Here is a 144,179-nt window from a genome sequence, read left to right on the forward strand (position 1 = left end):
AAATACACTAGACAGTGCCATCTCAAAATCTGCCACTCCAGGATTCAACAGTCCATGCGCTGTGCCACGTTGCCCAAAACTGTAGGCTTACGGACAAAAATGGGGCAGAACATTAGCTGGTGTATAAGACGCACAGTAGACAGGAGTTCAGAAAGAACATTTGGGATGGACCTACTTAATTACTAGGAAGCCAGCCTCTCTTCCCCAGCAGTAAATCCCCCACACAGAGCATGTGCTGCATGACATGAAAGCTGAGACCACAGCGCCGTCATCAGCGTCACAGCTGCCTCCTGCCTTGGCCAGGCTCATGGAGCCACCGTGTTCCTGCAAGGCACGGGGGCCTCGCAGCCACCTCCGTCACAGCGGTTTGCCCGAGGGAATTGGGGAACGTGGGTGGCCGCTTACCCCCCGTGTGCAGGCACAAATCCAGGTGTGGCTCTGCCCCATAATCGTTTGCTTGCACAGACCAGAATGACAAAGTTGGTACTTGCTGACTGCACTACAAAGATTTCTGGAAGATGAAGCTCTGCTGGTTGGTGTCATAGGGGCAGAGTTATGAGCTATGTCTTTCCTGCTCAACTGCATTTTGGGAAGAAGATGAGGTATTAATTACACCCTGGGCCCTTTCCCAGTCACAAGCAGGGGCTAAGCTTAATTTTGCTGCCATTGGCAAAGTGGAGCAATCCTGTCCCCGCGTTAGTACAAGCTAATGAGCAAGTACACAACAAGCTGTCCCCGTGTTAGTACAAGCTAATGAGGTTCCACAACACAAGCATCTTGTATTACAAAACTGACCCATTTTATTTTTTAAGACACAATTTAGAGATACACAATATAGACTTAGCATAGTGTGACCTCAGAAGTGTGATGTATGTTGTTAAATATCCACTACTGGTAATGTCTCTACTTTAATAAAGCCCACAGAGTTTGTAGATTTGACTTTTGACTGTAACAGCTTGTTCTGACCTTGGCTTTCAAGAAAACCTGTTTAACAACTGTTCATGTCAGTTCAAAGAAGCAATGCTCAATTCTGTGACTTGCAATCTCAGGCTAAATGCTACATGCACCAGCTACAAACACTTGAAACACCTGTGGCTTTAGGACACTCTGCCAAAAGCCTTTCACAGAATCACAGGAGGGTTGACGTTGGAAGGGACCTCTGGAGGTCATCTGGTCCAACCCCCTGCTCAAGCAGGACCACATAGAGCCCTTTTCTCCAGCGATATCACCCGTCGTCTTCCTGCAGCAACAGAAGCAGGAGAGATATGCAATCCGATGGCTTAGGTCTGTTGTGTAGAAAGACCGTGGTTATGGAAAGCTGTCTAATGTCCACAGCATATTTCATGATTAAATTTTTGTGGTTTCAAGGTTAGAGGAAGACCATCTCTTTATGCTCTGAGAGCTTTTACAAGCCCCAGTTTTTAAGTGGCAATGGCTCAGTTTGATTCAATTCACTATGCAGGAGTCAACAGTAGAAAAGCAAATGACTAAACATTCATATAAACATTGATCTTCTTGAGGCAGTCAAGTAAGAGTAATACAAAGCTGACCTGCTGCTCTGTTGAAGCACTAGTAGGTGTAATTATGGCGAAAGGCAGAAGTGCCTCAGCTTTCAGATGCTCAGGAATTGAGAGACATTTGCTATTTGTGAAGGACGGAAGGGGGAGTCTTCAGGTCTGCATCCATTCTGTGACATTATCCTCAAAGCTCACATTGATGCCTCCTGAGATGAAACTCACTCTAGAGTAGACAAGGAGTATCAGGAGGAATATCATTTGACTGCTTCTACACAGAACAAAGGCAGTATATCTACAGATGTACAGCTATCCATATCTAAATAGCAACTAACAGCAAAACTCAAAACTCAGTGAAAGTACAAACTAAAAATCTGAACAACATACAAAAATGTTTTTATTCCATCAAGCCATCCTGATGCCATCCAGTTTCATCAGCCCTGCTGTTTAAGCCCATGCTCTGATGCTCAAGGCCGTGGTACATTGCAAGGACATGGAACCCTTGATCTCCGGACGATCCACTCAGATACATCTAAGGCCTGTAATGCTCAAATGCTTTTTCTGCGAGACACTAGGGGCCCCAAGTCTGGAAGTGGTGGATTACATCTTTTATGCAAAACCAGAATCACATTTAACGCTAGCAGAAAACCTACAATCAGAGATGAATGTTTAAATCCAATTGCAAATGCAATCGCATTTTCCTAAACAAAAAGATGGCGCATTAGAAGGATAGACTGAAGAACTTCATAATGCCATAGCCTGGTCTGGCAGCTTCAAAAAAATTAAACTCACTTAAAACAAAAACCAAAAAACCAAGCAGACAAACAAATAAAAAAGAAGAATAATTAACCTTTTTTCTGTATGACATAAACACTGACTGATGAAGGCTGGATAGGTTTGTCAAAAAGATGGATGTGCCCAAAAGTTATTCTCTTCTACAACTACTTTTTGTATTAAAAAAATAAAGGGACAAATCTGAGTTAAAAAGAGATCTATGGACATTTAAGAAGATGTCAGCTTTCAAAGAAAAATCTTTAACACTTAAAAATTGCAGCTTTATACATTGACAAAGACTTATTGAGCACAAATTCAATGGCTTTGGAGAGGCGTCAGTGGAAATAAAATCTCAGAAATCTCAGGAACGATTGATATCTCTGTCTTGGCTGGCAACATTCAGCTCTCACGTGAGTAGATGAAACAATAAAAATGTAAATAAATACAACCCATTATTTTTAGACATCAAAGGTCACTAAATTGAGTTAGATAAGACTACTGCAAACTAAGCACACAGCAAACCTATGAACTTCGGGAGTTATATATGAAAACATCTACACTACTCTGATGAACTTAAGGTTTTTAGAAGGCAAAAGGGCTGTTAGGAATCTCTAATTCTGATGCATGAATAAATAAGGGAATTAGATTTGTATTACTTTATTAACATAATAATTTATTTGTATTTTAAGATTATTGATGTTAAAATGCACTTTTGATATTAATCCACAGAATATACTTGTCTATTTTTGTATTTTTGAGATTTCTACTGTTTAGTTCCTGTTAAATATTTGGTATCCACAGATCATATACATGATACAGACTACCACTACCATTTAGCAACAGGAACCAAGTTTTTAAATTAAGGTGTTAAATTGTTGAAACGTAAGGAAAGGGTCTTCAATTCTGCTTTTGCTGCTTTCCAATCTGTTCAAAGATTCATTTTTTTTCCTTGTTATCTTCTTCAGGACTTTAATTGTACAGGTAGGGATGAAATTTAGGGTATGTTTTGTTTTCCCTTGGACAGTTCATGAATTTTACATTGAACAGCTACAGGAGAAATAGAAACTTACATGTCTCTCAGAAATATGACATTGTAGAAGTCAATAATTACTTTGACCCTTTGCACAGATTTTCTATTATGTTGCACTAAATGAAACATGATTTTCAGGATTTTTTTCAGTTAAAGTACTGATTTCACATGTGACTAAAGTTTGATTTAAGTAAAGATTATTCTTTATTTTGTGTTTTTAAAATTGTTATTAAGAACCCACAGATGTTATGTCTTAAATAGAAACCACCTTATGTAGAGAAGCCACTTTAGAAGGAGGAGGAAATGGTTTCCTCAGATCTAATAAATAGTTTGACTTTGTACTCCTCTAATTCCTGCCATGAAATGAAATTAACATTGCCTGAAAGATGCTACAGAACATTGCAGTTACTTCTGAAGACGTGGGATCTAAATCTTTATAAGGCCTTAAAGATTGCAAGTCTGCAAACTAGAACTGGGAATGTCAGCAGCTTTTATTTATTTATTTACTTATTATAGTTACTCTGAATATCGCCACAGAAGTGCAATAGCAGCATACTTCTCTCAACACAGTAATGCTCAAAAACTACCACATGCAGACAAGTCTTATCCAGTGCATAAAATGTATTCGTGTAATCCTTTTGCTGATCACAAATTTCATTTATTTACAGCACTGTGTTTCTGAATGGCTGGAAAGCAGTTTAGAAAATGAAATAGCAAACACAGAGAAGTTGCTACCATGATTATATCCATACATTTTATGTGGGGAAGCCTTAGAGGCTGTGTTTTCTTGCTGGCTGTTGTATATTCAAGGATCAAAGGGACAAAGATGACAGCAAAGTGGACTGAGACAGTGCTTGCCTGAATTATTTCCACTAGACACTGGCTTTTGCAAAGGATTAAGGCCAGACCCAAACCCAAATTTAGATGCTTATCACAATGCCTAAATTTCTGTGTGCCTGTCCCTTCAAAGACCCATCAGAATCCCAAGCTTAGTGACCCTTTTTATGTGTTCAGAGAGAGTTAACTTACAAGTTGGTGACTGTGAGCCAAGGACTTCTTAGATGTCTACAGAACAGTCTCCAGAGAATTTCAGGCTCTGGTGATTTTCTGTCTACTGACTGGATGTGCTGTTCACTCTCCACTATGTAAGGAAACTGAAGTAAATCTTGTAATTGGGAAGTCCTCGCTGAAGTACCTAAGCTGGCAGTTTATTTGGTTGGCTTGCTACACTCTCCAGTTTTCAACAAACCTTCAAGGATGATAATCAAGCCAAAAATAATCACATGCAGGCAGCCTTACCTTCCTCCAGCTCTAATTTAGCTGTCTCAGATACTGGATTTCTTGGCAGTCTCTCTGCTGAGGTCAAGTGCTTCTTGGTGGCATGGTAAATTTTAAATAAGGGTCATAATTGCCAATGACCCTTGCCCCGTTACAGATGCAGCAAAGTAAAGTTGAGCTTTTTCAAACAGAAGTACTAGCGGTCCACAGCAGGTTCCCATGGGCAGGATGAAGCTGGGGACAGATCTTGGAAGGAGTTCCCATGCCGGGACAACAGGCCGGCATCCCCTTTATATCCAAACATGTCTTCTTGCCTTCACTCCTGCTCTCTAAGGGTCCCTCTACTGTTATTCTGACTCCGGTAGGACTTTGGAATCTTCACAAATTCACAGGTCAGCCAAGACCACAGTTGCCATCTCATGTAACTTGACAACCTGAAGTCGTTCTCTGAGAAAACGAGGCAGGCAGCTTCAGAGTCATCCACTCAGCCCCAAGAGAGACAGCGAATGATTTCTTTGAAATATTTGCCTTTGTTTATTGACTGTGCACAACGCCTCGCTCAGGAGCTCAGGTGAGACACGGGTCTTTTGGAAGCCCACCAAACTGAGGCAAATTCACCACCGCCATTTTCTTTCAGCGCTCGGTTAATCCAGGGCACCAGCAAAAACAGCGGCATACGTTAACTCCCATGGGAAGGCCCTGCAGTGGTGGGCACTGGTTTTTGGGGGGCCAGTCCATGCGCCCCCACCACTGTTGCCTCTGGGGGTGACTGAGCAGCCGTGTGGGCGCCGCTCCTCAGCCAGATCCACCTCACGGGGCCCAAACCAGCCGGGGAACCGCTACGCGCAGGTCGGTGTCGGCACCCGCGGGCCCACAGCAGGGCCCCATCCCACCCCACACAGGGCTGACGTCGGGGTGACACGGGACTTTGCTGTCCACAGCCATGTTTCCAGAGAAATTTTTCACTCCGACCTTTTCTTAAAAAAAAAAAAAACAATTTTTTTTTTTTTTTCCCTGTCAGTTGCAAACATTGACATCAGTTCGCCCCACAGGGGCAGGAGCGCTCGCTGCGACTCCCTGCTCCTGCAGGGCGCGTTTCCTCATCGCAGCGCTCCCCGCACTACCCGGGAGGCCGGGGCACCGCGCTCCCCTCTACGGGAGGGCGGCGATCGGGCCGCTGCCGGCTGCTGCCACCCGGCCCGCACCGGCAGCCGCCGCAGCCCCGCAGCCCCGCACCCCAAGCCCACAGCCCCGCCCCGCCCCGCCCCGCCCCGCCCCCCCCTTCCCCTTCCCCTTCCCCTTCCCCTTCCCCTTCTCCTTCCCGCCCGGCCCGGCCCCGCCTCCCGGCAGCCCCCGCGCGCCGCCCGTCCTCGCGAGACTCCATATTCTCGCGACAGCGGGGCGCCGCCATCTTACCTGCTCGCTCGCCCGCTCTGTCTGGCGCTGCGGCGGAGGGGAGAGCGGGGTGGGGGGGGCGCGGCGGCGGCGCGTTTCGGAGCAGCGCTCGGAGCCCCTTCGTTCGTCGGGCCCGCCGGCCGCCCTGCCCTCCGCCAGCCGCTGTAGGCGGGGGGGAGAACCGCGGAGCGGCCGGACCGCGCTCCCCGGGCAAGGAGCGGCGAGAGCGGGGCCCGCAGGGAGCAGCCGCCGCTCGGCTGGTTCCGCCCCCTTCGTGGCGCTGGGCCTCCGGCCCCTGCCAGGCGGCCTCTGCCGAACCGGGAGGCGGCCGCGGCCTCGGCGGGTGGGGGGAGGCGCGGCGGGAGCCGGGGTCCCGGCCGGCGGGGGCGGCGCGGACCCCGCCGCCGTTGCTGCTGCTGCCGGGGAGGCGGGGGGCCCGGGCCGCTCTGGATGGTGGTTAAAATGATCATAGAAAACTTCGAGGCGCTGAAATCCTGGCTCAGCAAAACCTTGGAGCCCATGTGAGTAGTCGCGACCCTTCCTCTCTCCTCCGCCCCCTCCAAAATAAAACACCTCTTGGAAAAGACGGGCATCCTCAGGGGAGGGAAGCGCTGTGCCGGAGAGGCCCGGGAGGGCATCCCGGGAGATGCCCTCCCAGCGCCCTTCCCCCGGCCCCCTTCCGTGGGGGCCCTGCACGGGGCCGCGCCGTTCCCCCGCGCTCCCGGCTCCGTCCTCGGCCGGGAGGTAGGACCGGCTTTCTCCGGAGGATGCCGCTTCCCCCCCTAGCGACCGTATTCGCCTTTCCCTTTGTAGCCCAGGGTAAGCGGGAGGTGATGTGTCTGCCTCTGCAGCTCGCTGCTCCTGCTCTCGGTCCCCGTGGAAGCCAGGTTAATAACCACGGCCTGCCCTGTCCGCTGACCTTCTCTGAGAGAGCTCAGGTGCCATTGGGGCGTTTTCCAGGATAGTGGGCATTTCCCAGTAGCATTTTCTATAGACTTGCCGCACGTCGTTCTCGGTCGTTTTGAATATCTGACGCTCTCTTGTTTCCCTCCCTCCCCCCCCCCCCCAAATAAAAATTGCATCAGTAGAGCACTTGGGAATAGGAGCCCCAGAGAATAATTTGCCTATTTGTGAATACCCGCTTGGCCTGTAAGCATAACATTCATGTGAGTAATTGGAACTCTTCTGCAAACAGTCCGTGTCTTCCTTCTCTGAATGATATTTTAGTAGAACTGCGATGTGAACTTGGTTTTAAAGGTTTCACCTTCTGGAAGTATGGTGTCTACAGACATTTTAGATCAAGGCATGCACTGGAATTGTCATACTGAAACACTGTTTTAACATGTCTGAATTAAATTGCTGGAGCTTGATTTGAGTCAATAGAACTAGAACTTATAAATTAATTGTGGTATTAACTTTTCTTCTGAGATGTTTGGCCACTGTTGATTTTACTCTGATGCTGTCAAATAGGGAAAAAAAAAAAAAGAAGTCTGCTTTATGGCTTTCATAGCCATTACTTAAGTATATGTATGTACATGCACAGTTTGTATGGCTTATGCTGAAATAACTTGAATAACTTACAAAATGCTTGGACATTTTTAGGAGAGCTTCACTTGTGGTTTGAGGAGGGGGTGGTGGTGTTCTTTTTTTTCAATGGGACCTAATCTGAACCACACTGAAATAGACGAGTCTTGAACTTCATTTCAGTGGACTTTGAATTAGGCCTGCAGCAAATTACGCTGAGTGCTTTTATATAGAAGGTTCGACCCTTAAGACTGTAGTAGAGATTATTTTTTTTAATTTGCAAAAAAAATGCATTATCTCATAAAGGTGTAGTTCTGGGAAGGCAAATTAGTCTTTGTCTTGGGTCAATGTAAGGGAATATTAGAATAACAGAGCATGTTGTGTTCTCTGGTAATAGATCCAGCTAGTCCTCTGATGTAGAATGCTCCCCGTTGGTCTCTGGATACTTTTTTGCACTGATTCTGTTAATGGCAATCAGCAGTTCGATATCAGTACTTAGAGTGTGCTGGTCAAGAGGCTTGGAACAGGCGATACTTAACTTTGGAAAAATCTTGTCATTTCCAAAATACATGTCGGTAATTTGAAATGATAAATCATACACACTTATCTCTCAGTTGGTCAGCAGCTGGAGATAGATATGTTAGCTTCAAAGAGTTTGTAAGGATCATTTTTAAATTCTGTGAAATCTGAAACTGGAAGGCCACTAGTGGCGTTCACAGGAATGCTTCAGTTGACTTCAAAATCCCTTTATTGAGTAAATACATTAGGTTGCTTTGATTTTGCAGAACGGTATCCAAAATTCATTTATACTGTCCCTCTGCTCTTTCTTGAGTATTATGCATCAGGAGCTGAAGTTTGACTTTCACCAGTGAATAATGAAAGTTTCCTATTCACAATATAAAAAGTATCAAAAGTTTGCCAGATACTATTTAGCTGGAGGTCAGTATGGTTCCTCAGTCTTTCCCCTCAAGCTCCATTCATTAGTGATGTGTAGTAGTAACTTCTTATCCAGGTAACAAACTCAGGTTGTTCCATGTTTCTCTGTTTGTTTGATAGATAGTCTGTGATAATCTGCTAGTGATAGTCAGCAGTTAAAGGATGAAATTGGGATTTTTAGCTTTTGTGCTCAGTGCAGTTTTCTGCTTTTTAGCACTAAAAGGACCAGCGTGTTTCTGTTAGTTAAATGCAGTGTGTGAGCAGTTCAAATGTGGTTCTCGTGCTGGAAGATGTATGTCGTGGGGTAGGGAATTGCTGACCTGGAGGACGTTGAGTTCTCTGAATTTTTAGCCTTGGGAGGAAACAAACCAGCAGGGCCTGTTAAATTCAGCTGTCATTCAGTTTTGTGCAATGTCCTATGTAACTGCATTAGTCTAATAATTATTGGAATTAGTGGAGAAGTATTGTCATTTCCTAGCAGTCAAATACTCTTGGAGCTGCTTCTGATCTCAGCTATCTGAAATGTGTGCCTACAGCCATAGCTTCTGGCTGTGTGAAAATTTTACTGTGCAGTTACTTCTAAAGAAGTTACTTCTAAAGAAGTAACTGCTGTTGGTGCAGTACTAGTACAATGAGGCCCTAAGTGCTGGTTGTCTGGAGGTGTTACCATAGTCTGAAAATAGTTTTTGACTTGTCTTTTCCTTTCAATGAAACAAAAAAATGTGCCAACTTTTTTATCTCCTGGGTCTTTCAGAAACCTTTAGCTGCAAGATAGGCAGCTGAATTTCCTAAGTAGACTAAAGAAGACACCACTGTATTAGATCATTATGGAGGTGTTGTCTTGGTAGTTTTAAGGGGAGAAGTGCATTTAAGAAGACACCTAAATAAATGTCACACAAACGTATATAGGTCTATATTTATGTGCTAGTTATCTAGAGCTGAGTAGTTAGAACATGCTTTCTGTTCCAAGTTGCCCATTTCCAAGTAGCTAGCAGTTTTTAATCAGGATGTATATAGCTTGTTCCAAAGACCATAATGTGTGCTTCTGAAACATGTTTCAGAGCTAGAAGATAGCAATGTCCATCAAGATTGTTCCATTTCATCATGGAGTTTTATCTTTATAGTATTAGCGAGAATGCTAACTTTTAGTCTAATGAAACAAGTGTGCTATATAATTGTATGGACTGGACATAATTTGGTTGTTGGATTGCTTTTACGTGGTGACTCTGGGAAACACTGTTCATAGACAATGTTTGGAGGAGAGGGATGATGGAGGATTTATGTTTTGGAATTTTTTGTTTGTTTGTGGGGGGTTGTTGGGTTGGTTGGTTTGGTTTGGACTGCTCTAACGCCTTCGGCAAAGCCTTGGTGATCCTCCATGCAAACACTCTTTATCTGAGTTTGGTTGTGTTGCAGTGAGGCAGCAACTGCAAAAGCTACCATGCTGGAGCATTTACACGGTCCAGCTCTGCTTGAGGCTGGTAGAACTCCAGTAACTTTCTGCAGTTCTCCAAAGAGAGGCTGCTTTTGTGGTTTTGGAAGTAACTCTTCGAGCAGCTCAGTTTGGTGTACAGAGAATTACTAAATGTGCACACAGAACTGTTACAGATCCATCTATGTGAATGTAGTACCAGTGTAAACAAAGCGGCAAGAGTATTTTTTTGTGCGTGGCTGCTCCGTATTTGACTAGAACTATGTTGTATGTTCAACTCCAGTCAGCTCTGTAAAGAAGGCGTTTGTCAACAGTCGTCTTTGTTGCTTGCAGACAGTAGTATGCTTAGTTTCTACTGTTACACACTTTTTCTTGTCCATGGCATGGCTTCTGTAAAGTATTTGAAAATAATATTAAACTTGGACTATAACTTTATGTCTGTTGCTTCTAATTTCTGTACTAAGAAGGTCCTCACTGAGCTGTATCTATTCTGATGGTTTTCTTTTCTGCAAGTCCATTCCAGATGCTGTATAAACTATGTATATAATCCTTGCTGGAATATCAGGATCTGGATTGGCAAAGTTCCAAGATTTTTTCTCTTTTTTTTTTCCTTGAATTTGTTTGACTCTCTACCTGTGAAAAAATTAGCTCTTTTATACTAATGCTGCACTCACCATTTTGTCTTGTAAGACATTGTAATGTTCTCCCCCTTGTCCTAATTCTTTACAGTGGAAATTTTTCTTGTTTTTAATTACTTTGTGTAAAATAAATTTAATTAAAATCTTCTGCTGGCCCACTGGATTTTACTTACCAGTTGATTAAGGCTCCCATATCTAATTTTTTTCCATTTTGCTGTATTTACGTTTTTATGAAGGGTTGCTCATGTACTAAATCAGACTTGCAAGGAAGGTGAAAAAATACCTGAAATGATGTTTATGCACTATTTAGGCATACCTCATTAAAATGGAAAGGTTTTTTTGCGTTGGTTAATTATGTAGGTGGTTATGGTGTTGTAACTACTTATGTGAGACAGAATAAAATCCAAATTGTTTAAAGAATATTTTTAATATATTTATCATTGGAATATTTTATGGCAAACAGTATGCTCTGGTGTACAGTTATGCCTTCACTGTTCTATTTTTTGTTTGTCATGTTTTTTAACCTTTCCTTGTTAAATCTCATATTTTGGGTCTGTTTGGATCTTTGCTTAATTGTTAATAGGTTACTGGTTAGTTATTTTCACCCATTTACTTAAGAAAAGTAGTGAATAAAAAAGGTTTAACAGTGGTGTTAAGGAATGTGCTAATAAGCCAAGATACTGCAAGAATAGAAATAAGTTAAAATGAAAAACTTCGATGTTCCTTTCCACATATATGTGGCACACCATCCTACCAATAACACTCAGCGGCCCACCAGGGAGGTCTCACTCTCGTTTCCCATGAAACTTCCTAAGAAGTTCAAAAGCAATAGATGTTTCTCTTTTTTCCACTTACTCTGTTAACACTACATTAAGCTATTTATAACTAAGATAAATAAAGCACAAATACATGTCACTGGTATGTCCCTCCCTTAACACTAGTGAAGTTAGTCTTCTACATCTGTTATGAAACTTGGTAGTTTGTTCACCTGACTCATGGAGAGCTGCTGTATTTGAGAAGTGGAGGTTCCTAAGTTAGAGTGCTGATACTGCTAAGCTTCTGTGTAAAAATACTATGGTAGAATTAAAATAGTGATATTATAAGGCGTAGTCGAAAGCAGAAAATACAGAGAAAATTATTCCTGTTACAGGAAACTTTTCTTGTTCTTACGCTGAACATCAGCAGTGAAATGGAACCCCTTGGCTGCATCGCAAGTCATAGAGACACTATGATGATTTTTGCTTTCTGCATTGAATGTGTTGGACAACTAGCAAGCTGACAGCTGTTCTGCCTCATGAGAGCTGTCTTGAATCTAGAGGTGGCATTTGAAGCTGCCCGTTGCTGGTGGCAGCTGTATGAACATGTCAGACCTGGATATCATGATAATTTAGAACGACTGTAATGACATCAGTAACTTATGTAACAGCGTTGGAGGCTGTTGCATTCCTCCATGTATTTCTATTACTTTAAGTACTGTTAAAGAGTTAATGAAAGCGAGGGTTACAGGAGTGATCCTTCTCATCTACAGTAGTGTCTCAAGATAAAAGTCAGATCTTGCTGAATGAGTCTGTCATTCGTTTTACTTATTGAACGCTGTGGCTTTTTATAGATCTTTTTTAGTAGCAACACAACAGAATGGTACATTATACTTTTATGCCTAAATTATACCAGCTGCTCTGCTCAATATGCAGTGTACATTGTTCTGAACCCACTCAGCCTTGCAAATATGAAGCATGTCTCTCGGCCTTTAAACATAACCATGTCCACCCTGGTTAATGTCAAGAACTGAGCAGTATTCTAGAGAAGTATAAATATTAATCTTTAGGCAACAAAACTAGACTCTGCAATTTAGTTTGTAAATTCTCAGGATCAGAGTACAGCAAATAACATGCACCCACATGTTATTTCCTTTACAGAAAGACCAATTGCCTGGAGGACTTCAGACATGCTTTTCTGGTTTCAGTGTATTGCAGTAGTTTAAATTTGTCAAGGAACTAGTTTCAGGACTTGCAGCACCTTTTTGGTCTGTACATTCATTTTAAAAAATAAAGGGAAAAAAAAAAACCCTCGTAGTTCCTTTTATCATTTTAAAAAAGTAGTGTGTGTGTGTACTAGCTGTGTCCAAAATGAAGTCTAGATTGAGGGTCTTGGCATTAGCTTGAAATAAAGACAATGAAATGTATCTGAAATGAACAAGTAGTGTTTTCGTTACAAGGGAAATTTATTGAAGTTTCTTTTCTGTCCTCACTCCTCTCCCTCCCCCAAGCACATTTTTTCCCGTAAGTGAGTAACTGTGTTCATTTTGTGAAAACTGTCAGATTACAGTTGGACAGCTTCAGCATGAGATTTTTTTTTTCCCTTGCTCCCCCCCCCCAGTAAAAAAGTTATGTACCCTATAGTTAAACACTACTTATGTATATCTCCCTTTGGGAATTTGCATACATTTGCCAAACATTTTAACCAGAGGGCAGACTTTGGAACACTAGACCTTCCCCCCCCCCGTAGAAATGCGTGAGTTAAGTTATATTGCCAAAAAGCTTAAAAAAATAAAATTAATTTTCTGTGTAATGGTTGAATTGTTGTCTAATAACTGTAAAATTTAAGCAGCAGTTTGTTTTGCCATGCCAGTGAGATTTTTAGCAAAATAAAGGATTATCCTCTTGTTAAATTGATTTCTGTAGTGTTTACTACAGCACCATAGTACCACGTCTGCACCAAATACTGTAGATACTACTTTTAAAAAAAAAAAAGACCAGAAATAATTACTTTTTTTAAGCCTCCAGTTCAAAGTGGCTACTTAAGAACTGACAAATGATGAATTGCAGCATGAGGAACTTCATAGCACTAGAGATGTGGTTTTTTTCTGAGAGGATAATACCTGGGTTTAGATATTTCAGACCTTTCCTCAAGCTAGTTAGTTAATACTTTAAAAGACTTCAGCTTCGTATGTGTGTAGTATACCTAGAATATGCATCTTTACTCATTCTGTGCTTTGTCACATTGGAAAATGTTACTCGAGGAAGTCAGACTGGAGTAGGATAGGCAAAGTTAATAAGATGTTTAAATATGTGAACTTTTAAGGTATATTCTTACCAACTTCATGACCGTCATTCTTGAGTCTGCTTGTCATTTTTTCATTCCTTGCATTTCTTCTTCCTTGGTTTAAGAATTCATCAGGTACTTCTTTTTTTTTTTTTCTTTCTGTCAGCGTGAGTATTATAACAGGAGTCCTAGTGGCCTTATATTCAGTATTTACTTGGCACAGAGTTCAGGGCCCTGTTGGGGAGACATGCCCAAAGTTCTCAGTTGGTAGTGGAATTTTTAAGTCCAGCAGAGGCTTTCAAATCTGCCTTCCCTTTTGATACCTTTTACATTAAAAATACTCAGATAAAAAGCATGTTTTGTCTCTCATTTTGATATTTATTTTTGTACTGATGCTTAAACACATTCATAGGCACTAACCCGGCAAAATATGTCCTCGGCATACTGTATTCAAAGCTTGTATTTATTCTTTCTTAAGGCTTGAGAGATGTTTACTGTATGCTTCTATTCAATATCTTTTAAAATGGTTCTTATGTAATATTTATGTACAAAGGTATTTTGCTGGTTTGGCTTATCTGCCTTGTTGAATTACTTTTAGCTATTTTGGCAAGGTCTTTCTAAGTCAATGTAAGCTCTGTTGTTAATAAGGCATTTTGTATGTACAGCTAACACCAGTAACATTTTTTGCAAACAACTTTATTATGTATTCCACATCCACTGAATTTGTAAGCTAAGGCTGATGCCTGTAATTGCATGGTGATGATAAAAATCAAAGTGAGTTCTCAGAACATGTCTAGTATTTTATATTTTAAAATATGTAAATCTGAGTATTGGAAATGGGTAGATTGAGTGGTGTTAAATGAATTGCAAAGTATTCAATTAAAAAAAAAAAAAGACCATACAGAGAAGTGAGTCCTCTTCAGCTAAATTACTTTCCCCTTCTCAAACATTATTTAAAAATTATATATGTATATATGTTTTTAAGGCTTAAATTTACTCGTAACAACTTCAGCTTTCCTCTTCTGCTTTATTTTCTTTATTTGAAATGGTAATTTCAAATAATGACTGCAAAACCAGATGAGATCAGAAACAAAGGATTTTGAAAGAGGGATTTTGAACTTTTCTGTGAGGTTTGTTGCAGTTGTGAACTCCTGCTCCTACAATCGAACAAAATATTTGATTGGGTGTTACTTTCCTTTTTGAAGCTTTTCTCTGGTGGTTAGCAGTTGGAGGTATCCAGATCGTTCTCTGAAGAACATGTAGAGCTCTAGCAAGAGAATTCTTCCATCTATGCCTGTATATTAAATACTGTTTATCAAAGCAGGAGTACCAGAGCAATCTTCCTTGCTTAATATAGAGCAGTAGACACTGCATATTCTCTGACTGATAGAGTACAGACTCTGCAGAAAAGCATTACTAGAGGTAAAAACATTTAGCATTACTAGTTAGGATCATATATTCAGTAAGTGGGTGTAAGAAAACATGCTGTGGTGTTTAATTGTAGCAGGCATTGGGATGTACTTGCTGCAGTGAAAACGAGTTCGTATTACTTGCACCAACTGGTTTTTGTTTGTTAAAGAAAACACGAAAGAGAAAACAGGAGGAGAAATTTATGTGATTATTGATGCTTATTACTGCTTGTAGCACATGCCTACAAAAAGTTGAGGGGAGGTAGGTACAGGATTCAAAGTTGAGAAATGTTTTACATGTTTAAATGCATGTGAACGTTTTTCTAGTAGCCAAATTGTAGCAGAAGAGTGAAGTTACATCTAAATTTCTGTTACGCTTTTAATGCACAGATTCCATTTATGTTCAGGTCTGTGACGTACTGCACCATATTCAAGTTAAGCTAAGGATTCAAACCTCTATTTAAGAACTAAAAATGTGTATCATTCTGTCAACACTAGAAGTTAAATATAAATTTATTTTTAGTTTTGAATGCGACTTAGACTATTTGAAATGTGTGGGTGATACGATTTTTCTCATTTTTCTGAATTGTCAGTTAAGGACATTTCTCTATTAATCTTACAATCTGCAAGAATATAGCATGAGATCTACTGTATGGTAAGTCCTTGTGCCACACAGTATATTTTGCTGCCATCAGCATTGGTGCCTTTCCTGTTTTCTTTAAAGTGACATCACTTAATAAAACAATGTTGACTATAAGAGCATAAAATACAAGACAGGTTTAGAAAAACTGATAAAGCTAGCTCAAAATGAGTGAAGAATCCATGAATGCACAACAAAGATACAGCAAGCATATTGCATATTATTCACACACAAAGTCTACTGTTCTGTAAGAAAATACTGTTAAACTAGAGAACATAAGAATTTATTTATCGGAAAAACTCGAGGCCTCTATAATCCAAACCTGCAGATTTTGACTAAACCAAAGGATGGAGAATTTATAGACAACATTTCAGAATTCAGTTTGAATGAAAAAACTTTTAAAAAAAAGCAGCTCTCCCCCCAAACAAAACCATTAATGGTAATATCCAGATCTTTAATAGCTATAATGAACAGAAATATTCAGGCAGACCTCCTGTATTCACAGTTGTGCAAAGCTTAAATTTCTTTTTTACTTCATGAGACCAGTTACTCCTCTCTTCCACCACTTCGGGTTGCTAGCAATTTAATTTTAGCGTCATCTTACCAAAAAAAAAAAAAAAAAAGCCAAAGCATTTTATAAGAGTCTGAAAAGTAGTAAAAGATCAGACTATAACCTTGTTAAATCTATCTATACTAGCTATAGAAACAAGCATCGTCTTCACAATAGTGTGGAGAAAACAGATCAGTTTGTGGGTTTTTTTCAAGCTTTGAATAACAGATATAGAAGAGGAGACTTCTGTTTCAAGTTAGCACATAAAAAAGGAAGTCAGCCTTTGGCTGTGTAAAGATCATTAGCAGTTTAATTTTAAAAAGTGAAAAGAAATCACATAAAACCATACTGTTGATTTACAAAAACATTTTCTACCACAAAATTACTGCTTAATTAGCATCAATTTGAAGTACTTTGTTAGTATTTCTTAAAAAATAGTATTTGTTGAATAGCCAAAACAAATACAGAATTTTAACCTGAAAGCATGTAAGTTCTTCCTGTTGCGTGCAGGGGAATTTCTACACTGACATACTGAATAATAATAATAATAGAATTCAGTACGATTGTTTTGCATTGTTCATATGTGGTTGTATCGCATACGGAGTGATAAATGCTAAGACAGTGCCACAGGAGGAAGTGATTCTGTGTTTTGGAAATTAAAAGTACATTTATGTATGTTTTTATTGAGGATATTTTCTTGAGAGTATCTTGAGTTGGGTGGATGGATTGGAATTCTGAGGTGGTTCTGGGGCGGACAATATTGCTAAGATTTCCAAAATCATCATTGGGCGGGAAGGAGGAAAGCACTAATTGTTATTTTTAAATAAGTTTTGTTGTTTGTTTAGGTTTTGGGGTTTTCTGTTTGGTTTATTTTTTTGTTACACCTTTTGGAGTCTAGGTGGATTTCCAGACAAGATTTTCCATTTTCTACCCTGCTAATGAGAGAGGAATTACTTGAAACTGAATATGAGGTGGTTGTATAGTCACTACTGTAGGAGCTGGAGAATTAAAGTACATTGCAGTAGCTAACAGCAGTGGGTTTTTATCTTATAGACTGGCTTTCTCTTTTCTTTTTTCACAAAACAATTTTGAGTGCATGTGTCATCATTTAAATCAGTTGTAGCAGATTTTGAACAGTGGCAGCTGACTGTTTGTCTTGTCAGATGAGAACCAAATTTGTGGAAATTGAAGTAAAACTATTCAGCTTGTAATGTTTTATCTGATTTTTGTGGAGACTAGAAAGGAGAAGAAAAGAATTGAGGATTATCGAGTGAAAAGTGTCCCCTCCCCACAAAATTGTTTTGCTGTTATGACTATAGATAGATAATCTGAAAATAGCACACTAATTTTCTGAGGCATGATTCAGCTTGAAACTGGGTGAGGACTGAAAATCTTCTGTAGTGACATCAAAGTTGCATGAAGGAACAGTAAAAAAAAAAAAAAAAACTTGCAAATTCAAGCAATGAGAAGTTATGAAATGCTGGTGTTAGGGCCTCCTGGGGCCTATACTGGTTGAGAACCATCACTGCAGCCTATGAGGAACATTCTGTTCAACATCGGGCTTTCAGATAATCTGCTTGGATGATGTGCTCAGGTGCTAGCAGCGTAGAAGAGACCACGCAGCCCTACTGCTCTTGCTGTAGGAGGTTATTTATGTGCCTGCTTCCAAGATGACTTGGTGCTTGGACAGCATTTTCTTCTGGATAAAGAATTTTTAACTGTGCATGGGGGCAAACCAGATGCGATACTTGAAGGAAGACATCTCTGAAGAATTTTCAATCAGTGTGCAGTCTGTTTTTTGATTAACAGTATATATTTGCATTTTGTCAGTTTAGTGTATGCGGGTTCTTCTGGAACGTAGACTGTGAACTCCCATCTCCTGTATCTGTGACTAATGCAGACTAATACAGAATACTGTGATGTGTCCCCTGGCAGCTCAAGTTGCTTTTACAGCATGAAATTCTGCTATTGCCTGCTTTCTAGAGGATGCTGAGTTATGTTTGAAGCTTTGACCTTTAACTTCAGAGCACTCTGTGCTGGGCCCAGGCTATCCAGAGGATCTCCTGAGGATGGATGCTGACAGATCTGCTTCCTCTGCTTAGTGGATGTGTTTGCACAGAGGATATTGCTTGCTGTGCAGGAGATAGCTTCTTTGGAGAGAGGAATTAGGTAGCGTGATATGGTGAAGGATTTGGTTTCTTCTGCCCATTGTCTAAAATGCATGTCATTTAAATGATCAACATTCAGATTTATAATTAAACTTTAGCATTGAAATGTCACTTGTTTTAATGTGGAAGAGATTGGGAATGGCAGTTTTATTCCATCAATGTGACTGGTGGACTTACGTGCTGGAATGGTATTTGTGTGATATTCATATTCAGTGCAACTCCCTGACTGCAGTTGAATTTTACTTCTTGGTTATTTTGACAGAATGTACAGTTAGGATGCATCAGTGCAATTTTTTTCCTCTTGTCGTTCTTTAAAACACTAGTATTAACTTTGATTCCACCCAGACAAGCTAGCTATCGGTACTGCATGACCAGTGTGCATGTGTTAAATCCTGCCTGGTTTTGTGGGATCTGAGGTCTTCCTTTGCTTTTGTGCTAAGTAATGGGATTAAATGGTTTAAGAAAACGCTGCTGTTCCACCTGATAAACCAGTGTCTATTTCATTAGTTACTAGTTTTGAATTACGAAGCATGAAATGGTTTTTTGCAGTATGCTTGCTTGTTTTGGCAGGCTTTACTCTATAGCACCACTACAAAGTTCATTGTAGATTACTATTCATGAAACATTATAATAAAATTATATCAGTTATATTAAATAATGTTCTACTTAACGTGGGTATACAGCTTACTCTATTCTAAGTTCTTTGTTTGATGTGCACGAGACCATCAGCTTCTACACTGAAGTGCTCCATACTTAATTTCAGATTGAATTTAGATGTCTTCAACGGATAGTGATCCCCTAAATTTCACTTCATTGTCTGTGTACCTCTTACGGAGATTTCTGTGATAATATTGTATGAATGCTTTTTCCTTAATCTGCTTTTTAAGGTGTTCATATGTAGGTAGTAATTAGATTCTTTAAAAACATACTTAAGAGAAAGAGTCTCTCTGAGAGTCTGAATTTTTTTATAGCATAGATCACTTCTGCTGTATGCATTTGTAATTAGGTAGACTGACTTTTCCCCATTAACAGTCACTTAGTCTTACACTCACAATTACTGATTTCATCATTGGGAAATTATGGAAGTATTCATTGTATTTGTAATTGTTTTCAAGACTATTAGGCAGTTGGAGCTGTTTCATTGTAAATAGTTCTTTCTAGTTTGCTATGAGGTGCTCCGTGGAATATTGTTTGGAAATATTCTAGACAGTTCCTTCTCTGGAAAAGGAAAGTGATACTTAACAATCTTACATATCTGGACTCTGTCTTAAAAAAATACCCCGAGTGTTTTTCAGTTACTTTGGCAGGAAAGGTTTTGGTCCTCTATATGTATTGGTCATACCAGTTTCAGACATTAACTTCTGTAATTTAATGGCTTCTTTTTTCTTTTCCTTTTTTTTTTTTTTTTTTTTCAATTAATCTATTTGCAGATGTGATGCAGATCCATCTGCTCTAGCTAAATATGTTCTGGCTTTGGTAAAGAAGGATAAAAGTGAAAAGGAACTGAAGGCATTGTGTGTTGATCAGCTGGATGTATTTCTTCAGAAAGGTATAGTCTTTGTAATACCAATTAAGCTTGAGTGAAAAGTCTGTCTTGTTTAATTCATTCAAACAATCTGCATTAATCTCTTTATTAGCTTTATTACTTTGAAGTATGTAATTCAATTTGCATGAAGTAATTTGTTTTAAAAAACAGGTGTATAGCACAATATGCATATATTAGGTATACATTTTCTGTCTATTGCTATTCCTGGAAGAAAATTACATATATTAAGAATTATTGCCAGAATTAGAAGTATTGGAGCTCTGTATATATTCCAGAAATATTCTTCCAGATGTTTTATTGAGACATTAAATAATTGAAATTGAAACCTCTATGAAACATTGTCATTACTGACATGTTTCTTGACTCTGTAAATGTCCTTTCTAAGTATAAAATTAGCAGAGTATTTAAAAATAATACTCTTCATTGTTTTAACTTTTTGGTGAATTTTGATTTTTTATTTATTTATTTTTAAAGCAAATGTTAACTGAAGTTTTGAATAATGGATATTTGTACACGATTTACTTTTAGAAACTCAGATATTTGTGGAAAAACTGTTTGATGCTGTGAATACGAAAAGCTATCTACCTCCACCAGAACAGCCATCGTCAGGAAGCCTGAAAGTAGAATTTTTCCAGCACCAAGAAAAAGAGACAAAAAAAGAAGAGGTAGGCATTGATTTTATTCTAAATTTACATCTTTTTTCTTCATTCCTGTGGTTTGCTTATGTGGTTCAACTTCATCATGTTTATCTGTTTATTAATAATAGTTCCAAAACTTACACTACAGCATTAAAATATGTTGGAAGATTTGTGCCTAGTATGTTGAGTACTGCCGCACGATTTTCTAAACTAAGTGGGTGCTTCAAAGGTAAACCAAAGGAGTCCTGACTAGGCAAATGTAAATAAAGTTACTGAGTAGTGTAGGAGTTGCGGTACAACCTACGTTAGTTCTTTGCTTAGGATTGCTGTTGTAGTTATGCTGCCCTTTAATTCAGCATAAATCCAGGCTGCCATTCCAAATGGCAGTCCTCATTCCTCCAGCTGCTTGGTATAGGTAACATCCTTATACCAACACAAGTGTTTATGTTGTTCTTTGAGCCAGAAGAGTAGCTTTGTCCTTTTCAACAGCAGCCTAGGTTTGGCTGCATGAAAGTGTTTAACTGTGATCTGAACCAGCTAACCTGCTGATGAAGAAAAGACCGTACTGTTTCAGTCATTGAATATTCATGTCTTCCCAGATCTGTCACTGCACCTTAGTATGGATTTTTGTCCACCTGTAGCAAAAGCAGATGTATTTTCAGTGCAGTACAATAAGGATTGCTTACTCGGCTTTATTTTCTCCCAACCCGTGCTTTGAATATTCCTAGAAATAAAAATCTAATATGTTATGAAGATTCTTTAATTGCATTAGATGCAAATATCTTGTTTCAGTTCAATGTTACTGCTGACTTTGCTCAGCATTTTGAATTTTTTGTTTTTATTTGGTTGTACATAAGTCTCCATGATAGTGTACTCATGTTTTGATCTAATGTATATACTTGAAATTCAGATAGTTAAAGAGGAAGAGCGAGAGAAAAAGTTTTCTAGAAGATTAAATCACAGCCCTCCTCAGTCAAGTTCTCGCTATAGAGATACCAGGTAATAAATTTTGCTTAACCTCTTATATCAGTAATCAGATGGATTTGGATTTTTATAGTGTTACTAAATTAAATATTTTCTTTCTGTATTGTCACCTAGTAAGCCTAAAAATAAGACTTTTAGCACTTTTATGCATACGTAGATAAATGGTGAGTTTATAAGTGACAGTGTAAACTGTCTCTGAGTTGTGCATAACTATCATAATTGAGTTTTATGATTCATTTTTGTTAGATTTGTGGTTTATATTACAACACTTACTCTGCTCAGTATTGAGATCGAGTCGTGATAATTTTATTTTACAAGCCTTCCCTTGAGTAATTGTTACCTTTTGGTGTTTCCAACTTGGGCAAAGTGCAGTGTTGGGCAGAAACAGAATTTTACATAAGTTTTAAAATCTTTATGGATGGTAAAAGTAAAATGCATAAACTAAATAAGAAAGGAAGGGCCATAGTTAGATTCCGTTTGTAGCTTTTCTCTAATTTTTCATTGACATTTCTTGAGGTTTTTAATGGTAGTTGAGGTTTTAAATTACGGCTTCATAATTCTTGTAATTAACCTACAAAATTACATATTTAGAAGCCGTGATGAAAGGAAAAAAGATGAACGTTCTCGGAAGAGAGATTATGACCGAAATCCTCCCAGAAGAGATTCCTATAGGGATCGATATAACAGAAGAAGAGGGAGGAGTCGGAGCTACAGCAGGAGTCGAAGTAGAAGTTGGAGCAAAGAGAGATTGCGGGACCGGGATCGAGACCGGAGCAGAAGCCGGAGCAGAACACGAAGCAGAGGTACCAACAGTTGGTCTCTAAAATACGGTGAATGTTGCCTACAAAATTAAGACACTAAACTTAAACGCTATGTTCAAGATGTACCAGAATTTCCTCTATTGTTCTTGTTTCTTTGTTCAAATTTAGCTTCGTTTTCTCTGGAAATAAGGCTTATGTGATTATGTTTTCAGTATTTGCTTTCCCCTCTTCCCCTCCATTCTTCTCTAGTACCTTTGACTGTGTTGGCCACTTTTAAGCAATGTTTTAAGAGAGACAGAAAAATCCGAGTTAATTGCATTTCATTAAGTTTTAGGAAACTCACAATCTGGTTTGGGAAGATAAAGAAATTAATACCCATCTATGGTGGTAGAACTGGCAGAAATTACCTGTTTGACAGCAAATTACTTGTCAAGTGGAACAGTACAGCTCTGTTCTTTTTGTCTTGTCCCTTCCTTGGTGGGGCTGAAATTACAGTGCATTTGCACAGATATGTGTAGGACTTAAGGCTTCAGTACAGTAGTTTTTTTTAATTAAACTTCTTTAAAACAAAGCTGTTTATTCAGCTGAAAAGAACGCTTTTTCCCCCAGTACTGTTACTGATAAATTGGAAAAGAGCACTGAGAGTCATTTTATATCTTTATTTGTCTTAAACAGTGTAGAAGTAAAACTGGTCTGGTTTAAGTCTCCTGTGTATTATTTTTCTTTCTGTAAAATGGGCCTTGGTAACTCAGCCCTAAAAGTAGGAATGCAGGGTTCCTGAAAATATGCGAGTGGATGTTTTCCATACAACTTACGAGCGAGTAAGTTAAATAGTATGCAGCAGTTCAACTAAAAGATGACAATGTGATTAAATCTTAATCTAAGGATTATTTTACATTAACTGCGATGGTAATATCTTATAGACAATATCTTATAGACAAGACAATGCTTTGTTTCTTTTTCTAAGCACATTAAGAAAAGCCTGTTTTATCCACACTTACCTGCCATCTTTAAGACATTTTTATTAATGTTCCTTGAATGTGGGGTTATTTGAGTCTACCAACCTACCTCATGACAGAGCTCTTCTGTCTTAATCTGGATAGTTACTGTTTATTTGATGGTAATAGTAGAAAATGAAGATAATGGTTTGTATGTATTCAGAATAAAAGGTCATGTTACTGCTGTATCTGTCCAGGAGTGTTTCACACCTGCCAAGCACTATTATTTCTCCAGTTGTGACAAAGCTTTGCATGCCGTAAATATATGCATCTGAATGTGGATAAAATGAAGATAAACAACATGAAGATACAACAATAACAGTGCCTTGAAATGTTAAAGATGAACTTTTATAGTGTTTTGAAATGGCGGTTACCTTTCTCTTGCCCATTGCTTCCCTTTATGCAGAATAACTTTCCATCTGAAGTTCTTAGAATACATGCATCACTACAGAAGACGTACTCTGCTTGAAGTTGAATCAGGTTTTGTGCTTTACTGTGGGTATAGCTGTTATTAAAATACCCAGTGGCTGACTATGTACTTTTAAGATTATTATTTTTCTGATTAAACCTTTGGAATGTAGAATCATGGAATAGTTGAGGTTGGAAGAGACCTCTGAAGGTCATGTAGTCCAATGCTCCTTCTCAAAGCAGATAAACTGGAGCAGGTTGCTCAGGACCCTATCCAGTTGGGTTATAAATAACTGAGGGTGGAGACTCTACAGGCACTCTAGGCAACCTGTAGAACATTTCAACTATCATTTTTATATTTTGAGTGGAATTGATGTGGAATAAAGAAACTTAAACAGGTTAGTGGCTGCTTCTGGTGAAAGTGCAGAAAGAATCGCCCAACATAACTTTTTTTTTTTTTTTTTTTTTTCTAAATACAGAAAGGGATTTGGGAAAGCCAAAATATGATATGGATAGAACAGATCCATTGGAGAACAATTATACTCCAGTTTCTTCTGTGACAAATATTTCATCTGGCCACTACCCTGTCCCTACACTGAGCAGCACTATTACTGTTATTGCTCCTGCTCATCATGGAAATAACACTACTGAAAGCTGGTCGGAGTTCCATGAAGAGCAGCTGGACCACAACTCCTATGGAAGACCTCCACTGCCAAAGAAACGCTGTAGAGATTATGATGGTAAGTCTGTATTTTTTTTTAATTGCTTCCTGCAGCTATGATTGGCCCCTTTCTGAAAAGATTGAGGTAAATTTCCTTTCTTTTCCTGATCTCTTCTAATACTGTGTTTTTTCTATTATGCAATTCTTGAATGCAAATTTTATCCCACTTTTTATTAACTTAGCTTTTAGACAGTTTTCTTTATTAGTGTTTGTATATTTTTTTTTAGTTACTAGAATTATATAGATGAAAAATAGTATATTTATATAAAAAAAAGTTATTAAAAAATCCAGCTTTACCCCAGGTTTTCTATCTTATCTTATGTTTGAGCCAAATACTATATTTGATAGTTTTGACCATGATTAGCACCTTACTGACCTCATCATTCTTTTTTATTCCATCCTACCTAAGGGAGAATTTTAACATGAAAGGTCTAGAGCTGCAACTTCCCAGGCTCACGTTAACCCATTTTTCCTGTGTAGAAATAAAATTGCGTGGCTTTTTGTGCTTCTCTGTGTCTTAAGCTATCATTTTGCATGTCTTGTGCCAAAATGCACACAAGATGCTGCTGCAGTTGGCAGACACAGCTAAATTCAGCCAGTCAACCTTTTAGCTCAGAAGAGTTTAAATTTCCCCCTAAAGTTTTTCCTGAGCGTTTTTTTCTTGTTGTTGTATGCCACAATGATGAGTTTAAGATCTAGGCCAGTTTACATTCAGAACTCTGATCAGAATAGAATTTATTTTCAAATAAAGAAAATGGGAGGCTGAGCTCTCAAGTGTTGGCAGAGTTGTACTTGTGAGGGTTAGCTTTGCCAGTATACGTCACAGCAATACTGTGGAGCAAGCAGAGTTGTGAAAGTGTAGTTTTGTTTTGAAGTTTTCTTCTAATGCAAGCTGAGCTGCACAATGTTGTGTCATGGTCTCCCAGCTCTGCAGATGTTTTAGAAACATGTGGGCTAGTATACTTTTGAAGTAACGTTTCCAGGCATGACACTGGGACTTTGTACCTTCAACGGTCTGTCTTCTACAGCACCTTATTATTTCCAGTTTCTGAGTATGAAGCAAATGGTAATGTGTTGGAAAACCGTGATACAGTTGTCCGCAAATTTTTACTGTTTTTTTTGTTTTCCCTATGTTTCTGACTGTTACTAAAATCTCTCAGTAGATGTCTCTTCGATCTGCTTTTCTCATGGATGTTTGTGTCTTCTAAATTTATAAGCTCATCTCTCTCTTCAGTGGCTAGCTGGTTCCAACATACTGCTTTTCTATCTGCACTTTCACATTTTATACTTGACCCTCTGCAGAACTTCTATTTTTCCTTCAATTTATATGTTCTACAACTCTTCCTGAAGATGAAGTAATACAGACTGGTTTTCAGCATCAGGTTTTGAGGAAGTGGACACTCAGCTTTCTTCCTGTTTTATCAGTTGAACTTTCCACCCATACTGCGTTGTATTGTGTTGGGTTTTTTGTGGGGGCTGTTGCTAAACAGATAATCATAGAATGGTTTGGTTTGGAAGGGGCCTTTAAAGGTCACCTAGCCCAACCCCCCTGCAGTGAGCAGGGACAGCTTTAACCAGATCAGGTTGCTCAGAGCCCCGTCCAACCTCACCTTGAATGTTGCCAGGGATGGGGCCTCCACCACCTCTCTGGGCAACCTCTTCCAGTGCTTCACCACCCTCATTGTAAAAAATTTCTTCCTTATATCCAGTCTAAATCTATTCTTCTTTAGTTTAAAACAATTACTCCTTGTCCTGTCACAGCAGGCCCTGCTAAAAAGATTGTCCCCATCCTTCCTGTAGGCCCCCTTTAAGTACTGAAAGGCCGCAATAAGGTCTCCTCGCAGCCTTCTCTTCTCCAGGCTGAACGACCCCAACTCTCTCAACCTCTCTTCGTAGGAGAGGTGCTCCAGCCCTTGGATTATTTTTGTGGCCCTCCTCTGGACCTGCTCCAATGTTTTATGTGCATGTAAAAGAAAATAAATGAATGCCTATTAATTTTTATTTATATGTGTGTATTTCATATTTACATATGTATATATACACATAGATAATACATACATATGTAAATAAAAGTTTTTGTTCTTACATAATCACATTAAACTGTGGCAAAATATTCTAATTCTTCCTGAAGTAATTGCAAAAGAGAAAAAAGAATTGGAGCAAATTTTCTCATGTTGGAACTTTATAATATTAACTTCTAACTTTAACAGGGGTTTCTCAATCCCAGTATCTGCACTTTTTACTTTGAAACAGTGGTTTTGGTAATGTGATGACACCTAGATTACATTCTTCACTTTCACAGTTTTTTGCAATTCAGTGCAGAATTAATTCTCAAGAAAAATCTAACTCCTATATTCTGCTAGAATGTCACTGCAATCTGCCTGTGTGCTGACTGTTAAAATAAAGTTAAACAGCCAATTTAATTTTCTAATATAAATTTCTGCTGGTATGTGATGCTTTTAATTTACAAACTGTTGTATTACACATAGAACATCTCATACCTACTCTGAATCAAACTACAGCTATTGAATATTAACAACAATTCTTTTTGGGTTTGATGTTTCAGAAAAGGGTTTCTGTATGAGAGGAGACATGTGCCCTTTTGATCATGGAAGCGATCCAGTAGTGGTAGAAGATGTGAATCTTCCTGGCATTCTGCCTTTTCCAGCACAACCCCCTGTTGTCGAAGGACCACCTCCTCCTGGACTTCCTCCCCCTCCCCCAATTCTGAGTCCTCCTCCTGTTAACCTTAGACCTCCAGTGCCGCCACCAGGCCCCTTACCACCTAGCCTTCCACCTGTAACAGGTAATTAAAAAAGATTAAAACCCATTTTTTAGTAGAAAAGCCTGGATGTTCTGAGTTGGGTTGTGTGCAGTGCAAAAAGCTATTTTAAGAATGCCAACTGTATTTTAGAAAGTTGTACTATGTTCTACTATGGCATATCTTACCCCAGAATGATTGGGGTTTTTATAGTAATTGTTGCATAGCTGATTGTTGTAAAATTTGCATGTTAAATGTGAATCTTGAATATGGAATAGTATTTTTATTGTGTTTAAGCAAAAGCATGGCATGGCAAAACTCAGTTCTTTGAGTTTTATAGAAGTTGTCTGAAACTGACTACTGTTAGAGAAGGGAAAATCCTGGAAAAGAGAGATATGTGGCACTTCAGTTGTAATACTAAAATTAAAGAGAATTCATGACACGTCAAATTTACACCAGAAAGTATGTCATTTGCAATTAATTTTGAAACTAAACTTGTAAAAGTAACTAAGAAAGAAAATTCTCCAGCTTGTTTACTCTTTCATTGGAAAGTACTTTGGCTCAAATACTAAAAATTACATGAAGACTTGTGTGCCTGGCTGTCAGTTATAAAATAGCAGTTTAATATTCAGTTCTCTTGTGTGGTTTAAAAACTGTTACGTTAGTTTTATGTGATTATTCCTTTCTGTCTTTTTTTATTAACTTAGATGTCCCACTTAGTAAAATTATTCAAGAGCAATTGATATTTGATATTGCTTGAGAGTTTCTGAAACTGTTTTCATTTCTGTTTGATAGTCTATTTAAGTAAGAACTGCATTTATTTATTTCAGTTACTACGGAGAGTAACTGTATTGCTGGGGTGATTAGTTCTGCCTCATGCTATTTCCAGATCTCTGTGGAAAGTCCAAATATGTGACTTTGTATCTTTTTCCAAAACCTGGTTTTACCAATGATTAAATTGAAGGTCAGGCTTGACTGCTCCACTTTGCAAATGTTATGTTACCTGTTGTAAAAAAAGTCCAACCAACCAACCAACCAAAAAAACCCCTCAGTTTTAAGAAGGATCCCTTCTCATTTTCTGCCAGAGTGGTAGGTATCTTCTTGGGTGTTCGGAAAAATAATTTCAATCCAGTTAGTTACTGTCATCATAGAATATTTTTGCTATACACTATTAAAAAATAGGATTTGTTTCTTTGAGGGGTTTTCTAGAACTGTAAAGATCTTCTGGTGGTGAAGATAAATACTGGCTTAGCAATTAAATGTAGCTTGTAGAAAGAACGTGTTTAGAGAATTGTTAAACTATTCAAATGCTTTTGTCTGTAATCTAAGTAATGAGTCATTTGCTGGTGGGGATGGTTTCATATGAATGAATGGTACAGCATCGTGTCTGTATACATGCCCTCTCACACTGCTTTTTTTAAATTGCCTTAAAAACATTTCAGATCAATTTCCTTATGAGTCCAGTGTAATGTAGGTCTAGTGGATAATAAATGAATGCAGTGTTTTCCTTTGTTTTTGACAGGACCACCCCCTCCACTTCCCCCATTGCAGCCTGCTGGCATGGATGCTCCCCCAAACTCAGCAACTAGCTCAGTTCCTACTGTTGTTACAACGGGTATTCATCACCAGCCGCCTCCTGCTCCACCCTCTCTTTTTACAGCAGGTGTAGTACTGAGGCTTTGCCCACAAGGTTTGCTAAATAGAATAACATTGATTCATACTATACTGTACTTTCTAGAGATTATAATTTCATAGTTTGGGAGAATAAGTTTGTATCATTTAGACTGTGACAGTAACTTAACACTCTTTTTTTTTCTAACTTAGTTCAGGACAGAAGTAAAATTTGCATGTAAAATGTGAATCTTGACTATGGAATAATATTTTTACTGTGTTTAAGCAGAAAACTTGGCATGGTAGTTTTTTAGGATAGTTGTTACACAACTCTTCAGTTGTAACTATATCTTGTAATTCAATGAAATATTATATTTGAAACCTTAGGGGTTTTAACTGCAATTTATTTTAATTAGACAATTTCTTTGTTACCAGAAACGTACGACACAGATGGCTATAATCCAGAAGCTCCAAGTATAACAAATACTTCAAGACCTATGTATAGACACAGAGTACATGCCCAAAGACCAAATTTGATAGGACTCACATCAGGTGATATGGATCTACCACCCAGAGGTATGCTCTCAAAGCTATACTTATTTGGTTTAGCTGGTTTTCTTACAGTTTTCTTTGTTTTTCTTATTTTTTCTTAATGCAGACTGAGGCAGTTTTCAGAGAACGTAATATTGGAAAACATTGTCTTTTTTAAAATCTCCTTGAATTGAGATGTTTAATTGAATAGGGAATTATGCTCATAGTTGCTTTGTGTGTGCATTTTTACAGGTAAAATGAAATCTCTTGCTAGAGTATTGCACGGTTTACACTTGGCTGTAATAACTTGTCACTTGTACATCTTTTACACAGAAAAATGTTACTATTTCTATAACAGACTCTTGGGATGATTTTTGCTGTGGAGAGGAGAGAGTCATTTTTATCTGGTAGCAGACAGTTACACATGAGTGATCTTAATCTTATAGTTCCTATGGCCCTGGGAAGAAGCAGCAGCATACAAAATGAGAAGGGAAGAGGGATAAACCCAATTCTTTTAATGTGGGTTTGTTTACATTTGCATGTATCTGTATTAAATCTTACTATGTTTCTGTTGGTGTATTTTCTGTGAGGAGTTCCCCAATGTGATTCCTCTTCTTCAGCAAGAGTGACTCCTCTCCCACCCTGTCCCTAAATCTTGCTCCTAGGTGCTAGTGCTCTGGAGTACTGTTCACTTCCTGCTAGGAGCATTTTTGTGTGTGCCATCTAATAGTAGAATGGAGGTGTTAGAAATGGTGTGAGCCTCAGATTATTGTATGGGATATTGTGCATCAGTGAGTGCAGTCATCTTGAGGCAGATGCCTTCTGTCACACTTCTTTTGTTTTCTTTATGTATGATGTTACTGTGACAAAATGAAAGCTATTAGTGATTCTGATCTGTCACAGCATCTGTTGATAGTTAAGAAGAAAAGTCTGTGACCAAGATTTGATCCAGTTTGAACAAGGATCATAGTAATTTCAAAATAAACAATTGTGCTTTTTGGTGGAAATTCAGAATACCTTTTTACAATCAAATAAACGGAAAATACAAACAAATTGTAAAATCTTTTCATCTGTTTACAGAAAAACCTCCTAATAAAAGTAGTATGAGAATAGTGGTAGATGCTGAATCCAGGAAAAGAACCATTGGTGCAGGGGATGGTGGAGTTCCTACAAAGAAGACTTGGTTTGACAAGTGAGTGCTCATTAACACCAGGTTGACTTAATAGTTGGAATTCTGTGGAGCTCTTTTCTGTAATCTGAAACATATATAAATCTATATAAATTGCAAGCAAGTTAAACTGTGAATAAGCGGGCTGTACTAAAATAAATCACACTATAGAGTGATCTGTATTTGACTGTCTTCTCTCAAAAGCAGTATAGAGATAGCTGAAGTTGCTTTGGGTGATACCAGTATCTACTCCCTGAAAGCTGGAATGGTCTAAGAAACAGAGAAGCTGCAGTGTGATGGTTGTTAAGGATGACTGATTTTAATTTTGGGATGTGAACTGTATCATTGGCATTTTGGATTGAGTTGCCACGTATGTTACTGACAGAAAATATAGGGTGCAGTGCTTAGTGTCCAGATATACCTGGGGTGACAAAAGGTTGGAAGGGATTTTAAGAGAGCCTTGAAGTAATACTTATTTGAAACGTTAGTGGGGTATTTCATGGAATAGCTGAGAAATAGTTTTTGGAGAGAAGCAATGTGGAAGTCAGAATTTAGTGACACAGGCAAATTATCTCACAGGTTTACGTACTGGGATACGTTGAGAGTATCGGTGGGGAAAAATGCAGGTACATGGTCCTGTGTGCTGTACTTTTTTACGCTTTTGTAAATTTTTGGGTTTTTTTAAAGTCTGCAGATCTTTCTTAGTGTGTCTCATACACACACACTCCTATGCAATCATATACAATTTAACATTGTGTTTGCTATCTTGCTATGGACTTCTGGCTTGATTTTTATTTGTTGCAGGCAAAATTTTAATAGAACAAACAGTCCAGGTTTCCAGAAGAAGGTGCAGTTTGGAAATGAAAATACAAAACTTGAATTGAGGAAAGTTCCCCCAGAACTTAACAATATCAGCAAACTTAATGAGCACTTCAGTAAATTTGGAAACTTAGTCAACTTGCAGGTAAGAGTCAACAAAGAGAAGGCTGTATGTTTTGACTTAATGATAAGAAACAGTTGCTAAAAGGAGAATGCCAGGGTTTTTTTAACTGTTTTCCTGAAACTGTTCTCATTATTTTCCTAACTTATTTCTTAAACATGATCTCATTGTTTTTAATGGAATTGTTATTGAAGAAGCAGAAATGAAATGTTCTAGTCTTCTTTTAGATTTTGAACTAATGTTTTCCTCGCAGGTAAGACTTTTAATATGCATTGTTTAAAACATTGAAATTTGATTGGAAGTGTTTTACCTTCATCCCTTTTCTCAAGTTTGGATCTGATGTCATAAACTGTATGTATTTCTCATCCAGAAAGCAGTCCCTGTGATATAATTGCTTTCTAGCCTCATAGTAGTGGTGGTTTATCCCTTATATTTACTTCATAGTGTATCTGAGTGACCCACATTTATGAAGAGAAATAAGCAAACAATTGAAGATACAAAAGAGATGCAAAGAACTAAGGCTTCACTTAGGTTAATGTTACGTATTGGAAGCTGTATGTGTAATGTCAGTATTTCATGTCCAGTCTCTAAAATACTCAGTCTGATCTTTCATCATGTTTCACTATCAACAGTAAGTTTCAGATGCTAGCTAGTGTTATGTACGCTTTCTTGTTTGCACTGAGAGGTTGAACGAAGAGGTGTAATAGAATATTTTTGTGTGTACAGATATAGTACAGAATAAACCTCCCGTGCCTGTCTGAAAACTGAGGGGATTTAAATCTCTCTTAATCACTCTTAAATATTTCTTAAGCCTTTCCATAGTGTACCTAAGAATATGGGTGTATTAGCAGGCAGTATGATTCAGTAAGGCAAGTAAAACTGTGTGTGAATGTGTAGAGACAGACAGACAGGTATGCAGATAGATATTGCAAGCTATGCTCAGATATGGCAAGCTATGCTCTTCCAAAATGTAGAATTTTGTCCTTTGAAGGTGTCTAAAATAATACGTTAATGCTCAAAGGAAGAAAACCAAAATGAACTTTGTTGTCTAGCTCTGATACTAGATAGGACACTTATTAACTGACCCCTGTATTTTTTGTAGCAATTTTCTCTACTTCAGTGATGCTTCCTCTTAACTCTCAAACAGCTACTCATGATTGCAATTAGAAATACTGTTTGACTGTTGAGGTATTTTACTTCTGTTTGTTTGTTTTGGGTTTTTTAATTATTATTAAAGTTTATTAGCTTAATCTCAAGGTTGCTTCTTGACACCAGGCTTTTCAAACAGAATCATGAACAGGAAGTATTTATGTGCTGACCCATATTGGGTTTAAATTGTAAGCTTCTGAGCTTTGACACTAGTGATTTTGTGATAATTGAGAAACAACTGAAAATCATAGATGCAGTAAGTTTTGTTGTTCTGTTTTAAATCTTAGGTTGCATATCAAGGTGATCCAGAAGGTGCCCTTATTCAGTTTGCCACACACGAGGAAGCAAAGAAAGCTATATCAAGTACGGAAGCAGTGTTAAATAATCGTTTTATTAAAGTTTATTGGCATCGAGAAGGCAGTGCACCACAAATCCAAACCACCACACAGAAGGTAGAGGATCTAAGTTTATTCTATCTAGAATGTTATGTAAAATAAAATCTTATAAACCTTTTTAAAAAATGTTTATCGAAAGTAAAATAAGTACTTTTGAAATAGTGAATACTTCATGTAATTCCTTTCCAAAAGTTACTCTTTAATTCTAGATTCTTTGACCTCAGATACAAGGTTCAAGAGTTGATGAGCAAGATAAGACTGAAGGTATTTAAAGAAAGCCCTTCTGTGACTTACAGAGAATTCCACTCTGTTGTCATGTCATCTGAAGCAAGATTTGATGCTACTGTCTGCTGAATAACACCTTTTTTGCTTTAGCTAGTATAGGCTTTTTTTTTTCCCCCTTCTGGTGAGCATAAGAAAGACAGCAGGGTTATATTTCTTTTCTTGGACGATAATCTTAATTTTCTTCCGAAACATGCTGTTTCGCCCAGTCTTTTCCTTTTTGCTTTCCTGTGCATGCATAGTGCTATAGAAAGTAGCAGTAGAATTTGTTTTACACAAAGGTACCTATATGTATATACAGATATACACGCATACATAGAGAGAGAGAGAGAGGGAGGATGTGCAAACAACAGTGTGAGAGGAGAGCTGTGTTAGAGAGACTAATTTTGTGGAAATGGATCAGGCACATATTCCATTTTTAAGTGGAGAATGAGGTGCTGAGAACTGAACTCTCTCTTCTCTGAACTTCTCTCTCCTTCTTTTGTAACAAATGTCCCACTTTTTATCTACAAAAATGCAGTTTTAACAACACCTGTCTCACTGTGTCCCCAGTTATCATCCTTTAGATTTGAGTTTGGAATCAGATTTATAAATACCCTTGGTGCTTGATTTGAACTAGTGCTACTCAAAATGGTATTTATTTTCTAAGCTTGATTTACATCTGATCAACCAGAAGAGGGCAGTGGAGTATGTGATTTGCATTCATACAATCATTACCTCTCTTGAGAAGGATAGCTTGAATCGTTACTGACAGCAGCTTATTTGCTGATTATGCTACCCAGCTTGGACTATTAACTGTGTATTTCCAAACAGATATCTGATCTGTGTATTTGTTATTTTGCAAAACACCAATTTTAGATAGTCTTACAATTTTTGGTGATGTTACTAGCTTCCCAGCATGCCACCTTTGGTGAGTGAACTTTGATGGTTTGAGTATGAATTCCCCTTGGTACCAGGTGACAGTATTAAGGGTTCCCACTTCACAAAGGACAGCCTTCCATCGTGTGTCAGGAAACTACAATTTGAAGTCTGTTACGGGCAATAGAGGGCACACAGTGACAAGAAAAATTTAAACAGGAAATTAAAATTTTAAGTGCAATGCTTTCATCTTCCTCTACTCCAAAATATAACAATTATCAAATTGTCGAGTCAGTAAACAGGTATTTTTAATTCATAAGCCTTTCAGGAGCATGAATATTTACTTCCCTTTTCTTGAAATTAATATTTGGTATCATATCTACAAGTAGTATGGAAACTCTTTCCTTATAGTACTTCAAATACTATAAGTATTCGAATTTCTGTCAAGATTTCTGGTGTATTAATGACAGCTGAATTAATTTCATCTGTGTTTATAATGCTTTCCCGCCAGATTTTTTCTGTGTCAGCCACTAAAGACAGGCTTTTGAATTTTTTTCAACGTAAAATCAGTTGGACTTTAAGTTGTCCCTTCAGTATTATCTGGTCTTGCAGAAATTCTTGACCATTGCTGTTTCCTCAGCAGGATTACTTTGGAAAATTCTTGGTGTGGAAATTCTGAAAGGAGAGGAAGTACTTAGTAAAGATGGTGGGAGTCAATCATAATAAATCACGAAAATAAAGGCTGCTGTCTGGAAGCAGAAGTAATGTGCTCTCCATGCCTGTGGTAGATAAAACAAGAAGTACAGGGCTCAAAAGGCAGCACAGAAGATTTAGGTTAGATATTAAGAAACATTTTCTAATACTAAAGGGTACTGAAACACTTCTACCTAGAGGGGTGACAGGACCTCTCTCATTGGATATCTGTAAGAACTACATAGATAGATAGATACATACTGTCAGTAATGGCTTAGGTATAGCTGACTTTGCCCTGGAGTGGAGGAATGGATTAGGTGACCTCCTGAGGGTCATAAATATGACAGCAAGCTTGCTTGGAAGCATATTTTTTTGGTCTTATGCATTTAATGTTTTGGCAAAGAAAAAAAGGCAAGGTGTTAACTGTCAGGGCACATCCATGGTTGGTTCACAGATTAGCTGCTCTGTTTTCTTTTTCCTCAGTCCTGTGACTGCATGTCTCCGTATCCTTTGTTTTTCTATTTTGTCCAAGTTAAACACATAGGAGATGAAAAGTGACATATCGCTGTAAAAAGCGAGAGTATTTATGATACAAGTTTGTATTCTGCCTTTCTGTAACTAAATGGTTAATGATGAAAGATTTGTGAAAGGAATCAGAAGACTGCTTATTAATTTTTTTTCAATTCTAACAGGTGGAAGTTAAGATAGTCTAAGTAGACATGTTTAATAGAAATAGACCAGAGTTGTTTGGTCAATTCTGTGAGCTGCAAGTGCAAAATAGATGTTACTGTTGTATGCACTACACAAATAGTGTAACATCCTAAATCTCATGAAGTGTTTATTTTTGCCATCAGGTGAAAAACCTATTGAATAACAGAAAGTAAGAAGTGTAAATCTAAATATCACTGCAGCAATTTCATTGTGTATTTATTGAACTACATATGTAGAAGCCTCTGTTGTTAATATTATGATGTGCTTTTTTGGGGGTGGGGCGGTGTTACAGGTGATACAACCTTTAGTTCAGCAACCTAGTTTACCAGTAGTGAAACAATCAGTCAAGGAGCGATTAGGTCCGGTACCTGCAAGTAATATTGAACCTGCAGAAGCACAGAGTGCCAATACAGAAGTCACTCAGGTATGTATGATAGTGGAAAAAATCAGTTCCACATTTTCCTTTCTGTAATAGGTTCCATAGTGTAGGAATGTATCCGTTACAGTTACTCATGTAGCACAAGTACACGTTTACTACTTAAAAATGCATCTAATTTGATTGAGTGGTGTTTTGATATCAGTTTTCCTCAGTGCAAAGATATTTGGCTTTCTTACCCAAGCATGGTGCTCAATTTTTAGTATCATAGCTTTTTCCTAGTTTAAAAAAAACCGCAAAAGATGCTGAAAATATTTCAGTAATGTGTTAAATTGCAGTTTTCAGATTTCAAAATAAAGTTGGTTTCTATCCGAAGAACTAAAAGCTATCCTTTTTTAATACTATATCTGTTAAATGGCTAAAACCATTAGAGACTGATGGTCAGCACCTAAAAGTGTTTTCAGTATTTGTATGTCCCCCTTAATAAGGAAGAATGTAACCACAGTACCAGTATGAATAATGACAGAATCTGGCATGTTACTCCCATTAGAAATAGCCTTTAAATTTTTGTTATGTTAGAAGTATCTCATTATTAGCATTGTGCCACTACTTTAGTTTTACTTCTGAAAAGGAAGACCACCACACTTCAGAAAACATTTATAGTTTAAATTCAAACAACTTCTTTCTGCAGCTGATGCCTGCAAACACCACATTATAAAACACAAAAACTGAAGTGTGTTTAAAAGGGCCTGTGTAGATAATCCTCTGCCAGCTAACATGTCGTGGACTTCTTGCAAAACATATGTACTATAATTTTTGATTCCAAATTTGGCCATATCTTTGTCTTATCCAATCTATTTATAGATGTATGTTAACAGTAAAATCAAATATCTAAAATTAATTTTATCACCTACTTTAATATTATTTTTCCTGTATTGTTGGTCACAAGTCTATGGTTTTATTAGTTAAAAATGTTATTTCTAAATTCCAAACATTTGGAATTACACAGGAAAGAGTAAAATACTCATAAAATAAAGTATATTTGAACTATAATTTTGGTTTGTTTTCTTAGAATGTGACTAAATTATCTGTGAAGGATAGACTGGGGTTTGTGTCAAAGCCAGTTACTCCAACAACTGAAAAGGTAAGAGAATGTCTCATGTTCTCTTCTTCTCACATTTAATTTCAGTAGAATTAATTTTATTACAAAACACCTTGTGTCAATATTAAGTTTGTTTCATAACTATGAATAAAGTTATTTGTTCAAGGTTAGTTTTATGAAGTATAATATATCAAAACTCAGCTTAGCAGATGGCTAAATGATTATAAGAAGAAGAAAACATGCTAGGACAGAAGCTGCTATTCTGTGATTTTGTTTTAATGTAGTAGGTTCCATTTATTCAGTCATGAAAATAACTAGATCTGTTCCAGGATCCTGAGTTGTTAGAATACGGAAATAAATTTTAAAAATAAATAAATTTTGACACTACATATAAATCTGTAGAAAGCCTTTCTATAGAAACGTTTTTGGGCTTTTGTGTCCCTTAAAACGTGATGCTGTAAACATTTACCCTCTTATTTGGTCTTACAATTTGCAGTACTTGTGAAAAGATAAAAGGGAAAATTAATCAGTATAGAAAGGACAAAGAGAGGTAAGGTGGGAAAGGTGCATCTGAATGGTGGTTATGAGTTATGTATTTTGCCCAGTGGTTGCAGTTTTCAGAACACAGAGTTGTTGATGTGTTTACTTTAGTAGCAAAGTTTGTGATGCATGTTTCCAGATCTATTTAGCACCTTGGGGGACACGCTTCCCCAGTGTTTATAACATTCGAGAAGACTTTTGGTAGGAAGGCAGCAAGTTTTACCCGGTAAGAAGATTCCTCTGCCTATGTATTTATCTTTTCCATTGGGAATTGGCTTGACCTGAAATGAATCTACTGCATTTCCCCCCCACCCCCTTACGGTATGGCTGTTAATGCATTTAGTGGAATCTAACAAGTAAAATTCATTCCAAAGGTACTATGCTGTATTTAGCATACAAAGATAACAATACTTAATGTTGAGTTGTGATTGTAGAGGGTGTCTCTTTGACTCATTTCAAGCTGAGCAGTCCACCTGAATGCAGTGGTCTTGGCTTCTTGCCTAGATTTTGGTTTTGGTTTGATTAGTTGTATTCATGTTGCCCTGAATTAGTTGCAGATAAATATCTTAACTGTGTATTCATGAACTACATTTTACATATATACTATATACTTAGTTTAGAAATGGGAAGTCTGCTTCAGTTTGAGTGGAAATACTTTTTTTTTCCTCATTCTATAAGAGCTGAGTTACTCTGAAACACCTTTTTTACAAAGAGTAAGTTCATGCTAAAATGGTTTTTGGCTGTGCTGTCTTACGGTACAGACTGATTTTGATTAGCTGCTGGTCAGTCCAATGGACTGGTTGTGAAGCAGCAGTTTCCTTTGGCATTTTTAGCAGGGTTCTGAAACTTGGTTTAACCTGTTTTTACCTACTGCTGTCCCTTTACAAGGAAATACCTTGCTTAGTTTGCAGTGATAATACTGTATAACCATGAGAAATTAAATGATTGGCAGCTGTCAAAAAAAAAAACATAGATGTCATGTCCTAGATGGTTTTTTGCTTCTAACCAAGTGCAGGGTTTGACAAGAACTTCCCAGTAAGAAAGTAGGTAGCTATGCTTCCCAAAGAGCAGGAGGAAAAGGAGATGAAACAGTCATTGTGAGGCCTTTTAAGATCTGTAAAGGGACTTGGAATTTATGAACTAGTGAAGAGATCCACACTGTTCCTTCTCTCGAATGGTATTAAGAGATTTAGAAGACATTGATGTGTTGCTTCTTGCTCTTCTGTATTAGTTGATGCAGGTACATCTGCTGTGGCATCTCTCCTTATATTAAAAGAGATGAGGAAGCATGGTTCACTCTGCCATGAAGTCATATCAGGGCAAAAGGAATGTGTCAAAATTTTTGTCTTTACTTGGTCCTCTGTTTGTGATGTAGCCTGTTCTAAAGTTACTTTGTAATAGGAGCTGTGATGGGCGTGTGCATACATTAATGTGCTTTAATAAGTTAAAACAAAAAATTCCTTCATCTCCTTTTTAATGGCCTGCTTAGAGCATTTTATGTCACCTTTTATAATACCCCATAACATGCTTTGATTTTTTTTTTTTTTTTTTTTTGGTCTCTCTGCACTGCCCACTCTAGAAAATACTTTACTGTGGGAAGAAATAGTATAAATAGCACAACGAAGTGAAAAGCTTTTATGTGAAGCGTTCCTGTTGTAAATTCTTCTGATCTCTTATCTTTTCTGTCTTTCTAATGTTTCTTGTCTCTGTTTTGGTTTTTTTTTTTTTTCTCCTGTTGGTGGGCATTGTGTCTGTTTTATGGAGTGCATGGTGACCAATAGACTCTGCATGCATCTTTTAATTTTCCACATATATATAAAGTATTTTTAAACTCCTGGAAATGATACCAATTGCATAATTGCTGCGATATGCTAACAAGGCAGACAAGATAATGCCTGTATTATCTCCAGCACTTAGCCATGGATTTTTCAATACTAACGTGGCCAAAATGTCCTTTAAGGAACGTGATAAGAAAACAGAACAGTCCAAATCTTCAGGTATTGTGGAGATGTACACAGTGTACTTTAGAGGGATTGTAAAGCAGACAGCTGTGTTCTCAGTAAGTCATGGAGAAATCTTTGTACCTCACTACAAATGTAGGAAAAAGAATAGAGAGCCATAGGAGTCTCTTCCTTTGCTGTACAATGTTGAAGACTTCCCTGTACTTAAGTTACTTTTGTTGATTGTGCAAGCTTCACTTTGCACAAATGGCATATGAAAAGGAACTATTGCATCTACTTTGGACCTTAGTCTCTAAAATTATGTTGAATTTTTGCTTGGAAAATTCATGCAACCATGAAAAACTGCATTTTAAACTTCAAAACAAAAAAGAAAAACTTCAGATATTCTTGGGAAAATCTCAGTCTTCTTAATTATGCTCAAATACGTAAAATTTTATGTATTTGAAACTTAGAAGTACATATGAAATCTCAATGGAAAGGATTTATAATCTGATGTTTATAGTTCTTAGGTATCCAATGTGATGCTGCCTCTTTAAAAATTGTTTAACTTCAGCAACTCCAAATATACTTGTTACACCAAATTTTTATATTCCATGTCATCAAAACAGACAAAAGAAAAGACGCTTATATATTTTTTAAGCACTCATGTTTTTTTAAAAAAACTGAAATTCACTGGCAAAAAAAATAAAATGATTTCCTCCTATAGGTTTTATCTACTTCTACTGGCTTGACAAAAACTGTGTACAACCCTGCTGCTTTGAAGGCAGCACAGAAATCTTTGCCTGTTGTTTCCACTTCCGTGCTAGACTCTAATGAAGCACAGAAGAAAAAACAGGTAAATTAAATATGCTTCTTTATAAAATTGACCTAGATTGAGAACTTGTGACCACTAGAGATAGTGCACTATGTATATTCATCTCAAGAGCATAGATGAAACTAGTTATAACATTAAATTCAGGGTAACGGTTTCTTTTCAAAGAACAAGAAAATTCAGCATTGTTTTGTTACTTTTTCAGTGTATGTTCAGGCAGTGTAAGCAGGTTTAAAACTCTCTAGAAGTTCCAAATGTGAAACACTTTTTCCTGGAAGCAGAATCTCCATGTTGAGGCATGATTTGTCTATTGTGAGTGAGGAGGGGGTATAGTATAGTCACTGTTCTTCTCTTTTAAGCCTTTCTGGAACTGGCCTTTATTCTCATTGAACTGGCCTTTATTCTCAGTGTTTTGTACTTGTGACCAAAATTGTTTCTTCACTTGAGAGAACTGAGAACTGTATGACTACATTTTATTGTTTCCAAACTATAGTTCTGCATCTGCTTTTATATTTGCAGTGTTAGGTTTTCTTTTTTTTCTTTTTTTTTAATGTTAGGGAGAAAATGCAAGAAAAATTCATTTGGCCTTGAATAGATTGCTTAGTACTAGTTTAGCTTGCTTAGAATATTCCAAACAGCCCAGTAAAGCTCCTTTTTCAGGTTTATTCTTATCATTTAAAAAAACTAAATATAGGACAATGTTTATCTTACTGGTTTCAAACCAGAAATTAAGAGTTCAATACTAAGTTAGATTCAAACGTAAGTATTGAAAGCACTATAACCATTAATCAAAGATTTTAGCCTATTGGTAAACTTCTGTAACTAATGTCTAATATTATTTGACATAGCAGTTTGCAGCTGCATGTCAGTTGTGGCATTGGTCCAGACTTTAAAGAAATAGCTTCTAGTTTGGGGATTTCATTTCGTATTTCACCCCTAAAACATGTTTTTCAGAATTAGAGCCTTTATCTTTCAAGTTAAGATGCTAAGTGCCTGTGAAATGGCAAAAATCTCATAATAACATTATTGACTTATTGCAACAGCTGTAGGGTGGGTTGGGGTTTTTTTGAGACAAGACATTGAAGATGTGCTAAGTGATTGGCTCTTTTTTTCATGTGCTCTTTCCTCTCTTCAGAGATTTCTATTACAATGTACTAGTACCTGTGGAAAAACATGATTTTTTGGGACTTGCTCCCTTCTTTCCTTCTGTCTCCCTAGTTTTTCTTAGCATTCATCCCCTTGTCTTCCCTTTCCCTTCAGAAAAATGATTGCACACTGTATTGCAAAACTAACATTTCATGCCGTATTTGGGAAGACATACAGAAACCTTACTGCTATTTTATGGCTGTTGTGCATTTGTACTCTTTGTATAAGGTAGTCTGATCCCAGTTAGTTGGTGATCTGGAGGTGCAAAATCATCTTCTACCTCTCCTCTTTTATCCCATTAAATATGTTGGTAGCAAAGCTCTTAATTGTTTTCTGCAAGTATCCTGCTATCTAAGACTTCTACGTTCTCTATCTGAGAGACAGAAGCAATTGCTTTCTCTCAAGCAGCATTAGTAGGAGCTGAGCACAGCAGCTGTGGCACCTCCTCCTGCTTCTCCTTCTGAGTGTAATAAGTCACAAATTTATCAAATTCACCTTGATTTGCCCATTGCGATGTCAAGATTCTGTTTTTAGCAGATTGAGTGGTAGTAGTTTTCACTTCCAAGTTATAGTAGTCAGATGCAAGAGAGATCGTTTTCTTTGGGTAACATTTTAATTTTATGAAATGGAATGTGTTTTCTTTTTGCTTGTAACTGTACTGGAGAATGTGTTTTCATTGATGGACTTGATTTACAGTTGCTTTCAAGATACTGTCCTTGCACATTTAAACTCTTGTACTCTGTACCTCTTGCAATAGCATATTATATTGCCTTTCAGCTTTCAGTTGAGTTGTGTAAGGGGTTACTTTGTATGTAAGTAATAATGAAGTCTTGCCAGCACAGATCCAACTAGGAAAGGTCATTAGATCCTTCACTAATTTGGTGATGCATTGTTTTCCAAAACATAATTTGAAATATTGCCTGTTAGTACCTTGAGTTGCTGTTACTAATTTTTTCCCTCTTATTGTAAGTTACTACTGTATAGTTGTCAGGTATAGTATATTATTCTTCTGGCATTATTTTTCAAAATCTAGAAACTTTCTGTAATTTTTTTATGCTTCTAGGAAGCATTACGACTTCAACAAGATGTGAGAAAAAAGAAGCAAGAAATATTAGAGAAGCACATTGAAACACAAAAGGTAAAATGTTAGCCTTAAAGAAAGTCAGCAATTCAGTTGTAAAATCTCAGTTCATGTCTCTAAAATCTTTCAGAATTTACAAGCATAAGCTACAAAACTGACCTATAAAATCAGCATTCTCTTAGAATGGTATTATCACATTATTTTAAGTTTAAAGTTTTAATCTAACTTGTCATGTTAGTTCGCTTGAAAAACTGCAGGCTTATGCAATTTAGGGGCAACTTTAGTTAAAATTGTGTAATTTGGGTGCAACATACGTGTGTTTTTTTGGGAGAAGTGAAAGCCTGAGCATTCTACTTGACAAGAGCAGAAAAGATTAATGTAGAAAAGTATGCATGACTGCACTCAGGCTTAGGAGGAGAAAAAGGCCAAAATGTCATTTTAAGTTGAATAAAAATTTTGAAATAATTTAAGTGTGTTGAGCAAATCTGTCCAAATGATATCAGGTGTTCATTAGCAAATGAATTAGAGACAAAGATTTTAATTTAATATAAGCTGTTAAAAGCCCTGTATGTTGAATTTGAAGATCACATCAAAAGAAATGCAATATTCTGTTTTTCTGTTAGTTGTAATGAATACTTGAAAACTGATCTGTAATAGTAGTTGCTAAGTAAAAATTTTTTTTTAAATTGGACAGATGCTGATTTCAAAGCTGGAGAAGAATAAAGCCATGAAATCAGAAGACAAAGCTGAAATCATGAAAACACTGGAAATTTTGACTAACAGCATTACCAAGTTAAAAGATGAATTGAAAGGTGTATCACCAGGAGGAGGGGCTCCTTTAAAAAGCATGAAAACTAAGACTCAGGTACTCAAGTTTTGGTCATCTTTTTAATAAGATGAATTCACATGCTTATGTCAGCAGAATAAAAATATGCAGCCACATCAACAGTATTTAGAACTGTACTGGTTTAATTTTGAAGTCATCTTTGAAGTGAGATTGGTTTTGCCCTCTTTTTGAAGGAACATAGTTAATTTTAAAACCATGCTGTTGTCTAAAAGGTTTATCCACTGTTACACAGATATTATATCACCTGGAAAATCAAACAAAAACCCCCAAAATCTTATGATTATTTCTTTTGCCTTATCTGATCTTTTGTGTATAGTCTATTGCTTTCTTAAATTTTTAATAGAAAATTTGCTCTTAAACAGGTCACAAGGTGATTAAGAATTAAGTGAGACTTTGAGAAGTAACATTTTAAGAAATTAATGTGTTCTTGTAAATACATTATAACCTTTTCTTGCTTTATCAAGTGAGGAAGTGCATACTAATAAAAAAGCAGATTTTTGTACAGTGTATTTTACAGTAGAAGACAAAAAGTCTTGCTCTTTTCTTGCTGTTTTCATTCAGTTCTTAAATCTTCAGAATGCTTAGTCTTCTAATGTTTGGGATTCTGTTTTAAAAAACTGGTGTAACATTGCAACCCAGATTTAATTTAAGTGGCTCGTTGGTTTTAAGTTTCAAACAGTATTTCTACTGCTTTATTTTACATAGAAATATAGGCATTAAAGTAACTGCAGTGTAAATTAGTGTTGTACAGTTTTGAAAAGAAATATGAAAAAGAAATACTGAAATGACCTGTATATACTCAGTGTAGCTTCTTACATCATTTGTCAGTCAGGAAAAAGTTGAAGTAGCGTATTTTTATCCTGAAAATGGACATAGATTATAATTGCTGGAAGTCAGTTGTTATACCTCTTAAAACAAATTCAGTTGCAGTGGAATAGTCTACTGTGTTTTAGAGGGGGAACTGAGTATAATAGTCCCAGAATTCAGACACCGCTATAATAAGATTAAATTCCTCTTTTTTTGGAGATGAGGGACAAGGTTTATTTTTTTTTTTTTTTAGTATTTTTGAAAGAGAGTGGGTGTTGTTTGGTGAGAAAATGTTTGAGAGGTCTGAAGAAAGTTACCTGCCTGTAGAGTGATTTTGAACTATATTTATATATTTTCAAAGCTGCATTTGGTTGTTAAAGCCTCATGTTCTTGAGAAGTATTCTTTTGGTGGTGATGTACAGTGCTCCATAAATTTGAACAGGATAAATAGTTTATAACAGTTTTGATCCAAGAATAACAGTCGGTTGTGGGTTTCATCACATCCAAGGGAAAGAATCCAGATCCATAGAAGTGAAGAAGCAAGTTGCATCATGAAAACTCGGTAAATTCTTGACTAGAAAATCAGGAATGCAGCATTTTAACCCATGAGAGTTATTTTACTCTGAGAGTGGTCCAGTAAATTCTTAGAGCAGACAAGAAAATAGTCCCATAACACAAAATTACTCAAAATGGTTGAGACTGGAAGGGATTGCTGGGGATCATCTTGTTCCATCACCAGGCACCACTAAGAAGAGTCTAGATGTCGTCTTTACTCATCTGCACTGGGTATTTATACACATGGATAAGGTCCCATCCCCCCACCACCTTCTCCTGAAGTCAGACAATCCCAGCTCTGTCAGGCTCTGCTCATAGCAGTAGATGCTCCAGTCCCTTGATCATCTTTGTGGCCTTTCACTGGACTCCCTCCAGTATGTCTCCCTTGTGCTGGGGAGCCTGGAACTGGACGCAGCACTGCTCTGCAGTGGTGAGGCCACATATGTAGAGGAGAAGGATCACCTCGCTTGACCTCCTGGCGATGCTCTTCCTAATGCAGCCCAGCCTGTTGGCTGCCTTTGCCACAAGGACACATTGCTGGTTCATGTTCAACTTCTTCCCTTCTACCAGGACACCTCAGGTCCTCTTCATCTGGGCAGCCCCCAACCTGTACTGGTGTCTGGGGTTATTCTTCTCCAGGTGCAGGACTTGGCATTTCCCTTTGTTGAAATGCAGGAGGTTCCTCCTGCCCCATTTCTCCAGCATGTCAAGATCCTTCTGAATGGAAACATAACCAGCTGGTGTAACAGCCACTCCTCCAAATTCTGTTTTATTGTCCACAAACTTGCTGAGAGCACACTCTGTCTTACGATCCAGGCCACTAATGAAGATGTTAAACAGTATTGACTGCTGGGGTATGCCGCTTGTGACTCTTCTCCAGCTGTACTTTCTGCCACTGATCAGAACCCTTTGAACCCAACAGTTCAGCTTGTTTTCAGTCAATCTCACTGGCTACCTATCTATTTAGCACCTCATCCTTTTGGCTGTGAGGGTGCTGTGGGTGACAGGACTGAAAACCTTACTGAAGTTAAAATAAACAACTTCCACTACTCTGCTCTTGTCCACGAATCCAGTCATCTCATTGTAGACGGCTGTTAATGTCAAGCATGATTTCTCCTTCCTTTTTCCCCAATCACCTTCTTGTTCTTAATATGCTTGGAAATGGTTTCCAAGATTATTTGCTCCTTCATCCTTCCAGGGATTATGGTAAGGCTGACCAGCATGTAGTTCCTCAGATCTCCTTGCCCTTCTTGAAGATTGGAGTGATGTTTGCTTTTTCGCAGTCCCAAGGAGCCTCCCCTAAATGCCATGAACTTTCAAAGATAATGGAGATTAAATTTGCAGTGACATCAGTGAGCTCCCTCATTACTCATGGTTCCATCCTATTGGGTCACAGGTATTTGTGTATGTCCAGTTTGTTTAAATGTTTCCTAACTTGATTCTCGTCCAGCAAAGGTAAGTATTCCTTGCTCCAGGCTTTCCCACCAGTCTCAGGATCTGGGATTGCTGAAGGCAAGTCTTTCCAGTAAAGACTAAGGAGTAGGAGGTACTGAGTACCTCAACTGTTGCAAGGTCCGCTTTCACATTCAGCAGTCAGCCCATGTTTTTCACAGCATAGTGTTCCTTTTGCTGCTCATAGGCCTGCGGAAGCCTTTCTTCTTGTTCCTCAGCCCCCTTGCCAGATTCAGCTCCAGGCAGGCTTTGGCTTTCCAAACCAGTGCCTGCATGCTCAGACAGTTTCGTTATATTCCTTCTGTGATCTGACCATGCTTCCATCTCTTGTACACCTTGGTTTTGGATTTAAGTTTTGTTAGAAGCTCCTTGTTCATGCAGACAGGCTTCCTGCCACCTTTGCTTTATATTCTGCATGCTCTGGAACTTGGAGGATGTGATTCTTTAAAATCATCCTGCCTTTCCAGCAGATACCCAGGCCCAGGGTCTTCAAACAGGAGGCTTCTTCCAGTTGTCTGAAGAAGGCCTCATCTATTTCTTTTACCTGATCAGGTAGTGTGTAGTACACACCCACTGCAATGTCACCTGCATTGGTCTGCTGTCTTAATCCTGACTCATAAACTTTTGACTGGCTCATCATCTGTACCCAGGCAGAGCTCCATGCATTCATGCTGCACGGTCACATAAAAGGCAACTCCTGCTCCTCGCTGTCCTGGCTTGTCCTTCCGTAAGAGACTGTATCTGGCTACTGCAGCACTCCAGTCATGTGAGTTTTCCTACGAAAAAAATTTTGTAGTCTCAGTGAAACTGTAGCCCTGTAACTGCACACAGACATCTTACTCCTCCTCTTTGTTTCACGTTATGTGTATTAGTGTACAGGCTCTTCAGAGAGGCACTGATTTCCCAGAGAAAAAAAAAAAATGAGATCTTTCCCTGTGATACTGTTCTGTAGGCCCTCCCTCATTTATGTGGATTGGTATGTGTGTGCTTGAGGCACTCTCCCTCCTTCAACCCAGCTTTGTTGATCTTAAGATCTCTTCTGCCCACATCGCCCTTTGCTTGGCAACCGGGTCTACCACTTCCTTGTGTGATTGTTGTTTTTACTCAGTAAAGTGAGGCGATATGCTAATTTGAGTTACAGTTTTAATGAAGTTTTTGAGCTGGTTTTTCAGTTCCTTTGTAAAATGGAAAGTGAGAAACATTTTAAGCAAACCCGTCTCATAATGGAGAAAATATCCAAACTGTAGAAAAGTTGATTTTATTGATAGGTCTTCTCTCAGGGAGATCATGCATGATCTGTGAGCATTGTTTTGTTAACATTTGAAAGAGAGAAAACAGTCACTCCCATCTGACCTTTGTGAAAGTGAGGAATTAACAGAGCCTTCAGTTAAAATTTACAACTGACAATTTTCTGAAACACTTTGCTCTAGGTTCTCTTGCATTTTCTTAGCGTTTAAAATCTGGGCAGCTCAGAAGACCCCGCAGACTTGAAGCATTAGGTAGATGAGGCCCATGTGGCTGTACCATTATCTTTGCCTATTTTTGTCTTGTTCCAGTTCATGCAGATTACAAAATACTCTTCTCCCTGAGTGTAGAAACATTTGCTGCTTCTTGGTATGTCTTGAAGGAGGTATTTTTCTTCTTGAGACGTGGCACAGCTCTATAAAAGGGAAGTCTTCATTAAGAGCACTAGAAATAAACCTCAGAAGTCTAGAGACTTTCTTTACAACACCCATGTCACTGGCTGCTTTGTGAGTTCTAACTGCTGGTCATTATTCAACTTCAGAAGTGGTTGTTTTGGTGTGTCATTGATGTGTTGCAACACAGTGGGATTTTAGAAAAATGCTGTTTCCAATTTTGAAAACTTTGAAAACCATTGTACAGGAGATAATGGATTTTTTTTCTGTGGTTGCTGTAGATAATCAGAAAATGGGGCTGAAAGGGGTTCAGGTTGAAGTTGCCAGTTGAATAATCCAGCTTTTTTTCTTTTAAAGCTTCCAGGAAAAAACAAAGAAACAAAAAAAAACCCCTTCTTTATCATTCAGTGGTGATACTTGGTTTCCAACTGTCACAACTGCGAAACCTTCATCTCTTGACAACCAGCCTTTGAATACATTACATGCTGTGGTTTTGAATCAACGGGTGTAAATGTAAAACTGTTTCACAATCATCTATAATTTTATACTTCATTTGTGATGTCACTGGAACATTTGGCTGCTGCTTTTTCCATTAAAAAAACAAACAAACAAACAAAAAAACCCAACAAAACCTTCCAGTTTGGAACAGAACTTCAAATAAAATTTTCATTGTCTCATAAAGCCCTTGCCTGCACCTGTACCAGCACCTGCACCTTAGCAGTTGTAATGAACATGTCTAAATTTGGGTTCAGAGACACTGTTCAGTTTCATACGTGTTTTTGAACTTTCTAATAATTTTTTTAAGATACTGTGTTCTGGAAGGCAAGTCCGGGTGCATCAGAGACCAACCTTTTGTTAGCAGAGGTCTTGTTACTGTGGTTTTTTTACTGCTGTGGTCTGAAGAGAACTACCATTTGTGCTTTTTGCATTGTGATAAACTTACATGTTTTTTTCTCATTACTGATTATAGATTTTGTATTCATTCATAATTGTACTGCATTTTTTTTGTAGAATCCCTTTTTTTCCTCATCATCACTACCATATAATTTTGCATTTTCTATTTTGTGTACCTCTAGTTTAGAAAAAAATTCCTTTGGCTTTGTGTGGTAATCTAAAACCTTTGACATCACCAAGCTCAGAAGCATACTACTACACATTGAAGTTTTATCTTGCCAAGAAGGCTCCTAAGCTTGTGTTTGGTTTGTTTTTGAAGGTGGAAACCTAATGTAGTAAGCAGTATACTTGCAAAGTTACAGCTGTGATCTCAATAAGCCACGACTTGGTTAAGTTTAAAATTTCACTACAGCTTCTAGTTTTCAGATTCCCTTTCCTTGGAGTTTCTAGGAACTTGTTTTCCAGATAGAGGTGCTGTGGCAGACTTCTACCTTACCTGGAGGCCAACACTGGCCAATCCTTAAGTCACTGTGTATTTCTGAAATAGCCTGCTGATAGGAGTGTAGCAATAGATTCCTGGGTTTTTCGGAAAATTGTTTCCTCAGTAGAGAATGTGAACTGTGGAACTAATAATTTACCGTAACAATTTCTTAGATGCAGAAAGAGTTACTAGATACTGAACTGGATTTATACAAGAAGATGCAAGCTGGGGAGGAAGTTACTGAATTAAGACGAAAATATACAGAGCTACAGCTGGAAGTATGTTTGTCTCTTCTTTTGTAGCAATTAACTTTTAATCAAGTATTTTCATGTATGTTTATTAGCTTGTGTATTGTATCATAAACTATTTTTTTCTAGAGTGCAATATGAAGTTGCATGTAGATGGAGGCATTTAGCAATAATATTTTAAAAAATCAGTTTCTGAATTCCACTGAGGTAGAGGAGTAGTATTTAATTTTGATTACTAATCTATTTAAATTCTGTAACTATTTAGATGACATGATATTTTATAGATTTGTGGTACTAATACTTCCTTGAGAGTGTGGAGTTTTTTTAAATTGTTTCATGTAGGTGGTGGTGTGTTTGATACAGAAGAGTTAAAAAATACTGCTTGATCTTTATTCTTGTTAGCATCCTCTTAATGAGATTAACCAAAAAGGCTGAAGTGCCAAAAGTAATATTATCACAGCATTGGTTTCAAGAAGAGGACTTACCAAAAGCAAATACAGTGTTTCAAGAAGTGTTCAATGTATAGAAACATGCTTTTTCTTAAAGTACTTGCCTTTAAAAAAAAATATTCAGAAGGCTGTGCAAGATTCTTCATATCTGTGTCTTATTTTAGAAATTCTGAATGCTGTGGGTGTTATACTGTGTTTTATTGCACTGTCTTGCCTATATGATTGTATCTACTTAATTGCATGATAATCTTATCTCTTTTTACTGTTAAGCAGGCTGCTGTGTCGCTTAAATCCCTCTTGTCTTAATGAAGTTTGGTCATGTCTTATGTATAACTACATATGAACACAGTGCACATACATATGGCTAAGTTGCATTAAAATCTTACTTTAAAACTAGTTGTTATGCAGCTTTGGTAATTGTTAAAATAGGTTTCTTAATAAGCCAAGCCAAGTGAAGAGAGATATATGTTCTCATGGAGAATCATATTTCAAGTGTACTGAAAGCTTATTTATAAATCATACATTTTAGAAAAATATGTGAATTGAATGATCTGTAAAATAGCAGTAGAAAAGCGTGTGCTCATTCAAGATAAAGTTACACTGTAGGTGAGTGTGCTAATACTACTCGATCTCTCATTAAGTCTGTATTTCGAGTTGGAAAAACAATTGTGGCTGTTTCAGGACAGTAATTTTTTTTCTAGTAAAATGAATATTCTGAGGCCTTTAGCAAATACTGATCAAAGTAGATGGAGAAAAACAGGCTTGTTAGTAAAGCACACCAGTATGTTTCAAGGAACAGCATGAAATGTATCCCTTGTATAATTTACAAGAGGGATGTGGGTTTTTTTCCCTTGATGTTCATTTGATTCTTCAGTATTCTTACAAATTCTTTAGAAAAACTTCTAATTCACACATTGCCTTTGCGACTTTAACTCCCACAATATTCATGTGTTGCTTCTGTGGCTCATAACCTGCTGTTCTGTTCCAGGTGGCCCTGATTTTACTGTGAGAAAACTCAAACAGTATATAGCTTGATTGTTGAGTCAGCATAATCTTTAAGTTTCTGGATTATTCATTTAACCATTTAAAAATGTTTAAAAAAAAAAAAAACCCACAGGATTCTTTTTACAAAAAAATAAAAAGTGAGCTATGTACGATTGTAAACTTATCTGAATAATTTCATGAATAAAGCCGTAACAGATTGATCTCCTCATGGGTTATATCAGTGGCATGCATTAAAGTAGTGCTATCAGTGCTTGAGTTGTAAACATGCAGGATACGTTAAAAACATTGTTACAGTGCTTTCATTTAACATTTGATTATTACATCAGATCTATTTGGGTTTGAAATACTTTTTTCTTGTTATAAACATTGATTCAATCCTTGAAAGTGCTTTTTTGAAACTTAAAATAGCTTTTGTGAATTGTTTTTTAAATAGCTGTCAGAGATACTGTTGTTGGCCTTTTGACTTTTCGTGGAGAATGTATGCCAGTTCTTTAGAAGGGATACACAAGTATTGTGGGAATGGAAATTAGTGAGTGCGTACAGCCAAATCGTTAGTGAATACTTTGTCCTTGGAGGTGCTCATTAGAGCCTCTGTTTCATACCTCACAATTCTGTGGCCAAGCGCTATTATGTTGGATTAATTCTGGTCAGAATAAAAGTCCTGGCTGGAATTTCAGAGACAAATTAAGAGACAAAGATGAAAAGACAAATTAAGTAGTTAGTCACCACATCAAGAAAATTTGTTAATGAAATTTCAAATGTTGTACTGCAGTTCCTTTCTCCTATGAGGAATTATCCTTGCAGATAAGGGCTCTTTTGATATCTGTTTCTAATACCTGGTTCTTTTGTTCCTATTTCCATCCTATTTTTGATCTGTTAATAATTAACAGTATTAGCTTTTTAATGTTATTAACATGTTCGCCTTTTGTTATTTTAAGACCTGTAAGCTGCTCTTTCTGAGGCTTGTTTGGGGATGTGTTTTTAGGAAACATCAGAATATGTGTTTGTTAATTTTGTCTAAATATTTAGATTATGAATTTTAATACATCAATATGTTATGTATAAACATCTTAGGCTGCCAAACGAGGGATTCTTTCTTCAGTTCGTGGTAGAGGGGTTCATGCAAGAGGTCGGGGTGCATCACGTAGCAGAGGTAGAGGAATACGAGGCCGGGGTAGAGGCAGAGGAGTTCCTGTGCATGCAGTTGTGGATCATCGACCTAGGGCATTAGAAATCTCTGCATTTACAGAAAGTGATAGAGAAGATCTTCTTCCTCATTTTGCGGTATGTGGCAATTTCACTTTTTCTGTTCTTTGGATGACATTCTTCTATTGAATGACTTGTTTTCTCTTGATTCAATTCATCTGGAAATACTATTTAGGAATGAATCTTTAACATGATATACCTGTTCATGGAAAAAGAGGATGCATCAGAAAAAGGTGAAACAAAGAGAAATGACACCATTGATTCCATTAGTTATAACTGTAACCACATAGCATTTACAAGACTTGTTTTTTTTTCCTTAAAAAGAAAGGAAATTGGGAATATAAAGTAATGACTTAAAATATTTATTTGTTCAGGATATATATAAAATTGTTACAAATTTTTAGGTATACAAAGATAACATAACTGAAGGGATGGTGAGAACAACGACTGATTCAGTGCCACACTTTCAATACCTGAAGCCTGTTTATCTTTATTGAAGTATCTTAATAAGTGCTTAATGAAAATTTTCACTGAAAATTTTCAGTGCTTTTGCCTAACTTTCTGAATTTAAGAATCAAGATTAGGATTGTGCAACTATAGGCAGATCTTGGCAGGGCAGACAGAGGTTTCTGTCTATTCATCTCTGTAAACTTAAGTCATCAGAGCTTTTTCTACATTTTCTTTTTTTCTGTTTTTAGTCTGAAAAATGATAAATTGACGTACATAACTTTGTAGCAAATTTTTATGTGCAAATATAATGATGTTGAGGAATCAAGACAAATTTATAAAAAAACACCACTATTATACTGGGTTTTTTAAAGTGTTGTGTTTCCAGGAGCTATATATATACACACACATACATAGATTTACATATATAATTTGTTCCCCTTAAATACACCACATCATACCTATATAGGGGAACAAAAAGGGAACCATCATACCCATAAGGGGAACAAAATGTCTTTCTATACAGATGAATGACAGACCGAACATTTATACATACCTCTGTATATACGTGTGTGTGTATTTAAGGGGAACAACAGTATTTTCTATAGGGATGTATGACGGACAGAACATTTGAGCAATGGCTTTATAAATTTTTGGTGTAAAATGAACATAAAACTTTGAAATGAAGCAATACAATCTACTTGGTCAACCATGGGATGTTTTTGAGTCCAGTTTCAATGATGAGTATAAGAAAAAACTATTTTTAATCTACAGCATGATACTGTGATTTAGTCTGCCTTATGAACATTGTTAAAGTAAATTTTGCTGGTCACCTTTCATATTTTGCATTTCATTATATATTTACCTTACTGACTGCAAAAAATTATAAAGAAGACAACAGAGAATCTGCCACTGTTAAAAGCTTGCTGTGTGCTGTCAGTTTATGGTCATAATTTGCTCAGAACTCAGCGTTTTCTTATACTTTGGTTTTATTGCAGGGAGTATTAAACTCACTATCTTTAACAAACAAAAATATTAACAAAAACACTTAGTAGCATCAACAATTCTATTCACAGTGTTAGTAGTATAACACTGAGAAAAAACATTAATTATTTCATTTTGCAGGTTGTGCATTTGCGGTTTTTAAGCTTTCTCCAAATTCCGTGGAAATGCACTGAGTTGTATTTCCATTTCTGTGATACGATATCACAACTCTCTGCACATCAACAGTGCACTCCACCTGTACAGATGTATTGGGCATTGCAGCTTTCAGTGATGGCAGCATTAAAGGTAGCAATACCATAGAGACCATTACAGGAATAGATGGGTCAGATTCTTAAGATACTGAAATCAAGTTAAGTTTTGAAACTTTTTGTGCAGTCCCTGTGTCTAATAAATCTTTTTGTGGAAGAGTTTCATAATAGACTAATGGAATCATCTCAAGAGCCCTTCTTTCTGATCAAGAGAGAAATACTGAAGCAGAAGAACCTCTTTTTCTATCATAATTCTACTTCATGCCTGTATGTTTACAATCAGGAAATCCAGAGAATACAGCACTTCTGTGTTTTAGAAATGCAACTAAAAGTAACTATACCTTGCAAAGACAAGTACTCTGATTGGCATTAAGGCTGTGAAAGGTACACTATTCTAATTTTATATGATTTTTGAGGGCATTTGATTTAGGACAGCTTTTTTTAGAGGTGGAGGACTATTTCACTAAGCTTTTTATTTATTTATTTATTTATTAAAAGCAATATGGTGAAATTGAAGATTGCCAGATAGATGACTCTTCTCTCCATGCAGTGATTACCTTTAAGACAAGAGCAGAAGCTGAAGCTGTGAGTATAGTCTTTGTTGAAAATACTCTGCAACGTTCAACTACTTTCTAGTTACATTATACTTCTATATTTGATTAAATTTAATACTGCTAATTATTTAAAACCATTTTAAAAGAAGTCTGACACAAAGGTTTAATTGTAGATTAAACAAATCTGTCAGAACAGCATATTACTGAAATCCTTAGGAAACAAGGGTGTTCACTATAAACTCAAGTACAGGATATAAGAGAGGAATTCAGAGAAACACTTGGGAATTGATAGCTGGATGTCTTGGTTTATCTTTATTTAATTGTCAGTTGTTTTCACCTGAAGACTTGGTACCCTCACAGTCTGCCTGAAGATCAGTTGGATTTACCTTTGCCTGAAAACCTGTGATTAGTGTAAATGTGATTTGATGTGGTGGGATTTTCTTTTTCTTCTTTTTTCCCCCTCCCCTTTTTTCCCCCTCCCCTTTTTTCCCCCTCCCCTTTTTTCCCCCTCCCTTTTTTAGCATATTTCTTAGAAATTTAGGAAATTACAGAAGTACAGAATTATAGAAGTAACTTTTAGAGATTAAAATCCAGAGTTGAGGCATGTTGTAATTCAGCATCCTTACATATGGACCATTAGGACTTAATACGTGGCTCAGTAGGACTCCTGCCTTATCCAGTCCATTTTGCGCAGTCCACTTGTGCAAAATAACAACCATAGTTGTTCTGCAAATGATGTTGTTTTCTTTAAAATCCTCGCATCACTGTTGGAAAGGACTATTCTGAAAATAATAGGGACTCCAGAAAGAATGGATTCATGTTTATGGTATGGTTGTATGGAAAGATTTAATTTTATATTTATATTTTGCACAAAGTTCGTCTTGCAGAGTTTACTTGGACACAATTTTCATATCTGGCCAGACTCTCCTCCTTTTGTATGCTTTATCTTGGGACACCAGTGACCTGACTGACAGAAATACTGATAATTTACAATGCAAATTAAGCCACTGACAATAGTTTTGAACACTTACAGTATCGTTATGGTTACATATTTTGAGAAACAATTTGATGCACATGCTAAAGATGTTTTACAGAAACATAAAAGTCTTGTTTGTGAAACTCATGTATATCAATGATAAGCACTAACTGTACGGAGATTGTAATTGTTGCATAAAAAAGGAAGTGTAATTAATGGTATGTAGTATATACTGAATGATAGGGAAAAACAGTACCGTACAACTTTGTTGAAGGAACACAGTTCAACAGTGAACAAAAGTTCTGTGGAGAATAAGAAATACCTGCTCACAGATAAAAGCTGTCATAATTAGTATACTCCCAAGTGGACTGAATTAAGGTTGGAATTTCAGTTTTGGTGCTTCCTGACATTGGGTGCTTCATTTTGTAACTTCATATTCTTTGATGTTGTCATTTACGTAAGAAATATGCTAAGTATTGAGAGGAACTTTTGCTTCCCTGAAAATAGGTCACTGAGAACAATAATCTGTTTTTATGGACTGTCCAAATAAAGTCTTTACTTCTCCCAGGTGGAGCATGATTCACAACAAGGATCTTGACAGTATCTTACTACAGATACTTGTTTATCAGCAAAGTACAGTTTTTACTGTTGTAACTTACTTTGCTTAAAAATTAGCATGGAGAATCATTTCACCCTTAGCTAAATTTCTGTACCCAAAAAGCAGGGAGTGGTAGTAGTTTGGAACCAAACAAAGAAGCATAGATAGGAAGCACTTGAAAAAGAAGGTAGTGCGGAGAATGAAGACAGATGTGGGCAGGGGAGAAGGGAGATATGTTTGGTGGAGAGGTTGAAGTCAACATTATGTACTTCTCCCCCCCCCTTAATTTATGATGCATTTCACTGCATTTGAAAAGCATTATGTTTTTCCTCAATCACTCTCATATAGAATAGGTGGACTTTTCAAGCTGTATTCAAAGTGAAGTTCACAATATGCACCGGAAAGCGGGGATATTTTAGCTGGGTCAGAATTCATGATCGATTTGTGAGATGTCCACATTCTAGTTAGCATTAAAACTTTTAATTGTCGAATGACTTTGTGTCTAATTGCACCTTCATTTTTAAATTAAAATTTTATGAAAACTGTGTGTGATCAAATATAGTAAAATCTGTATTTACCTTAAGATATTCTTATATATTAAATATATTTCCACTGGAATATCTGTGTTTAGTACTAAACCAGACTCTAAGACTGGCAATTGGAGAAGTTGTAGAAAGCAATCATTAAAAACCTCTGTTGAGGCCAATTGTGATGTAAATGCAGTTCATATTTTACCTTCTTAAAGGAAAATAGGCCTAAGCTTTATGACCATATGTGTTCTAGCCTGGAAGGAAGAGGAGGATTCCCTATTGTAAAATGTTGCGGTTTTATGTAGTAGTAATTTCTTCCAAAGATTACAAGTTGTTTCTGGACCTAAATGTCACGTATAAGTACTTTAAAAATTCTAGTTGTGTGACATTGTGATGAGACCATGGACAAAAAGCTCCTGAGCTGCATTTTAATAAGCATAGAATCTTTTAAATTTATCATAAATTTATATGTACAGATTTAAAATTTATACCTGGGGACTTTAATATCACACAATTCATGTTCAGATGTCATTGAACATGTAATTGTTTCTACATTTCATATTATGCTGTGCTTTCAGATTGTACTATAAATCTTTTGTGACCATGACAGTTATTTCGGAATGTTGCTAACGCTGATTTATGCTCATTCATGTTACTTTAATTTGAACATACTATTTCCAAAGCAGCCACTTAATGCAGCTGGTACTTAGAAAGGCATGAATATCCCATAAGTTAAAAATTTTTACATTTCAATTACAATGGCTTTACAGGAAGCGGAACATTTTCCAGTAGATTAAGTTGTAATCACAAAGGGGCTTTTCTAGTTGTTTGAGGTTGGGGTGTTTTGGGTTTTTTTCTATACATGAAATCATTTGTATTTGTGGGATGTCTTCTTCCAGCAAGTTATGCATTAACAGTTTTGTGTCAGTCTTTGAAAGGTGAAGAACCCATCAAGGTAATATTAAAACCAGGAAGGTGTTGGTTCAGTATGTTACCCACATCACCAAATGGTTTTCTTCTGAATATGTTTTGATCCTTTTCCTGAAAGGATGTGTGAATTCCATGTGCAGTGAATGAAGTTGTTTTGTTTTAACCTTGTAACAGTAATTCAGTATGAACATATTACAACTTGGATTTTCTTTCGAAAAAGCAGGCTGTTGGCTTATTTCTGGCATTTAAGTATTACTGAAGTTAATTTTTTCCCTGACAAAGAAATATGTAACTAAAACATTTAAACTTGTTTTAGGCTGCAATTCATGGATCTCGTTTTAAAGGACAAGAGTTAAAGTTGGCCTGGAACAAACCTGTTGCTAGTATGTCAGCTGTTGAAACAGAAGAAGCTGAACCTGATGAAGAAGAAGTAAGCTTGCTTTTTCTTTTTTTTCCCTTTCATTTTTGTTTTTTTTGAGAGGAAATAATGTAGCTTTTTCAAAAGAAAATGATCTGTTGATTCATACTTCTGTTTTTGAATCTAACTCATGTTTTGATATCAGAAAGTGGATTCATCTATAAATACATTTCTTGTTTTCTAGGCTGTTGAAAGTCCAGATACTTTACTTTTCCTTGCAGAAATGTTTCACTTTTTGCACAACAAAAAACTCTAGAGGATATATCTAGAGAATGGAAGGGGTGGGTTTGAACTTGCATGAGAGAGATTGAGAATTTTGTCCAAAACATGAGGGTTTGTACCATCTACTTCAGGCACTAATTTCTTAGAGGATCAAATTTCAGAATCGAATTTTCCTTTATAGAGAGATACGGCTTGGAGGATACAGGTGAAGGAATAATTTAGTTCATTTACTAACTTCATTCAGACATCTAAAGTACCCCTACTGAGTGTTAGTCTTCATTGTGGTGCGTGAAAGATATTAAAGCTTTGTCCAGGTAACCTTTATTGGTTAATGTATTAACAGTGGAACAGCATTTCTTGATGCATTTAACTCATTACACTCAAAATTCCAATGTTTGTGAATTCTGAAAAAAAAGATGCCACTTGGGGAAGAAGTCAAGCAATCTTTTTTCTAATTCATTTACTGTCAGTTAACTGTATATACATAATTGCTATAGAATAGCTGAAGTAGAAGTACAGCTTGACTTACTTGGTGATGGTAATTTGTCTGTATCTTTTTTCCTGTGATATTTTGGCAAACCTACCATAGAAGCAGCTTCACAAGATTGTTTTGGTATAACCAAATTTGCTTAGGTTTTTTTACATTTTTTAGTATTTACTTTGTGGTTTTTTTTTTTTTTTTTCCTGAAGGAAGCCAGTTTGACTGTTTGCTTTCTGTCTCCAAAAATGCTAAATTCTTTTTAGAATGTCAGCCAAAGACAGGTAGACTACCTCCACCACTGTGTATTCATATAAGGCATTTGTGCATTCTGACTTACTAAATACTACTTTACTTGTATACACAAACCTCAAGCATTGTCAGATAGTAATGAGCTGTGAGTGAACAAGAGGCTACACTGGGGAATCTTCAGAGCATCTTAGATATTTTGTCACTTCTCCTTCAGGGATGTATTGCCTGTGAAGACCAACAGCAATGTTTGTTGCTGCAAGGAGTCTACCTTATTGAGAGGTCTTATTGAGTAACTACTTCACTGAGACTTCTCCATTTTGCATAAGGAAGGAAGGGCATGGTGGGATATGCAAACACTTCAGAAGAGTAAAGGAAGGAAAGTACAGATTCATTGGTAGGTGAACTACAGTGAGATTCATTTTCTAACCCCAGCTGAAGACACTGAGTATAGGAGGGAACCTCTGGCGTGTAGGTAGTGGGCGGAAAGGGAATGAAGATAGTAACAAGCTACATATGCTGACTGCCCTGGCAAAGGGAAAGGACAGATTGACAAAGACCTTGGGCCTAGATTCTTGACAACATCTTGTCAGCTGTGAAGTGTTTGTGAGGGTGGGATACATCTATTTTAGGTGATGGTTGTTCTCCTTAACAGGAGTCATCAGGTATGGAAAGAAAAGTCAGGGAAAAGCCTGCATGAGACAGTTTTCTGTAATTCATAAATTGATGGACTCATCTAAAACTTTACAGATCTTCAAGATTTAAGTAAAAAGAGGAAGTAATGGGGTTTTTGTTATTAAGAAATAATTTCATTATTTGAATGTTTACCTTTATTTTAGATTTTTTTTCCTTGACCATTTATTTTTCTAACACTTTTCTTGAGAACTGATTTTGTTCTTAAATTTAACTTTTTTTATTTGTCTCTGGACTGTTCCTGCAGTCATTCCTTGGCTAATTATTCTTGTGGAATACGTATAGGAATTGATCTTGGATCAAAACCCCTAGCTTTTCATTGCTCTTGTATACTTGCTGAAATCTTTGCAATAGCAAGTGTGTAATATAAAAAATATTAGTTTACCTGTATTTTTGTTAATAGGGTTGCTGGTTTTTTACTTGGCCCAGCATTTACAGATTTTTTTTTTATTTAACATGATTGAAGTACTTACCTCTGACCTTTTCCCATTTTCAAAACAAGCCAGAGATCTGTAGTTCTTCTGTCTTCTTTCTCTAATGAGATTGGCTTTTATGTGAATTTTCTACAACTGAATTAGTCCTCCTAACTTTCCCCAAATTTCTTTACACAAGGGATTTCTATTCAGTAACCCTTGGGAAATTTTTGCATTTAAATGTCATTCTTTCCTTCTGTGAGCTTTGTATTGCTTCTAGCATTTGGTTAAGTTAGTATTTGAAGTATAACGTTGTGATCCCCAGGTCCTGGATGGATGAGTTCAAGAACTTCCTGTGAAGTTCAACCAATTGCATAAAAGAAATTTTACACAGTTTTATTGTTTAAAATTTGGTACTTATGCAGGATTAGATTGGGGTGGGGTAGGTTCTTATAGTCAGTGGCCTGAATTTTAGTCATACATTCTCTATACAAGTAAAATGCCTTGAGTTTCTGCATGCCTACAATTCATCATGCTGCTTATTTAGCTTCATTGTATAGCAGCTATTGTAAACACATGAAAAAGGTTTCCTTCATTTTTCCATGTCTAAACTACCATTTTAGTTCAGCTAAGGAATACTATGCGAAAGAGGGATAGCAGGCTTAAGACTTGAGTGAAACGAAGTACCTTGATGTTTAAATAAATAAATAAGGGAGGTAGATCATTCAGCAGAGTGACATTCATAATAATGCAACAGGGCTCCTAGTCCATTTATGAAAATATGAGGTAGGTCTTTTGGACTTGGATGCTATAGAAAATCTTGGGCAAGTAGCCACTTAATTATGAAAGCACCTAATCTTCCTAGATGCCTTACATTCTACACCTGGGTGCCTAACAAAAGAGTTGACTCTACTGAGTCAACAACAGATACCTAGGAAGAGTGTAAGACATGTAGATAGAGCTAAGCTTTTAATCATCAGTGGTTTGCAGTGTGGGGACCTGTTGAGTCAGAGGTGGTGTCTTTGTAGTTGAAAGCCCTTGATAGGTGTTTATTTTATGAATTTGTCTGGTTTCTTTGGAATCTGAATAGCATCTGTAATGTCCTGCAACAGGGAATGCTACTGTTCAACTATGTCTACCAAGAATAAGTATCTTTATATGGGACCTGCCACCTGCATGTTTAATTTTGATGTTGTTCTGCTCCTGCATCAAAAAGAAAACCATCATTCTCTCGTCACTTTCTCCAAGACACTTAATATATATGGACTCCTGTCATATTTCCCCTCAGTTACTTTCCCTTCAGACTAGAGAGTCCCTATAGTTGTTCCCCTTTATGGGAGTTGTTCCAGGCTTTTTGAGCATCCCTGCTGCCACTCAGTCTTGTGCACCTTAGAGTTCTGCATTGTGCGCTGCCCAGGACTACTCCTGCTTGACAGCACTGTCATATTTTAGCCTGCTGGACATCAAGACACCACAGGAAGAGGCTAAGTCCTCAGAAGCTTCTGTGTTTTAGTCTAACTCAAGAGTACCCAAGCATACATTGACAGAAAGGTCAGGTGTCAACAGAGCTGCTTTTTAAAATGCACTTTCTGTAGGCAAAAGTAATGAAGATAGAAGTTTCTCTCTCTTGTAAAACAGCCTACTGGAAAGTGAGAAGGCTTAGTTCTGGGCTTTCTTCAGCCTACAGCCTCACATCTGTCCAGAAGGCTCCCTGACTTCACAAATCAACCTTTAGGCCTCCTGTTGAATTTGCAAATTCTGTAGGAAAAAAATAACTACAGTTACTGGGACCAGAAGAATAAGCAAGGAAGACCATAACTCTTATCTAACAGCTGGGAGACTTTGCTAGGGAAAGACATCCTTGTGTTTTAGTCCTTTCTTTAGCTAGTGCAGAAATTGCTGTGATAGGTGCAATCATCAAAACGATATCTAACGATAACTATCCTGAGACGGGATAGTTTATATATACACAGCTGTGTCTATATGAAGACAAAAATTAAAACAACTCACAGTTTATCTTTCTTTTTTTTAACTTTGCTTGTGTGAAGCCTGTAACTGTCAACCTGAAATGTTCAGGGTTTTGTAAAGTCTGTCAAATTACTATGTTGCTACTGAAAGCAATTGAAAATACATTAATATATTTTGTCTGTATTTCTGTAAATACCTGTCTCCCTGTGCCAATCTTTTAAATCTTTATATTGTTTTTTGGCTTGATTAGGGTGTCAAAATCAGAATGTCTCAGATTCAACCTTTTTAACATTGTGGCACAGGTAGATTAAGCTCTTGGATGAAAACAGGCATAGTTATTGTGAATGTGAAAAAAATAACATTACTTTTCAGTATAGTATATATCTTAAGTTTCATGGCAACATTGCAGCTTGGACATGAATGATATGCTGAAGAATCAGAAGAGCTATTTAAGTATGAGGTGCATATGTCCTGGTCATTTTGAAGTACACTGAAAAGGAAAAAAAAAAAGTTTCGATTGCCATTTATTAATGTATGTGTATGATACATATACATACAGTATACTTTTTTAGAGCATTACTGTTTTCAATTAAAAAATAAATTTGCTCTTTATTAAATTGCAAGTTTCAGGGATTTGTATTTTGCCTTTTACATCAGAAAATGTTAAAGGTCAACAGAGTATGACGTTTTTTCTCTTGAAGTTTCAGGAAGAATCTTTGGTGGATGACTCGCTGCTTCAAGATGATGATGAAGAGGAGGAGGATAATGAATCTCGTTCATGGAGAAGATGATTCAACTGATCAATGACAATGCTAGAACTGCACCTGTGTTGCATTAGTATTACCTAATGTACTTCTGCATCTTTGTATTAAAAGGGGTTTTGTGATGAAGTTGGATTCGGATGTAGACTAAAAAGCAGCTGGTCAGTTATACGTTTTGAGAGATTGATGTTTGAGTTACATTTCAGTAAATGATTGCTAAAGACATCATACTAGGAACATATGCAATGTTTTTATTACATAGTTCTACAGAAAGTTACAGAATTCTTTGGGTTCTTTGTAATTTACTGAATTGGTCAAACACAAATGACCAAAAGTTGTTATAACATAGATAATTTTTGTTCTATTCCAGATACGGAATGAAAATTTGCATTTAAAATCTTTGTGAATGTTTTCAGAAATGAACAGATAACAGTACTAAACCGAAGTCTCTAAAGTTATGTATTCATAATATTGCATAGTAGTATGCTTAGGCTTTACTATGTACTAGCCTTTTGTTGGATTTGTGTACGTATTTTACCTATGGGTTTTAATGATAAAGTGTATGACTGCTTTGCATATAAGTCCTTATGACTTTAAGATGTTAAAAAATAAAGAAATGGAATGGTCTTCAAAAAAAAAAAAAAAGAAAAAAAGAAAAAAAAAGCAATAACCAAAAAAGCTAAGGCAATGGTCCTTCATAATGAAAAAAAAAAAAAAAAGAAAAAAAGAAAAAAAAAAAAAGAAAAAAGACCATTCCAAATGGCAACCCCCACCCCCATATTCACAAAAGGAGCTCTAATCACTATCACTTACACTAAAATAGTATGAAATATAAAAGAAATCTCAACATAACAATGTTTCATTTACATTAGCACACAGGTGTACTCTGTTGCATAAAAGCTTTTGGATGTCTTCTGAATTTTAAATTGATTTAAGTCAAATGGTAAATAGAATAATATTCCAACCATAAGGAATTTGTTCTCTATCCCTGCACTGTGCAACTGTAGAAGAAAATTTGATCCCACGAAAATATATGGAGTACTGAAATGTAATGTAGGAAGGTGCATTAGGTGAAGTGGAATACCTAGTAGGTATTATTCTAAAAACTCTGACTACGCACACTAATACATTTTTTTTGTTCCTGGGAAGGGGAACTGCCTAGTCCTTTACAGTAAAGGACCTCATTCACCAGAAAGACTTGTTTTTATTTCCATTTAGTGGCATTCTGCTGGTCTGTTTTCAAAAGAAAATCCCTTTTAAGTATTAGAGTTTTGGGTTTTATTTTATTTATCAACTCATTAATAAGTGCAGCATAAAACCACTGTATCATCTGTCAAATAGATACAGGGGACAGTATTTCACTTAACAGTGTATTTTCTTTAGTCCATGTTTTTGTCTCTTTTCGGGGGGGGTGGGGTGGGGTGGGGGGGGTGGGTGAGGTGGGGAGGAACTGCTATAAGTCATGTCTCTGCCCTTTTTGTTTTTTTAATTCCAAAATAGGAATGGAGGAAAGTAGTAGTATTCCAGAAAGAAGAGCTCTGGCCATAGATTTTTTTTTTTTTTCTGTGCTTTTCACTTATTTGAGGGCTTTTTGAGGCCTGGATCCTGTTCTGGGGGTTTTTGTTGTGTGGGGTTTTTTGGGGATGTCCCCGTGTGTATGCATATCTTGTTACAAAAATATGCACTTAAAATTTTTGTATAGTCTTAGTTTCACATTGAAATTTCACAATTGACTGCCATGCTTGTTATAGTTAAGTTCTAAATCTTGCCATAAGGAATTGTATTTGGGAAATTGATTTCCTTTTACACTCAATTTCAGGCAAAATAAAATATTTTAAGAACCTTTTTATCCAGTGCTCTGAATGAGCTGTTCTAGTTCACTGAATTAAATACAAGCTTTCCTACTTTTCTTTTTTAATAATTTAGTACATCTGAAGGGTGCCAGATTGACATTCCAGGAGGTGGAAGTTTTTTGTGTGTTGTCTTACAGAACAGGTGTACAGCACAGGAAAAGACTGTGCGTGCTGCCTTAAGGTGGTTGTGGCATGCTTTGCTCAGACCTGCCTTTTCACTGCAGTCAATCAACACAAGCTAGTGACAACTATTAGTGCATACTTTATATGGATGCTTCTTATGAATCATCTGAAATTGCTGTATCACGTAATTTCAAAATTAGTATTGCAAGTTTGCCTGCCTGTTTTGAATTCAGCCTGGTAATGCATCCATGCAAGATTCATTTCTTACTAACTGTTTGCACCCTGGTCTACCTGTAAGAGGATGAAACCTTTTAAAATTCTTTTTACCACCTTCCGCCCTGAAACTTCCATCAGCGAAAGGTGTCAGGGGGAATTCTTACTGATGTGTATTTTGTCCCCTGCTGTTACGTTGTGACACTCTGAATGACTGAAAACCACCTGGACCAGAATGGCTTGGTTTACTCTTGCTTTAAGAAACAAACCCAAATGTTTGTTTCAGTCGAAACTAATCTGTGATTGTATGCCATTCAGAGAACGGTGTCCCGGATGCAATCTAAGTGGATTCTGTACATATTTCTGTCATTAGCAAATGACTTTCTTGATTTGATTTCTTCTTGGCTTGCTCTGTCCTTGTATTTCTTGTCTAGCTCCACTTTCCCCTCCCTTTTTTGCTACTACCTTAGCCAACTCTTGTCTTTTCAGTTCACTCAGATCCTTATTAGCATAGCCTTCAGTGAAATCTGTTGTCACCTGGAGCAGAATCCTTCCTTGTTTGAATCAACAAACCAAGCATCCTGCTGACTTTCATTCCCTTCTTTTAGTTGATCCTTCTGAATGCATTCCCAAGTATGCCTCCACTGTGATTAGCTAAATCATTGTATTTTTTTAACAGTTCTACAAATGGATTTTCCTAGTCTGAAACACCAAGAGCGGGGTTACGTTGGTTTTCCCCAGGCAGCTTTTCAAAATTTCTATGGAAGAAAAGGTAAACATGTAAGAAGGTATTTTCTTTTCCAGCTAGATGCTAAAGGGCTTGAATAAGATGTGATCTGACATGTAGTTCAATGACAGTATTGTAGTAAAGCACATTTGGTTGAACTACAAAAAATTGGAAGTAATGGGAGTCAGTAATTCAGACTGGTTTATAGTCTGTCTACAAAACAGTTAAGTAACAAGAATACCTCTTTGAAGCATTACTTATGACCAGTGCTATTTGTACTTTTTCTTCTCTTAAAACACCTATTTCAAATCAGAAAACCCACAGAAGAAACACAAGGTAGGTATTAGCGAAACACAAAGGTGCAGGACTTATTTTACAGCCAAGTCTAAGCAGGTCTATTTCGTAAATAGATAAAGTACCCATTGAAAAGTATTTGTATAACTTCAGGCACTTAAAATAGGTTTCTGTTCTAAACCACACTCTGAAAACAGTCTCTATGCCTCAACTAGAAAAGGAGTCAAAAAATAGTATCCTGGTAACTTAGGTATTTGAGACCAGTGTAGCAGGATTGTACCTAATTTAAACCATCCGATTTTGTTGTTGACCATCTACTCTGAAGAAAGAGGTCCCCAAACCAGCTAAGCTTACTGTTCTTGTCAGTCGTTGGATAACTTTTAAAAACTGCACATTTATTTGAGGTTTTTTTAGATGGAGTGGACAATTTGTAATTATCAGTTGTCTCATGAGCATAAAAGAGCACAAAGAGATGTACAAGAGTTCTGTTTTGACACAAGGAAGTGATTTTGGATGTTCCCTGTATTTTTTTTAACTAATCCCTGAACTAGTAGGTCTCACCAAAAATAGATAGGGAGGGGCAGGGGATTTTTTTCTTCTTTCACCAGTCATACACTACTGTTGTACTAATACACAAAGTAATGTAAAGGGGTATAGACCTTCAATGAATCACCTCATTTACTGTAATTCAACATTGTTTTAATGTTGCAACTAAAGATATAGTTGGATTTAATCCTACACCACTTACATTTTATTACAATTAGCAAATTAAGTTACAATTAACAAATTAAGATTAGAACAACTGGAACAAATAGCAGAAAGTTGAGGGGTTTGGTGGGGGGAAAAAAAAAGTAAGTGTGAAAATCTGAGCAATTTTGATTGTTCCTCATCATCCTGTTCTGAGTGGAGCTGTTTCTTACTGTCCAGGTGTTACAGCACTTGATTACTTTCAAATGAACCTGTTAAGTCAGAAAAACTAGAATTTCTTGAGCAAGATTTAAAAAAAAAAATTATCTTTTTCATTTGAGCCAATATAACTGTAAACTGATCCTTGGTGAAAAAGAACTCTTAGTTTCTGTGGACTCATGTAGACCTTTATAAACACAATAGTGTGCTTGTCACACAGTTGCCTAAGTACTGTAGTTTTATAAAATAATTCTTTTCATTTTTTACTTTAATATGTCTCTGCATGTTTTATTCTGAACCATGTTTTAAATCTGTAGACATCAAATATACTTGCAACAAAAATAGACTTTGGTGATTTCAGTCTTTTATTTAAATTCTCTTTAGATATAATTAGAACGCTAATGAGAGGGATTTCAAGAACATACTGCACAAGAAATTTCTCTTTTTTTCCTAATGGATCATTATTTGTAAAGTCTTTCTATATGTGTTAACGCTAAAGCTTATCTGAATGTTGGTACTGTGTTCTCTGTCCATGTGAGTGAAGATTTTTTTTTTTTTTTTTTCCTTCTTACAGTAAGCTTGTAATCCTGAGACCAGTTGATGTCTTTGAAAATCATCTCATCTGACCCTGTGGTATTTTATAGTAATTTTGATGTTACAGTTTGAATTCTTGAATCCCAAGATCCTTCTTGCTTTGTTAGCACAACAGAGTAATTCAGTTTCTCACCTTTCTCTGGCAAAGACTGGAATACCACAATCAGCAAGTCTGTCTGTGCTGGTTGATGAGCTGGATTTTAGTATTTCCCTGTCAGCACCTGGGAGAAAAAAGTTTTGAGGCATGTACTCTTCAAAATTCATTTTTCTGAGAAACATCTGTGTAGCCGCATTTTTTTTTTTATTCTGTCCTTTGGGATGCAGAGAGGGTAAAATTGTCTTTTTACCCTTTTACGCTATTTTACTCTTCTGTTACAATTTCACATAAGATTTTTGGATAGTAATTTGATGGGTAAGATCTTTTTGTATCATCTAGCATATACTTTTCTTTAAAAAGAAAAGGCGGCGGGGGGGGGGGGGGGGGGAACTGGTAAACTGGTATTTACAGTTCCTCCTGACAAGCTATGGAGACTGTTTGAAATCAGACATGTTATTTACAGGCCTCAAAACTCAAACAGTGCAGATGACCATTTCCCAGTTGCTAAAGAATGCTTTCTGCTTCTTAGACTTAATGTTCTTTTAAAGGCAAAGGGAAGGAGAAACACTAACTTCTCCAAAAGGTTTTCCTAATGATCTGCAGCTAGACAGAAAATCTCTCAGCTCTAAGGCATACTAACTCTTCTCTCTATACAATAATTTGCTCTCTAGGGAAATGAGAAAAGTTTCTTAGGTTTTAAAGGTCATAATTTAGTCTTCATCTCGCATGGAATTCTGTGCAATAAAGATGTTTGAGCCGTAACGTTTCCTCCTTGTAGAGAAAACAAAGACTTCGCAAAAATGCATGTTGATTTATGCCTGTAAAAATCTATATCCTTTTGCCAAAATTGTGTGCATGTTGCTAATGCATATACGGTGTAGGTGAGCTATACAGAAGCACAGAAATGCCTTTAGGGTACAAGAGCTCTCTTTACAGAGCTTCCCAGCTCTGCAGGACTCTGCTGCATAAAAGCTGAGAGAATTGTCCTTTCCATTAAAGTACCTTGTTTTTAACATGAAGAAATGTTCTTCCTCGCATTTGCAAACTGTCCTTTCTCTGCTTAAAAAAAAGGCAGTTCGGATGTTGGGGAAGGGGGGGGGGGTCTGTGAGATAAAGCCCTGTATTTTCTCTTTCGACTGCTAGAGGGCACTATGGCTACACAAGTGAAACACAGTAACTGGAAGTAATTTGCTCCCATTTCAACACTTCTGTGATATTTTTCCTGTTTCAGTTCTCATACTAATATTTGCATTTCTTGCAGAAACCTGTATACATCTCTACCATGTCAGCAGAAATTCCATTTGTGTGAACTGAAACAGAGTATCTCTCTTTGGATTTAGGTACCAATGATAAAACATGACTCCAGGTGTTTAAATCTGAATAAAACAGATCATTTCTGTGTTACAAGAAGCATATATCCGTCTCCTTTTCTGCTCTGGGAGTTGAATTAGTTTTTGATAGATTACAGTTGAAGTTATAGAAAACTTTGGGTAGCTACATCTGTTTGTCAAAGCTTTTCATAAAAAATAATCTTTTAAGCATATGTTCATGCTCTAGAATAGGGGATATGCAGCAAATGGAAAGCTAAAACTTATTGCTGGAAAGTGGGGGGGCAGAAATGGCAGATGATATTACATTTTTATATAAACTACAAATGAAATTGCCAGCCTAGCATGGCGTGAAGAAATTCCGCCACTGTAGCCAGTTATCTTTGCTTTATGGTAGACTCATGTTAAACACATCAAAGAATTACTACTGTAGCTCCACCAACTGGGGCAGTGTAACTACACAAAACAATTTTTCAACTATGATATGGAGTACTTGTTCATCCTGGTACTTCCGATATACTGTCTTTGTTACTGTCTTACCCAAGTGTATTGGGAAGATACTGGTAGCCCATGCATCTCTACACTTGGAACTCCGAGTGTGCAACCTCCATGCACACAAATCATGTTTAGCCCAAAAATGGACTAATATTCTGTTGGTTTATTTTCCCTTTCAGTCATTAGTATGATATCAGAAAGTGCTGAGGTATCACAAATATTGTTATGCTCCTCCTAACTCACAAACTCAGCTATGTGGAGATTATTTATATGCTCTCTTTTTTCTTGCAAGATGGCAGCTGTATTATCATCACCTGTGGATAGTCATCGTATAATGGTGGAAAACTTCCAAGAATTCAGTATCTTTGAGTTCACTTAAAGATGGAAACCTTGCTTGCCAGAAGTGATTGTGAGAAGAGAAATTCTTGTTGAAAAAATTGTTTGTTTTTTTATCACAATTATCTCTCTGCATTCAGATCTGATAGATGATTAACATTTACCTACTGCTGCTCTCTGAGAGGTATTAGATAATGTTTAAAATTATATATCCCCCATGTGCTATTTCTACCAGGTTGGTAGCAAATAAGAGACATACTATCTTCATATGTATTTTGATACAATTTTTAATAATATTTTTCCATCTACATTCTCCTTGGTAATATTTTACCTTAGAAAACAGAGAAGAGTGGTAGAATACTATTTATTTATTTGCAAAGTTCTACAATCTTAACCTTTCTCATTGCTGCTGTTTTCAAAACTCCCTCATAGGCCATACTACCCTTCATGTATAAGACAAAAAAAGTTGTGTAAGGTTAAGTAGAATTGCAAGTTTTATCAAGAAAAACAAAAATACCCAGTAAGCAGCAAATGAGCAGGTTTAGAAAGCTTTGCTGCAGTATAGAATTGTGCAGTACGGATGTTCACAAAGGTGAATTTTCTATACCTTAGTGAAATCTTGACTGTCTTTCCCTTCACTGTAAGAATTTGTTTGAAATGTTACCTGCTCATACCTGAAAACTTTACTTCCATGCATTATTCCAGTGATTGAATGGGCCTGGATATGGAACCATGACTGCTTATCTACTGGAACACCTTTTAAATGGGTTAATCTTTCTACAGAGAGAACAGAAAACTTCTTTTGCAGCTATATCCAGGAGTACTTATTCAGTATCTTTTGGGAAAAAAAAAAAAAAGGGTCTGTCCATTTTTAAAATACTAAGTCCATAATTGGTGAATATTTGTTTCCAGTATTCAGGGGTTTGAACAATGGGGGCCCTATAAGCTACTTCTGTTGGGGTATTTTTGCTGTGGTAAAATTTCATCAGTTAGTTTGCAAAACTACCTTTTGGAATCTGAAAAGGGCATTTTATGACTTTAGAGTTTGGAATTCTTTGTTCCCAGAAGCAACATCCTGTACATAGCATATTTAGATGTATTATTGTGATGTAGCCAAATTTATGTGTGGGACTATTCTGTTACTGAAAAATATGGATTAAAGAACAAAGAGCAATAGCAGTAGCCTTTATGGTGGAAGAAGCTAAGAGATGGTTAACGCACAAAATGAGGGTCAGCAGACTTACTGCCTGACCTCAATTACAAGATAATTTTTCTATTAGAAATTATGTAAGGATATTGGCAGTATAGCAGAATGAAACTGAGCAATTTTTTTCTGTCGATATGTAGTGAAAAATTAAGGAACGTAAGTCACCATTAGACTTTGTTAACTTTTAACAGGTTAATGCTGTCTGTGTTTGCAATTTTGTATCGGTGAACTTCCCGCAATATTATTTGTATGTCTTCACTAAATTTGTTTTGCTAACTTTAATATTAAAATAACTTAAAATATATTAGTTTCTTCTGTTTCTGTGTTGAAATATCTCTAAACATCCTTTCAGGTGAGTTTAAATTAAGTGCTATTTCTTTTCCATCCTCATTTACTGGAATGCTTCCTGTACTGAAAATACTGATGTGTTTGCTCTCGTACTGGCCCTTCTCTGCAAATTTACTATATATTGAATTTTTTGAAGATAGGTTGCCAGGAAAACACTGAAGAAATAGCTTTGTATTAGGGGAATAAGTTACAGAAACTGGAATCTGGAATAATAAAAATATTAACCAGTAACATTCACTACACTGCCATTTTTAAGATGGCAGTATATCATGCTACAATACTATCTGTAGATAAGCTTTTGTTAAACTTTTAAAGTAATTTGAGTAGGTAATTACTAGTGTTTTAGTAGTCTAAAGCAGGATTGATGGCAGCTTGATTGGCTGTAGCAGTTACTAAAGTTCACATTTTATGACCTCCTTAAAAATATTAATTTAGAAGCTTATGAATTACTCTCTGGTGTCACCCTGAATTAACAAATACTGAGCTATCTTTTAGCTTTTGAATCTTTTTGTTATTAATTTCTGCCCACTATTGAACTTTATAGTGTTTTTCAAGAACTCATTTTCTAGATAGAGCCAGAGTAACTCTTCCATGACCAGGACTAAGTTGCGCAAAATGTTCTCATAAATAGTCTTGTTCCATGCCAACAATTAAGACGACCCTGGCTGGTCACTCCCACCCAACCTTTGTGCTTGACAGAGCAGTTATTTGTGTGATAATGTAGTAATTGAGGAGCTGGGCTATGCTTTTAAAAATGGGGTAGTCCAACTGAATTACCTTCCTAATCTACTTCACCAGGTGGCTGAAAAGATATTAGTGCTGGGGGATGCTGGGGCAGGAGTGAGAAGCTGGGATTAGTAGAGCTCTTCATTCCATGGGTCTGGTTCAACCTGAGCTACTTCCTTTGGAAACACTGGTACCACTGTGCTATTCTCAAGTTACATGTGTTTGGCTTCAAATCTTGGTTCTTTCTCCCTTCTTTCTCTTCTTTCTCTTCTTTCTCTTCTTTCTTTCTCTTCCCTCTTCTCTCTTCTCTTTCCCCCAATTTACAGGAGCCAGGACAAAACATTTAACAAAGCATTTAGTGAGCAAAATGTGGAAGCTGAAGTGCTTCCACAGAAGATCAGAAGAGCAACAGAGAACAGAAGCATTGCACTTGCACAGGCTCCTCAGAAACACAAGACATGCTGTGGTTTAACAGTGACCTGCTAAATTGTTGAAAGCTGCATGGCTCTGCATTTGAGCTGACGGTCTGTACCCATTTGGCAGTCAGTAAAAAGGTCGTCTTAAAAGTCTTATAAACAGGGACTTCGCTGTGGGAACTCTGGCTCATTTTGGTGTACCCCTCAGTGGTTCCAAAGGGGTCGGGGGGAGAAGGCATTCTCAAATGAGTTAAGGATAGCCTCCAAAAGAGGTGTGAGAAGCCCTGGAAGAATTTTGTCAGACCTTTTGGATCTTCGCTTAGCTTATTGTGAGTATAGCAGTTTTGTGTCAAAGGCTGTGTAATTAGCGCAGTGCTAATGAGATGCTCCCTCCTCCACATCACCACAGTGCCTGCACTTCCGCTTCCTAGGAGAACTCAGGTTTGCCAGCTGGGTAAAACAGCTCTGAGACTAGGCTGCAGCAGGAATGGCCTCTAATGGATCTGTGTAGACAAGCTCAACCATTGGAAGGGAATACAGATGATTCTGCTGGCATTTCGGGACCTTAGCCAGTCAGAGAACTAAGCAGATGGGAAGAGAGTGGAGTAAGTATAGGGATGTACCATGTGCTAGAGGACTTGCAGTCAGGTTAGACAGTGTCAAGGCTGGTTTTGTTGACATTTGTTAGGTGTTGGTGAAATAAACTACCAATATTAAATTTTTAGAAGGAGGTGCTGAGGCAGATGGAAGCTGAGGTTTCAAGTTTTTGGCCAAACAATTGGTTATGTGCATGTTTCCTTTCCTTCAATCCACCCACTGTCTGCCACGCCTGTGGGCAGCCCAGTTTGTTGCAGAAGAGAAAAGACTTGCTATCAAAGATTTGGGAAATACTGCTAAATCCACAGAATTGGGCAGGGAAATACTGATTCTCTGCCTTGTCCTTTCACAGACACTTCCATCTGGAATTTTAAAATAGCATCCAAGATACCTAACAGTTTAGAGAAACCTTACTTCTGGATGGCTTAAGGAACACTGAATTCTGCAACCCCTATTATGAACCCCTATAGAGTATGTTGTGTTGTCAGCCAGATGCTGTTTTGAAAGATTGCTGTCCTTTTCCAGTCAAAACAGCGTTTGTGTGTTCAGGCCTGTTTGTCCAGGTTAGGTGAGCTTAAACAGGTCAAGTAATGGACCTTTGCTGTTATTTAAACTGTTTGACCCTGCTGCCTGAGTGAGCAAGTTAGGAAGCAGTTAAATGAACAACTTAGCATGCCGATCACAATTTTAGGTGGGAAAATGAATGCTGATAAGCTATTGTAACATAGGAATATAGGATCCTCTTTGGTTGTCATGGCTGCAGAGTAAGCTGGAAGGTACAGGTCTAAACTCTTACATTAACAGGAGCTTCTGTCAATTGAACCTTTAGAAGTAGACACTTTTGCAGTGCAAAGCATTTCAGTGCCTAAACTCCTTTCAGATATCTCTCCAGTTCTCCAAAGAGTCAATGGTCCTGTCTTGCCCTTCTTTATCTGAATGGATGGGGAACTCATCTGAATATTTGAAGTGTTAGGAGCCATAAAGGTATTGTCTTATCTGAGAGGGGTTGTGTATGCTCTGATGACTGCTTTCTTTCTAAAATCAGGTGATCAAAAGCATTCAAAAAAGAAAATATGAATATGAAAGGAAAGGAAGACTGTAATTTTACATGTTTGAGTCCAAATATCACAATGAAAAATAATTTTCTACTTTTATCTCCATGGATCCCCTGGTCAATTTAAAGAGTTCTCAAAGCTGACAGTAGCACATATGGAATGTACCCAGATACCATACATACAGTTACTTGCAAGACTACGCATTGCCCTTTGAAGAACTCAACAGTTTGTTTCCTTCCAAATGTCCAAACAAAAAAATGAGTAGTCTTCTCTAGCCACTATGTTTAATATTATTTAGTGGTTATGGGAATAATGTGTTAGGAATCCTCAGCATGACTTCTGCAATTTTGGTTACAAAGATACAGAATTAAATTTTAAATGATGTCAGTATTTCAGGTCCTCCTCAATTTTACACCAAGTGTTTATGGGACAAAGGACGAACAGTTGCATACAACTTGCACTTCTACCCCAACAACTGAATGGTGAGAAAAGCCCATCAATATTCTTGCAACACCAACTGCTCCTGCCTGTAGCACCTTGCCTGAAGATTTTGCAGGGTGGGTAGACTGTGGTGGCTTCCAAATGCCTTGATGTCATGCAGTCATGCTGTGGTTTAGTCTGCTGCCTATCCAGCACTATCACATTTCAGCATGTATTTGTAGCTTGTGCTTTTAGCAGAACTCACTGGAGACATGGGTTATTTCAGTGTCTTGTTCCCTGTCTGAATGTTGGTACTCAGCCTCTTAGTCTACATCAATACTAGTAAATTAAACATGGCTGGGACTGTTCTCTGATGCTGAGGGCAAGTGGCATGGAACAACTCTCATACACACTATTAGGCTTCAAAACAGGACAACCACATCCACGTTCTCTGCTGGGGATGGTCTCTGGCTTGGGATAGCTGATCCAGGTCTCTGTGGTGCTAAGGCCTAACAATTTAATAGTACCGACAATAAAGTTCCAGTGCCTATGATATATGCTGGGCCCGTTGTACTAACTAAGATGTGGTCCTAGTTGTGCAGTATCTTTAAATGCCAAGCTTTGTCCAACAGCAGCAGGTAATGGGGTCTAGTTCCACTGCTAAATGGAGGGGCCTGGAGGAAGATCTGTTCTTTTGAAAGGCAGTGACAATTGACAGCACTGTTCTGCAAGGAATCCATCCCCTCTAGCGATAAATGTCACTGGCTAAAAGACAGAAAGGGTACTTAAAAAAAAAATTCCAGTACTTTTGCTAACATACAAATAAATGGCAATTAGCAATCAAAAACTTATAGACTATAGTGACTAATATATATATATACACTATACATATATACTATATAAATAATGAGAAGTGTAAAATACATGATGGTCTTGTGAGATACAGTTAGAAGAAACCTTGTTGAAGAAAACGTATAAAAATCTTGAAGTTGAAATACACATAGGCGATTATATTCAAACTTTCCTATCATTAGTAAGGTTTGGAGCTCTCTTGAACTGTCCTGTAAGGATTATCAGCCATCTTAAAAAATAGCCTAGCAGTAACGCAAAGCTCTGATCAAAGGGGCAAGCTGTGATACTTTTCTGGCAAGCCTACCTACAGAATTGCAGTTTCCTATAAATTGACAAAGGGGGAGCTACGCACAGATAATTCATCCTTTAGCCCTCCGTACGGAAGTATGCTTTCTAGCACAATACATCACCTTAATTATTATACCTTCTACAGCAGGATAGAATTCTCTGACGAGATATTTTTTTGTTGCCAAATTACTTGCACATACATTGTGCAAATATTTTCTGTGTCTGTACATGTATTTCATCAGCTACGCTCCAATCTGTCAAAGTAGGGTGAATGCTTTAATTGCTTAATCAGCTTTCTGGGTCTCCCATGCAGGCGCAAGAACACCACAGTGAGTTGTATAGTTACGTGGTGGTGCATAAGCGATTCTCAGAGGTAGTTTTCCCAACTTTAGCGTTCTAGTAGGCGACAAACACGCTGGGTTTAGTGAGATTATAAGCACGTTTATTTACTAGCAGAAGCCGATGTTTTTCTCCCCTCTATTTTTACATTTGAGGATAAAGTAAAATTTATGTTCTGGGCATCATCTTGTGGAAGTTCTAAATCACTTCATGAGGCTTTCAGCCTGGCTTATGTCATTTATCCCTCAGCACTCAGTCCATTTAATCCAGGCCTCTCAGCTGCACAGGCCTAGCTCCTGTTGTGAGTGATCGGCCTGCTTGAGTGCTCCCAGCTTCTCCTGTCACATCACATTTGCATAAAAGAGGACGGATAACCAAATTTGAACACACAAATGAAAATGCTAAGCGCTGAACCTGTCACAGTTGTTGTTCAACTAATTGTGAAAAATTTGATTTGCTGGCTTTTCACTGTTTATCATGTGGACCCCCTTCTCAAATTTGCCTTGGCTTCTGCTTCTGTACATGTAGCTTTTAAACTCTCTACACAAGCAGCCCACCCTGGGGATTACTTACCTCTCCTACCAGCTTTTAATGTTGGCTCATCAACTTGACTAAATTAGGCCACCATGGCAAACAAACACATAATTAAAAACCTGGGAAAGACAACTGCAGTTGCACTTCTTAAATTGATTTTGCAGTCTATTACTGGTATATGCCTTTGCATTTTGCCATTTTATCTTGTCCTCCTATAAACCCTGAAAACGTCTTTACTTTTGATTATATATAGGAGGAACACATATTACTTCAAAATGAAGACTAAAATTTTCTTCTCAAAAGGGAATAGTAAATAAAAACACATTCTTATTTCTGGGTACTTTGTGGCAGCCTATTACGGAGGTGCTGTATTCATTTGAAATTAAGACCCATTTTTGAACTGGCATTGAAAGCTATTGTCCAAATTATTGTGATTTTTAAAAATTCTGGGTTTTGACTTAGCTTTCCAAAGGTATTTACAACTGCTGTCATGCTTCTATTTTACATCACCTTCTCTTATCTGTATGATTTACACATCACTTCTTATAATGTATACCAAAAGGTCACCAATTAAAACAGTTGAATGTCATGTTGCTTTTTTGTGAGGGGAGAGGAGGTTCAGCCAAACAATTTTTATCTATACAAATATGCAAAAAAATTCATCTACATATCCAAATCATCCATCCCTTTAGTATCAATGTTGGTTATACTCTGAATGCCCATAACTATCATCATTTAAGAAGGTGGATGATAACGTGACATAGTGGATACAAATCTATTAAGACCATTAAAGCTTCTAAAAACAAACTGATAAGAAAAGCTGGTATTTAGACATACATAAATAATTTATATTTTTCTGGCAGTACTAAAATATCAAAATAATTCTTTTCAAATGAAGAAAATAATGTGTCAGCAGATATGATTGAAATACTGTTTAAAAATAAAATTGAAAACATTTTGCTTAAAATGCTTTTTAATTTAATTTCATTCTGTTGGTGAAGGGGGAAAAAATCCCTGAAGTGACCTTCATGTCAAGTGCATTCACTGGTAACAGTGGTAGTAATGTGGCATAATCCTTTTCAGAAACTGATCAAGACCTATCTTAAAACTGTAGGATATTTTCATCTGTTTCTCTGGTAAGGTTGTAAAAAAAAAAAAAAAAAAAAGGTACATTTTTTCTAAGTGTTAAGAACTATATAATTTGTAGCCTAGACTGATTTACATCCAGGTTAACTATGGCTAGCTATCCTTTGTTTTAAATAGCCTTTCTCCCTTCATGATGTTTACTTCCTTGATTCGTTCATGAACAGCTGTCATGCCGTCGCCGCCTTCATTTTACTAGGCTAAACAGGCTGAACTGTTAAAGGGCTTTGACAGACAAAGTCTGATGTATTTAACTGCAGCAATTTAAGATACTAACATTCACAGTTCACTGTATTGGAAATCACTGTTCTTTTTTTTTTTTCCATTAAATTTTGCTCTTTTCCTCATTTTTACGACTGAATTCTACTGTCATTAAAAATGCATCTGGAGAAATAACTCATGCTGTACTCTGTACTCACTACATCTTAGTTGTTTGTGATCACTAGAATACTATCCGTTTCCTTTTTCGCATCCTTCCTTCACATCATACTACTTTATCTCCTTCCTCATTAATAGCTTTCCAAAGTTGTCCTCCTTTCCTGCCCTCCTTCTCGAGTATACCAATGAATTACATTAAATACACAAATATTTGCAAAATATTTGCAAAATAAAGTATTTGGAAAAGAGGGATACAGACATGTTTGGAAGAGACTATTGATTAGAATGTCAGGCCCACAGCATCAAATGGAGGAGAAATGGAAATTCTGTACTCGACAAACTGCAGGTGCATTGCCAACAGGTTTGATTCAGAAAATCTGAAGTAGCAGCTCTTGGTCCAGACCAAAAAGGTGGCTTGCGGATTTCCAGAATGTTGTTACATCTTTTAGATTACTCTGAATAATCTTCAACAAGTTGTTCCATAGTGAATCTAATATTCCCTCCCAGCTTCTCCCACTTGCAAAATACATCCTGATAGCTGAAATGTCCTGAGATATCTTGGTCATCAAAGAGGCAGAAGAAGATTTAAAGTACTCATGAAAATAGTTACTATTTTCAAAACACATTTTCTTCATATAAAGAGAGCAATAAAAATTTCCTTAGTCACCCTGTTCTTTGACAGTGGGGTTAATATCTATTGATAAACTGTTATCTCTTCTTACCATGCAATGATTTGATCCGGAAAACTTATAGATATGTTAAAGCTGGTAGAACAGAATTAAATATTTAGGCTCTTGCACCACATTGTTCTTAGGAAGATCTATGTTTATGGATAAGATTCTGTCCTCTGCCTTTTCTCAGATTTTAACAAGAAAACAAGACATGAATTTCTTGCTTTGCTTCTAATTTAAACATATTGGAATGTGGAAATTTTATTGTTCAATCCTGGAATTTTTTCATTCATTAAAAAAAAATCCTCATTCCTTGTTTTACTTCCTTTGCCTCTCTCTGAACTTAGTTATATATTTTGTTAGATTTATTCTGAAGTAGTGCAAGAAAAGGAGAATGGAAGAGAATTACTACAGCCACAAAACAAAATATCAGCTCTCAGAGTAAGTTTTGCAGTCAAAATGTTTGTGACAGTAGAACTTAAATGACAGTTTCTGAAAAGGGAAATTAGGTTTTAAAATTTCTTCAGTAAGTTTATCTGTCTCCTAAGTAAATGTGAACACCTGATTTATAATTTCAGAAACTACATTGCAAAATTTCTTCAAGTTCTGTATCCTTCAACGTTCTTATCCATAAAATGTTTTGCTAGGCAAGTCAGAGAAACACAACAGAGCGAGGGCAAGAAATGTGTTTAAAATTTTGAACAAGTATTAATGGAAAATGTTTTGCCATATTCCCTCAGCTCTAATAAAATGTACACTTTCCATTTATCCTTCAACTAGATATCTATTGATGTTTGATTAAAACCAATCTCCCCTGCTTCTGTAAGTGCCTTCGTGTAATTCATGGGGATTTTCTCATTTTCCCAGGTCCACTTGGGTAAATAAAGGTTTCTCCTTAGCTCAGTCTCTTAGGTTGGATGTTAGAATAAACAAACTTCCATTAACTTGCTTTTTGTTTTGCTTTAGATTGCAAGTAACTTAATCAGCATGTAAGAGAGACAACTGCTCCATCTCTCCCTATATATTCTATTATACAAAGCTGACCCCCTTCCCATGAGCTTAGCTCTTGACTACAGCTAAATGCAAAAGAATAAGCATACAGAGAAAGATTAGCAGGTTACAGATACACATCTCCATGGTCTGTGGGTATATGCAAAGAAAGAGATGTGTTAAATTGCCTGCTCTTTTTATATAAAAAAGAAAACTTATTTACCCTGTGGGTAAAATGTGTATTGACCTACTGTATTACACTACAAGCATGAACAAGGTTACTTTTTCCCCTCTTTCTGGTAAATAATAAGGCAACTCATGCTGAGGGTGCACTTAAACTATACCTATAACTCTTGGAAATTCATAGATCGTAAGGCCAAATGGGACCATTATGATCATCTTGCCTGACCTCCTCTATAGCACAAACCATAGGGTTTCGACAACATAACAGTATTTGTAATTTCATATGCATTGGAGTGCTATTTATAGGATATATATTGTATTGAAATAGCAGAATATTCATTGCTCTGAAATTCTGCTAGATAATTTTACTACTGTAGTGACACCTACAGCATTCTCAGTTGGTACATATTAGTAATAAAAAAAATCAAACAATTTCAAGTAATTTGCTAAAAATGTGACTACATCTAATAAATCTGCTTGGGACAACAGCTGCAAACCCACGTATTTAAGATAAAAATACAGTTGACGCAAACTAATCCAAGTAATTTATTAATTACTGAGTACTATAGGCTCTGAAGTCTAATTAAGGAAAGAAAAATTATGACTAACTGGTCCATTGCAGTAACTGGAGCATTTGAGCAAGAATAGAGAAAAATAAAACAAAATTTGTGTACCCTTCACAAGGCTTACTCTTGTCCTGTGCTAAAGCTCTTTTTCCTTTGGGCTGACATCAAGAACTATGGTACTTGATTTTCATTTTCATGGAACCATTGCTATAAACGACTGCTACAAATGGGAACTGATTTTAAACGGTGACTAGTGCAGAAGCAGACATCTGCGCTGTTACACATGTAAAGCAAACTGAACTGCATCTCCTGCCTTGCTTTGTAAAACTATCACCCTTTCTTTATATGAGGAAGTGTATTTAAAAGTAATATTGCCCTTTTTTAAAAAAATAAAATCAGTAGTCCTCAAGTTTCATTTCCTACCTATCTGAAAAACAGGAAACGTTCTCTGTGTTTTCTACAGGAGTCACTAATGAAATGTACTACATTGAACAGTCCTAAAGGTCCCCATCAAACCAAACCAGCTTCATTGCTCAAACCTTGGAAACAGATAATATGCCTGATTTTTAAAGATAAGAATCTAGATATCGCCTATGTTTGTATTTGCTGCTGGGAAGGGAGCAATAAAAGGGCAATTAGCATTTCTACTGATCATTGGTTAAAATGATTTAACCTGCCTTTTAGCAAAGTAATAAAGATCCTTGAAGTAATTACATCATTTTGTTAAACGCTAAGAATGATGAGATAAAACAGCGTGGATATCACTGGTCAAAGATGTTTATCCGTGCATATTAAAAGCTTTTAAACAGGATCTTGTAGAAAAGCCTGTGCCATTCAGATCAGTCCCTTCTTCTCCCAGTTTTCTCCAAAATGAAACAAATTTAAAGACATATACTTATATGAACAACTATGCCTTTAAAAAAGCAGATGGGAAACTAAATCTATCACTTAACAGAAACTTTCAGGAATTAGTTATCAGTAGAATGACGTGATTATGTAAAATCTGCAATGCTTTGTTCAGAGAGTCTCCCTGCTGTGCAGAAGCTTTGACAAACTCTTGTGACAAGTGCAGGAGGAGGGCTGTGTCTCGAGGTTTGCATTTTGATCCATTCACTAGTAAATTTTCTGAGAGCCTAGATAATTACAACATTTAGCTCAAAAAGGTTAGTTTGAAAGCAATTTTAAAGATATTTCAATGGAGGGAAAGAGAGCAGGAATGAAGAGACCAATTAACCAATTTTTCTTGGCCTTTCCCTCACGCGCAGACACATTCTGTACAAACCCCTGTTTTGATGTATTATTTTAATTAATCCCGGTCTTTTGATTTCTGCAAAAAGAAGGTTAGCAAATGTAACAATGCTCGAGAGTTTCTTTATCGTAAAAGACACATAATTTCAAGCATTTAATAAGGTAGATTTATTCTGGGTAGTTTAGTTTGCACATTCACTCAAGCAGCCCTCCCCAAAGACAACATTAAAAATGTGATTAGTTAGCTGCCATCAATAACACAAAACAGGAAAACACTCTCTGAAGGGACAGCTTTGTGGAGGGCACTGCACAGTGTGTAGTAAAAATATATGGCCTAATAAGTTTACATTTGCAGGCTCATTTGTTAAAACTCTTGAATTTCTAATTTGTGTCGGAAAGATAAATGGATGGGGCCTCAGTAAAGTGTGAGATTAATACTGATGGATGGGGATTCAGATTTTTGCTAGCCTCTTACTTCTGTACAACCCAGTAGGCAGTTTATGGGGAAAACCAAATGTAAATAAAAAAGAGGACATTATTTACCTTGGTCAAGGCCAATTACCAGTTATATTGTTCTTTTCAACTTTATTGTTTGGATGTAAATTATCCTTATCTAATTATTGTTTAATGCATTTTGGTAATCAAGCCCTTACAAAGTGTAATTAGATGCTAAAAAGGACAGGCACCCAATGGTTACTTTGAAACACTGCAAATAGTCAAACAGTAGAAATTGAGGCCACTGGGACCTTTAGGGGTGTAAGGTGGAAGAATAATAATAAAACATATTATATAATAAAACCTGCCTTATACCTGAATCAAAACACTCACATAAAATGAAAATGAGCTGAAGTTAATACAAATAATAAAATAAGCGGGATCTGCCTATGCCGTACACAGTTGATTTCAACAGCCTGTCTTCCACACGCAGTACCAGAACAACGCTACCGGTGTGCTGTAAAGAGACAGACAGACAACAAAAGTGGCAGCTGTATTTCTTACCTGTCTGGCAGAAGGTACCTCTGAACTTGGATGAACTTCACCAACTCAGAGTAAAAAGTTCTTATGTTCTAATAGTTGCCAGGTATCTTTTCAAACTGAAATATGAACATAGTCGTGACAGAAAGACAGGCATTAGTAAAAGAATAAAAAAGGGACACTGCAACATGAATGAACAAAACAAAGGTCGCTGCTGTTACACTCCTGTATGTACAGTACTTTTAGTTGGAAGCTGATCCAGAAGTCTTCAATATTTGTAAAACAGCGTAAGTCGAAACATCAGTACAGGTTTGTAGTGGCTGCAGAATCTGGAAGCCCTGTGGAGACAAGGTTGCCACAGCTCCAGGCACCCAGCTCCGACCAGCGGCAAGGCTGGGGATGTATTCCCAGTAGGCATGCGCACAAATGCATGTATACAATACATGTATATAAACACACATAACTGCCCGGCCACACAGATCAACACAGGCAGACACATGTGAACACAAACGGCACTCATGGCTTCATCTTGTTCTCCTCTCTGGCTGACTGGGATGAAGGCCCATTTGTGGGAAAAATACAGATATGTATGCAATGTGGATCTCTCCGGTAACTGGGCTCCAACACAGAGGCTGTCTGGTAACTGCCCCTGGATCCTCTTGTCTCCAGGTGCCTCACGCAAACCCACGTGCAGGTCTCTCAGCCAACCCCAAGCCCCAAGATCCCTCCAACAGTTGGATGGGACCCTCCTGGTGCTCCAGTAGCCAGGTTTTCCCATGGTCTTACACTCACATACCTCCCAATCCTGGACCACTTTGCCTACTCACCAGCTACTTCCTCCCCTGCACATCCTACAGTAAGTCCTGTGCAATCCCAAAAGACTCTTCCCTTGCATCCCGTAACATGTCCCATGCCCCTAGGCAGTGACACCCCTCAGTCCAAAAGGTGTTCTGGAGAGCTGTTCCCCTTGCCTTATGTTGATGGGTTTCACTCCTGGGGCTGACATCTCCCCTGTGATGGGCCTGGAATTCTCTGGGCAGTGTTTTAGTTGGGTTACCCCTCTTGCCGTTGCTCATCTGTACACCTTTGTGTGTGTGGAGATGAGGTTTTTACCACATAACCCAATACAGACTAATACCTTGATGAGCTACATACTTAATGAATTTGAACAGCCATCTTTAAAGAAGCAGGCAGAGATAGAGCCAGGATTTGCAGGCAAAACCATTGTCTTGGGAAAAAATGGACAGTATCAAAATCGTCTGTTTAAGCAGCTACAACTTAAAATGTGGTTGCGGTCAGAAAAGTGACTTACATCTATTTTTCCTTTACAGATGTGTAATGAAATGGATTTTTTCTTGACTTCATATATCGTCCAATACCAGTGGCATTTCATTATTTTTTAATCTGTGTTGCAAAATAAATATAATTACGAAACTTGAAGGCAGGTGCTTCTTTAGCTTCAGCACCATCCATTGCAATCTAAGTTGAATTACTACTGTAGGAACTTCAACCTGTAGCCTTACTCCATAGATACATGGTTCAGGGTGTCGGTGCTCTGTGAACCATAAGAACCAAACTCCAGGTCTAGCCTGCTTGCTTTCATTAAGGGAGAGAGTTCATTCTCTTCAGAGCAGCCCATGTGGTGCTGTGGTTTAGATTTTCATCCTTATGAGGAGCGGCTGAGGGAACTGGGGTTGTCTAGCCTAGAGAAGAGGAGGCTGAGGGGAGACCTTATCGCTCTCTACAGCTACCTGAAAGGAGGTTGTAGTGAGGTGGGTGTTGGGCTCTTCTCCCAAGTAGCTAGCGATAGGACAAGAGGAAATGGGCTTAAGCTGCGCCAGGGGAGGTTTAGGTTGGAAATTAGGAAAAATTTCGTTACGGAAAGGGTGGTCAAGCATTGGAACAGGCTGCCCAGAGCGGTGGTGGAGTCACCATCCCTGGAAGTGTTCAAAAAACGGGTAGATGTGGCACTTTGGGACATGGTTTAGTCTAGTCTACCCTTGATTGGCTTAGAGTAGACTTGGTAGTGTAGGTTAATGGTTGGACTGGATGATCTTAAAGGTCTTTTCCAACCTAAACGATTCTATGATTCTATGATTCTATGATTTGTGACGAAAGCCGTGTTGATAACTGACCAATGTTTTAGCTGTTGCTTGCACACCTTCAAGGCCTTCTCTGTTTCTCACTGTGCCCCCAACCCCAACCTCACCAGCGAGTAGGCTGGGGGTGGGCAAGAGGTTGGGAGGGGACACAGCTGGGACAGCTGACCGCAGCTGACCAAAGGGGTATTTGATACATTATATGATGCTGTGCTCAGCAACAGAACTGGGGGAGTAGTCTTGCTCACAGACTGGCTGGGCATCGGTTCGCTGCCGGGAGGTGATGAATGATTGCCTTGGCATCACTTGTTATGTTTTGGGAGAGTTTTTTTTGTCACTTATTAAACTATCTTTATCTCGACCAATGGGTTTTCTCTAGTTTTTGCTCTCCCAATTCTCTCCCCCATCCCACTGCAGGGTAAGTCAGCAAGGAGCTGGTGGGTGTTTAGTTGCATCATAATAGGTATGTCAATATATTGCCAAAATAAAAATAAAACTGAAAAATATGTCCTATATGGACAGATGTAAGCAGTTCTTAGTTTAATTAAAAAAAAAAAAAAAAGGTGGAGTAGTGACTTGACACATTCTACATAAAGAGAAAGCTCTTCAAATCCTGTGGGGAAATTTTAACAAGGGTAAACCTTAACAAGGGTAATTTAGATGATGATTCACTGTTGTATGACATTCTTAAATTAAGATTTGATGTCTTCTTAAAAACAATGCTCAGCCAGTACTCTGTTGGGTGAATGTCCATATCCATGCTGCATTCTTGCACACAAGCACTTTCAGCTCCTGAGCCTGGAGTTTTGGAATAACCTGTCTCTCTGTATGTTTTGCACTGAGGACCTAAAAGGGTCATCTTCCTGCAACTCTTCTCTAAATGTTGTGCTGTCATTTGACCCTAGATTACTGCACATGATGCAGAAACTACTGACTGAAGTTCTGCAGCCACTGATATGACAGGTCAGAATAGGTGTTCTCATTGGCTCTTACTACCTTTGCAAACTCTGAATCTGTTAAAACAGATCCTTATGTCTCTTACACTCAGATTGTAACTGAAGAAAACTGGCAGCTGTTGCTAATAAACAAGTTTAGCTCTAGTTCCTGTATAACTTAAGCACTGGTGTGAGTACATGTTTAAATGCATGTTTATTTGAAAAGGTCACAGAACAATCATGATGTTAATGTCAGAACATCCCTTTTGTTGTGAATAAAGCTATTGCCTTATTTTTAACTCACTGCAGCTCTACATTCTAGCTAGATAAAAGATCCATTTGTATTACAGAAGCTCACGGCTTGAAATTTGAATTTCATCACTGGAAGCAATTACAGTATCAGTGCAGTCTCTGCACGTAATCCCTCATTTAGTAATTTAATTAAAAACAAGTAGTACCATGAGCACCAGAACTACTGAAGCTTAGTTTCCAATAGAACTGTGTCACATGGTTGATTGACTTTATACTGAGCTATGAGGAAGCTTCAGTATGAGTTCCTTCTCTGCCTCCATAATTTCAGAAAATGTCTCACTTCTAGTTTAAAGTCATTAAACATTCTGTATCTCCACTGCTCTTGACACAGTTTGGAGTTGCAGGAAGGAAGCAAGTTTGGTCAGGGCAGTTGTGGCAAGAAAAAGCTTTTCAGAAAGAACTGGGCACCTGAAAACCCTACAACCACTGCTTGAGCATGACTGCTTGCTTATGATGGAGAAACAGTGTATTTGTGTGCTAACTGTGCAAAATCTGGGACGTGGTTGACAAAGAATAACGAAACACTAGCAGGGAAATTCACAGACCAAAACACCCCATTATACTTACATTTTTATAAAAGTAAATTACAAATCTAGTGTATTTCTTTCTTTTTTCTCCCCCTATTAAGTTTTGAGTTTTCATTCTTCCTATACCAGAAAGAACAGGTAGGAGAGGAAAAAGTTCAACAGGCTGAAAACAAGGGAAGTTTAAGAAGTGTTCAAACAGGCTTATTGCAAGTCTGAGTCGGCAGACATTCGACATCGACTACATGCTATGCCTGCCCAATTCCTAGCTTCTTAAAGTGAAAATGATGCACCCACTAGCATATTCTCTTATAAATAAAATTAAATGCCTTCATTTCCTCTGTTGAGCAGTCAATATCTGTAATTTCTTAGGGTTTGGGAGATTTATAAAAAAACCCCTATATTTCTGCACACTGGAAAACTGTTTTTAAAGTGTTTAAATGTGCAGCAGCCTGATTCTTTTGAAATTAATCCCTGCTTAATTTAAGAGAAGTGAAAGCAAAAAACATCTGTGTGTGTATATGTGAGCACACTGTTTTTGTCACATACCTAGTTAAGAGATTATTTTAAAACAGTAGCTAATACCATCTCTTGGATGGTATTGCACAGATTTAGATTTAATTCAGTAGTGTTGAATTGTCTCAACACTTGGAACAGGAAGATATCAGTTAATTTATTTGCAATTATTTTATTTACAAAGGGAGAATATATACAAAAATGTAGGCAGAAGCCTGGTTACTTAAAGTTATAACTGACAGTTATTTTTAAAACATTCATTCATGGCCTTTTTTTTAATGATTAATGCTTGGTGCTTTGCTTTGGCATGAAAGATTCTATATAAGAAAAAGTGCAGGAGAAAAAAATTGTGACAGTAACTAAACAAGTTGAGCTTGGATCACTGTAGGCCACTCAGCTTGAGGTTTCTCCTGCAGAATGGCTGAGGTGGAACATGAGTAATAAAGAATGGAAGCGTAATAGCAAAGTTAGTTTCAGACGTTCTTGTGATTTTATGAAAAATACATTTTATTTTATAATGCCGGTGTTGCTTTTCTGACTAGAGCAAAAGTTCAGCAAAGGTTGTTCTGAACTGTGGTGACAGCTGGGTTTCTGCACGGCACTCAAATGTACAGCAGGTGATGTTGTGATGAAAAAGCCTGCACTTTGCAGGATCAGTACCAAGCCAGTAGTGAATGGATTGGAAACTGGACAGTTGCTCTTAAAAAAACAAAAATGTCAAAATCGAGGGTGGCACAAATAAGACAAAAGAGACCTGGACATGGCATGGGTTGGCGTGGGTCAAGATTGCAAGAGAGAATGCATCCATTAAATACAACAAAGGGGGAAGTTTTTGAGAGTTAAGTTATACGATGCACTGAATGCAAGTTTTTGGTGCAATGTTTCAGCCACATGGAAACACACCTACCTGCCACATGCACATTGGACGTGTATTCAAACCAGAGACACCATACCATAGCTTATAAGATGTGATGTGGCACCTGGTACAGTGTGTTTGGTTCTGGTGACTCCATCCCTGAAGGACGTTAGAAAAAAAGAGGTAGCTCAGCATGTGTCTGCCTGTTTATATACCAGATCTTACTGAAAACCAGCCAGCCGATCCATGAAGGAGAAATTGCTAGTATCAAGGGTTGCCACAACAAAACAATGTGAGCATTTACTAGCGGGAAAATGTACAAACACTCTAGAGTAGAAACACAAGAAGTGACAACAGCTTGAAAGTAAGTGTAAAATAGTTATCAATTTAAGCCTAACATTTAGAGAGAAAACTGTTGGTGCTTTTTTGTTTGATTTAAATCTAGTGCTAATGAATCTTTTATTCTAGACACTTGAGATAATGGTTACTAATTACAGAGTTTTATTTGGAGATGCCTCCAAAAATGTTTCACTTTATAGTCTCTTGAGACAATTGCTTCTGGTAAACTTTTATTAATGATAGCACATTGGGACCAGAACTACACATCCACTAAGTCTGTTGTTTTGTAATGTAATTATGACTCTTGAAAAAATAATTGAAATGACGTTCACATTGATATCCCTGTTCAGAAAGGCATACATTTGAGTCCATATATATTCAGCAAAGGATATAGGCACATCTTTAACATTATACATAAATTTTAACACCTTTTGATTTCAGCAAGATATAAAGATTCTTGAGTGCTTTGCTCTAAGAGCCTTAATATAAGCTTTCTTTCTAGCACTAACAATGTCACAAATGTTGCATTTTCAATCTATTAACCACATTTAATAACAAGTTTTAGTGATGGTGAATGCATGTTTTCAGATCTGACAAGGCAGAATTCTATATTCCTCATTCTGTATACATCATTCTAGTCTTGCTTGCATGGTTTTTAGAAATTGTTTATTAAAATGAATTCTCTACCTGTTCTCTGTGTGACTGATCAAAAATGTAGTTCTTCAGATTAGCTTGAAAGAAAACAAATTGTATTTTTTATTACATAATTTTAAAATTCCCTAAACTGTCTATAACAGCAAGCTGTCTAAATGGGATACCAGAGATAAAGAGGATCTGTTTTTCTGTGCAATAAAACACTTGACATTGTTATGAATTATTTCTACACCACTTTATTCAATGAAACCACAGTGCACCAAGATATTCAACTGTGGGAAAAAAAATCCACCCTATCCTTACAATTTAGATGAACTCATATATAAAATTCACTACGCACCAGGCTGTGTCAAGTGTGAGTTCATAATTAATCATTTTTTCCCAAGTCAACAGAAAACAATTAAAAAAATAAAATTATTCCAAAATAAAACCACCCTTTTCCTTGTTTCCTTCTTTTGTTGTCACGCACTATTTGCAGTGACAGAGTGGAATGTTTTCACAACCTTCTCCAGATGTCATCCGTGCTGAGAGTTTCAGCTCTGGTAGGACTTCTAAGTGCTCCACTCTTCCACACTCATACTCCAGTATCATTTTAGTTCTTTTTTTCTCCCATGCACTCTTCAGCACTCACTTGGTGCCAAGGAGCTCAGCTGTTTAGTACTGTACAGCAATGAGCCTCTGCAATAAAACCAGTAACAACCACAGCCTTTCAAGAAATTGCAAAGTCGGTGGAAACTCTCATGTAATGCCATTGCAATTCCCAAGAAGTAACGGTTTCTACGGAGCCCATAAGCTGGGCTGCATATTCCCGAAGTTCATTAGTTTCCTAGGTACCTCTGTACACAGAATTGGTGAGTCTGTATGCCTTATTTATAGAGAGCTCTGGCTGCAGAAGCTCAACTCTTTTGTGAAGCCTGAATATGGCTTGAGGAGGCTTGCTTTAGGCTCTTGCTTTAAAGGTGTATCACCATACAGAGCTTCAGATTTGCATCAGAAATGTGTAATGAGGGGCTGTAGGTTCATGAGTTTCAGCAACAGAAGGGGCAGGAGGGGACAGACACAATGACCCTGGCTTTCCTGCATGCCTGAATGGCATGTTAGATAAAAGGTGGGTATCCTTCTCAAAAGTTAAACCGATTGAGTAGCAGAACAGAGGCTGGCTGGTTACATTGTTCTTCATGAATTTTATGCAGAACAGGTGTAAGTTCTGTAATGAATCCATGTGCAATTGCTTTCAACTCCTCTCCAAGCGGATGACATTCCTGTGTATGTTCATCCACATTTGCAGCTCAGATGGATCACTGCATTTGACATTTCAAAGACTAAAAATGATCTAAAAAATAAACACACTGCAATAATTTTGAAGGCTGATCAGCCCTTTAATGTGGTGTCAGTTGACTGTTATTTTGTAAATTAGGCAGCGATTTGATTCTTTATCAATTTTTAGTGGTGTTTAACATCACCTAACTCATGAAGAAGGCAGCATCGGTAGCCTGGAATGTAATGAAGCTTTTATCTACTTGAGAAACAATGACAAGTCTTTTAAAAAATTTGGGATGACTTAAGTAGTCATGAAAGAGATGCTGATGGCATTAGCTAACACAGATACTGTGCCAGCATGCCTTGTGAGCTTCCAGGCACAGCTCTGACAAGTCCCCACCATCTGCTGGCAGCAGTTTTAGTAAGGGGCATCTGCTCAAGTAATGAGGCTTGTGAAAAATGGGGAATTCAAACGAAAAAGGTGATACTGATACAGAGTTACTGTGGATTTGGGACTTATTTCCTTTTCTTCAGGTCTCCAGTAATGGAAAGTTCACCCCAAACACACTGAACAGGGAAGTATTTTTGGTGGTTTCGGTAGAGGGTAAATCCTTAAGTCCCAGTTTTGAGGACTGAGTGTAGTTTTATTAGTGTGACTCAGCCATTGTTACCAGTAGTCAGAATCGAAGCAGGTGGGTTTTTTCTTTTGAGGCTTTACACAATGTAATAGCATTTTTAAAGGATTTTTTTTTATTTTGGAGTGGTTCCCAATCCTATGACAAAAACATGTGATGCATCATGCAGTAGATTTATTTGCAGAAAAAAGTTTGCCTAGAGAGGGAGTCTGGATGCCATTACTAAAAGTGATCAGACATTGTAGAGACTTCTGCAGAAGACCTTCACTTACAGAGATGCGGAATGCTTCAGTCCAGGCTACCTTGGCACTTTTGTTGATTACTTCTAAGTGATTTTGTCAGTGGCAGAATCAACTTTGTGCAGAGCTTTCAGCACAAGACATTAATAGTGAAATTGCTGTCAACATATTTTTCTTTCCAATCTTGCTTTCTTGGAGGTAAAGAGTGTTTTGGATTAATTTAATTTACCATTAACTTTATAATTTAAATTATTTGACCATAGGAGAACTGTTTTGAGGGAGGCAGTTGGGTCTGTGGGAGTGTGGAAACAATCTGGGCTTCCTGAATTAATTATAATTTAAAACAGAAAAGGTGGTTTTGAGGTCTCTTCAAATAGAATATGGATTTGATTAGAAATACAGTGCACAGTCCACTCTGCATGTAAGTTATAGGCAATGATGTGGTTGATTATTCTGCAGTAAAATGGTTAATGCCAGCTATCACCAAGTGAGTTAGCTTTTCTAAAAAAACAAGTTGATAATCCTCCTTATTTTTACAATATTATCCCAGAAATGGGAAGTTTAAACCCTTTATGCTTGTGCTGTCAAAATGGTTTCATGGCCTCTCTTTCAGCCTTTGAGTTCTACTTTAAGATAGAAAAGTGTTATATGAGTTCTTACCATACTGGGTAGCAGTCATCTGAACAAGACAACTGAACCAAAACAGGTTTTCTGAACCAAAAACTTCTCATGTATTTGATGGAGACATTTAGGTGCAGTTAGGACATGATACAAAAAAGGAAGGTTCTGGCCTCTTTTACATCCGTGTGAACCTGGAGCAATTCTACTGAGATCCATCAGGGATGAGTAGGCAACTCTATGCAGGTCCCAGACTCTTGGTCTGGATTGACAGTGGCATATCTGATTCTAGTCCAGCATGTGTAATGATATGGCTACTTTGAGTATGTTCAAATGCTGGGGCAATGGTTTACTCATTGTGTGTGCAATTCTTAAAAGTGCTAGCAAATAATCTCAAATGTACTTTCTCTTTAAATTGGTGGAATAATTACCTACAAGTAGTGAATATTAGGAAGTATATGAGCAGCAAATAATTTACTACTGGCATTATCTAATAATTATCTCTAGATGAAATTGCAAGACTGCAGTGTTTTTAGAGCCCATTTGTGACCCATAAAATATGGGTCAAAACCTCACATTCCACCACTTGCTTTTGCAATTATTACTGCAAATGGTGGGAAAGTACAAAGCAATCACCAGGAGAAGAGATCTTTTAACTGCTATCATTTCTAAAACTAATCAGAGAGATAGAAGGAGTTGCCCAAAAACTTGATACCTATCTCATTTTATTCACCAGCAAGACAGCATAGATGTAACTTGTAGTAGTAGTAAACTCTCTTTCCAAATCAATCTCCTTCTGTCTAAATGATAAGGAAAAGATCCTTCATCTTTACTTTTCTATCATAATATAGAGACAAAAAGATGGGGTCTAAGCTTACATTTAGAATGGCAATTAGAAGACCAAAGCAAGGACTAAACCAGGATGACACTGCCTTCTAGAAGTGTATCAGGGTAACTTCTGGAGGAAAAAAAAAAAAAGAACTAAGCATCTACCTTGTCATAAAATAAGTTTAGCTAATAATAAATATACACAAGAGATGACAATAGTTTCTTTTGTATGTTACAGCAGCAAAAAGAAAGCTTCCCCACATGAAAATAGGGGCAAGCCCCCAAAGGAACAATTTTAATGTGAAACTTGTCAAATTCATGGCAGAGACAATGAGTGCTACCCCATCACCCTTGGTAATATTGAATTGGATTGAAAAATCAGGAAGACCCTATTAGTCCTACATTTTCATAATGAAAAAAAATCCTACTCAGGGAACATTACTTTTTTGTTTGTTTGGTTTTTTTTGTGTGACTAAACCAAGATGAATCATTTTATCTCATGCTCAGGACAATAACAACAAACAGGAAATCCTACATCAGTAGCAGTCCCTCCTACAAGGGATTTTTGTGCTTTTGGAAAATTCACACAGGGTAAAACCCAGAAAACATAGCTTAGGAGTCAAGATAGGATCAAGACAAAATACAGGAGCTCAATTCTTCTGCCCTGTTTCTGAGGCTAATTTTCACTGGATTCGGTAAGACTCAGACAACTTCTCTCTCTAGACATCAGGCCCACAATCAACTTTAAATGCAAGATGGGCCACAGGCAAAGTATGAGAGAGAGATATCTGAAATGATGAAGAGAATGTGTAAATATACAACTAAAAGGCTTTAATCTAAGAGGCATGTTGACTTCAACTAGTAATAGCCTCATTCAACTAGTAATAGCCTCATAACCTCTGATGACTGGAACCAGACTGGAAAAGACAGACTATCACCAAACTATTTATGTAAAAACCAAACCAAACCAAACCCAGGCAAAACCAAACCAACATCCTCCCTTCCCCCGCCTCCCCAACACGCCTAATAGAGCGAAAATAAGCTCTTCTATGGCAGATGTCTACTCCTTAATGGAAGCTGTGCAGCTTCTCTTGCGGTACTGCGTTCCTATCACTAAGTGGCAGTATGTTAAAGTATATGTACAGACAGCACCACTAATAAGAGCTTGCAAAGCCCATTCATCTTTCCCATAATCTAAAATGGCTACATGCCAACATCATGTTTTTCACTGACTCCACAGAAAACTACTGACCTATTGATTTAAGAAAAAGTTTCCCGTGTTTACACCTTTTGAGATCAAAAATAGAAGAAACTGTCTATGTACCACAGCAGCTTTTCAAATGGATTCATGCTTCTTTCTTTTTCCTCTAAGACCTTCCCTATAAGTCAATATAAGTTTTAATACAAAGACCTGTATTTTGGATTAGTATCCAGATCAACCCCTTGGTTTTAATGTTCCTGCAATAGCGTGATCTCTCACAAGAAATTCTGGAAGGGGAGTTAACAGAAAGCACCAAAACAGTAGAAGCATTGAAATAACTTCTTGCAAGTAACTATACCATGTGTTGACCTTAGTGGGAGTGTATTTCTTGGTAGGATCCCAAGTAACTCATGAGGATGAGCCAGGTAGACTCACTGGGGACCTACTTAATTTCTGTAGCAGGTGCTTCTGCAGATGGATCTTGTGCTAACCTGCATGAGAAACCATCTCCTCTAGACTCTCATGAAAACATATGCCTTCAGCACACAGCCACCATTTTGATGGTAAAGTGTATAGGGATAGATACAAGCAGAGTGGCATATTTTGGGTTTGGTTTTTTTTTTTTTTTTCCAGAAATGGACCTGATCAAATTACCTAGTGATGGGGTCCAGTTGTCACTGAAATATCCTTGAATTCTCCACAGTTTCTCATCTGATCCTATCTCTAACTCCTTGCTTTAAACCTCTTTGATTTGAGACATAGCTCAAAGGAAGAAAGCACTTCTGTTATATTGTTCAGTGTAACAAGCAAGTTTGGCAGATTAACACCCATCTGCAGCACTAGATACCAGAAACAGTGGGTACAGTGCCTTCAGTGAGGAATTCTGCCTGGCAGTGTGGAAGAAGGAAGCAGCAAAAGAGAAGAAAGGAAGTGGGATGCCACAGCTGTGTTTGAGCCACTGAAGAAGCATGAGCAAGCATCTCAGGCATGTCACCTGCAGCATCACAAATGCTTTACAAAGACCCATGCTGGGGTAGACCTACCCAAAACACTCACAATACACGCTATCTCTAGTGTCATTAAATAACCCCTTACTCTTCAAAACATAAAAGGAGTGATATTACCTGACTGAACTATGCAGAAAACCAAGGAAGATGAGATCAGGGATCCCTTGTCTCTGTTGTGGTACAAGTGCAATGAAAACACAACTTCACTGTCCATTCACCATGGTCCTTGACTACTGGTCCTCTAAAGAGAATTTGTGCTGCCTCATGCTTTAAAAATTACTTGCCAGTGGTTATTAGCTAGCATTTTTTAGCTTTTCCTATCCATAGCTTCAGCAGGATAGGAAAAACTCCCAATTAAGCTTTCTGAATAAAATATAAACATTTAAAAGCAACTCTACCCAAGCACTGTTGAAACCTGAAACAGTACACACAAGAGAAAACTGCTGCTCTCTGTTTGCAAGCTAAAGTGCCAGTTGGATGATCATGTTTTGCACTGAGGAGAGAGGGAGGGAGGGAGGGAGCCTGAGATGGATAACAGGGGCTTAATAGTCACCCTCTTCCACCCTCATCTCCTGCAATGCCTTTTCATCTTTCCCTGTCCAATCTGGCTCTCACAGGAAGAATAATTTCTAGGATCTCTCTAACAGTTTCAGTGAGTCTCACAGCTAGCAGGCACAAATTCCCACAGATGCTATGTTTTCCTCCACACTCATGTGTGGGAAAGTAAGGAGGGGAAATGGAGAAGATCCTTTTTCTAGAAATAATGCTGTCTTGTCCATCTGTGTAAGAGGACATAGGGATCCTGCAGCATGCCCTTGTATGAAATCTCTATGGCAGGAAGGCATCTTGATCGCCCAGAGACTCCAACTGTTCCAATGTGGCATGGGAGAGAGGAAAAACTGTCTAGAAACCTGCATCCATAGTTGAGGTTCTTTTGTTCTTTTTTGGGGAGGGTTTGGGGTTTGGGGATTTTTTTTGCAGATTTAGATGTAATTTTTCCACTGAAGTTTTGAAATGGGCTCAGAACCACAAAGCTGGCCATACCAAGGTAGTCTTGCAAATACTTTGGGAGAAAAAAAAGTTACAATATCTAGTTATTTTCCAAAATTCTTGATTTATTACAATCTTATTGGTACTCTTTAAACAACTTGAACTCTCAACCTTTCAGATCAACAAAAGACAAACATAATTATTTTCTTCAGCCTGAAATGGTATAATTTATCTGGTTTCCCAAGGATATGAAGCTCACATGATAGTGCTCTGTGATCATCTAGGTATGTATACGTTGTCACACATGTATGCAAATGTATCTGTCATTCTCACCATAATAATTTCAAATATGTTATCCCATTTTAACTCCATTTGATAAGGTGCTACTTTTTTACGAGTTTTGTCGTAGTGGTTATAGAAATAGGTAGGAGTTCCTATTCCTGCCCCAGAGGAGAGAAAGGTTGCAATGCAAGTACTGATACTACAAACAATTCACATGGGAGGTCAGCCTAAAGTTGTAAATTCATAACAAATGAGGTATCATCTATTATTCTGACGGAAAAATCTACCAGGTGTTGGAACTGCCAGAAAGCCAATAAGTTAGTTCTTTGAGAAACCAGTCTTGGCTATAAAGGTATCCTGAGACCTTTTAATCTTTCCTGGATGTGGCTCTTTCCCATGTAGAGTACCTTGAATGTTACTTGGGTTTGGCTTCCTTTTTGGACCAGAAAGATGTCCTTTAACACAGAAAAAACATCCCGCTAGGCATGTTCAAGGGCTCACTTCTTCCATATTCCCCTAAGACCCTGTCCTTTTTTCCAGTTCAACTCCCAGATGAACTTCTCCCTCGACAGGCTTACTGGTCTGCCAAATGGTAGCATCAAAGAATAGTAGTTCCTGCTGGAGGTCTTCCAGTTTGGAACTCTGCCTCCCACTTTAATTTTCCCTTTATCCATAGCACTGGTTTAAACATGCTTCCTGGATATAAATGTTTCCACACTCTGTGTCTGCATGAACACCACAACTAAAATGTTGACTGTATTTCCCCATGGCCACACCTGAGCAGAGAGCAGCTGATGCTTGACATTGGGGCCTTCTTGAATGCAGAAAGAAGCCTCGTGGTACTAAAATAAATAGTTTATTTGGGGGATGAGGGACAGCCTCTGACCACAGATCTCTGGCTAAAAGGTTTCAGTATGCTGTCTTGAGAGAGAAATTTTCTTCCCTTGTAATTCTGACATTTCTTCTAGTCCCTTTGCTTCACATGCTGTTCTTTCCTTCTAACAGTTGGCCTTTTCTCTTCCCATTCACCTCTCTACTTAACAAGTCTCCCTCCCTCCCCCTCACCACCAAAGGATGTGCTGCCACTTGGCGAACCGCTTGCCATCAAAGCTGTGTGTGTGATTTAGGGAGGTCTGATTTCCAGCTCCATGAGGTCAGCACAGACCCATTCAATATTCTTCAGATACCAAGCTGGCTCACTCTTCTGCATGGAGCTGGCAGAGAGATGTTCCCTCCCTCTCCTCTTCATTTTATGTGCACATTAAAAATATCCATGACCAAATCAAAAATTGTGCAGCTGTTTCAATAGCTGCAAAACTGCTTAGAACGGGGAGCCCAGAGTATAGAGAAAGAGACCTTTGTGAATTGAACACTCTCTGAACTAACTTGTTTGTGAAAACCCATGTATAATTAAAGCCTCCCTTGTTAGTGAATGGAGCCATACTTAAATACACACAATGTATATCTTTATTTCCAGCTCAAATCTTTTTCGGGACATTTTCCAGCAATGTGTATTATGTGGCTTCAGCAACTGCAGTGCATCATCATCATCATCATTCAAACAGTGGAGCTCCCTGCTACATTATGAGCTTCTTTCCCCTAAAATACTTTTTGATGGACTACAGCATAGCCAGTCTAGACCTGAACTGCATAATAAATGGATGCTATGATTCCTCTAATGGCAAGGTCCTTTCCCCCACTGCAAATGGAGATGTAATTCAGATGCACACTATCTCACCCTTTGCATGCTGAGAGAGAAAATAAACAGCAACATTCATTTGTCTTTTTCCATTTCCCTTACCAAAAAGTCAACTTCCAAAGAAAATGTTTACCAAAACATTTCCCTGAACAATCTGAATAATATTTTAATGGACCACTTACTTAGTTAGTATCTAATTAAATTTTGCATCATGAAGAGCATATTCAAATCACTGTGGTATTGTGAATAAGAATTCAATAAAAAATACAGGATAAAAGAAATCTGCAAAATAACAACCATTAAACTAATGAGTAAAAATCCAGCAGCTATAATAAAATCCACCAGAGAACAAATAAACTGCAACCAACCATATTACCAAACAATATTAGTCAGGTTTCATCTTGTTCCCACATGCATCCCTGCACAGAACAGGAAAAAAAGAAGTACTCGGAGGAGAACGTTTTGATGGAAGTAAGGGCCAAACACACATACACAGAGAGATGCAGTAAACACTAGCAGCTGCATGGCTTAAGGTACCAAATAGTATGAAATCTGTTAATTAAAAAATGAATTAATTGTTGTGAGTATATTTCTCTTAACAGAGCACATTTATGCTTCTGCAGAATGCAATCCTTAACACATTTAAAAAATAAGCTCCCTGACAGTTATACCTGTAATATAAGGGCATAATATTAAGAACAAGGAAGCAAGCAATCAGTCTTCCTCTTTCACTTGAACTTGGGCTTATCATACCCCACCTGGATCCTATAAATATTTTCCTAAAGGTTGCTTGGTTTCCGCGCTGCTCCACAACCCAGTTCAGCAATACACATCCATAACACTAAGCTTGAGCTGCTCCACTGAAATCAATACTCGCGTGCCTAAGTGCTTCGCTATAAAAGGGACTGGATGGCTATAAGGCCGTTGCCCTGTCACTCCATATAGAATGATTTCCCTGCTGTGCAGTATAACTCTGTAAATGTAATCTGTTCAGTATACCAAATAAATATCTCTATTGGAACATTCCACCTAGGGCTTATTTGTGATGTGTGTGGATGTTATTTATTAGAAAATTTAAACATTATTGCAGCCAATTAGAAAAGCACTTTTTATTACTTGCAGCCCTCGCTGCTGCCAGTGCCCCACATCCTCCTCCTTGACACAGCCATTATATACTGGCTCACTTAAAAGGTGCAGTGAGCAAGTGTGCCCGGCTCTGCAAAGGCGTTCTGTAATCTGAACTCCAGGCATGTCAGTAGTGTGATTTCAACTGTGCTGCTTGTGCTTAAAATCCAGCAGGCATGAACACAAGTATTTGCAGGATCCAAAACTCTACAGATTGATAAATCAGGAGTTCAAACAGAATAAGAGAGGGGTTCACTCCTCTGAGCTTTTGTTCCAGCTAAAGGACATATTTTTGGAAGAGTAACCTCCTGTCCTCTATATTGGCAATTTTTGGGATGTTTTCCAGTCCACTTCCTTTAGGCCCATGTTTGGGCAAAATGCAGAATACAGATATCAGAAACCTCTTCATGTATATTGGTTTGCTGCAAGTAAAGCAGTACTTCCTGAAGAATTTCACCTATGTTGCTGTTTGTCTGAGCTTTCTTTACATGTCTGCTCCTTGAAGAGATAGGGGAGGCTGCCAGTTTGTGAATACCTTGTTGTAAAGTCCCATAAAGAACTGCAGATCAATCCTACAATTTAAATACGCAGAACATATATTTTGTTTTGCATATCTAACTTTTAACCTCAGAAGTATATATAAAAAGTGAATTTACATGGTGGGTTTCTTAGAAAAATTTTCAAAATTAAGTGATTTGGATGAGCACTTGTTTCTACAGAGCTTGTAGAAACAGAGTATTGAAAACAGTCTGCTTAACACAGACACTTAACTTTGCCTGAAACCTCAGTATGAGTGACTTATTCCTACAGGCATAGACACTTCATTTCCCAGTAAAGTCAATGGAAGGGTGGAGATGCTTTCAAAAGATCCCAAAGAAGAGTACCTTAAATTTGTCTAAATTTGGATGTAATCTCCTGCTTTTTGAGACCTTGAAAGACGTCCACTGCTTTCCACTGAAGAAAGAGTGGACCTCACTGTTCCAATGGACTGGGAAGAGCTACCTAACTTAAGAGAACTGCTTTGCTCTGCACCTTAAAATTAAGTCAAGTCTAGGTTAATTCTTCCTCAAGGTTTGAGTTAGGCACTGAGAAGTTTGCTCCTGCTTGTTGTTGCAACCTCTGTCCTCTGTGTCTGATGCTGGCCAAGGGGTCAAATTTGGTCAGGGGAGGTAGAAAGTAGGAAAAGGGTTAATATGGATACACCCAAACTGATTGATCACATCTGCTTGTTTGCAAGGCTAAAAATATGTCCATTAATTTGTTCAGTAACAATTTTTCTTAATAATATAGAACAGGATATACTGCATATAAGAGAAAGACATTCTAACTAAAAGTGTTTTCTATTAGTGACAAACTTAACAGGAAAAGGAAAATAAACATAGCTGAAAGCATGTAAATATATGCCATAAAATACATATGAATAGACATATATACATATACAAATACATATACATAAACATACACTTATACATATATGTACATGTATTTATATAAGAGGAAAGAGTGAAGGATGAATGCTCATCATTCCCAAATTCTGAATTCACACTACCTTTAGTTAATTTGCATGTGTTTTCTTTAGTTGTTTTTTTTTTTTAAAGAAGACTTATTTAGCTTAAATTTAACTAAGACTTTTTCAATTGAGTTTCCTGATTTCATTTTCTGTGAAACATATTATACTAATTTGAATCACAATTGTGTTATTTTTGCTATAATATGTCCACAGACCTCTGAAACCACCCCCCAGCAATGCTGAGCAAGGGTAGAGGCGATGTTATAAACCTTTATATATTATTTTTCATTAATTATTTTTCAGACATGTAGGTCTCATTTTTAAAGCATTCTCCTGACCTGTTACCTTGTAGTAAACAAGGGTGAAGAAAGAGAGGAGAGCTGGTGAACTTTGATAGGATCTATTGGCAGAAAAGATATTCCTCCTTTACTTAGCAACCTGACATTTAGGACATGCTACGACATAGGACCCCTAGGTTCAACTCACTCTTCCGTGTGACGATATTTGACTATCAGTCTCCTGTTGCCCCAGGGACTGGCTTGACAGCGCAATGGTACTAGGTTCTTAGTTTCTCCTAAGATGCTCTTTCCTTTTGTATAACTATTAAACATTAATGTGAGAAGGGGCTGGTGTCCAGATCTTTCACACTCTGGATGCATGCCCTAATCAATAGGTTACCATAAAAAAGGACAAAGGCTCTTTCTTTGTAAATCTACCTTTTCATGTCCTTGTTTTTCTCCTAAGCTCCTAAAATCAAGGTATTTTATTGTAGTCAGCATAAAATTGAGTTCTTACACTTTTCTTTAATGGAAAACTTAAATTAAACTTCAAAGTTAGTTTAATCTGAACTTTTATTCCTGTCACCACAAAGAGTCTCTCCTCACCCAGTACCTCAAATCAGGGCCAACTAGAGAGTAGATGCAAACAGAATGGGAAATGAGGGGTAGTGGCATAAAAGAAGCGTCTGTGAACAGAATTCCTGCCCAGACTTATGTTTGTCTGTATGATATTTCCTAATTAAAAAGTAGAGTTTCTGTCATCTGTGCCACTCATAGTAAGGGAAAGGTTACACTGCCATTGACTTAATGGGAACTGACATGAGAAGGGATTACTATCGCCATCACAAGAGCGAGGCATCCTTTGATGAGCTCTACAAACAACCTTGGTTGAATACTCTTCTCAACTAAACTCCATTCCCAGGTGAAGCAGGCTGGAATATATCCCTGTGTCAATGTGGTTGTCCCACTTTTGCTCTAACTTTCAAAAAAAATGTTTACTCTTCAGGCCAAAATCCAGCACAAATAGTATCTGCCTAAAAATCAAACTGGTGGAAAGAGTTCTGGACAACAGTAAAAGAAAGGGCCAGAACTGCCACCAGGTTTTAAAAAACACGGTAATAAGCACTCTCTATGTCTACATTAAAACATTAGGAAATGAATATGCTTAAAAGGCATGTCTATATGATATTGTCATGTGAAAACAACTTAAAAATTCAGGACCTTGAATTCTCTCTCTCTCAAGAACTGTCTGTTAGGCCTTATGGTACACTAGTACGAGATGGCACACTATGGCAAATGATAGCAGTTATTTATAAATAAATAAGTAAATAATTATCCTTAAAAAATCGTGCAGTACATGCATTTGTCTATCTTTGTCATTGTCATGTTAGATTTTTTATATACATGTATAGAAGAACAACAAGACTGTTACGTTAGTACTCCTGCTTAATTTCTTTAATTATTTACTGTTCCACATTTCTTACATTTTATGCATTCAGCTGGAGAAATTTTCCACAAGGTATGCCCTTGGGCATATCGCTCACCTTCACTGGATGTTAATCTCTTCAAATTTCCCCCCGCTCCCCAATCCCCCTGCTCCCCCCCCCCCCCCAAAAAAAAAAAGGCATAGCGGTAAGTGCAATATTGACTATGGAGCCTTATTCTCATATGTAATCTGAAATTGTCCAAAGCAGGTGAAGGGCAAACAGAAGATTTCTTTAATCAAAATCATCCTTACTGTACAGCTACCATTAGAGACACTGAACTGTCTCTAATCAGCTGTTTGAGATAAAAGCTGTTGAGAGGAGAGTGTCAGATATTCCAACGGGGTTTCAAAGTTCTTATTATAACCTCAAAAACTCATAAGGAGTATGTATCACTTTGTGGACTGAGTGGACACCTTTTGTTTAGGAGAAAAGAAGGCATAGAAGAAGAAGAGAAAATAACGTGGAGGAAGAAACCGCTATGGTGGAGAACATACTGAGCCTGCAGCACTATACCTGGGATGCTGAGGGTAACTGACTATTAACAGAAAGTAAAGGTGAAAATAAAGTTGTGGGAGGTATTTCTGGGGAAGAAGAAATCGGGTGGGATGGTACAACCAGCAGTGGGACAGGGTTAGCAAAAAAATGCAATTTGGTGAAAGCAAAAAGCAAAAGCAGGAATGAGTAAAAGAAGGGTGGAGAAGAAATAACAGAGTAACATAAAAAAGGAAACAAAACAGGAAGAGCAGTACAATTTGAGGATTACAAGAAGACATGAAGCACTGGACGTGTAATGACGGAAGTTTTGCAGGGGTAGGGGAGAGAAGAAACTGGAAGGGATGTGAAGAGAGGAAGGTGCTCTGAGGGCACTGGTGTCTCTGCATCGCATCTGCAGAAGAGCAGGGCTCTCTGAGAGTTTTGCAGTGATTTCTCTGGGACCATTTTTTAATACAAGTATGACACGGTCATCTCCAGTGTCATTCCTCTTCTTCTGGTCAGGCAGAGATGAGAAAGCAGGATCATTAGGAGGAGCAAGGATGCATAAGACAAAGTTCAAAGGTCCCACTGAAAGAGTAGGACTGGATATCTGTGTCACTGGAGCCGTTTGACATGCTCTTAAATGGGTGAGAATACTGTAGAATTGGCTCAACTATTTCTGTTTATTTGATGCCTTTGGGGGGGAAACAAGGTTTTCAGACTCTTTCAGATTTGAATGCCTTAGCCCCAAGTGAAATCTTTTCCACATTCTGGGTAAAGCTCTGGCCAATATCTTTAAGGACTGAGTGGCTCCTTCCTTATCCAGTCTGTCCACAATAGCCACACAGTCCAATAGAGTAGTCGAAATCCTCTATCACTCCAACATAGAAATTGGCAAGAAAGGTGTTTGGTTTTTTTCTGCCCTAGCCCAGGTTTTGAAGGCTTAAGATGTTTTTATCCTTGACTGAAGACATTTTGGCTATTGGTGGACTTTCCCAAGTTATATAAAATTTAATTTGCAATGTAAGTTACCATAATACATAAACAGCAGCCAAACTGAAAAGTCAAAATAATTTTTGCTCGATACAATTTTGCTCAATACTTATATGTACTGCTTGCTTGGAAAGGTGCTTCACTGGGAGAACAGAAAATGTAGTGGGCATGTATGAGCTCCTACAGATTCTCTCATGCCAGGAAAGAGGAATAAACTCAGTTTTAATATGCACCAACAGAAAAATGTGCTTTTTACTTCCATTTGGCAAACATATTGTAAATACTTTCTGATCTTAATGATTCCTAGTTTTTATTTTCATTATAAATGATCCAGCCACCAAGCCAGGAAACATGAAATTGCAACTTTACCATTAACTGGTTTAGTGGTGGACTTGGTAATGTTAGGTTAATGGTTGGACTGGATGATCTTAAAGGTCTTTTCCAACCTAAACGATTCTATGATTCTACTATGACATAAAATCCTAGTGAAGACAAGAAAGAGAGCTTGCCATTTTCACAGGCTGGCAAAAAAAACTTTTTGTGAATATGGCTGGTTTACCTCAATCTTGTAGAATACCAGAGAAGCTAAGGTCTTATCCCAAACAAGTCATATTTTATGTAACACAAAATAAAAATAAACATTTTCCTAGAGCTGAAAATAATTTAACTTGTGATAACTCATCATGGATTTGCACAGCTTCACACAGAAGAAAAGAGCACTAATAATTTGTTTCCCCACTTGGAACATTTTCTGTCCTGGTCACAGAAGAGAGCTAGTACCACTTAGTAAGCAAATTTGTATTAAGAGCAATTGCTGGGAATGCTTACCTTGCATTTTTGAAAATATACTGATTTCCATCCACAATAAACCCCATTTTAAGCTATATATGCCCACCTAATGTATTTTTTGTAGCTCAGATGACGTGTGTATGTTTTGTAGTATTTAATTTAAAATATTCTTGCTCTAATGTTGGGAAGAAGACTTAATTATAGAAGGAACCCTTCAGTGCAAGAGTTCAGGTGCTGCTTCATTGTTCATTTAAAGAAGGGATTCAACTACTGGCTGCTGTAGAAGGAACACTAAAATACTGAGCTGCTTAGAAAAAAATTGAACCACCTACAAAGGGGTATTTACTTGTGTGAAAAAAAAAAATTCTGGCAATTTACAAAGAAACATATTGATGAGTCAGAACAAAAGTTTATTTTAAAATGGCTCTCAAAAATTTAACACTCTGCATCAGAATATTTTAGCTCTAAAATGATTTTAATATGAAATCCCACCAAAAAAAAAAAAAAAAAAGAAAAATCAACCATCACGCTAAGTCACTGAATTATTGCCTACTGGGTAAGAACTAATACTTCTTCCTTCCCAGACACCTCAGTGGTTAAAGATAATTTTTCTGCCCCTCTTTGTAAGTGATGACAGTATTGGACAGTGACTTTCCAGTGGAGCATTTTCAAGAACAACCATCGTAATTACACAGCTTTGGAGCTATCCTCACCCTTTTATGTCATTTTATAACAAAACAACTTACACAGAGCCTTGCTTCCTGTTTTTAATATGTCCACACAGAAAAAGAGAGATTTGGTGGTTTGATAAGTCTAAGTTATCACAGATTTAGTTAGCATTCACAGTGGTGTCATAGTGCTCTACTGCTGTCTTTAAGAATGATAGCAACATGGTGATAGCAGAGACCTCAGCGCAGAAGGAGAATCCCAGAGTCTTGAGTGTGCTTGTACAGGTCATGCTAGGTGGAGTCAGTCATGGCTTCTCTACTCCTGCTACTCCTGCTGACCAGATTAAAGCTAGCATAACTAGCCACTGCTTATTCCTACTGCAATCACACCTTCATTCACTGTACAAGGAGAGACCCAAAGGCTCTAGCTTAAAAAATAATTACTTCTGCAATTCATAGTAACAAAAGTGATTAGCTCATGTGTCAAGGTGAATTATCTGCAAAGAAAAAAAAAAAAAGCCAACATCATAAAATTAGTAATAATAGTATGAAATTAGGAAGTAATAATGTGAAGGACATTTAAAACAAGGCTAGAAGAGGCAGTAAAAATTCCTTAAACAAACTACCACTGTCTGTTCTACTTCAAGAATTTTCTATGTTGGGACCCACTGTGTCTATTACAACCCTAAAATTTACAAAGGAATACTAATATACTCAAAATCAAATGACTATTTATAAAAATTGAAGGGAATCAAAGCTATTGAAACACAAATAACACGTTAGAAGTTGAGAATATGTTTGAGTTTCCACAGAAATGGATCTTTTTTGGAACATATAAGCTTATAGGCGAGATTATCTTTAAAAAACTTACAGTGTGCATACTTTGAGAAAAGGAAGACTTTTTAAGAATTTTTATGATTTATTAGCTAGTTTGTAAACACTGTAATGAAAATGTATCTAGTGAGATGTTTTGTGAGTTTTATCAATCTTTGTTACAAGTGATTAGATTTTTCAGAATAACATACATGATTCACATGTTCTATAATTAAATGACTTCCATTAGTTAAATGAAATTTTGTACATAAATTGAATTTGAGAAATTATGAGTCAATTGTAATGAAACAGTTATTAATAACTACTGCACTAAGTGGTTACAATCACCAGATTCAGGTAACTTAAAAGTGAATCTTTTGAGATATGAGCAGTACCTTAACAAAATATTGTCTTCTCTTGTAACTGACGTGGATGGAAGCATTTTGTTAGAGTGAGTCAGTAGCACGAGACAGACTCAACTTGTTTGCCCAGCAGTTTCATTTGCCCACCTGGCACTGCTCTTTAAATTATCTGCTTACAGGGCCATTGGCACATTCAAGACTCCCCTGTGGGGTTGTTCTTTCCCAGAAAGTAGCACAGCTGGGCAAAAGTAGAAAGACCCAAAAGGGGTCAACATTAAAAAATAGAGGTTTTTCATACTAGCCGTTCCTAACAGTACTAATTTTGCAACATTGTCTCCCAGAACAAATAGTATAATGAAAAATGAAGCCCAGAGGTAGCTGATTTGGCTGATTTGCACTGGCGCAGTGTCACAACTACTTTTTTAACTGGCCAATATACTCCAGATGCTCTGTTGAGGAGGAGATTTGGAGATCCAAAATCATCCTTTAAGGCACTGCTTGTTTCCAAGACCACTGGCTCCCAAACTAAGGTGTGAGGTGTAAATTTTGTTGTGATCTCAGAGAAAAATTCAATTTCAAAAGAAGGTCTTGCAACCAGAAATTGGAAGATGCAGCTGGATCTGCAAAAAGAATTGAAACCACAAGGCAATGTTTTCAGAAACTGCTTCCTTACACTGTAGGGCACCTCTCACTGTCACTATCATGATCTCACTGTGCTCCTTGGGTTTTCATCCTCATTGAAACCGTTTAACTGTGTACTCGTTCTGTGTATTTGGGAAAGGTACTCTAGAAGTTTTCCTCCCATATATTTTTTACTGCCTTGCCCACAGTTCCCACAGTCTTACATTCACCTACATAATTGGTGAATTGGGTGTTGGTCTCTTCTCCCAAGTTGTTAGCAATAGGATGAGAGGAAATGGCCTCAAGCAGCATCAGGGGAAGTTTAGATTGGATATTAGGAGAAATTTCTTCATGGAAAGATTGGTCAAGCATTGGAATGGAGTGGTCAATGCTTGGAACAGGCTGCCCAGAGAGGTGGTGGAGTCGCCACCCCTGGAGGTGTTAAAAAAATGGGTAAACGTGGCACTTTGGGGCATGGTTTAGTGGGCATGGTGGTCTTGGGTTAATGGTTGAACTGCTGATCTTAGAGGTCCTTTCCAACCTTAATGATTCCTAGTTTTTGCTTTCATTAAAAAATAATCCATCCACCAAGCCAGGAAACATGAAATTATTACTCTACCCTTAATTGGTTTAGTGTTGGACTTGGTAGTGTTAGGTTAATGGTTGGACTGGATGATCTTAAAGGTCTTTTACAACCTAAATGATTCTATGACCACAGTCCACTATATTGCCAAGATTAAAAATGGTCTGTAGAGGGCTATCTGGTGAAAGGTTGGTGTCTTCCCCACTTCCCTGCATCCCCAAATACAAAGATACCAATGTGCTGAGAGAAAGGTCCCTCCCTACAGTCAAAAGCCCATACAGACCCTCAGCAGAGGCCCTCACTCAAAAGCAGCAATAGTGTGTTGACGTGGGAAAGGAGGAACTTATTTAGCCTTTTGTTCACTAATCTTGATCAAGCCAATAACAATCTTTTCTTCCCTCAGAAAAGGAGTGACTTTGGGGCTACCCTGAAGAGCCTTTGATTGCTGTGGAACCACCCAGAACAACTTTCAACACCTGGTTGTAATCCACTGACTGCAGCAGGTAGGTTTGCAAAGAAAAAGAAAGTCACTATTCATTTGTTTCCAGACTTAAAGGGGAGCTTTTCTTTTACATTTTACTCTCTGCAAGGAGAGGGTTCCTGCTGCAGTAGTGAGCTTTGCAGGCTCGCAAAACCCGTGCGTGTGTTGAAAGCCCTTGCAGGGATGGCAGTGGTACCCGAGCAGAGGGAACCTGAGCATCTGTCTCTCCCTCCTGTTGCTGCTGCAGCCAGGCATGCACTGATTTATTCAAATTACGGCAGACTATCAGCAGTGAGCCACTAATGGGATAATTTGCGTTTCCCTTCATTCACCTGATGTTTGTAGCAGGAGCAAGCAAAGAGACAACGCAGTGAAAATGAAATGAAAAAAAGAAAAGAAAAGCAGAGGAGAAGCAGGAAAACAAAATGAAAAGTGAAATCGTGACTGTGGAACAGACAGATTGCTCTAGTACGTGTACCAAAACTTCTGGTATATTTGCTGGGCTTCTGAGAGTAACAGAATGGTATGTTGTTTCTAATGCAAACATCGTTCTGAGGTTGTTCGTTTTCATATTTAGTCATATCACAGCAAAGCTAAGGGGGTGTCAATCATGCTCGGTACATCTGACTGGGAGAGAGCTCCCTTCACAGCTGCATCTGGCAGAATACGCTCCTTATTTATTATATTTTTAGTAAGGCATGCTATCTTGTTCGTGTGTGAGAAACTGTAATGCATCTTTCACATTTAAAGTGCCCTCTGAAGCTTTCTGCCTCGCAACCTCCTGCCTACTTTCACTGTTACCACTAAATTTTTTATATTGTCTTGAGCATCTCTGAAAGAATTGCAAATTCCAGATAGAACATGATTAATTTAGCACTGTCGTCTCCTACAATATAGTGTACAGCCGTCCATCCTTCTTCAGCGCAGCTACATCTTATCTCAGCTCTTAGTGAAAAAACTAAATTAAGGCAAAGGCTGAAGTCACTCATGTGTACTACTTTTAAAATTAATTTTTGCTGACAGAATCACGGAGTCGAAAGCATGTAGTTGCGTTATGAAAGCCAGAACAGAGATTAAATTATATGTGTATTTTTGTTATTCTAGGAAAGAGAGTCTTTTCCTCCTTCTACATTAGTCATTTTCCCAAAGGACTCTACATTCTTCCTTATTTGGGGAGTAGAAGTCGAAACATCAGTCTTCTTTCCATTTGCTAAGATTTTCTGCTGCTTATTGCATTTAACTCCTTATACTCGCTATCTTCTTTATAGGATGCGAGTGAAGTTTTATGATGGGCAATTTGGGTGAGGGAAATGACAGACAATTTGGAGACACTAACATTTTTTGCAGTGTGTCTCATTTTCAACAAATGATTTAATTTGAGAGGAATCTTCCTTGGTTTCTAAAAGCTTAAAATGGTTCAGTTCCATGCCCTTGAAACAATTCTTCACCCTAAAATTTGTTTTTATTTTAACTTTAAAACTTGTAAAATGTTCAGAATTGAATTTTTTTTTTTTTAAACTAAGCTTTACATTTTTTCAACTTTTTGACTATCTGGGAATACAATACTTCTCTCTTAGCTTGACCTATAGTAAGTTTTTCATTGTAGTTTTTAAAACTCTGGCAACCCCCAAATTGGTATTTGTTCGGTTTCTTCTCTTTTTCTCTCCCTGGTATTATCAGGAGCTGCTTTTCACCTCTGTGATGCAGAGGTGAAACTGAAGGAAGAACAGTGGGGAAATTGTTTTCTATGCTGGAGCTGCTTGCCCAAACCTACATATCACTATTCAAGCTGGTGTGAAGTGCAGCAGAGGCATGTTCTGCCATTCCTTGTTTACCGCTCTCTGAAGCAGGGTGAACTATGTTCACTATTTTCCAGATTACCGGTGAGGTTTAGTTGATGCTTCTGAATCAGATCAAAGATGAAGAGAACAAGCTCACCAGCAGTCTTGCTCATCCAGCATTCCCTTTTAACGTGACTAACGTTAGGCAATAGTCTGACTTTTCTCACAGTGACCATACAGCAAGCCTTTACAACATGAAGCACGTCTCTTCCGGGATGCTGCGGTGAAAACAGGCCCTTTGAAAACATGTTTGAAAGCAGAGAGTGATGTGCCATCAAGCTGAGCTCCTCACAACACCTGTATCAAAGGGAGCAGTTAGAACAGCAAGATGACAGTGTTGCGATGGCTTAACATAACCGCATGGACTCCCCACGCTGCAATTGCACTTGTCAAGGGACATTAAAAATTGTATCTAGAGGTACCCCAGTATATGAGACACTACGTGCAACTACTGCAGAAAAGGACTTTTAGGAAAAAGTAAGGATTTTGATGAATAAGAGTAGCATTCTATATAAGATCTAGAAACCTAGTTATAAACTAGGATTTATAATGGATCACAAACTAAACATGCCTGAAAATATAACACTTTCAGACAGGCAAATTTCACAATGTGATATATCAATAGGAACATAGCTTTCAAGACACATGAATACGTCCTTCTAGTCTTGACAGCCTTGACAAAGTCTCCACTGTAAGCTTTGTCCTGTTCTGGGTACTGTATTTCAAGGCAGATGCAAGAAGTCCAGTGAGTTACAGGAATGATGAGGGATTTAGAAAGCTTTTGACTTTTAAAATTGGGATTGTTTAGTCTAAAGAACAGTAGTTCAAGTGGGAATATGGTACAAATTTCCAATCACATAAATTTTATTCTCATAAATTTCTTTCCAAAGAGGAAAAAAAAAACACCTTTTTTCACATTCATGTGAACCAGGAAAAGAAGGAATGCACTGAATTTAGGAAAAATAGAGTCATGTTGGATAACAAAAGAAACTTTTAATAGTGAGGGATTTTGAAGCACTGGGATAGTCTGAGTGTATCAATTAAGGATTATTTCTCATAGTAGAGCATGTTAGAGAAAAAGTGATCAGCAGTGATGTGAACAGAGCTGATCTTGTACAGCAATAGTACAATGGACAAGATAAACTCTCTACAACCTTTTTCTATCTACTTTTTATTATCTTACACCAGTCCACAAGACAGACTGTGAAAATTAGGTGTTAGGGTTTAATATCACTTAGTACCTCTTCCAATAGGTACATGAACAGGTCAAAGGTGACTGGAAAAAGTCTACTGACAGAAAGCTTATAATGGTATTTTGGATGAGATTTTTTTGCACTTCGTTCTAAAATGCACATCAACTTCTAATGCCTGCATCTAATGGATAAAAACATTATCCATGGATAATGGATGGATAAAAAAACTTCCCCAAGAAAGGAAGTTTTTGCCATATATTTGAGCAATAAGACATTAGGTAGGACATGCAGAGGAGAACAGATCAGTAACAAAGGCCTCCGTTTTTTTTAGGAAGCTTTCAACAAAGAATCCAGGTAGCTTGAAGTAACCAAAAGACTAAAAGCCCTGTTCTGTTTAAGTGCTTTTCTGGTAGATGTCCATCCCTGCACAGCTGCTTGGCTTCTGCTGAAGGCCATGCATGGATGTCTTCCAGACTTAGACACAAAGGAAAGAAACAGCTTGAGCCAGAACATATACCAGGTATAAAACCTTGTATTGTGTAGATAAGGGGCAAGAGGTGCACAGCTTACATGTTGATCTCTGTGACAACTGCAATATATTGGGAATACACAGAAATCAAAACAGAAGGCAGAAGGACATTTTGAAAGAAGGCTGGATTTTTTACTAATTAACCTTTGGGAATTCCCTGAATGACAGTTCCTTTTTGAGAGCTAAGGTCTCAGTGGAAGACTGAAAACACTGGTTGTAGGGAAAGCTCACTGAAATAAACAGAACATCAGGGCTCTCACTGAAGTACTTCCATTAAAAGTATGATTGGAAACTATAGCTTTTTCTTGTGGCTTTTTTTTTTCTTCTATTAACCATTATCCACAAAAATATATTGGGTTGTTTTGTAATAATTTTACCGTTTTGCCAAGATACCAACATGAGCCTCACTCTCATCTTCAGATGCAGTGAAGTCATAATTAAAAAAAAAAATCATCTCAGTTTCTTATTAGCTCATCAGGCCATACTTTATATCTACTTGATTAAGACTCAGAGGGGTGATCAAGTAAGTTGCCTATGGAAAGAGATTTGGCATTGTAGTTAGGATTTAGGAGATCTGTTTCAGTTCTTAATTTTACCTCCAAATTGACAGTAAGACTTTTAGAAGTACATAATGAAACTTAAGGGTCCACACTTAACTTTCACGTGCCTGAGGGGTCATTTTTCGTGAGGAAACAGATGTGCGTAATTATTCAGAATAACTGTGTTTCTGCAGTGATTATAATTTCCATCTAGGATGTGTAACTATTGGGAAAAGCAGAAGAGATTTAAAAAATGAAATCATAGCAAAATTAATGGGATAAGTGTGAATGACAGGTTTTTTTAGTCTGCCAAATAAGTGGAAAAGAAGAGATTCAAGGAAATGAAAACCCTTTTATTTTTCTTCAGGCTAAAAAACAAAACCAAGACATTTCCTTTCAGGTAGACTTGAAAAGATTTTTGACTGAAAAGATTCAAATTAAGAAACCAAAATATTTCATCCTAAAAACACTGAAATGAAAACTTCTCACTCCGTAATTTATTTACTGACTGCCTCATTTTTCTATTTATTTGCATCACAGCTATTTGCCAATCTCACAGGGAGCTATGCTGTGTATTAAACTACATTTTTTTGCTGGTGTTCTACAAAACCACAGATTAAGGTAACTTATTCTTAAATAACTGACCATATATTTGTTAACACTAATGTGCACAGTTTTCATTACCTCACAAAAAACCTTTGTCCATCAATTTCTTTGCAAAGACTAGCTTTAAATGTAGCTCCCCTGAAAGTTAATAAGACTTAAAGAGTCTGTCACTTCATCATTTTAGTAAATTGCCCTCCCATCTCCTACTCCTACACATATGTGTGTGTACAGATTTCTTTATACTGCAAGCATTATAAATAAATTAATATTAAAGCAGCATTATGAAAAAACAAAAATATTCTGAGATTCAACTATCATATATTTGAGCTTTAAAAGGAATGAAACACACAAATGAGAGGAAACTGCTACCACAAGCACCTCAGTATTAACTTCTAGGGTGCCAGATCATTTTTAAATAGCTTTCTACAACCCCCTGCCATGTTCCCATTCTTCTCCCCGGGTAAACAACTACACAAGAGAAATAGCAGCAGTTTACCCACTGAGTTTGTGATTTCACGAACTCTAAAGAAAATATTATAAATGACAAATTGTCTAGAGTGAATTAAGAGTAGTATTTGCACATTTTTCTGCTTGGCTGAGCTCATATTGTTTCTTTGGGAATAAGCTATCAGTTTTTAACATTTCTTTTGCCTTATTCCCCTAGCACAGCATCACTTGCCTTTTACATTTTCTGCTGTTTTATGTCCATGAGAAAGAGGTGTAAGTTAATTTTTCTCTTGGGATAGAGTTGTGTAAGAAGCAAAATTTCCAAACGTCCAATTAATGGCTGGAGGCAACCAAAGGATCCTCTTTGTCCCACGATTAAAGGACTGTTGCATGCTGAGCGATGATTTCAGGGTCTTGGAGTCTGCACATGAAGCCTATCGTTTAAAATATTGGTACCAAACAGGTTGGTTGAAAGAGAAAGGCCTGCACAACTTCCTCACTCTTCACTTTTACCCATGAAGAGATTCTTCACTGTCTGCAGAAAAGCAGGGCGCCAATTCTTTTACGGTGCTTATCTTCTCCTCTGTAGTGCTGTTACAACATATTGTCCTGTAGCTTGGTAAAAACTGTTTGGTACCTCCTAAATTTCCAGAATTCTTTCACTTATCTTGTCCTTTCCACTAATAATGTTTTTTGGATGACACAGGCACAGAGGAAAATGTGGCATAAACATATGGTTTGGAGGAGGGGGCGTCTCGCCACTGCAGGGTGCGGGGGTGGATTATTCTTGCTTAAGTGCAATATTCTGCAAGGAGCAGGGAATCACATCACTTGGGAAGGCCACAATGCCTTTTCGCTCTCCTGCTTATCCCCTCATATACTTTCCCAAGGTTTTTTCTTTATGGCCAATTCACATGACTAGTGCAGCAAGGCGTGAGTTATTTCACAAGTTCCTTCTGTCTGTATATCTTTTGTTTCCCATGGGGGATACAAAGGGGCCACAGTTTTTTGGCCTCTTCCCCCATTCAGTGAGTCTGCTCACACACCAGCAAAAGTACCCAGCATTTTCAGGCCCAGGGTAGGCGGCAGAGATATTAAGGCAGAGCCACACCAGGTCTCAGCATATTTCTAGCACAGCAAAGTGTCAGAGGAGGACTTTTTTGGTTGAATTTCAATCACAGGGGCTGTGACTCTCACGCAAGGCACCATCCCTCAGTCTGAGCAACTGGAAAATAGTACATGGAGATTATTTTGCTCAGCTCATATTTTAAAAATGAGCCTGTATGTAATAGCTTTCAACTTGCTGCTGGAGGAAATGCAGGGGCCCTCGGTGGATAGAAAAGAGAAACTAAAACCACAGACTGTAGGCACTGTGCCAAGAGAGGGTGCCCTTGCTCGACATGGGTCCATTATCGTTGCAGCAGGCTCTGAAAGCCCTCATTTCACTCCAAAATGTCAAGTATGGGTTGACTTTAAGGACTTCTTCACTTTGTCCTGTGCTGCAGGAATAGTCTGTGCCTTTTCGCCATCTAGCAGAGGCTGCGAGTGAGAGTGTCAGGACTTTGGCTGATGGTCCTTGTGAGAAGCGTGTGCTAGAATAGCAACCACCTCATTCTCAAATGATGTCTCCTTGTAGGTATGGAGCTACTCCACATTTTATGGCTCAGAAGTCAACTGTGTAACAGGACCTGTTGTGATGACAATATCTAACGCATCCTCTGCACAATCTAGTAAAAAAAAAATTGTGCTTACCATCCAGGCTAATGACAATGCAACGGATGTGTGACAGAAGGTTACACGTAAGAGTTATTATATTTTTATATTATCTGTATGCAAAATGGAGCTTGCCACACACCCACCACAACGAACAGGCATTTCTCTGCAGGCAACCCAGAAACTCCAGAAGCCTTTCAATGCGATATGCAAGAAAAATATGGAAATGTTTATGTGATATTTAAGTTAGTGGGGAGTATAGGGTGGGCACTCGGTGGTTCTCCCTGTGAAGTTGTGCTGAAGGCCAATAAACCCACACTGTATTAAACCTGACAATTTTTATATTAACATATCCTGAAAACTTTTAAGAAAGAAATTAAGAGAAAAATAAGCATATCCCCATCACTTAAAACCAACAGTATAAGGTACTTTCTGTAAGAATGAATGTTTGCTGAAGCACAATGATTAATTTTGCATAGTTATGTGTCTTTTTAAGAGAAAAAGAAACCTGTCTCTCTCGGATGAGCAAAGAAAGCCATTTCTGTAACTGCAGACATGGAATGGTACTTTCAGCACAGATACTACCAGATGTAAAACTGCTTGTGGCACATAGTGGGGGGTTACTGCAGTTATAGTTAATATGGAGTGTTTAATTTGTTTGTATGTTAAAAAGTTTGTGCAATTGAAAGTGCTGTATAGTGACTGATGTGATAATACAACGGAATTTTATTTGTTTAAAATGGTCTGTGGTGAGATGATGGATTTATGCGGAGAGCAAAGTAGAGGTGTCTGTGAGCAACCAGCTTTGCACAGTTGTTCTCCCCTGAAAAGGTCTAGCAACCCAAAGCCTTCTTTGTATCAATTCTTAATGGCTATGCAGCAAAAAGAAGTGCCTTACACCATCGTCTAATCCCTTCTCACTAAAAGGGTCAGTAGATTAAATGCTACTGGTTTCGTTAAAACTGAAACTGTGCCTCCCCAAAATAAGTTTCGTCTCTTTGATCTAAAGGAGTCATTCAGAAATGTGTTTCTCCCCCAGACTTTGAACAGAATGAAAACATGACAAAATTTTTGTATTAAAAATGCAATTACAAAAGGAAATAATTTATGAAATGTTTTACAGTAGACACTTTTTCCCAGCCTGAGAAGTTCAAGTCGTCTTGTTTCAGCTGGCTGTAGGTTCTCAGAAGGGACAAGTTTAGAGGTTTAACCATACAGCAATTTTCTGCATTTGAAAAGACTGTTTAAAGTCAGTCTGTCCACAGGAGGAACTAGAGAGTACTGCCTGTTAGACTGAGGGGACTGCTACTACATATAGAAAGATTTTCCTCATTACTACACGAGAGTCACTGCATTCAATTTGGCCCCCTAAACTGCATCTATACGTTAGGTGCACAGTGTTGCACAAGTCCTCCAAAAGAGTACCTAAAGTCTGGTACAGTCAGTAGAGAAAAGGAGGTGATTTGGGGCCTTCTAGCTAAACACGCATTTATCTTGGGCACCAAAGATAACTTCTCCTCGTGGAACTCTAACCTGCGTTTCTGCATGGACTAAATAGGGAACTTCTGCACCTCTGAAGTCCTGCTTCCCTGAGCATGGACAAAGTAGATGCAAATCAGGTATCCCAGTTCATCCAGAGACACCAGGTCCCATCCTTTGCCTCTGGAAGCACACATGGAACAGTTCTGGAGCTGTCATTTCCTAGGGCAGTAGAAAGCAGGGGAGCTTAACACCTACTGACTGTCCCACCTCAGTCAACTCAAATGTCACCTGTGCTGGCAATCTGCTGATTCTGCTTCTGATTTGAGGACAGTCTTCCAAGACTTTTCTACAATTAAGCAGAAATCCCAGTCTAGCATTCTAGCTGAATTAATTTTTTTTCCCTTTCTTGCCTTTACAAGCCAATTAAAACAGTATTCAAACACCACTTAAACATCATGTTATACTTCTGAGGCAGCTAATTATCATTCATTGTGCCAGGTGATTCGTGAAAGAAAAGATGGATCAGTTGTCTAACATGTCTCACTGAGACAGCAACATAACCTTGATGAGACCCAACAGCTTCCAACCCCACTGTTGTCAATATTTAGCATCTTCATTCCCACTCTCCCATCACTTGTACTACTTAGCTCTATCATGTGTATTGAGTAACTATTGGCTTTATAATTTTACTCCACAAGGACAAACAGAGTTTTTCTTTGTGCCTAGCTGTCGTGGTTTAGCCCCAGCCAGCAACTAAGCGCCACGCAGCTGCTCGCTCATTCCCCCTACCCTAATGGGATGGGGGAGAGAATTGGAGGAGTAAGAGTGAGAAACGCTCCTGGGTTGAGATAAGAACAGTTTAATAATTGAAATAAAGTAAAACAGTAATGATAATAGTAACAATATAATAATAATAATAACAATATACAAAGCAAGTGATGCACAATGCAATTGCTCACCACCCGCAGACCGATACCCAGACAGTTCCCGAGCAGCGATTGCGGCTCCTCGGCCAACCCCCCCCAGTTTATATACTGAGCATGATGTCATATGGTATGGAATAGCCCTTTGGTCAGTTTGGATCAACTCTTCTGGCTGTGCCCCCTCCCAGTTTCTTGTGCCCCTGGCAGAGCATGGGAAGCTGAAAAGTCCTTGACTAGCATAAGCAGTACTTAGCAACAACTAAGTAATCAGTGTGTTATCACCATTATTCTCATCCTAAATTGAAAACACAGCACTATGCCAGCTACTAGGAAGAAAATTAACTCTATCCCAGTCGAAACCAGGACACTAGCAAAAGTTTCCCAAAGGAACCCTGAGAGGGAAAGTCAAGCTTGACCTTATGTCTTACTGAACACCCATGAACCACCACACAGAAGAGACTCCTGAACACCCAACAGTGAGAAAGCCTTCAAATGGGGTTATATTTAGCAAAACACCTGAATTCAAACATATTGTCCCATCCTGTAGTAAATCTGGCTATTTCTTTGAAAGAAATCCTAATAGGTCAGATCACTATTTTTTCTTAAAAATAAATTTTAAAAATAATTATCTGATCATGCTTGCAAAGAAAATCTTGACGAACTATGGCTGAAGGCTAAAAAACCATGAAGGAAACAAAAACCTCTTTTTTTTTTTTGGTAAGAAAAACTCTCATGATCTGCATGCCTGTGTTACAGCTTTATTTGCTTGCTTGAAATACTTAGGCTGCCAGCACAATTTCATCGATCATTTCTCATGCTACTTCTTAATTAGATTAAATGGAAGATGAAGTAGTTTGCTTTGCTGCTGTTGCAGTAATGGAGAGGACTTTGGTGTGACTTCATTCAGAAGAGGTACTGATCATCCTCAATTCCTTTCTTGAGAGCTAAAGTTCAGGTCAACTGGCAGATCCTCTAGTATTAACTAGCCAAGTGGCTTCTGCTAAACGTGTATCACAATGCTTGAATGTCCCAGCACCCATTGTTCTCAGTATAGTTTTTAGCAGTCCATTGTATCATTTAATTTTCTCAGAGGCTGGTGCATGATAAGGGATGTGATACACCCAGTCAATGCCAAGGTGTTTATGAGGTTGTTTTGGAAATAAGTCCCATTGTCTGACTCAATTCTTTCAGGGGTGCCATGTCACCATAAAACTTGCTCTTCAAGACCCAACATGGCATTCTGGGCAGTGGCATGGGTCACAGGGTATGTTTCCAACCATCCAACAGTCGCTTCCCATACTAGCTACTATGAAGAAATTTAACTCTATCCCAGCCAAAACCAGCACACTCTTGCACTGACAATAGGTATGTGATTTTAGTTGTCTTTTCCCGTGTTTTGGTTCATGAATATCTGTCACAAATAACTCCCAGGCCCTTTGTTTATCTGTCTTCTGATTAAAGGTAACATTACTGTAGGTTTTAAAAGATCACTTTCCAAGCAAAGGTCAGCAGCAAAACAGAGAATTTTCTTCTGACATCTTTCTCACTCTTTTAAAAATCAGAACTGGATGTCTTCATAAGCGATGTGCTATCCCCCACAGGAGTCATGGACTCTACATAGAGTTTAATGAGTAAAGCACTTAAACTGGTTTATCCAGGAGATTGCATTACATGATTATAATAGTCTCTTTCAGTTTTAGAAGTGTACAGTTTTGTTTTCTGTGACAAAGAAAGATCTTTCAGTCTTCACTCTCAAGCCAGTTTTGCCCCAGTTCCACCAAAAGAACTCCAGCAGTGCACTCTGCATCAGCATGTGGGTCCAGTTTGCTACCAAACTGACCATTTTAAATCGAAATCGTATCTTTTCCTCCATCATTCAATCAGAAATTAGAGACCACAGAAAGGTATTGCTAAACATCTAACATATGGCCTTTTCCTCTATTTAATGCAAAATCACAAGACAACAGGTCTTAAAAAGTCCAAATTTTTACATCTGGTTGAGTCTCAATGGACAGCAATGAAGAGTTCAGTAGATAAAAGAACATTTACCTGGGTGGTTATTTAACTTTGCAGGCTCATTAATCAAGTAGGACAAACCTCATTCAACAAACGGTTGTTTAATTGAATAGGTTTTTTCATCCATCCAATTTATGTTAAAATACCCTGTGCTAATTAGTTCACAGTTACTCCCAAGTTGATTTACAATCAATTCATGTTCTTCGCAAACATTGCTGATGTTTTTAAGTGAGAAGTACACAACAGTTAAAGGAACTATACTATTTTGAACTGACCTAAGTTATTGTCAGGATGCTGTAAATGTTGAGGCAAAATACTAATCACATAACGAGAGAGCAAGAACAAGTGGAACAAACAATGGTTTCATTTGCAGAGCAGCGAACATCCTGCTGCATTGATCTCTCTGATACCATGAAGAGTTTGTAGCAGGGGGCAAGAAAATGAGCTTGAATGGTCTATGAGAAGAAATCAAAAAGGATTTTGAGACCAAGGATGAACACAATCACAGCCTTCAGTACATAAGTCTTGAATCAGCTTTGAAAGGACAGACAGCGTTGTGGAAGACACTGGACAGACAGACCCTGATCTTCAGGAATAAAAATCCACGATGAGGACTTCTGAACCGTGAAATGGAGTATAAAACTGGGAGGCATTTTATGATACCAAAGTCCTCAGCTTAACACAGGCTTCTGGAGCTCCTTTGCAGCTCTGTAAATAAACAATTATCTATGCCAAGAGACAAGGAGATGGGTCTTCTTTTCAAAGGAGCAGATGGCAGAAGTATCGGAGGCATCCCACTTCTTTCTTCTTCTGTGCAAATAAATATATTTTAAAATGCTGAACCTGATATGAAGTTTATTTCAATAATTAATGTAAGTGGTATGCACTTGGAGTCTAGGAATTCCCATCACTTCTGGGCAGTGTCCACAGAGGGATCTTGGAACAGAAGAATCCTGTGCCCTTCAAACTGTCACAGATTTTTTTCATACAGAATGCATTCATTTGTTCTATCAGCATATTTGTGGAGATGCTAGAAAAATGTATAATGTAAAAACAACAAAAAAGTATAAAAGCAGCCTTTTCTATTTTGAAACCTAAGAATCCCCTCAAGTCTTGGCTGTTGCTTTTTCCCCCCTCTAACCCAGCTGCTCTTTGATCTGTCTCTTCCTAAGTGGATAAATATATTTTAAATTATTGCTGGCCCCAGGGGAACCAAACTGGTGTTAGCTAGCAAGGAGATGCTTTTAGGAAATGTCACTAATGTAGGTGGCAAAAATGGCAGGAAACTGTTGAGGACTGTAACAGCTCAGCTAGATCGGAGACAAACTTAGGGCTGAAATAAATGAGTGCAACGTTCAGTGTCTTCTCTGGGATATTCAGCCACTGAAGCTCTCTGAAATTTCCTGACTGTGCCTTCTTCTCATTTGGAATCAAAGAACAGTAGGTTCCAGGGGGGCAGTTTACTCCCATATGCAGCTTTTGGCTTAAAATATATAGGTTTACCAAAGCTGATGTCTACAGAAATGTACAGATTTGGACCTGCATTCTGCACCGTCTTTTCATATCTGTAAAATAGCAACAGACTACAATCATTCTGATTTGTTGACTTGTCTTGTCAGTTGGGCTAGTTATGCCTAATTACTGCTAAAGTTTGAATACAAAGGAAGTTGAACAAGTCTTTGTATTGGAGGCAGAGTACATCTTCAGTGGCCTATGCAGGGACCTATCTACCATATCACAAACATTAAGAGTGGATTTCTGGTCTCTGTAGAGTGATTAAGAGCTCCAGAGTTGGAAGCCTAGATGGATTGCACACTTAAAAGAGGGAGTTAATGTTTCTGAAAACCAGACAAGGGACTGCAAGTCGGGAGCCCACTCCTCTGTGTTGACCATAGAGGGATCTAAAGCACTTCTGTACTTTAGAGAGGAGACTGTGCCTGGAACAGCCTGGAGGTAACTCTTAGGCATGGGCAGATCCAAGGACAGTCTGAACGCATCTCACGGAGACACCTTCACTTGCTGGGGTGCAGAAAGCTGAGGGCAGATGCCTCTTAGGGTGGAGAGAGGAGGTTCCTTCCTCCACACAAAATTTATTAATTAGTGAGGCTTCCCAGAAAATAACCTTGTGTCTCCTGCGCCAATTGAAGAAGTGACCGACTCAGTGTTCCATAGAGAAGTCACTTGCTTATCCAGCTATAGTCTCTCTCTTTTTGGTCTCCTCATCTACCTTTGTAAATCGTGTATGCCTTTCAACACACCAATCAGATTGAGCCGGAACAATAAAGACACATCCATACAGGGTGACACCATTCTTGTCCTGCACTTGTATGTAACCTGATGAGTGAGATATATTCCTGGTATGCAGAAACAATGTTTAAAAATCAATCAATCTGAGAGAAATCCTCTGGATGGGAATAAAAAGTGGACACTACAATTGATTATGCTTTCTGAGCTCAAACAGTGCTATTTCAGTAACTTAGACATAATCTGATTACACTGAATGAATCAAAACCTATAAGGTGAAGTTAACCTTTTCTCAAATGCAAGCATTACTGAGCATGCATAACAAACTTTGATCAGGTGCTTAGGAAACGTCATGGCCCATGACCTTAGCTTTGCCTGATTTTCAGATGTATTCAGAGGGCTGGATGAGTCTGAGACAAGCCAACAACTCTTTTCCGAAACTCATGGAACATGATTCATCTCATCTAATTTTAGATATCTAAAATGTAGACGACATCAGAGCCAGACACTGTAGGGTCCTTTTATAGATAATGGAAGGAAAAATAGACGCTTGTAGGGTTCAGTTATTCTGTTGTAGTTTGGATATCCACCCTATGATAAGTTCACTCACAGTCACACAGACTGCTGCTCTCCTCCAGGGAGACTGACCCGACGCAGACAGCCACACTGAGTAGCTGAAGGTATTTTGAATTTTCTTTTATGCAATGCAACTGACATAATCAAGGAAAAGCTTAGGCCAAATTTAAACTTGCTTATGCTTTCCACTGTCTTGAAGTTTGCGATGTTTTTTTAAAGTTTGACAGTCAAGGCAACTGCAAGGTAGGGAGTAAGCCAAGACTGCAGTCAGCCTTGCTCTTTGTGGTGCCATTAACAGGACAGGACCATGTTCTTATCTCCCATAGATGTCCATATTTTAGCGAGTTTTCCCAAATGCCATCCACTGGTGTCTGCTTATTTCTGACTTGTGCAGATGCCAAAACACACAGCTCTCTCTTCTCTTGTTTTTTGTTCAATGTTTTGCTAAATATGCCTTAAAATTTATGTGGTTTTTAGGGAAAAAGTTTGATTAAATAAAATATATTTGAGTTTACTAAACAAGAAGTCTTGAATATCTTCTTGACCTTAGGTGGTTAGAAAAGTTAAATCATGTCACTTTCTGTAACCAAAACCATTCAGTGACTAAAATCATATCCAGCCAGCTGGAAGCCACCTGAAACAGGTGTCCATCTATGGATCAGGTACGTATGGATTTCAGCATAAGTGTGAATCAAGGTTATGCCTTTGGATCAGTTGCAAATTGACTTACAGATGCTATCCCTGTGGCTCAGAAATGCAGCTGAGTTTCTGAAAGGGATGCAAAACACCTTTACTTGAAGATCCTTGCTTCCCATAAGCTCTCTGGGAAGACAAATCATGACCTCTCTTCTTTTGTGGTATACCCTATACATCTATGGCAATGTTTACAATAGAAAAATAATACAAGGGAGAGAAAATGGAGTTTGTGGGGGAATTTTTTAACTTTCTTCCCAAAATTTCTTTTTTTTTTCAAATAAGCTCATTGATCTTAGCATAAGGTAAGAAGGAAATAGGTGCCAGATTTGAAATCCATCAAAGCTGAAAGTGATTTTTTACATTGAATTCAGTGAATGGTTTTGGTCAATCACAAATCACATCTGCTGCCCCAGAGGTCTGTCTTATAGCAGTTTGCAGTGTAGCTTCCTCTCTTTCATTCTTTCTAACATTTCTAATAAACTAACACCTTTAATTTTTCATGGGAAACAAAAGCCTCTGGTTAAAATACCCCTGATGATTCCTGTAAATTCATACAAAACCAGGCACTGATTATGAATTACTGCATTTACTCCACACTGCAAATTAGTACCATTTTGGAAATGTGTGGTTTTGATCAAATTAACTCCATGAGCTGAACAATTCTGCCACTTCGGCAAAAAAGTGATATTTTTTAAAAAAATGAATTGAATAATCAGTTCATAATCTCCTCTTGCCGTTTATTTTTCTGATTTGTATGACAGGTTTAGGTAACTTTTCTGATTACATTTTCCAATCACTACATTTGCGGTTTGATAAAGAACCTCATGTGTATGAATAATCTGTGATGATACGGCAATATATTTTCCTTCATTCTTCAATGCATTAGCAGTACAAATCCTACTAAAACTAGACAGGAACATATTACTAATTTGTTTTGCAGGTATTTAGTTACTTGGTGAGTAAATAAATTTGTATGGTAAATTAAGCATTTAGGCTTCACTGCACAGAAGCAGCTTTTACTTACAATATATGCTTGTAATATGAGTTACAGCAGTTATCTCTAACATGTTTTATTAACAGTTTGAAGTTGAAAGAGGAAATTATAATATTGTAGTGGTCTCAGAAATGTGTCTGCACAGAGTTAAAAAATAAAAATTGAAGTTCTCAAAGTTCTGGCATAGGTAACAATATTTTTAAAGATACAGTCCCAAACTATGCTTTTTATAGTTAATAAAATACAACAATCCTTTGATATGTAGGATTTATTATAAACAATCGCATGCTAATTTTTTGCTGTTCCTCACAAGAATTGAAAAAGTGAGCTTTTATTTCCTTGTTTCTTTAATAACACTGTCCTGGTTTCAGCTGGGATAGAGTTAATTTTCTTCCTAGTAGCTGGCATAGTGCTGTGTTTTGGATTTAGTAGGAGAAGAATGTGGATAACACACTGACGTTTTAGTTGTTGCTGAGTACTGCTTATGCTAGTCAAGGACTTTTGTCACCTTCCCATGCTCTGCCAGGTGCACAAGAAACTGGGAGGGGGCACAGCCAGAAGAGTTGATCCAAACTGACCAAAGGGCTATTCCATACCATATGACGTCATGCTCAGTATATAAACTGGGCGGGGGGTGGCCAGGGAGCAGCGATCGCTGCTCGGGAACTGTCTGGGTATCGGTCTGCGGGTGGTGAGCAATTGCATTGCGCATCACTTGCTTCGTGTATCATTATTATTATTATCATTATTATACTGTTACTATTAGCATTACTATTTTACTTTATTTCAATTATTAAACTGTTCTTATCTCAACCCAGGAGTGTTTCTCACTCTTACTCCTCCGATTCTCTCCCCCATCCCATCGGGGCAGGGGGAGTGAGCGAGTGGCTGCGTGGTGCTTAGTTGCTGGCTGGGGCTAAACCACGACAAACACTTTGCATTTTTTTTCAACAATATGTAAAAAAATCTTAAAACTATCTTAAATACAAGGTGAAAAACAACGTTCATTTTTCATTTAGTTCTGCCATCAGTACTAGTAAAAATGGCAACAGTTTTAACCCTCCCTAGTTTCCCTGTAGGAAGAGATCACATGGACCAAGGCTGGCAGTGGGCAGGACTGTTCATTTGGTATAGAAAATGTTTTATGAGATAGACAGCTATGCCACCATTCTGGAGAAGTGCTATATCTTTTTGCGGATAACTTGTTTGTGCATAAAAATTAATGTTATTATCTCTCTTGTAAAGTTTATTTTGGCTATCTGAAGGGCTTTCTAATGCTCCATCAACTACTCCACCAGTTTTCTCAAAAATGAATGTGGCTGGTGGTGATTCATCTTGCACAGAATAACTAATTGGCATTTTCAAGTGATGATCAATCTAGAATGATGTGATTGGGGTTATTTGCTTAAAACAGTATTTCACTTATTGACAGTGTGTGGTTTCTGTCATTGTTTTGATGTGTAGTGGCAGAATGTTCCAAATAAGGATAGCTGGATCTGCCTGTTACAGAAAACAGGGAAAAGAGCTATATCCTGTTTGAAACCATGGGGTGGTTTTCATGGTGTTCATGCAGTGGGCTCCTGGACATAATTAAACAGCATGTGGAATTCATAAGCTCACAAAGGTCCCTTCACAAAGCCATTGCCCTAAAATATATAGTCTTAAATATCTTCAATTAAATCCTCAGAGCAACAAGTAGTGCCCACTCAATACAAGTGGATTATTACAGTCTTCACAGCCTTGTGGAAGTTTTAATTGAAGGGCACTACTTAAAGGGATGGTGTGGGATGACTCTAAGGTAAGATTGATCAGTACAGGCAGAATTTTATTACAAGTGTCAATTAGATTGAAAAGTGTTATAAAAAAGATCATTTGCATAGCTTTAGGTGACAAGGAGACACATTATTCTGAAATCTCCTTTGCTGATTGTTTAGTGATTCTCTAAGGGTAACAGGGAGGAAATATTCCCTCCTTCAAGAGAAGACAGTAGCCACTTTCTGACTGGCTTTGATTTAAAGCTCGTTAATGAGATATGTGCAGCTAATTAAGAGCAGGGAGAATTTAGCTATATACCACAGTGGAGAACGGCATTTATCAGAGAGGATCGGACTGTTGCCCTGTGGAAGTTCAGTGCTGTGTTACCAAGAACGATTCAGTTCCAATACTGCAGAGGAGGGCAATACAGCAAATAGGTAAGGTTGGTTGAAGACATGTGTTGTTTTGGTTTTTTTTCCCTAGAAAAATAAGGTTGCACTGACAATGAATTCTTTTAATGAAAAACCTTATTTTTGTTAATTCAACACAGTAAGGACAAGCTCTTCCTTTTCATTTTCACCCTTTTTTCCTCTCAGTGGAAGGGACAAATTAGCAGACAGAAAGCCTTTGGCTATTGCAGCTAGATCTTTTTTTGGTACTTGAGCTAGACCATAGGAGTGTCTACAATAGCATTTTAGTTGGGAGCAGGAGCGTCCTTATGAAACAAATCTTCCTGCAGCCCCTCACTTCCCATACTTTTGTTTCTATCAGAGAAATGGACGTGCATGAATTAATTGCTGACTGAAAAATGTCTGAAAGATGTACTCCAGGCATGCACCTAATCTGCTGCAGTGGCTAATGAGCATCCAGGCCCTGGACCAGTCAAGAGCTAATCCAAAATAAAAAGCTTTAATAATAATATTGGGATCTCAGCACCAACTGTTTCACTCTAGTGGTCTGTTCCCTTTGGGCTGCACTACTTGCTAATGCAGATATAGTAGGTGTCTCTCTACACAGCATAGTTATTCCTGATATGATTCATAACCACGCAGCCAGTAGTGCAGTTTGACTTGCCCTAAGGCGTCAAAGACATATGTGGGCTGCACTGATGTCACACACTGGACCCAGGACTTACAGAAAATCCACTCTGTGTGGCATTGTGAAGGCCAAGTGAGATACCCCACAGCGCCTAAAAGGACAGGAGGTACCTGTGTTTAGGCAATGTGATCCTACTCACTGTCTGGGAATTCATCTCTAGATTGTAGGCACCCAACCTTCACTATATAAACATAGACATCTGTATATAAGCTTGTTGTTTGTATTCCATTAAAGTCAATGGAAATAGATGACCTAAATAAGGTGCCATTTTCAGACGTTTTGGGCACCTACCTGTCCTCCGGGCCACCTGTCCTATTGGCTAGTTAGTATGGTGTAGATATCACACATGCCATAGAATAACTCAAGATGCTGAATTCCACCTTGAGACAATACAGTCAGTAGACCCTAGAGAGCCATTCAGTTCACCCAAAAGTTGATATAGGACAGTGTAGTTGCTTAGACACAGGTGTGTGGTGCTGTATGAGATACCTCAAGGTATAGAAAACATCTGCACAGGGCTGGTAGCTCTGACACAGGATTTATGGGAGACTCACAGCCTTCTGCAGCTGTATACCAAGGTGAGATCCCTGCAGTGTCTGAAATGAGGCAAGATGCTTGTGTTTAACAATGGGCTTGGACAGAGCAGCATACTGTGGAAACAAGGGAAACACATTTTGTCATTTGCTCTGTACTTCCTTCCTCCATATCATCCATTTTTTTTTTGCCTTTGTGAGAGCTAGTGAATACACATTGCCAAGTGAAAATAGTGTGAAAATGAAATATTGGGGGGGAAATACTTATTTTCTGCCTTCAAGTCCTTCTCTTTCTGTGCCTTTTCCAACAGATTAGTTCCCAGCAAGACCTAAATGTATGGTAAGAAATGTATGTTGCTCAGTATTGTGTGACTTTGGAACTTTTCTGTGTGAGGGAAAGCTAAGCATATCTCATATTCCCTGTTCTGGAATATGAATATCACCTAGTTGTATTTTGTCCACAGATCAGTTATAGTGTTCTTCAGGGACATGAGATCACCTTCTTAAGGGAAGTTACAACTAGGGATCTATCTTAGAACTTTTCCAATACCATGCATATTCATCTATTTATTTAATTTCAAATTTTGTTTTATTCAGTTTTCAAGAGGCATATTGCAGTTTATGGTGAATACACCTTTTGTCTGAATAAACTTTTATTATGAATATCTGCAGTTTCTAAATTGTACTTTTGGCTACTTACATAACCCCATACAGCCATTTCTTTGTCATGTGAACTGAAAACAGTCACTGTCACTGCATGTGAACTGTAGTTCTAAAACTACATAAAAAATAAACTGAGAGAAATTAGAAATGCTTCATTTGATGCGTTATAGGTAGCAGAGGGACATAGTCATAATGTGTGCTATCGCTACATACAGGCCTCTCTCTTCTGCCATTTCTAGCTAGCAAGCTCATAGGTTTTAAAGCAGTTCTTGGTATTTATCCATCAGTGCATCACTTTGCACTTTGTAAATTTAATTTTTGAACCACTTTCTTTATGCAATCTCCACAGTAATTTACCTGTTTCTGTGAGATATTGCAATACTCCTCTTTATTGATGAGTAATGCAACTTCATGTCACCAGCAAATGTCACCTGAACACAGCTACATTCCTTGCCTAACTCAGACATTAAAATGTTAAATAAATTTGGTCTCAGATATTTAGGAAAGCCTAGTAAGGACCTCCTTCCAGTCCAGTAAAAATCCTTGTTACACCACCCCTTGAGTTGGCTGTGTTTTATCAAATACATAATTTTTGTTGTCTCTGTGAAAACTTACTCTTTCATCAAACCTTCCCCTAGTAATGGACATAGTACAAAAATCAGTAGCAACTCAACAATATTTTCCCCCCTTAAGATACAGGAATTTATTTTGCTCTTCTCTCAAGCATGGTAACTCCTTCAACTTGACAGATTCATGAAAAATATTATTTTGATAGCATAGCTTATTTAGGTAGCTTGTCAGCTCAGCATGACTTGCTAGTGGTCAAACTGAACATGCAGTTCTGAGAGAATATAATTTAGTTACGCACATTCACTTGCTGTTGGTTTTGATCTTTGACTAGAGTGTAATGTAGAGATCAGTGTTTGGTTTTGTGGATGTGGAAGTGCATGCCTTCATGTGTGGAAATTAGCTGCGGAATTACAGAATCCTGAAATCATAAAAATGTTGATTGGAAGATCATCTAGGCCAACCTCCTGCTTGAAGTGGGACAGTGGTCAATGCTGGATTAGGTCAGACATGGCTCTGTCTAGTTTTTGGTGGCTACAATTTCTCATGTATTTGCTTGAGTGCTGTAATGTTCAAGGAACGCAAAAACAAATGGGTCATGAGTAAGGGTGATATGAAATTTGGATTTGCATTTGAATGAATATTCGCAGATCTCTTTCATATTATTCCCTCAGGCCATGAGAAGTACAGGCACAGATTACTGAGAACTCTCTAGACTGACTGATTGATATGGTTTGTATTTGCCATGTAAATGTATAGTGTTTAATACTGTATCTATACAAATATAATGCTGATTGACAAACTTGCCCAGAAACAGTCATCTCCTAGGAGGAGGAAGTCATTAACATTTTAAAAAGCAAAATCCTAAAGGAAGGCTGTTCAGACACCACAAAAGAAGGTGGTACTTTGAAATGTGTGAAGGTATGAGTAGTCAATATTAAGGATTCCTTTGTTTTTATTGCAACAGATTTCAAGGATTTTTTATTTTTCAATAAGAGAAACTCTTGATATGCAAACTAAAAGAATTCAAAAAGGATTGAGGAATAATTAATTTTATGATATATATTAGAACATAAAAACAGAATTGTAAATTGCACATTTAAATTTTAAAAAATGAGAAAATGTACAACACGTTAAAGGAGTCTTTAGCACTTGAGTTCCACAGAGGGCTATAAAGGGGAAGGGCACTAGCTCTGAATATAGCCTACTTGCTCACAAGTTTCCAGAGAGCAATCCTCTAAGTCAAACAATATGCTGCTGTTCAGGGGAAAAAAGCACCATTTACTAGGCAAGGTTTTTTTACCTAGGTAACTTATAGCACAAATAAGATATCGGTTGAGATACTTACCATTTATTGTAGTGCCCTGCCTTGAAGAATGGGAAAGTAGTTTCCATTTTAATGAGCAGTTGTAAAGGAAGATGTTAGTTCACACAGCGTCAGGGAGAGAATTGCTGATGGCATGAGCAAGATGTATCATCAGTTTTGTTTTTATCAACAAAGTTTACTGCATCTTCCAGTTTCCTTTTCAGTCCCTGTGCACCATCTTGTCAGAAAAGGTCCCTGCACCTTTCTTGATGTCCTCAACCTACTTTGCCTCTGTTGATCTATAAACTGTTCTTTTCTTCCAGCTTTTTGATTCCTTTCATTCTTGGTCTTTTTACTGTTTCTCTTTCTGCTCATTGCTTCCTCTCCTGCCTGCTAAATTGGGGGACATCTTCTCAAAGGACAGCCCATATACCATAAATTGTAAAACAATGGAGTTTGTGACCATCTTTCCTACATTCTGTTCATCAAAAAAAAAAAAAAAAAGACCACCCCCAGCTGGTTTGATCAACTGTATAAGGTGCTTTTATCTTCCTCAAAATACTGAGGAAGGATGATCAAGAGCATATGAAAAGCTGTGTTTGATTCTATCATCTGCTAGATGATCACAAAAAGTGTAACTAACCTATCATTTATTACAAGACTTGTAGTTAACCTTTAAAACTGCAACTTTGTGAAGGTCCCCACTTTGCTGCGGCACATCTGAATCAGAACATGAATACTGTGCGGGAGGTCTGCAATGTATTAAACTGGCTTGCTACCTATTAACATTGCAAATCTCTGTGTGATTCCTCAGCCATGGGATGACTCACTGCAACTTGCTCTCTGCCAGAAGGGGGCTTGATAATGCCTGCAAGATACAATTCCTTTCCAGGAAGGTGCAGGAGGTGGTCCTGTGACCCTCCCAAACTAGTCCTCTGCAGGCTGGCCAGCGACAAGTAGAGCAATGTATGAAGGGTAATGTAGGCTATATTTAAAGGCAAGTTGTCATCCTTGCAGTTCATCTGTGCGTAACCAAATGTTGTTTTGAAATGCATCAACCTGGGGAACCACGAATGCGATTTCTAGAAGGCAACTTCACCTGTTTTTTATCTCTAGACCTATAGCACTAGGGTTTCGTCCAGTGTAGTCGATGTGATGACTTACAGAAGGTTGATAATTCTGCTTCTTAGTCTTGCCTGAGAGTCAATACTTTTCCTGAAATCACAGCGTTCTTATCAGGAAGTCACTGCTTCATAATTTCTCTAGTAGCAAGGGAGTTTCCAGGGCCAATCTATTTGCTCTTCTCCCCACTTGCCACAAGTTATTGTCTATGCAGCAGTACTTGTTCAACTGCTTGTGCAGTCATGACCTGAAATTAGTCACTGTAGTGATCCTGTGTTTTACAAACCTTCCAAAAACAAGGGGGAAGATGCCAAAGATGACTTCTCCGCAATGGTTACTAGCACATACATTCAATGTTATTTGATACTTACAATATTCTAGGACTAACACGCCAATAGGAGATCTTGTCAGCTGCCTGCTGGTTCCAGGTTCTCATGGATACTTAGAATTATTTTTCTGCCCCATCCCTCCTTATTCCTTCAGCCTCCCCCTCCCCTCTTATCTGCCCTTCTCCCCCTTATACTCTCACCTGCTTTTGACCCATATACTGCTTCTCCTTCTTCTTGGATTTCAGTATAGGTCCTCCCCTTTCCAGGGGACACTGTAGGAACTTTTTGTGCCTTGATCTTCTCTTTGGCCAAATACACAATACTGGGATAGGGGAAAGAGCAAGCAAAGTGTTCTCCTGTAGGTAAGGCTGAACTCTCAAAGGAGACCAAAACCCAAAACTTCCTTATTCTACCATGAGATTGGTCCTTGACATCTGGAAGCACTCCTCATGTCTTGCATATGGCACACTTTTTTATAATGGCATTTATTGTTATATGTAGAACTGTTTATAAGGATGCAAATCAGTGAAATATCTCATTGGTTTAAGGAAGACATAGGTCTGTGGGTAGGAACACAAAGTTTCTCCCAAGACTAGTTTGGGTCTGATTCAGAGGCAGCTGGAATCTTTGTTTCTCTTGGTTTATCTGCTCTGTTTATAATTAGAGATGCAGTGGAGTAGTCTTGCAGTGTTTGATTACTCACTGCAAACACAGGTATTTTAAAGATGTGGGTGAAAGATATTAATCGCATAGCAGGTCATCTTGTTTACTGTGATACACAATTACGAACAAGTTAAAAGGAATTAAAAAGTGAAGTTGATGTTTATTCTGCAATAATGAATTCCTTAGAGAGAGAATTTTTCTTAGGAACTATTTGGTTCAGGAAGCCTAATATAGCAGGTCTAATCCCGCTTAATGTGAATTACACACACAACCATAGATATGCCCAATATATTTTAAATGTAAAGTGAGTACTGATTGAAATATGAAATCTATTGCTTCTTCATTGCAATTTCAGTGACTCATACAATAGAATTACAAGATCTGTGTTTTTAATAGTGTGTTTTTTCTCTCAGTCTCTCTCTCAAAGTACTGGCATTATAAATGGTTTTTAACCAGAAAATCTTTATAAATGGCATTGAATTTGGCAGAAAAATAAATTAATTGTTACCTGATTTAAGTGAGATCTTGGTGAGTTTTATCTGTTGTGAGCAGAATACACATTTTTTTGTATTCTAGACTCATCACATTTTACAAGGTTGAAAAATGCATAACAAATAATTTTAATTAGTTTTTAAAGGACAAGATTTTGCATTTTTGCTTGCTGCCCTAGAATATTGCACTCATTTCTATGAGACAGGTATTCAGACAGCTCTTGCTTAATAAGGTAAAAGTTGTAGAAAACATGCATTTGAGATTTTGTAATTAAGTACTCAATTTGAGCACATTTACAAATGCCAGAGGTAATGATTCTTTGAAGTTTATCGTTCATAGTAATCTTTTCATACAACAAAAAAGGCAAGTAATACTGCGACCAAACAAAATTAGAACCATAAATTAGATTAGCCCTTTGCTTAGTTTTTCACCAAACAACCAGTTCAATAAATCACTCTGCATGGTCTATACATTATGCTTACTGCTTTTCCTGTATCTACATCAGCACAACAGTGTGCCATAAGATGTTATTTGATATATGCAAAGTGAGCCGATGGCTATTTTAAAAACAAAAAGAAAAAAGAGAGAATTTTTACTATTTTAAACACAATACTGTTTCCACAGGATATTTGGTTGGAAAAATATGAACTGTGTGTAGCAGTGCAGTAGGAGCATACAGTTAATTTCTGCAATATCATGCTCCTACAAATACAGTCAGTTACTGGCTGCTGTCCTAAGTGGCAGGGCCAACTTCAGGTTTTGAAGTGTGAAGGTTAAACTGTGAACACCCCAAATGACACACCTACATTTTCCTTTTATGTTTTGTGTATGTGGTATGATTCTTATCTCTCTCCGGTCTCACTGGTCCATGACTCTGCTCCCCCTCTTCCATTTTGGAGCCTTTCACAAATGGCCAGCATGCCTGCACTTCCCCCAGCCTTGCAACACAGTCCCACATGTTTCAGCTCACAACTTTTGCCAAAATGCAGCTAATTTATCCATGCATTTTCATGGTATGGTCTAGAGACAGCAGGAGAGTGAGTCAGCCTAACTCACAATGTCCAGAGAAAGAGAGAGTTTAGGTAGTACTGGAAATGTCATTGCAGTCAAAAGCAAAGAAAATCTGTTTTCTATTCCCCACAATTCTAACAGTGAACAAACTGCAAAGACCTCAAATTTGACTGGCAATAAGGAGAGTTGATAAATGAGTGTCTTTTAACCATCCCAAGGTAATAATAATGGATAAACAAATGAATAAAGAAATAAAAATTGGTCCTTGATGCATCGTTGATTAGATCCTCTGTCTTCTGACTCTATTTCTATGCTTTTCTTGTTATCTATTCGATATCTCTAAATAGCTGGAAACAACAGTAGACACAACCTAATTACAAGCTGGAATGATGAGTATGTTGGTCTTTTCGATTAACATTCCTGTCTTTTGAAGCTGAGACATGAAAACTGCTTAGCAGAGAAAATTTTTTTATTTATAAGTACTGATTTTTAGGTGAAAACTCTTTTTTGCTGAAATCAAAACTAGTCTTAGGAACAGTGGTTCTTACATAACTATGGTTGGAAATGTACCACGGTGGAGCTTGAGACTGTGAGGAAGCTAACTACTTGCAGGCTAGCTAATATTAGTAATCTTAGTAATATTAGCTATAACTCACTATTAGCTATCAATCACTATTGATAACAGTGGTAAATTGTTTATCTAGATCACAGGAGATCCTTAATCTGCATTTGTCAAAGCAGGGACATACATGATGAGTTTGCATGTCTTAGTTTAAGGTCTTCGGATTACAGAGGACTCTTTGTCTCATGTGCTTTTCACAAATGTTTGTGAATGGATCTAGTTTTCATTCTGTATAAAATTTTTAGGCAATTAATCCTAGAAATACTTGACAAAATGCAGCCTGTGTTCTGCGGTTAGCTTTATCTGTTAAGTGTGCCAAGAGACATAATAGATACTATGAAAAATGGAGAATATTCTCATTCTCTCTAATATGCCTATTGATTTATTGAAGATATTTATAATGGGAGATTAGAGCATCAAACAACCTGAACATCCTCTCTTTTACAAAATGCTTTTGTTAGCCACACTACTTTTATAACTAAGCTGCACAGCTTCTCTATGAACCGGTCAGCAGTCTCTCCTTTCTTTTACAAATGAGGCAGCTGGGAGGCCTTTCACTCTTGGCTTCGTTCTGGCTTGGAATAGAAGCCAAACCTGTGAAAGAGCTGACCTGTGTGTCATGGGGAGACATGTTGCCTTCAGCTGGGCATGCTAAATCTTGGTACTATTGGTAACTGGGTTTTTAACCATTGGACTTCAGACAGCCCAGAATGAAGCCTGAACGTATTATTCTTCTATCTCACACTGGCTTCCCATAAACTAACCACTTTATTTTAACCTTTGTAATATGTAATAGAAATGTGTATTTGTAAGACTCCTTGTTGGTGCTTACTTGGGGAACGTGGATTTGTTGGCATATACTGATTCATCCAAACTATTTTTTGTAGTCCTTCAGTTTCTTCACAACCAGAAAGTGATTCAGTCCATTTGAGATTTGAAATGAATCCTTTCTAATGAGCTGGTTTTGGTCACTGTGACCTCCTCAGGAGACAAATTGATTGGCTTCTGATTTTAGGTCTTTTGTCCTAAACTCACTGGGGTGATTGAGAAGTTTGCCACAGTGCTGCTCTGTACACAAACAAACAAGTTCATTTACCAGGGATGTCAATCTCACTCCTTTCTCTAGTGTTAAATTCTTGCTTTAAAAATCAGAGGTTTATATGCAGATTATTTGTTAATATAGTACAGTATTTAGCAATATTATACACTGAGAGTCTCAAAATATGTGAGCTATGAAAATGAACAAATCACAAAGGTAGAGTATAGCAGATTCTTAGTGACATTGTGTATTCCTGCTAGCATTATAATGTACTGGGTGGGTTGGGTATAAAACTGTTTGAATAAGGAAAGGATTCTTTATCCTTATTTTGAATTTTTCATGTATTTGTATAAGGCAAAAGACTACCAATTAAACAGTCCCAAGGAAAAAAATTATATATATGAATATTATTAGTGAAATAATTTTGAATATATGAGATCTTGTTGTCTAATATTACCTAGATTCTCAGGTACTTGACTTTTTATCTCTCAGTCAGCCAACACGAGCCAAAAAGTGGCCTAAAGGCTTAGATGTTCCAGTGGTTACTCCAGCACAATCTAATCTGTGACCTCTATCCCTTTGGTTTTTATAATGTCCTTATAAAAACATAGTACATTTAAGTATGCTTAAAGTGCTACTGGCTATAATTAAAGTTCTGTCAGCCTTTCCATTATAAATCCCTCTTTTCAAGGTTTAATATCTCAGCGGTTTCAATTCCCACTGGGCTAAACTTGATACAGAAGCTGTCAGCATGAATGCAAATCCTCCTACCTTCAAAAATATTTTCAATTCATAAAGTGCTGGGTTTTATTGAGTCCTATGGTCTGCAGAAGTATTTCTGATTAGCTCCCCTCCCAAAGTGTCTCACACTGTCTTGTCTCATCTTACATAAATCAAGAAATAAATGTGTCTAACTCTGAAATGCAGAAACACACTGATGGCATTTCCTTTTTCCTTGTTCTAGGCTACAGATTGAGTGCAGCTTCTACCCATATTGAAAACTGCTGACTTCAAGTTAGATCAAGTTAGACTGTTCAAGGCTGCATCTGCTAGCATGTGGAAAGCAAAAGTTAATTACTTTGGCCATAAACTAGTATATCTCATATCTACCTTTCCCATATTTATTTCTTAATACTGGACTGCATTTGCTAACCCTTTGATTAGAGGGAAGTATGTGAGTCTTGGAGAAATTAGCAGATACCCTGTTTAATGAATTTCTCAGTTTGGGGTTGAGTCTACAGCTGCTTAGTACCACTCTGCCTGACCGTGTTCTACTTCAGTAGTGCAAGTTGTATTTCTAAATAGGAAGGAGAATGACCATTCTTGGTCTCCAATATCAGGAGAAGAATATCTTGAAAGGTGAAGCAACTCACGCAGAGTACCTTGGAAATTGCCTAAACCAAAAAGAAAATAATTGTCAACAGTTTGATGGTCTTTTAATTTTATTGATGTCCACATTTCAAGTTGTTATTGAATATTGGAGAAAACAGCATTGGTGTTTCCCTATTTCTTACAAATGAAATGTGTTCATTCCCTTTTAGGTTAGCTCTCCTACGCAGACTCTCAAAAAATTGACACAAAAAACATTGCATCAGGACTTCTTGATCACTTCCATTCTGGGTCCATGAAAATTACATTCCTGAACAGCAACTCTGCTTTACTCCCTCTCGTCCTCCCCTCTAGGCTTGTGACTAGGGCATTGTCGTGGTTTTGGCTGGGATAGAGTTAATTTTCTTCCTAGTAGCTGGCATAGTGCTGTGTTTTCAATTTAGGATGAGAATAATGGTGATAACACACTGATTACTTAGTTGTAACTTAGTTGTTGCTAAGTACTGCTTATGCTAATCAAGGACTTTTGTCACCTTCCCATGCTCTGCCAGGTGCACAAGAAACTGGGAGGGGGCACAGCCAGAAGAGTTGATCCAAACTGACCAAAGGGCTATTCCATACCATATGACGTCATGCTCAGTATATAAACTGGGGGGGTTGGCCGGGAGCAGCGATTGCTGCTCGGGAACTGTCTGGGTATAGGTCGGTGGGTGGTGAGCAATTGCATTGTGCATCACTTACTTTGTGTATTATTATTATTATTATTATCATTATTATATTGTTATTATCATTACTATTTTACTTTATTTCAATTATTAAGCTGTTCTTATCTCAACCCAGGAGTGTTTCTCACTCTTACTCCTCCAATTCTCTCCCCCATCCCATCGGGGTAGGGGGAGCAAGTGAGCGGCTGCATGGTGCTTAGTTGCTGGCTGGGGCTAAACCATGACAAGCATATTTCTGGAAGTGGAGGCTATTTATGGGACTGAAGACCTCAGAAGCAGAGGACTTTGGACATCCCATTCTAGATGACTGCTTAAACTTTGGGCTGTTACAAGGAAGGACCATCTAGTTGTCAAAGTGGAGGAGGTCATTTCAGGGTCTGCAGCTCAGTTTTGCAACCAAAAAAAACCTAGCTGAATCTGCAAGATAGGTATCACATACCCCGATTTTGAAATGTATTATTTTTCTGTGGTGTTTCTAATTGGCTGCCCTTGGCATGCCAGTGAGCATGAGTCCTGCTGTTCTGAACCCCATGCTAGGCTGTGTCTAGAGACATACAGGTGCACAAGGATCCATGACTATCTGTGTAAACTTAAGTTTTAACATTGCAAAAGAAAGAAAAAAACCCTCTTGGTGTATATACGTATATGCGCATATATATATGTACACAACACACACTTGTGCATACACCTTGATTTACATTATAAATACATACATATTTATACACATATGTTTTGAAATATACTTTGCCTTTGAGTTTCTTTATGCTGAGGCACATTGGAAAAGATAAAACTGAGATATTGTCAAAATAACTCAGTTACCACTGTTTTATCAGCAATAGCAGGAAAAAAAATGACAAGCTGTTCATCACAGAAGCTCTCCGTCAGGTCTGAAGTAGACTTCAGTGTTAAATACCACCTGGGAACAAAGGAGATGGCTATTTTGGTTCCTTATTAGCATCCCCTCTCCTCTGCAGATACCCCCTGCCTTTTCTTTCAGAGAGGTTTGTGGTGGGTGAGCCTTGAATAACAGCCAAACTCCCACCTAGCTGCTCACTCACTCTGCCTCCTCTGTGGGACAGGGGAAAAAAATAGGATGAGAAACCTTGTGGGTTGAGTTGAAGAATGGCAGATTGCTTGTCAGTTACTGTTGTGGGCAACACAGACTTAACTTGGGGATAATTAATTTATTGCAAAATAAATTGTTTGGGCAGTTGGAAACAAAAGACAAACATTAAAACACCACCTTCCCCCACGCCCCCTTTCCCAGGCTCAACTTCACTCCTGCACTCCCAACTCCTCTACTCACCTCCCTGTGCAGCGCAGGGGGCTGGAGGGTGCAAGGGGGTTGTGGTCAGTACATAGCAGCTTCTCTCTGCCAATCCTCTCCTCTCACACTTTTCTTCTGCTCCAGCTTGAGCTTTCCACAGGCTGCAATTACTGCCTTCCTACCAACCTTTCCTTTCCTCATGTCTCTGCACCATTGTAGTCATAATGGTTGTAGAACTCAAAAGCTCCAGGCTCCCTGGAAAAGTGCTTCTAGCTTATAAAAAATAGCAACAACATCCATCTACAACTTTTTTTTTTTTTTTTACCATGCAGTTCTAAACAGGAACCAAGGCAAGCATGGATGAGTAAAACAATGAAAATAACCTCCCACCTTTCTTATACACCGTGAGGTGTAGAGATGTGTTGTTATTGCCACAGTTAGGTTTCTAATGCAAATTGATTTACAATGAAGTTTAAAAATGAGCAATTGATTTTAATCTGTTTAACCTGATTTTATTAATACATATAGCTGGAAATAACCATATTGCAATTGAAAATGGTAATTCAGGTGGAGATACATTGAGAAATCATTGAGAGGGGAGAGTCTTATAAATGCTTGGGAAAAATATTTGTTTCAATAAAATTATATATTTTTCACACATAAAAGCAAAATGTTAGTGGAAGTGTTCAAAAAGTCCACACAATGAACTATATATAACTAGAATTACTCTTAACACTAAACCTTTAATACTGCAACATTGGTTGCCCTGTCACCTTAGTCCTTTATCTGCTTTGGCTAGAAACCATTGACTGCTATAAGCATGTAAGTGGAATGTATCAATAGTGATGTAAGGACTTAACAACCTAAGTAATAGCTCTATTTTCAAAGGGAATAAAGAAATTATCAATGGGGGAGTGGTCTATAGCTCTACTCTGAACTGACTCATCCTTTGGGATTTCACTTTTATCACTGTCACTTCCTATATTATTTTGTTATTTACTGTGATATTAAATAACACAACAAATAGCAAGAATCATGTGGAAAGTCATCTGATACACTTTTTTCATGTTATCATGTTTCTTTTTTTTGACTGTCTTAGATCTGATAAATACCCACAACTTTGACTAAAACTATAGACTAAAATGAAAAGACTGCTTCTTTGCAAAAAAACTATAGATTTTCTTTCACTGCATATCAGGATAGTTGATGCCCTTTTCACCAGTTATAGTTCATGGGCCAAACTCAAGTATATAGTATGTAGAAGTATAAATTATCTTTTTGAAAAACGATAGGATACGCTGTTAGAAGCCAAAGATACTAGACATTCCTGAATAAGAATTGCAACTAGCCTCATATGCGGAGCCCAAATTAGCTGGGGAGTAGCCGTGGTAAGAAAAAAAGATGCAAGAGATGAAAAGATGCATGCACCATAAAATAGTGAGGAGTCAGAGAGATGGTCAGGCCAGTTAGAAGTAATCCTTAAATGTCAAATAAAATATGCAATCAAGAAAAGTTCAGCGTCCTACTTTTGTGAAAGAAAAGTTGAATGCAAAGTGTTGCTTTTGGTCTAGTTCGAGTACAGCCCGGTGCCAGAATACATAGGCACTTTGTCTGCTCAGAAGCCTACAGCTGTTGTGCTTTTCAGTTTGGTTCACTTGAGTTCTTTTGTCATTCAGGTGCACTGCCTTATTGAACTAAATCCCCATGTATTTGGAAGTCACTGAAAAGAGGCTACATTTGTAGGCAGTCTAACTGTGCTTGTTATTGTTTGTGACTTGAAGTGGGTTCATAAGATGGTGGAATAAAATATTAATGAAAATGCATTGGAAATGTGTTAAAGCAACCATTTCTGAAATATCTAAAAAGAAAGCTTTTTTTTGAGGGGAAGGAAGCACTTTAGTTTTAGTTTTTAAATATATTTATATACATATAAATATAAATACACACAAAAATGAATGCACATCCTTCTAAAGAGTGATACTTTTTAATGTATCTATATAAATCCAGCTACAATCACAGAACTTTGTAATAAACTATCTCATTTTTTTCACTGGACAGATTAATTTTCTGATCTGCACATAATTTAATAACGATCATAATATGTGGGAGGAATGTACTATACCAAACACACTGGATTTTTGTAAATCTCTTTAATATTGGCAAGATCTAACAAAGATGCATGCTCCTATTACAGGATTTACACAATGCTAAATATTTTTAGATTGATTTCAGCAGAAATACTCAGAGACGACTCTTATAAGAGTCTCGAGAGGATCTAGTTTAGCATTAATTTTATACAAATAAAAAAATACAACAAATGTAATATAATTTGAACATTTAATCTGTTTACCTTTTAACCTTTATGAAATAGTAGATCTTGCATTTTCAGTGTAATAAATGATTTGCAGAAATTCTTCCCTAATGTAAATCTAAGATTTTTTTCTTATAACTATTGATTCTGCTTTGGTAATTTTGAATCTCTCTCAAATGAATGGTGGAAAGAGTAGTAACAGGAAGGAAATGATCAAATGATTGAACACAGATTATTGTTGCAACTAGTTTTTCTCTTACTTGCAAATATAAGAGTATTAAACTAGACTAATGCAAGTCAAAGTGACTCTCTAGCTTTTTTATTTCAGCTCAGATCTAGACATTTGTCTCCTAAGAGGTAAAATACACAGTAAGACAAGGACATGCCAGCTCATACAAAACCTAGCAGGAGAAGCCCTGTTTTGTTTTGTGAAGCTTTTGGATTTGAATGAAGTTAGCTGGTATCCAGTAAATGTTACATTGCTCCCATCCTGTCTTTTCTCATATCTGTATTTTCACAGTGCAATCTTCATTTACTAGAAAATACAGCAGAAAGTTGTTTGGGGGGAAGCAGGCGATGAGGCTGAGAATTTATATCTTGAGCTTGGATCAGAACTCAGACGTGTTTCCTAATTCACTTCTTATTCACATTATTAAATGCCTTAACCAAGGCTACGTAATACACATCTGGGCTCTCGGCACCCTTATTGGCAGAGAAAAGCTAGGGTAAAGCCACAACTGTTAACTTTATACTTTCTGTAGCATAACTAGATCAACATGAAGTCATGGGCTCTGGTTTTTTTAAGAAATGGAACAAAGAATGAAGTTTTCAGTTCTCCTCTGGGACAGCTTTTGAGCTGTTGGGGACAGATGAATTAGCACTCAACAGCTGAGATAAAGTCTGTTTGCACAGAGTTCTTCACTGAGCCGTGCCTTTTGTGTGGGCATATATGGTCAGTGTATAAGGGACATCTATGTACCTCACCCCCTTTGGAGTTTTGGTATCTGTACTTTAGATTTGGCTGAAGAGGCTCTGATGTTATAACACTTCTATAAGTAAACCAGACATGAGGGCATGAGTTTATATTCTCTTTATAGTTTATATTCTCTTTATAGAAATTTATGATGATTAGGATTTCTCTAGCCAATACAGTCTGTAGAACTGTACTTCTAATATTCCATTTCCACCTGCTGATCCTGTGTTGAGTAGGAAACTTGAATGATGCTTGATTCCCATATAAGCTGAAAGTATATCAGGTGCTCCTAAATCTTACAGCTGTGCATGGTTTCCATCTAAAAACTTACCTTGGGCTTAACACCACAATGGCGCTGTGTCGTACCAGCGTGCGTCCAGAAGATCCCTGTGCTCCTAATTCTAGCTCAGTTAGTAACTTAGTAGTTACCAAGGTTTTTGAAATATTCCAGACAAGGCATGATAAGAGATAATAAACTGAGAGGATGATTGTCTTCATATATCCTCTGAAGGCAATTTGATTTTTCAAATTATATTTGCAATAACACTGAACACATAAAGACATTGATGTACTTTAACACTGTTGCTAGAAATCATAAACAATTTTTGTTGTTCTAACTCCGTGATGGAAAAGAATCAGCCAACTTGTTTTGTTTGCCCTCAGGTCACGGCAAAGTGTTGTAAGACTCACAAAATTAAAAATAGCAATGAATAAGCAACTGAGTAATTTCTTCTGTGTTTCCAGAAGTTAAGTGGTTTCTTTTCACCAACCTAATTTTTACCCTCCGCTTGTTCACTTAAATGCCCCTCTGACAGACAGTGCTTCATAGCTTCATAGATGTGGCTGTATTTTTCTGAGAGGCTCAAGGAAACTGCAACTGCAATTTTTATTGTAAACTGCAGCCAAACATAAGGTTTGGGTTACTAATGAAACTGCACACAATTTGCTAAGACAGAAAGAGGCAAGAAACACAAGGAAATGCAAAATTGTCTGGACACAAAGATTCTGTTCCTGGGTTAATTAGAAGAGTAATAAAAGAGTAAAGAGATAAAAGAGAAAGCAAAGGAAAATATAAAAATTCAAAGGAAAAAATAAAGTATAAGTTATCAGCTGTAAGAGATGAAAGGGCTCTGGACCCCTTTTTAACCAGGTAATCTCTTTATAGAGCAGAATCAGCTTTCATTGCACAAAAATTTTCTCAAGACAGAAGATATTTTTCCTTAAACTGAAAGATAGAGTGCTCCATGTGATAGTTACCTCTCATGACACTGTTGGATTCTGGGGTGCAACAGGAACAAGTTTCTTATGGAAAGATGCGCACGTATCGTTAAATAAGACCCCAGCTGTAAATTTGCCTTTCAGTTAAGAAAATCACACAAATGTTCTGTGAGACAACACAATTGTACAATTTTGCATTGCAGCATTTCACAACAGAATCATTAAAAGAGGCAGTAGCATGATGTCTCTGATAGTTTTTTTCCTAAATATTTTGCAACTCCTTTCAAGTTTATATTAAATGTTTATAATCTGTTGCTATTAATGGTACATGGTCTGCAAATTAGGAAAAATATTTTACTGGCATAAAATTCCTTAATCTCTGAAAATCAGAACTATAATGAGAGGTATAGTGCCTTGAATATTGATCTCTCGTCATGTCTTCCTGCATACCCTTGGTGTCTTACTTGAGCTCTACAGTTCCTGTTTCTCTAGACCAATAGCTCTTCCTCAGGGAAAGCAGCAATAGACAGAAGGATTCAGGCACATTTTTTTGCACTTAATGTTCTTACCTCACCCTTGTTATCATTTTGAGAGTATGAGCACAAAAGCAAATTATCACAGTGTTAGTAGATGTGATTATAACACCTCCACTTTTCCACGGTGCATGGGTTACATATATTCTTTGACTTGTATAAATAAATGGTGACGTGCTATACCTTTAGCTCTCTAAGCTGTGCTTACTGTTGAGTAAAGGTATAAGCACAAAAAGCACAAAGTAGCTACTGCATTGACAAGCATTTGCATCCTAGCATTTCTCATTGGTTTGTTATGTGTATGCACATGCACTGGAGGCATTTCTGCCATTGCTCTTTTTAAACTGACTAATCAGCCAAATATTCAGTATCTTTCAGGTTGTTCTTGTAAGGAGGTGATTAATCTTAGAGCCATGGTTTTTCTTTAGTGCAATTCTGTTTGTTTGATTTTCTATGTGGAAAGAAACAGCAAACCACAGCTCATAACTTTAAATTTATTTTGGTTAACAACCTCCAAAAAGCTTTCCTTTAGGGTTTTCCCGAGTTCTCTCTGGACCCATGCTCTGTTTCAGCATGCTTCTTCCAGTCTCTGAATCAGCCCCTTCATGTCTGTTTTGACATGTATATGCCAGCAGTTTCACACATCAAGAGATTGAATTTCTTGAGCAGGCCTGGTGAAATGGAGTGTGGGCATATGAGAGGGAGAGGGAAGTAATAAGTGACATGAATCTGTCTCTAGCAGCTATTTTCAATGAAGACGTGTCTTCATGACCCCGAAATGTCAGCGTGAAAGCAGGTCAATGGAGAGGCCACCAGCTCCTTTAGCCCCAGTGCTTGACTAAAATGCTGTGCAGATGTTTTCCTGACCTGGAGACTGACGTATCCATTGCCATGGGGACCCTGCAGCAGCCGTATGTGTTAGCCATGGACTAGTGAGGCACCACTTCAGCTACTTCAGATTCCAGGTGTATAAGTCTGTGGGTTTAGTGAGGGCAGAGAAAATTTCCTTCATTTGCTGGTGGTTTGAAAAGCCACTGTGCAGGCCTAAGGAGAGGAGGCATTTTGCATTTATAAAACAGGGAAGGAATTATGAGTTTTTGCATACTTTTGATGATTCTGTTCAAAATGAGTTAATTAAATTCCAGAGATGAGGAAGACCTATTGAAACATT

General features: G+C 37.7%; 1 protein-coding gene across 4 annotated transcripts; it reads left to right on the plus strand.

Annotated features, from left to right (window-relative positions):
* The first annotated feature begins 6,441 nt into the window (after positions 1-6,441).
* Positions 6,442-63,185, plus strand: RBM26 (RNA binding motif protein 26). Of its 4 annotated transcripts, none has more exons than XM_075712480.1 (22): positions 6,442-6,512; positions 19,761-19,879; positions 20,405-20,541; positions 21,425-21,513; positions 22,090-22,301; positions 24,145-24,405; positions 26,953-27,192; positions 28,670-28,837; positions 29,194-29,334; positions 30,370-30,481; positions 31,262-31,421; positions 32,834-32,998; positions 35,778-35,909; positions 36,934-37,005; positions 40,171-40,299; positions 42,485-42,559; positions 43,197-43,367; positions 49,349-49,453; positions 51,952-52,161; positions 54,282-54,368; positions 57,688-57,801; positions 62,514-63,185. In XM_075712480.1, the coding sequence occupies exons 1-22, from the start codon at positions 6,442-6,444 to the stop codon at positions 62,601-62,603; spliced, it is 3,060 nt and encodes a 1,019-aa protein (XP_075568595.1). In that variant the 3' UTR covers positions 62,604-63,185. The 4 variants fall into 4 exon arrangements, with proteins under 4 accessions (XP_075568595.1, XP_075568605.1, XP_075568612.1 ...); XM_075712490.1 differs by having other exon boundaries at positions 28,670-28,810; XM_075712497.1 differs by having other exon boundaries at positions 28,670-28,806; positions 29,175-29,334.
* The last annotated feature ends 80,994 nt before the right edge of the window (positions 63,186-144,179 follow it).

This window comes from Pelecanus crispus, chromosome 1, assembly GCF_030463565.1.
Source record: "Pelecanus crispus isolate bPelCri1 chromosome 1, bPelCri1.pri, whole genome shotgun sequence".
Lineage (NCBI taxonomy): Eukaryota > Metazoa > Chordata > Aves > Pelecaniformes > Pelecanidae > Pelecanus > Pelecanus crispus.

Bases quoted from the DNA above. Each gene is read 5' to 3' on its own strand.
- RBM26 (XM_075712480.1), top strand. From the start codon at position 6,442: ATGGTGGTTAAAATGATCATAGAAAACTTCGAGGCGCTGAAATCCTGG. The intron at 37,006-40,170 runs GTAAGAGAATGT...TTCCTCCTATAG, and splicing joins TTACTCCAACAACTGAAAAG to GTTTTATCTACTTCTACTGG. The intron at 57,802-62,513 runs GTAAGCTTGCTT...TTTCTCTTGAAG, and splicing joins CTGAACCTGATGAAGAAGAA to TTTCAGGAAGAATCTTTGGT.